This window comes from Symsagittifera roscoffensis, chromosome 6 (assembly GCF_963678635.1).
Source record: "Symsagittifera roscoffensis chromosome 6, txSymRosc1.1, whole genome shotgun sequence".
NCBI lineage: Eukaryota > Metazoa > Xenacoelomorpha > Acoela > Convolutidae > Symsagittifera > Symsagittifera roscoffensis.
In genome coordinates this window covers 7,686,165-7,830,343 of record NC_087067.1, presented here as the reverse complement: position 1 = coordinate 7,830,343, position 144,179 = coordinate 7,686,165, and the positions used below count along the sequence as shown (strand labels likewise).

At 40.1% G+C, this 144,179-nt stretch overlaps 1 protein-coding gene across 3 annotated transcripts; it reads right to left on the bottom strand.

Moving 5' to 3' along the window:
- Positions 1-73,884: 73,884 nt before the first annotated feature.
- On the bottom strand, positions 73,885-139,690 carry LOC134847691 (uncharacterized). 3 transcript variants are annotated; one of them, XM_063864865.1, is made up of 7 exons: positions 139,310-139,690; positions 114,183-115,124; positions 107,300-107,495; positions 79,792-80,043; positions 76,881-76,980; positions 75,867-76,050; positions 73,885-74,884 (listed from the first exon to the last, which is right to left on the bottom strand). In XM_063864865.1, the coding sequence occupies exons 2-7, from the start codon at positions 114,418-114,420 to the stop codon at positions 74,193-74,195; spliced, it is 1,662 nt and encodes a 553-aa protein (XP_063720935.1). In that variant the 5' UTR covers positions 114,421-115,124; positions 139,310-139,690; the 3' UTR covers positions 73,885-74,192. The 3 variants fall into 3 exon arrangements, with proteins under 3 accessions (XP_063720935.1, XP_063720936.1, XP_063720934.1); XM_063864866.1 differs by having other exon boundaries at positions 139,463-139,690; XM_063864864.1 differs by lacking the exon at positions 139,310-139,690 and adding an exon at positions 116,052-116,170.
- Between the last annotated feature and the right edge of the window lie 4,489 nt (positions 139,691-144,179).

Genomic DNA, 144,179 nt, shown 5'->3' with positions numbered 1-144,179 from the left:
CACCGCCCATGTTCACTTCAACTCTCTTGTTTGAGCGCGGTATGCTTATCACCTCTGGTGTTTTCTCAAGAATCAGGCCCAGGCTCGGCCCCTCTTTCTCCACTGCGTCTATCTCCATTATCCTTTCTGTCCAAAACTTCAGTAGCTCCGCTACTTCATGGTTTCTGTGGGCTCCTCCAGCTTCCGAGTCTAAGAAGGGATTGTAGGCTATTCCCATCACTCCAGACACATATTGGTATTCCCCCCTTCTCACTGAGTCTCGAGTATTGTTCTGACGAGGCCAGGTTACGGTGAACATCATGTTCTTCCTCGAACTTCTTATTAGAGAACCTCCGTACCTCGTCCAGCTTTCGATGGTTCTCCAAGGATACTCTGGAGCTATCTTCTTTCTCTATTCCTGTACTCTGATATACGTTCAAGATGATCGTTGAGACTCTTCTCTCCATGGTTTTACTTCCACTTGCTCTCTGGTGGCATGCCAGGATGGTGCTATCAGACATCATAGACATTGTCCATCTCAAGAAACATGTGGCATCTTTTCTTCTAGCCAGGCTCAAGCCTGAATTGTCCCTGGCCACGTGTTGCATCAGTGCCTGATACACCTCTAGCTTCTTGCTTCCCAACTTCAGCCTGTCATACGAGGTCAATGTCTCCAACTCTATTCCCACCAGACTCCAGGTGAACATTAATTGTCCCGCAGTTCTAACGAAGGGATTCGCCATTAGTGGCGGTGCTGATGAGGATGTTCTCATCGCCTCTTCAAAATGATCCTTCAACAAACTCTGCCAGGACCTCTTCAGATGACTTGCCATCTCTATCTTATTAACCTCGGCTTTCTGCTGGGTGGCCCAATTGCGTCGCCTGCGAGCTATTCCACTATCCAACTTCTTCAAGCAGTCCTCCATTTCCTTCAATGTTTCGAGGGCCACCCACCACGTCCGGGAAGTGTTCCTCGTCTTGTTCCTCTCCAATGGATCACTCGTCACTTGTTTGCTCATGTCCTGATGTGCCTTCGAGATCCATTCTTTGCCGATCTCCACTTCCCCTACCTGTCCGTTCGTTGAACCTCTCTTCACGTTTACCTTCTGAGGCTTGAAGTCTTCTTCTGACGTAGAACTGGTGGAAACCTCTATTTCCTTTTCTACTTCAAGTGGTTTCCTGAGTTCCGAGCTGTTCTTGTATGCCGCCGTCTTGCATCGGGCCAAAACGATGGGCGCCGTCTCCCTCAAGTTTCCCTCCGAAACAGCATCCACTGAAGGACTACCCCATCCTTCCACTTCTCTCTTCCTCTTGCGAGTCTTCACGTCTCTGCTCGAGGGTGTGGTGGCTATCATCATTGATTCTACCTCTCCATCCACTCCTTCCAACTCTTGCCTCCCCCCTGCTCGAGCCTTAAGGATATTAGTACTTTTAATCATATTACTAGTCCCAACCTTATCCCTTTTTATATCATCAACCATTTTATCCACAGTTTTTCGTTTCAGAGTAGAGCTGTCCTCACATTTCTCTTTTCTAGTCTTCGATCGTGCGTTCCTCAGCTCCACTAGCTTGTTCAGCAGCTCTTTTCTTGCTTTCTCATCCAGGCCCGTTCCTATCAGGAGCGGTTCCCCGAATCTTACTACTGCGTCCCACAGTTCCTTCTTGAACTTGTCCAGCGTCGTCTCGCTGCCCACTTCTCGATTGAATTCCTCCAGGAACTCCTGCCAAGCGTCATCCTCGAGAGATCCCAAGAATATGTCCCTGTTCCCTTCGAACGTGTTCTTCCCCCTTTCCTCCGAGCTCAAGAGTAACATCCCCATATTGAAGGTCTCACCTGCCAATGGCAATTCTAGGTTCTTCCGCGGGGACGGGTTCAGAGGTGGTGTGGCAGTATCTGCCCAATTCTCTTCGCTCAAGTCTTTCAACAGCTCTTGAGTGGTGAGTTCCTCCCCTGATGGCCCTGGTTCAGGTGTATTCCCCACCTCCATGTCCTCTCCAGCTTCACTGAGAGTTTCATCCATACTTTCTTCCTCCGATTCATTTCTTCTTCTCTCAAGAATTCTTTTGAATCGATCCTCAACGGGTCCGCTCCTCTTGTCTCCAGGCGTGTCCACGGATAGTGGTGATGGTGTCGCAGGATCCAGCTTCTTGTATTCCGTCAGTGCTACGTGCAGTTGACCTGCTGCATCTAGCTCTGTTCCTTCCTGTCTTATTTCCACCTGTTCCAAGCCATAGGGCGCCTTATATTTTCTCGTGGCAAATTTCATGTCGTCCACCAGTGCGACGTGCCCCTCCATCACGATCATCCTGCCATCATCCCATATGGGCAACATGTTATCAAGTCCCTCCTTCTCAAGAGTTCTCAAGACTTTCCTCACCTCATACCCTGGGGGCTGCGAACCTCTACTCTTTTTCGCTTGCGTCGTCCACGAATTTACCTTCATCTCGCTGGTATGGAAATAGACCGCCGCCGTGTAGCCAATGAACAGGGGGTCCCAGCCATCAGTGAAATCCTTCTGCATTTCCTCCGCCCTCATCCTCGCCATTATGGAGGGAACTACCAAGGGACTATTCATACCTAAGGTCATCCTCCTGACTATTGGGAACTCAGGCATGGTTGCCGGGAGGATTTCTTTCTCCATTATGGTCTCTAGCTCCCTCTTCACCAGTGCGAAGCACTCCTTCCAGGCAGGAATTCTCAAGATTTCTCGTCCGTCCGCCGTCAATGGGTTCAAGTTCCAGAATTTGGGATACATTTCAATAGGGCCCTCTCGCTTGCCTCCCATTCTGCATTGCATTTGTCCCCTGAAATTGCACACCATCATCTCAGCATCTTTCACTTTTCCGAAGAGTACCGTGTTGCTCATACGCGCCCTGAGCACTTCCTGCTGACACCAATTCAGTGCTGCACCATCCAGTACGCTGATGAGACTCAAGTGCGTCACCGAGTGACGATACGTTATCACCAGGGGATCTGGAAACGCGTACGTTACTGCTGGACCATAGATGCAGGTCACCACCTCCTCCAGACCTCGGATTATCCCCATTGGGTCCGACCTCATTGCCAGACACAGGTCCGTTAACAGAGGCATCCCTCTGTTCGCCTTCTCCCATTCTTCTCTCGAGGTTGGGTTTTCATCTTCACCCGTCATGTATCGATTCTGCATCATGAGGTATTGCACCAGCAGTGTCTTCAACCCTGCGGCGCACTTGTAGGAGCTGGTTTCAATGCTCGTGTGGACTTTCCCCATAGACAGAGGTTCTCCATATTCCATTAACCGATGAAACGACACCAATTCCCCATGGGTCAAGAGCACTAGTGCCAGATACCCATCAACTCGAAGTGTCTCCACTCCCCGACTAAACATATATGCTGGACCCATATTGAACAAGTATCTGGGGTAGACCAAATACAGGGCCAAGAGCAGGCTGATGGGCATGCCCAGTATCTCCTGCACGAAGGCTCCGAAGATAGTCGCCGTGGTGCCGAACACTCCTGCCAAGAATTCTCTCTCCCAGCAAGGACTCAAGAACTTGAGAATCTCGTAATCTCTCCTAGTTTTCAATTCGCCGTTGGCGTGCTCTCTCCAAAATCCTCCAATCGTCACTTCATTGGCGGCCGAGACAAATCTAACCACCGTCATGTCTCTCCTTTCAGCTAGCTCCAGTTGCTTCTCTAGAAAACTCCAGATTTGTTTCACGAGGAGTGGTGCTTCCTCCCTCGTTTTATTCGTGGCGTTCTCCAGCCTTGGTGTCAGGAATGGCCACCAGCCATTCTCTTGGGTCAAGCGATATTTCATCGATTCTAACTGTTTCTCCGTCTCGACCACATTTCTTCTCTCGTTGCTGGGTCCTCTAGTCCTGCTGGTGGAATTTGCGACTTTCACATCCATACTCCGGAACCACAGGCTGGCCGTCAACTGGTTTATCGCCGGGTGATCGTCCCCGATGACTGGGCTGAACTTGAGTTGTCTAGCAAAGTTCGATATCTCTAGCAAGAGTACCTCATCCAATACAATCAAGACATCGGCTAGTCCGTAAAAGCCCCTCAGCGCATGAGATATGTCAGCCCATGCCGCTGGTAATTCTGATCTGTAAAGTCTCAAGTTTACTGGCTCCAGCTCTCGATTGGGGGCTGCCATCAGAATCCGCCATTCACTCCCTTCCGCTATCAAGATTAAGACCGCATACACGAATTGTAGGGCGGGTGGCATGCTGGCGTATCCTGGGGATGTGGTAAACACCACCTTTGTCTTGGACCCAAATCTCGAGGCTACGTTCTCTTGTACCTCATTCATCGCCGCAAATAAAGCCTGAATAGCCTCCCATATCTTCTTTGATGTCGGAATCTCTTTGCCCTTCAGTTGCTCAAGAAGTCCCATCGCGTGCAGGTGGTCATTCATTCCTGCAAACAATAACAGCTCAGGTTCACAGGGCATCTCCGACTTTATTGCCACCACTAGGGTCAACATCTGGTTCAATTCGGCTCCTGGCAAAGAGTATACCAGAGTCTCCGGCCAGAACAACTTGGGAGACGTTCCTTCGAAGTCTGATCCCGCCACAATGATCACTCTTGCAGCAGCTGGATCTGCTCTATCATAAACTGCCAGAGTCTTGGCCAATTGGGTGCCACCACAGGGCTTCCCGTACCTGGGATCCTCTGCCAGCCTTGGACCTTCGTAAGCAGCGTCAGGCAACTCCATCCCCCCCGGGTTGAGCAGCTTGTCTACTACCTTCAATTGCGCCGGGGTTGCCAACTTGATCCTGGCGATGCCAGTTCGGTGCTTGGGAGGTTCTGCTATAAGTCCAGGACTCCCTAGCTGCTTAAGAGGCCTGTAGTTAATGGGTCCCATGATCGTTTTTGTGGGAATTCCAGTCAGGTCTGTAGTCTCCATTAACTTCGTTCTCGAGAAATGCGCCTCGTGTGCTTTCAACCAGTCTACGCAATGATGTCTATTCAAGTCCTCATGCGACACTCGTTCAATCCCCAGGGTTTCCGCCAACTCTCGTCTGCATTCCAGAGTCTCTAGATCCAGTTCCTTCACCTTCTCAGGATATCTCAAGCGGGTAGTCTCCCTAGACTTCTTTTCTCTCCTGCCATCTGCCACCACCACGGAGGACATCGCCGAGGTCGGAGGTGTTGATGACTCTACCTCCTCCGACTCCATTGGTGTGGCACTCTGCAATCGGGTCTGATTGCTCCTCGAGCTATCTCTAGTATCAACTCTCGCTCCCAATCGACCAGCCAAGGCCCTCGAGGCAAGGAATGGTGGGTTGGGAGGTGGCCCTAAAGTGAATTGGGCTGTCTCCAGCAGGTCCGCTTCTAGCGTGTTTATGTGAACCTGGAAGACGTCGTTCAGCCACTCAGCTCCCCTTGGCCTATCGAAATGGATTCCATCTTTCGAGGTGTCTTCAGGGAATCCCTTGTTCTCCATGCGTTCTGCAACGTCTAACAGCCTGAGAGGAAGCACACTGTTTCGGTGTATTTCTCTGATCGCCTTGTTCAGGCTCCGCACCCTCTGGTTCATCTCTAGGGAGTGTTGATCAAACATCATGTTATAGGGGACCGTGCATATCGTCAACAGGATAGGATCCATTTGGATCCTCAGCTCCTCAAGAAGGCAATTTATCTTGTCGCTTAGCCTCGTCACTTTCCTTGCTTCTCCTCTCGACACGTCGTTGGTCCCAACCATCAAGGTGACTGTGTAAACTTTGGTCATTCCTAGCATGTCCAGAGTTGCCAACATCTGTGGCGTAGCAGCTCCAGCGAAACTCAAGACTCCCGTCTGCCAATGTGACCGGATCTGGGTCAACACCCGCACCAGGCTGTCCCCTATAATCAGGTGAACCGCACCCTCTGGCACACGAGGTGGCGCTAGATACTGCACCCAGGCTGCGTCGTGGAAGCAGTCCCTCCTGGCTTGCTGTTCCGCATTCCAGTCCAGCCGACTATGCTTGTGGTAGTTTCCCTCTGTGTCCTTCTTGTAGCTCGCGATCACGACGTTTCTGACCGGCTGTTCCCTCCAAGTCGGTGGAAGCTCTGGCCTTGTCGCTCTTTCACGACTCTGCTGCTGCAATTTCTCGCCCAGCTCCTTCAGGCGCGATGAGGCGCCACTCACCTGACTACCGCTCGAGGTCGAGGTTGGTGTGTATCCTGGTAACACCACATCCATCAGAGGACGTACAGGTTGGGTCTCTAGATTGCGCAAGGAGGGCGTCGCGTCATTCGGTATCCAGACCTCCAACCCTTCACTCATGTGTTCCCTGGCCTCGCGGTCAAGGTTGAACCGTCCTCTAGCCCTGGGAGCTTCATCCACCTCCATGCGCGACTCTGGCCTTGAGCTTGTCACCACTCGTTCGTTTGACCTGGCTCCCTTTTGTGCGTCCAGCTCGCGTTGTCGTTGTTCTATCCTTTCCAACTCCGACTTTAGTTGATCGCGATTCGCGGCGTTCTCCCGCACCTTTAGCTCCTGCTGATGTTCCGCCCTTAGCATCTCAAGTAATTTCAACGTCTGATCCCGCTCGTCGACTGCCTGGTCTCTCTCCAGCTGAAGCCTCTCCCTATCTAACTTCGCCTGATCCCGATCGAGATTCGCTTTATTCCTTTCCTTCAGCGCCTTCTCAAGCTCTTTCTTTAGGACTCCCAGCTCCGGATATGCCTCGGTCGTCTGTTGCGCTCGCGACATCGACGGCACCTTACTCGAGCTCTGGCCCGTGGATCTCGCTGTTGGCCTCGTCGGTAGCGGGAACTCTCCTGCGCCGTGTTCGGTGTTGTTACTCAGGCCAGGATTTCTTGCCAAGTCAAAGCCCCTTACTCCTCCATCCGCATTCCAAGACAACCATCTGGTCTGTGCTCGATTTGATATGCCCTCAGTGGTGTAGCCGACTATCAAGACAGCCTCCGTCGCAGACTCCCTGCACTCGCCCTGGTCCTCCAACTGGAGGATCGCATTCAGCATCACCGCCATTCTCTCGTCGATCTGGGTGTGGTCCAGGTCCCTCAAGCGTCTGTACAGCTCGTCAAGAGTGGGCCTCTGCAGAGCCGTGGGCATAGAGTTCCAGAATCGGTCTGCCATTCTTTATAACTTCGGGATGTGTGTAGATAGATGTCAACCAGCTCAAGAATTACCTTACCAACTCAAGAATTACCTTACCAACTCAAGTATTACCCAATTCAAGAAATCTCTAGAAATCTTCTCTTGCAAGCACTTGCTGTAGATCCGGATTGTCGCGTGTTCAATCAAGATTCTCTTTTTCTGTTTCTCGCTTGAGTGTAGTTGGATATTCAACTTTGTTTTCAAACTTGATCTGAAAACATAAAGCTCATTAAAACTTAGTATGTCACGTTCCTAACCTAGAGACCCCCCTTCTACCCATATGATTAAAATCTTATCATTCACATATCACTTAAAACAATTTGATTGGATCTCCCTTAAGAACATGCAGATTCATTTTATGTTTTAGCACCATCAATTCTTTCTTTTAAAATTCAATTGTCATGCCAATCACATCTTAAGATCCCTTTACCTGCGCCGCACCCCAGTACCTGACTCAAGACTCCTCCCTCACACCCGACCTGATACCTCCATGTACCCGACTCAGGCGATGCTCAAGTAGTACTTCTTGTGAAGATGCACCATTATCTCTGTTTCTGCAAAGACCACATGTAGGATAGCGTACAATTCCCTCGAGCTCAGTTTGCCCCTGTTTGGGTCGTACACCGGCATCGAGACCTCCACTATTCCTCTTTCAATCATGAAGTCACGTAGTCTTGTCAGTGCCAATATCACGTGTTCGGGATCAATTGTGTTTCTGTCGTTGACTCTCGTTACTAGGAAGCAGAGGTATTTGCCCGGGACTTGTGCCACTGACGGTGGAAGCGCTGCTATGCCTCCCAGTCCTGGCCTCTGTCTGAACAGAAACTCTACGTTCTGGTACTCTCTTTTGAAGTCAGCCTCCAATCTTGATTTGAAACTCATATCCGCCGTGATGCAGATCGCGCTGGTCCTGTTTGACAGGATGAAGTCGCTATCTGTTATCATGATGTTCTCTGAGTATTCATTTGGTATTTCGAATTTCGTTTTGAAATTCCTTCCTATGGTAGGCTCTGGTTCTTCTTCCTCCAGTTCCAATCCGCTTGTTTCCCTCACTTCCTTGAGCTTCTTTATCATCAAATTTTCGGTGTGGGTAAGTCCTACCCCCACTCCCCGGACAAAAATATTTATCGACGTCCCCGTCGATGTAGTCGGGTCTGAATTGTCCTTAGGGATGTCCAGTGGCCTGTCTGTTGCTGTCCATCCGAAAAGAGGGTCCTCTGTCTTCATGTAATTTGCTGCTGATATATCGACTTGCTGAATGCTTTGTCCTTCGTGGCTCTCGTCCTTGACATCTCGCATCCACTCTAGAATCCTCAAGTTCGTGTTCTCCCTCCTGTCTATTTCACTCTGCTCGAGATCCGTCTCCAATTCTGGCGTCGAGTAATCATCCTGCGGATAATGTCCGCCATCGTCAATGACCTGCCATTCCTCTCCGGCTTCCAGTTCGCCTGCGCTTAGTAGTTCATCGCCCAACTTGTCTGGCTGTATCTTATCGATCAGGAAGTCATCCCCGTACCTATTGTACCTCATGCCTGTGCGTTTACGATTGCCAGTCCTGGTTTCCGGTGGTGTTGGTCGATCCGGCTCCATCCACTTCGGTACCTCGTTTTGCTCTGGGTCGTTCCAGTCTTCTTCTACAAATGAACCTGCATCCGACTCCACTTCTATCTTTTCGTTATCGTCCAAACTCAAGTTCTCATTACCATCATTTTTCTCTCTAGTACCTTTCTCATTCACTTCGCACGCTGGTTCCACCACCAGGTACTCAAGACCTTCCATGTCTCTTGGTAGGCACCAGTCCTCCGGGGACGGGACATGAGGCTTCAGATTTTCGTAATGTGCTGCTCGCCCTGTACTCAAGCGATAGAACCGTCCTTGTTGATGTACTTCCGTAATCATGAACGGTCCTCTCCATTTCTTGAGTAGTTTCTTTGTTCCCTTGGGCGGTATGACATTTTGGAAGACCCACACGTATTGGCCCACTTCGTATGGCTTTGCTCTTAGTATCTTTTCGTCATATTTCTTGCGTTGCCTCATTTGCGCTTGCGCCGTGTTTCTCCGACATAGCTCGTTTAGCTCTTGTTGTCTTTTGATCGCTTCCTTCACGTATGCTTGAGGTGACGTCCTCTTCCCCTCGTACTCCGGGTAAAAGAATGTTATAGGCATTGCCCTTTCCCTGCCTGTCAACATCATGAAAGGACTGATACCCGTCGTTGAGTGCTGAGTACTATTATAGGCTCCTACTACCTGTGGCAGGTATTTGTCCCAGTCCGTCATGTATCTCGAGCAGTACACCCTGAGCATGTTGACCAGTGTCCTGTTCTGTCTCTCTACCAACCCATTGGTCTGTGGATGATAGGTCGTCGAGTGCGCTTGAGCAATGTGTGATCTCTTCATCAATTCTTTTGTCAAGTCCCCCACAAAAGCCTTGCCGTTGTCTGACTGGAAAGTCATTGGACAACCATACCGCGATATCCAATGCGTTATCAGGTGATCACATGTCTCCTCTGCCGAGGCTGTCTGGCACGGAACCGCTTCCGCCAACTTGGTGAAGTGATCTATTATAACTAGTATTTGGTTATAACCCGACTCCGTCATGCAGATTTTCTGATGGTCTATCTGCACCACTTCATTGAATTCCGAGCTCTCGACAGACTTGAGGGGAAACTTCATCTTCCTTGGGTCTTTTACTTGAAGGCATGCTAGGCAGGCATTCACCCATCTCTCGCAAGCTTTTCTCATTCCCGGCCAATCAAACCTGTGAAGTATCCTTTGTTGTACTTTATCTATCCCCTGGTGGCCCATCTGGTCGTGTGATCTGAAAAGCACCTCCGTTTGGTACAATTGTGGTAGTATGATGAGGTTGTGTTTGTGTAATATTTTTTCCTCATCTCTTCTCTTGCACGCTACCACCCCTTCAGCTGTGTGATAAAGTAAATCTCTCTTTTCCTTGTAGAACTGGCTCAAGATCTTGTAGCTGTCTTCCTCAAGTTCCCCCTTCTCCTTGACTCCCGAATGGATCCATTTGGAGAGGTTACTTGTCATTTTGTCATTCTTCTGGGCCCTTATTAGGTCAGACAGCCTGTATCTCGCCTTAACGTGCTCCTTTAGCGCCATGATCTGTCCATTCATTTCACCAGGGTTGTGGGTGTCATCACCCAGCTTCACACATATCATCCTTTTCACGATTTTCATGTCGTCTTCTGGTACCAGATTCGTTCTGACGTTTGAGTTGCACGATAGTTCCCTTAGTGGTTTTCTTGAAACTGCTATTTTCTCGAGCTCTTCACCACCTCGTACCTCTTGTGTTTCCAGATTGTACGTCCCTGAAGATGGATCCGTCTGTAATTCCCTGTCGTGCTGTCTTATCTTCTCTTCCGCCAGTATCATGCATAGACTGTCTTGGTCTTCGCTGCTCTCATCCGAGTCTTCATCCCATTCTTCACGCTCCCCGGACAATTTCCCTTCTCCGGTTTCGTCTTCTTCCATGAATCTGGACCACTCCCCGGACTCTTGATCTGGTCCCCGGTGTTCAACTTCTTCTCTGAATGTTACTTTCTTATCCCTGACTTTTGTCTGCTCCAGAATTTTGTCGGGGATTTTTTCAACTAGTGATCGCACAACTTCCTTGCTATCAGTGATGCTTCCTTTTGAGACGTCAGTATTGTTCACTGTTTCTTCTCTCCGAAGTATGGTTAGTTCCGGTGCCTCCTGACCTTTCCCTTGGATCACGGGCTTGTCATCTGATAGTTTCTCAAGCAACCTCATTAAGTCTTCATCTATTCGGACCGTTCCCTCCTCTACCTGGGTGAGATCATAACCTTTTGCCTTGAGTGTCTCCCTCACGATCTTGGACTTGAGCATTATTCCTATCGGAATCCCTCTATTTTTCTTCAAGATGGTCTTTTCAAGAGGCTCCTTCGGCAATTCGGGATGATCTTCTATCGGTTTGCCTGATTTGTCCAGCCATCTCGTGAGTGGAAGACTGTCGTACGTTTCTTTGTCCATAAAGGAGAAGCCGTCCTTGATCTCAGGTCTGTCCGCCTCTCTTTGTTCTTGCCTCTCGTAGAACTCCGTCTTCTTACTCAAGCTGTCAGCATTTTGATGTTTATCTCGTGTTCTGTGCTCAATTATCATGTTGTATCCATCCAAGCGAACTATCCACCTCCCAATATAGCTCTGGTCCATTGAGTACGTTTTCAGCCAGCTTAGTGCTCGGTTGTCGACTCGCAGCTTGAAGGGCTCACTGCCTAGGTATGCTCTGTATTTTTCGACAAAGGTGACCACCGCGAACATCTCTGCTTTCGGTGCTCCGTACTTCATTTCTGTGTCACTTAGGACCTTGCTCCCGTATGCTATTGGTCTCAAGACTGTCTTCCCATTCCATTCTTGTTCTTGATGGAGAATCCCAGAAATGGCGACTACTGACGCGTCCGTGTCTAGCACGTACATCCCCTTCTCTGTCGGCATACCCAGTACTGGTGCCTCACATAGCTCTTTCTTTATTCTCTGGAATGAGTCTTCTGCCGCGTTGTTCCACGTGAACTTCTTGCCCTTATGTCTCATTAGTTGTTGCATCGGGTATACCTTGTCCGCATAGCCCTTGATGAATTCTCTATAATAGTTGGCGAAACCCAGGAAGCTCATCAGCTGGTGCTCCGTCTTCGGTGATTTCCAGGTTAGGACTGCTTCCACGGCGTCTGGATCAGGTCTAATGCCGTGCTTATCTACCATCCTTCCCAAGTATTTAATCGAGTCCTTGAGTATCTCGCACTTTGATGGTTTACACTTCAGCCCCGATCTCTTCATGCACGCGAACACCTCGTCAAGCCTCTCGATGTGGTCTTCTAGTGTCGGCGTCGCTATTACCACGTCGTCCACGTAGCACATTACCAGGTTGCCGTACTTCTTCGTCACGCCTATCAACGCGTGTGCCATCAGCCGCTGAAACGTGGCTGTTGCATTGCAGAGTCCAAACGGCATCCGTTTCCATTGAAACAGACCCAACTCGCAGGCGAACCCTGTCTTGTCCCTGTCTTGCTTCCTTAATGGTACCTGCCAAAAAGCCGAGCCTAAATCAAGAGTCGTAAAAAATTTTGCATCACCTAACTTCGAGAGGCTCTCATCAATTCTAGGTATGGGATAGGCATCCTTCACCGTGACGGAGTTCAGGTATCGAAAGTCACAACAAAACCTTAACTGGTCGCCTTTCTTTTTGGCCATCACTACTCCACACGCCCACGGTGACTTGGATGGTTCTATCATGTCATACTCTAGTAACGTTTCGATTTCTTTTCTACACGCGTCCGATTTGTGTGGTGTCATGCGCCTCGCCCCCTCCCTGTGTGGTACCGCGTTTTCCTCAAGTTCAATTTCATGTTCAACAAAATTACAACACCCGATATCCGCCTTATGCCTTGAAAAGACCTCCTCGTTTCGCTCTAGTACGTCCTTGATAGCTTCGAGCTGTTCATCTTTCAGTTTGCCCCTTAAATGTTCAATCTCCGGCAGAACCGGTTTATCAATTTGCATTTCATCTAGTGTGGGTCTCTCTGGAAAGTTCGAACAGCTCGAAAGCCCATCGTCCGTTTCTGACTTAAGTGATTTGATAAGACCTGAAGAATCTTTTATTCTCTGCAATCGTCTCAAGATACAAATTTTGTCCCTGTGGTTGGGACAATCAACAACTTCATTTTGTTTTGAGTTTTCAATTGTTTCATATCGAGTTTTAACCGGTAAAGCATATCCCAGCTTCCTGCCTCTCTGTATCGTGATCGGTATATCAAGGGTATTTAACAAGACACTGACGCAGAGGCCGCTCTTCGTTATCGAAAATGATCTTCCTAAAACAGCAGCGCTTTGACTATTAGGATTTGGAACTATACACACTTGCTTGTTGTCACTTAGTTCATTATAATTTTTCATCCTCAAGCTTACGATTGCCGCTTCATTAGCTTTTAACCTTACTCTCCTACTCAAGAATACCGGTGCTTTGTTTTCATTCGCCATTATTAAATTTACCGGTTTGATTGCGTACCTCCTATCCGGATTCCGTATCCTGAACATTGCATTATTTAGATCAATCGTTACGTCGAAATTCCTGATGAAGTCTCTGCCCAAAATGAATTGGTCAGATTCATCTAGGTTTTCTACCACGATGAAGCTCATCCACAGGTTACGTTCCCCCAAATTGAGGGCTATTATCGGCGTCCTGCCCAGCACCCGTAGGGCCCCTTTGTTTGCAGCTGACAGCCGTATTCTCGAGTCTATCAAGTCACCTTTGTCAAAGCCCATCTTTTCCCATGTTTCGATTGGTATGACGCTCAAGACTGCTCCCGTGTCAAGTAATCCACGCAACTGAGTCTTTTTGCCATTTATGTCTAGCACGTGCCCTGTCACGTCTGCTTCCGTCCCGATGTGCATTGCATCTTCTTCAAGCATGGCACAGTGTCCGATCGATCTTACTTTCAATTCTTCTTTCCCTACATAGATTTGTCCAATTAGGTCTTCGTCGCATGTTATCATCGTCTTTGTATAGATGTTGATTCCATCTATATTCAGCATGACCTCGTGTGGACCATAAGCTTCAGTGTACCTATTATCAACACGTACCGATTTGCTGCCCCCTCTCGTGAGTAGTGCCCTGAGCGCTCTAGAAGTCGTTTGTGGACTTATTCCACTCAAGTAGTCTGCATACACGTCAATGTGCATTATCGTCTGGTCGCTCGGCTCGCTCAAGTTTCTGGTTACCTCGTGTCCGCCCACTGTGATTATCGACATTATTCTTGCTCCGATTTTCGATATCCCAAAAGGTTTACCTGTCACCATTTTCACGATGTTACAATTCCCGGTCTTCATTGAGCCCGTTCTAGCCTCTGGTATTGAGTTCGATCCGGTTAATGCTTCGTTAAAATTCTGTCTTTCGATCTCCAACTTTAGTCGTTGCTCTATTTCTTTCGCAGCCAGATCTTGTTTCACTTTGGCAATTGCTTCCGTCGCCGCTTTCTCATAATTTATCTCTAGAGAGCTTCCGGCCGCGGACTCTAACGCACCACTAACATGTGTAACAGCTTTCACTGTCTTCGTCGGCAATTCGGTGTTTGGTGCCCCCAAGTTCCTAGATTCAAACTCGTTTTGCCTGTTCCGCTGATTCTGCACCGCCGCTAATGCCAACTTATGTTTGGGGTGATTCTGGTCCTTGACCGCTTCCCAGAACAAGGGACAATCCATTCTGAAGTGCCCCTCCTGATTACAGAAGAAGCATCTGGCGCCTATCTTGATGATCAAGCCATTATAGTACTCGTGTTCCTCCATCTGGCTCATATCCTCCTCATCCGGTGCATAACCTAGGCTCTTCATGCCTTGTTTGTACGTTGTGCAGTCAGCCACATGATGATCCGCTGACCCGCAGTTCGCGCATGATCTACGCTTGTCCATATCATCTCTAGGTTTGTACCATGATGACCTCTGGGGTTGGCTTCCCCCTTGCGTGTTCCTGTTTTCGGAATATGAGTACTTCTTAGGTTTCATCAGCATGTATTCTCTTGATTTCTGTCTCATTTCTTCTGGGGTGGGTGCGCTGTCCTTCGACAATGTGTAGTATGTTGCTAACATTGTCCTTAAGTCATCACTTTTCACCCCATCGATGAACTTCGAGGCAATGCTAAAGTTCCGTCTATTTGTCGACTCCTCTGGGTCACTCCTCCTTCTCAAGCTCTCGAGGTCATCTAGGAACCGATCTATTGACTCGTCGTCCCTCTGCCTTCTCTTTTCAAATCGCATCATCGCTTGGTGACCCTTCATGCCTGACCCGAATCGATTCAGCAATATCTCGAAGATCTTGTCCGCGGTGTCGCGTTCTTCCTCCTTCTTTGCGACCACGCATTTTAATGCCGTTCCTTCCAAGTTGCTCAGTATGGCTGTACATGCTTGCCTTTCGTCACTCAAGTTGTCTTGCTCTAGATGTAATCTCATCACTTCCACCCAAGTGTCAATGCATCCATCGGAGTCGTCCTTGAATTCTTTTGGCTTCTTGAATGTCTTTCTTGATTTTCCCTCTCTCCTGTCGCTCGAGTCAGTGTTCCTCGTGGCGAAGGCCTCTAGAGTCCTGTTCATCATCTCCCAAGTGCTGGCCCATGTCATAGCATCTGGTCTTGTGTTGCTGTTAGCTGTTGAATCTCCCGGAGCAGCCGTTGTATTCGACGTTCCATTCTTCATTATTGTTTTCGCAGTTGTTGGTGCTATGCTTATCGCATCCCTGGTTAAGGGCAACGGTGTCGATTGCCGTTTGTTCCTTTGTGGTTCTGCAAAGTCAACTCTGGTGCTTTGCGTACGATCCGCTGCCGGTCTTTCTTGTGGAGTAGAACCTCTCAAGATTGCATCCAACTTCGCCTGTATTGCACACGAACTCTCGGCTTGACTCTTGCTCATTGTGTCCATTCTCCTTTCCAGGCTCCCTAATTGGCTGTTGACATCATCATATCGGTTCTTCAACTGTTGCATGTCTGTTTTGATGTTCTTTTCTCGTTCTTCATTGGTGGCTTCTACCTTGTCTGACATCTCCTTGAGTCTCTCCTCTGTTGCCTTAGCCAGGTTAAAATAACTGTCTAGATACTCGTGCTTGTTGTATCTTATCTCCTTCTTTATCACCTCTCTGTCTTCTTCACTGTGCTTAAGTCTTTTGTCAATCTGATTTAATTTCGCCAACAAGTCACCCAGCTCAATGGTAGTCTCTTCATGGTCAGCTGTCGGTCTCTCTTCGGCCGTAGCCTCTGCTTTAGTTCGTTCCTCTCTTGGATTGGCTTCTGAGGTCTTCGTGCTCACTGTCCCAAATGTTCGTGCTCTTTCTGCTTTTGGTTCTTCAGTCACGTTTTCTTTTGTTTTTATTCCGAACATTATTCCCAATTTTTCCGTAAAAGATGTCCTCTTTACTTGAGAGTCTTCTTTCACCGTTTCTTCGGTGTTGCCTATTGCATCTTCCGCGTCATCTATCGGTGAGAACTCTATGGGTTTCTGGTTCGGTTCCTCTGCATTGGGCATTGGAGTTGACTCTGTCGCCATCTTCCTTGTTTCATCCACACTTTGATCGGGTGTCTCTAGATCAATCTCGATGGTGGGTTCTACTCGCTCCCCTTCCGTGTCCTCTTTCGCCCTGTACTCCGCTGTACTCCTTGTGTTGACCATGTTAACTGAAAAGTTCGTCTTCGTTATCTTTGGGCCCGTTGATGTCGTTTCGCGCAGCGATGAATTATATTTCGTGTTTGATCCACTTGACCTTTTTTCGAGCACCGGTACCCTACTCCGCCTCATTATTTCTATTTACAACTGCTTTTATTTACAATTTTATTATATACACGATTCTATTCTAAGGGTAAAAAAAAAATATTTTTTTGTGGTAACAAATTCTGTACAACGTGTTAAAAACCTTATCCAATTCTCTTTCTAAAACCTCCGAAAAATTTTCCTTAATTTGGTCTTAACCCTACCTATTTCGATTTGTCTTATTCTGTCTTAAAACGCACTTGTTGTAATTTGACTTCAATTTCTATACCGTCCCAAGACTATTCGTCACTATCACAGTACTCTCCGCTAGTGTCCTAAGACCCTTGTACCAAGACCACTGTTCCAAGACTAGTGTCCCAAGACTACTGTCCCAAGGCTAGTGTCCCAAGACTACTGTCCCAAGGGCAGTGTCCCAAGACCAGTGTCCCAAGACTACTGTCCCAAGACTAGTGTCCCAAGGCTAGTGTCCCAAGACTACTGTCCCAAGACTAGTGTCCCAAGGCTAGTGTCCCAAGACTACTGTCCCAAGACTAGTGTCCCAAGGGCAGTGTCCCAAGACCAGTGTCCCAAGGCTGGTATCCCAAGACTAGTGTCCCAAGGGCAGTGTCCCAAGACCAGTGTCCCAAGGCTGGTGTCCCAAGACTAGTGTCCCAAGACTAGTGTCCCAAGACCACTGTCCCAAGACTGTCCCAGGACCACTGTCCCAAGACCACTGTCCCAAGACCACTGTCCCAAGACCACTGTCCCAAGACCCTGTCCCAAGACCCTGTCCCAAGACCACTGTCCCAAGACCACTGTCCCAAGACCCTGTCCCAAGACCACTGTCCCAAGACCCTGTCCCAAGACCCTGTCCCAAGACCACTGTCCCAAGACCACTGTCCCAAGACCACTGTCCCAAGACCCTGTCCCAAGACCACTGTCCCAAGACCACTGTCCCAAGACCACTGTCCCCAGACCACTGTCCCAAGACTGCTCTGTTTTAAGATTTCTTCGGTCTTGTCCCAATACTCGTCACGGAGTGTTTTCCTCGTTGTAGGGTCTTCTTGAACCACCGTACCTTGTACCACCACTCAAGCTCTAGTAAAATTTTCCCAAAAACCCTCTCTTAAAAGCCAAATGCTGACCCCCCTCTTCTTTTTGGTTGTTTCTATTTCAATGTAGGTGCGCAGGTATCTTGTGATCACCTGTTCGTATAAAACCAAACACAAATCCTCACTAAAATGCAACAAAAATCTAAGTAAGAAAAATAATAAAAACAGAAAAATGAGCCCACCTGAAATTCAAAGGTGACCAATGTCTACCTTTCGTCTAAAAAAATGTCTGGTACCTAATTGCCACGCGTTTTCCTCCCCCCACTAGTGATCTTATGGGGTATCACAAAAGCTGTCTATATCCGGTCCCCCCTACCAAACCAACCAGCGTACCAGTCTTAACTCGAGTTGAATTTTGGATCTCCACCTAATATTACCAACGCGTGTTAATTTCTAATGTAACTAAGTCAACGATGTCGACTAATTAGTTACTCTAATTTCCCCCTTTTTACAATTTACAACCGCCAACCTCTAACTTAACCAGCCCTCCTTCTAACCTCCCCCCTTTTTCTAGCCCCCCTTCTTAAGCCTAAAAATTACTTTAAGCGCCGGGTGCTAAACCTCTCAAGAGAAAACCGTAGACCTGTTTCCAGGCCTGCTCAAGTAAAAACGTTCCTCAAAACTGGGGGATTTCGTTTATCCAATTTTACACTTATCTCCTATAATGTAATGTGGATTCTAACGATACCCGTTCTGCCCAACTTGAGAACTCGAGAATTGCCAAATCCTTCTTGGCTGCTTTCCCACTCGACTGGTCACCTGTTCTAGTCCAGTCTCCTATTGGTTCAGCCAAGTGTCCCTGAACCACTCTCCCACTCGGCTGGTCACCTCTTCCAGTCAAGTCTCCTATTGGTTCAGCTCAGTGTCCCTGAACCACTTTCCCACTCGGCTGGTCACCTCTTCCAGTCAAGTCTCCTATTGGTCCAGCTAAGTTCCAAGCTATCTGAAAACCCTTGACAACGCCCCACTTCGGGCACTTTATTCAGTTTACTGGTTTAAATTGCTAGGTTGATCGAAACGATCGAACTTGTAAAACAGTATGGGTATACTATTTAATTAATATAAAGGTTTGATCCAACTAATCTGGTGTCAAAGTCACTGTCTTTTTTCGTTTTATGGTTTTTGTTCCTTTTTCTATTCTTTTTTGGTTTTTGTTTTGCTTTTTGTCTTTTTGCTCGTGTTTTTGTCCCCCTAGTTGCCCCCCTATACTCGGTTAGCTAAGCCTCGTTCGGAGAGCGCACCAGGAAATTTTCTCGAGTTTTCTTAAAAAGCTATCACGGTACAACCGGAAGGTTTGCACGTTCCTGTCGAACCGTACCGCCGGTACTCTAGAATGGGCATTCAGCCCGAAGCTGTCTCAAGTGGGTTCGACTCCGTAGTCTTGATGTCGTAAACACCCAGGAGCGCCATAGAAACACTATGTAACATTCGTCTACTGCAGTCACACATGAGGCTTAAGAAAAATAGGCCCTATAACCACTGGCTCAAGGGTCAGGGACGCTATCTCTTGTGTTTTCCCACCTCAAGAACGGTCGGAGCCAGTTCGGTTCGCTTATGACATGAGACTACGACCCGTTACAGCTTAAAGGCTACTACTAAAATATCCCCCCACTCTAGAATTAGAAACGTCCCCATACTTAGGTCTCTAGATACCCAAAATACATGAACGCCGTTAAAAACCGGGTTGGAACAATCCGTTAGGTTACTTTTTATTAGACAGTGTAACTTTGATCCATTTCAGATGGATCAACCTAAAACTCGCCTTATCTCAACATAACAATCATAAAACACACTCTAGAAATTAAATTTGTACTCACATAGCAGCACGCTCAAGAATTGGGAAAATAATCCAGTCAGTAACTAACTCAAGAAATAAATAACTAAGAGAAGTTTAATGTTTTATAGTTTGGACAGCAAGGATAAGTTCATGCTCTAGAATTTGAGTTCTCTTGGACCGTTGGGACACTCTAGTTGTCCGCCTTTCCGCTGAAGGTTCACTCTGGTCCAACTTTAGTAATCGCTCTCTCGGGGATACTCTGTCTTCTATTTCAAGTAGGACAGCTCTACTCTCGATTGTATATAGACGGAAATTGCGAATAGCAATTTCCCACTCGTTTTTACTTTCTAACTTTCCCGCAATTGCTCTAAAATTGTTCTGATTTCTTTTTCTGATTTTCAGTTGTCGCGAGAAAATCGTGCATGACATGTTCCATTCGAATTTTTGAAAAATAAAATTTCTCTCCAAAATCAAGTATTTTCTGCTCTTCTCAAGGTCAAACTTCCAAATATGACCGATTGGCACAGAAATTGTCAGAAACCAGTCCGAGTAAAAACGATTGTGCCGCTACAACCGTTACCGAGCAATTCACACGATCGAGGAAGGTTGTTGCGACGACGTGTCCAGCCTTCCGGAAAGAAATACGAGTGCTTTTTCCCCGGATTCCAGAATCCGGAGGGGTCTCGGGCCCAAGACTCAAAATGTTATTTATAAAATTTAATTTCCTCTTCATGTTCTGAATTGAATTTAATCAACATGATTCATTTTCAGATAATGAGAAGCTAGGAAATGAGGGAAAGGGTTGATCCATCTTCGATGGAGATGATGATTTTTATCTACTGAACAAAAACAGTAGTAATATAATAAATCGTAGTAACCCTGATTTTAATAGTGACCTCGTGGTCTGGGGATACTGAGACCCAGCCATGAGCTCACTATTTTTGCATGTAATCAAGTTAATTTGAGCGTTCTGGTCGAAGCCGGAAAGCGGTAACGTTTTGTCGACCAGATTTTAGGAAAACCACCAGAAAAACTGACTTTGGCAGAGACGGTGGAAAGCATGTGGAGTGGTGTTTAGACGCTAATCAGTCGTTTTATAGCTTAGCTTTATTTTCCGTCGATATGTACTTCCGGGCGAATGTTACAAAGCTACTAAGAACATATATGTCTGCCACTCGGTCATATTTGGAAGTTTGACCTTGATTTGGAAGTTTAACCTTGATTTTGGGGAAAATCAATTTTTCAAAAATTCGAATCGACTCTATCATGCTCAAGTTTCTCGCGGCAATTGAAAAATCAGAAGTTAATAGGAAGATGTGCCATTCTGCCAGATGGCACAGTGTGCCATTCTGCCAGACTGGCACAGCACAACCTTCCGGCGACGTAAAAAAGAACGACTAAAGGCCTTATTGATGAAAAAATTTGCGAAGGAGGGTCGGAATGTTCAAGAATTTTTATTTTTAAAATTTCGATTGGAAGAAGAATATTTCTCAGAAATACGAAAAACGGCCATTTTGAAAAAGTGACGAAGATGAGAACAACGACAGATATTGTGAAAAACAGTCGTACCAGAGACGGAAAATACGAAGCCTCTTATCGTGGCAACAACGCACGATAAGACACTTGTCAACAGATATTGGTGGAGAAGGAGGCTTCAGTGGGGGAAGAAATACACCACGGAACCCTCCCGGGACACAAATTGGAGGAGATAAGAGCGTTATCTCAGGAATATTACGGGAGCGGAGGCTTGGTCCCCCAGGGACTGTTCTATGTGAAGGGACTGTATAAACTAATTTTATAGCTGCTGTAATGTCATAGATCTCTTAATTAACACCGTTATTGTTTGATATTTCAGTATATGAGTAGCTAGGAAAAGGAAAGGGTCAATCCATCTCCAATGGATTTAATATAGAACTGTCACACAAAAACATGTTAAAATAGGTTGTTCGAGCCGTGTTTTTAATGACAATCACGTAGTCTGAGGATCCGAGACTCAGCTATGTGGTTGTGTTCGCATGTAAACGAAAGCTGATCAAAAGTCGTTTGACTGATGGCCTAAAAATGGTAACTTTTTACTTTGCCCTAAACAGACCAGAAAATCAACTGGCAAGGTCGAGACGGTGAAAAACGAGTAGGATTAAGGTAACTGACGCCTGCCAGTCGTTAATAGGTACTTTTTCTACGCTCCGTCGCTGTGTAGTATTTGGGCGAATGTTACATAGACGTTTTTATGGCGCTCCTGGGTGGGCCTGTCAAAGGCATAAGACCATCATGATCAGCAAGCGTTTCAGCGACGAACCCTCCGCTCCGGTCGTAAGCCCGAGGTAGAGGCCTTAATGACCGTTATTGTACTGGGGGGAAGGTGCGTACCCTCCGTCCAGTGCTATTTAGCTTTTTAACTTAGTTAACACCGAAAATTCCGGGGGCCGGAGGGTTAGGTGGGAAATCTAGAGCCCGCTTGTCCTGAGGTCCCAGGACCAAAAACAATTAAAGAGAAAGTGCAAAACCAAACAAAAATAGTGTATAACCAAGAAAAGGCCAAAAATAAATTTATTTAAAAACAAAAAGGTACAAAAAACAGTGAAAAAATCCAAAAAAGACCAAAAACAGTAAAAAATTTAAAGTGACAGTTTATATGTTATTTCCGGACGAGATGTGATCTGACCTTCCTATTTGTTGTTGTTTCAGATTGATTTATATCGTTTCTGATAGAAAGATTGTATGTTTTGGTGAAGGGTTGGATACCCTCCCTCGAGTGTAATTTGAGTGTTTAAGCACGTTAATGGTGATTTTGCCAGTGGCCGGAGGGTAGAGTGGCAAGCTGATCAACGTGTTCCACACTCAACAGGGACATCAAGGACAACATCCGCAACGACTGTTGGGTATCGTTGAAGCAATTTTAGTATCGTTTGGGTACTATTTCGTTAAAACTTAAGTGGTGGGGGGCACGATTGGCGCGGTCCGATTGTACCCTCCATCGATTACAAATTTCCGAGTTAAGGGTCTTAATTCGGGTATTTTGGTGCAAAGGAGGGTATAGTACTATTCATTAACGACTACTAATAGGTTATTATCCTTATTACATATTACTTATCTCCTAAATTAGACCCAAAAAACACCCAATTCTGTCGAAAATCATCGATTTTCGATCAAACTGTAGACCCCCAAATTTTCGGATATCCGAGCTTTTCCGAAAGGCAAAAAGCTTTTATATAGAGAGTAGCTACGTAGTTCGATCCCCGTCACTAAAGAAACCGCGTGAGCAAAGACTCAGTAGAAGTTAGAAAAACGGAAATTTTTCGATCAAAATTTTGATAATTTTCTGTATTTTGTCAATCTGTTTTGGGGATCGAGTTTTTGAGTTTTTAGAGTTAGAGCAATAAAATTTTTTGCGTTAGGAGCGTGCTAGCATAACGTGTTCGGTTACTAGAGAAATTTTTGGGTAACCCTCCGAGTAGCTCCGTGGATAGAGCTAACGACTTAAGGTTTGGAAAAGGAAGGAATCGGAGGGTTCAAATTTTATAGTTTTTGGCAAAATTTTTGTTTCTAAACCAATTTTGGTCCAGTTTTTTGCATTATTCCAGTGCTGTACAGGGCTACTACGCTCATTTCAAGTATTTTTAGGCACTTTCGACCGGAATTGCGGAAAAAGTCTTTCAGAACCTATACAGGTGGTGAAAAAAGGCCATTTTGACAAACGCATTTTTGGCGATTTCTCAAAGACTAGTTATCCGATCGGGATAATTTTGGTACCATAAGTCGACGTTTTTGACCACTTTTCCGAATCGCAACCGTTTTGGGGATTGATTATTTCGGAAAAGAAAAACTTTTCAGAATTTGTTGGTTCGGAGGGTCCAAATCACGAGGAACCCTCCGAGCGGCATAAGATTTTGATAAAATCACCTTTTATCCTACTGGGAAGGTTGACCGAGTCAGCCAACCTAGTTTTAAGACAGGTAGACCGCTCTCAGAGGCTTTACTGCGGTGACATAACCCTTTTTCTTGATTTTGGGGGAAACCTCCGAAGTGACCCTCCGGAGTCAGCTAAACCCCTTAGCAACCCTCCTTAAGTGGAAGATTTCCACGAGATCACGCAAAGAAGTTAAAACAGCTCCCCTTAGAGCTCCAAGCTTGTTTTGACGCTTTTTGAAGCTAGTGGGAGAACCTTCTAAGCGAGATCAAAAAATTTGAAAATTTTGGAGGTACCCTCCGAAGTAACCCTCCGGAGCATATTAAGCATCTTATTGACCCTCCTTAGTAAATTTAGGGGGACCCTCCGAAGTAACTTGGGTGATTAAGGTACCCTCCGAAGTAACTTGGGTGATCAAGGTACCCTCCGAGGTAACCCTCCGGAGTGTCTTAAACCTTCTAACGATCTTCCTTGTTAGAGACTTCAGTAAACCTTCTGTGGCAATTTGGGAAACGGAAAATATCCATTTAATTAGGATCATATTAGGATATTAGGCGTGCTTATCAGGATCATAAGAACCCATTCTGACCCGGAAATTTGTGATCAACTTTGGATTCTACATTGGGTGTATCAGAAGTACCCGAACAAAGAAATTCTTTTTTTATTGTGATTTTGGTCGTGTGGTTGCCTTGAGCTACCTAATAGAAAAGTTCGGGCAATCCGGGAACAAATAAAGGAAGACCTCGGTGGGTGTATTAGGCAAATACACACCCACTTGAGAAGAAGAATTGTTCCCTAGTCTCGTGCACTTGGAGCAGTCCGAGTGTGGGAGAGCTTTTTCATAGACTTGACGAATTTTCGATCAGAGGTTGCCTTGAGCTACTTAGTAGGACAGCTCGGGCAATCGCAGGACACCTAAAAGAAGACCTCGGTGGGTGTATTAGGCAGATACACACCCACTTGAGAAGACTGTGTCCTGGGCTTCGTTCTTTCGGATCGTTCCGATTGGGGGAAGTCTTTTTCTTTAAGACTAAATTTTATTTATCTATTTCTGAATCATCACTGCTTTTTACCAAAGGTTGCTTGATTTTAACAACGCAGTGACTTGAAAAGAAAGTGGCCGTAAATTGATACTGATGAAAGGTCGCTGTCACCTGTAGGATATTCTTATCTGATTATCGATTGTGTTTTGTGTGTCGATTATATTTTGTGGAAACTTAGTGATACTGTTATACTATACAACAGGGTTGAGTTAGCATTATATCAATACTGGGTAGACCCTGTGTGTAACTTTAGCTGAGTCACTAGTTTAGTCGTGAGAGATCTAAGAGACATTTTGATACTGACGGAATCGAGTAGGCAGCGTTAAGTGATTTAACTAGATCTTGTTTGTGGTACGTTTGCATTGCCATCAAATTACGAATATTTTCATTTTGTTAAAAACTATGCAGCGCAGGGACTCGCTAGGATCGACTACTAAAATTCCCAGGCTAAGCAAGGGAAGCACGCGGAAATTTAAAACTAGGCGTAGCCAAACCTCGTTTAGCAGCGCTTCCGACGCGTTTGCTGAAGACGAATCGACTAAAGGTCAACCTGATCTTTCAGTGAGCGAAATGAAACTAAGGAGCGAGAAAAACGTCGATGGCTATCAAGGGCGGAGCGCCGAGGCCGAGCCTGCGAGCGAAACGCTGGTGGATCCCTTTGACGAAGGGGAGCGAACGCTCATTCGACCCGACTTTGAGCCAGACGAGGTCCTCGAACGGGAGGAAAACGAGAGGACAGAGGAGACCTCGGAGCGTCCCGAGGTCGAACCTCGGGAGGAAGTGTTGTGCAGGGGAATGTCCAAATCAGAGACTAAGAGCTATAAATGGAGAAAGGAACCTTCACATCCGACAAGTACACACTCATCTTTGGCCAAGCGGAGCAACAACGCGATGATGTCGAGTATGAGTCCGGGTGAAGAGCAGACGTTCTCGAAGGCAAAGAAAAGCTGGAAGTCTTTATACGATGAGCGCGTGACGTCGCTACAAGCCAGAGGTCTATCCTCTAGTTACGACCAACCGGAAATAACCCATCCGGATGTGAACTTCACACCGTGCCCAAGGAACGACATGATCAGGGAGGCGTCTTCTGCCTCGCCGACCAGGCCTATGTCAGATGGGATAACGATGGGAGCATCATCAACGTTTGACAGACTGATGACGTCAATGCACAAGCAAAAGGGCGGTGCGTCATCGAGTACTAGGCTACAGCCGCAGTTGACCTCGTCTTCTCAGGGCTAACCCCGCCATTGGGGGCAGCTGGTGACATAAGTGACATGTTCGCTGGTGTGATGAATGGTCTGGATGAATTGAGGCGGGACATGTCTAAGAGGATAGATCAAGTTAACGAGAGAGCTCACCATGGTCGAGAGAGTTTGAAAGATGAGCTAACGCACGTGAAGTCGCAGGCGAGGTTTGATCAGGCTCAATTGATTCGTAACACCGATCAATGCCTGGCTGAGAGCCTGGCACAGGCAAACAAAGAGTCAGAGGAAAGAGAGGCTAGGATGACAAGAGAGATCGAGCGATTATTGAATGATCATGATAATACCTACGCCCAAACGATGACGGGCCTGGAAAAGAGGTTGGACGCCAAATCTGACTTGATGATGCGGAAGCTTGACGTGATCCTAAATGGGAGTAGTTGGCAGGAGCATTCCAACTCAAGGGAGCGCTCACGCCATGCGAATGTTGGAGATGATACGGGCTACAGTGCCAGAGCCCAGCAAGGCTCGAGAACGAACTACGAACATAGAAACAAGGAGCGGCCAAGGGCAGCCCCGCAGAGGCCTGGCTGGACGAATCCAGTCCCGTCGGAGGCAGATGCCACCCCGGAGACAAGATTGCCAACCGTGCCACAAGTCAGTTCAGTACCAGATCTGACTACAGTCTCACAAGACACAACGATGTATGCCTCGATGTTTGAGCCTCTGAACAGATCTCTTGAAACATTCATCACCAAGCTCTCGAAGTCAACCGAGAGAGGAGAGAGGTCAAGAAGAACACTGAAAAAGCCGAAGTCATGTAAAGACGAGTCAGACGGCTGCATTGATACTTGGATAGAGGTGATGAAGTTACACTTTGAGGAAGAGAATCTCTCCAAGAAACAAGAGTGCAGCGCGCTGACGAGCAACCTGGAGGGTACTGCATTAAGTTGTGTAATGGCAAAAAGAGCCAATGAGAGAGACAGCGCTCGCAAGATATTCGACATCCTGCTGAATCGTTTCGGCTCTGGAGTACAAGGGCACCAGGCTATGGTGAAGTTCGAGAAGAGGCGTCAGAGAGATGAAGAATCAATAGATAAATTCTTGGACGACCTTGAATTGCTCAGGAGGAGAAGCAACCCGGATGAGAGAATATCCGAGCGAAACTTGGCGATTGCTTCGAAGTTCATGGATGGAGTAAGGAGTGAGGAGTTGAAGACGACGTTGGCCACTCACTTCACCCTGTCGCTTGACCAGGTACCCACGCCTGACGACTTGCGTATGAAGTCACGCGAGTATTTACTCATAAAACCGAGGGCGCAAAACCGTTACAGCAATTATGGCAACTATAGCGGGACAAACACTGGTGCGAATTCCAGTTGGTACAAACCTCGCGATGACATGGACAAGAGGAGGTCGTGTGCGAATTGTGGTTCGATGGACCATCACGTTTCTGCGTGTTCTGCATACAAACAGAACATGAAGGCCATAGGCTACAATCTCGAGGACGCCGACGCGACCGACGAGGATCATGAGGAGTACGTCAGAGGGCTCATCATGAAATATGGTCCGAGGTGTTTCTTCTGTAATTTGGAGGGACACTTCAAGTCGGATTGTACTCAATTTTGGGACGCAGTAGCAGACGCGAAACATCCCCGCCACGAAGAGGCGCTTTCGGGTGTCAAGGCCAGTCGAGCACGTCTGATGAACGAGGCTGAATCTCGGAGAAACGAGACGACACCGAGCACCTTCACGATCAAGAAGGTTAAGAAATGGCCTGACGAGGTGGTAGCCTCGAACCTCGAAGCAGAGTCGTCTAGCCCACTCAAGGTGGATTACGGCCTGGCGGCAAGGACAGCGCTGCAGAATGTCAAACAGGACCTAGCCACGAAAGAAGTGGAGCAATGGGTAAGGTCGGAGCTGGAGAGCAGAGATCTTCGGGAAAATCTTAATGTCCCGGGTAAAACGACAAAAGCAGAAGACAAAGAGGAACCCGAGAAACAGGGACTAAAACTGAACGTTATATCTGGTAAGACTTTCGGCATGACGAAGGCGGGGACCAAAATAATGTCCATCATCTCAGTCGCAGGGCACCAGGTGGTCAAGAACTTGAGTGAGCCATCCGAGATTACACTAGTCCACCTGGACATCTATGCCGACTACCTGAAGGAGAAGGATCCCAAACTGGACTCCAGGGCAGTGCGAGCGCTGCTCACAACGGGAGGTCCGAGGCTGATGAAAGTGGACGGACATTATATCGATGTCCATGGCCCTTACCCGATCCTGATGAATGTAGATGGCATCAATAACTACACGAAAGCTCACATAACTGATGCGAACGATCAGATTGGCCGGATATACATTGGTCAAGAGGAGCTGAAGGTTAGACGAATCGGACACAACGCGATGCTCGAACAAGATGCGGTGCATATTGGTTGTGAGGCCGATCTGGCCGCACACGTTCTGGACGTGCAGGGCAGACAACTTTCAGTAAAGGGACTGCTAGACACGGGAGCAGTGGTTAGTGTCATGCCAGTCAAAACTTGGACTGACATGGGTTTCGAAAGGTCGGATCTCATACCGACAAACATCAGGTTGGCAGCTGCCAATCAGGGAGCGATCTATGTCACCGGACGAACCCCGATCATTTCACTGCAGCTCGGAGGAAGACATCTTTGGATGAGCTTCCTAGTAGCAGAGATTTTGGACGAATCCGACCAGTTCATCCTAGGAAGGGATTTCGTTCGCAACTTTGACGTCACGATCGATCTCAATGACGGATTGATTAGGATCAAGGATCCTGAGAGAAAGTATGAGAAAAGACCTCTTAATAAGATCTTAATTAATCAGGCCAAGGTGCCGATTTTTCTGGATCGAAAAGTTAGACTAAAACCGAACCAAGCCGTAGTAGCGACGTTTAGGATGAGGAACTTGAATGAACTCAGCAATGACAGACAGGTGTGTCTGGTACCAAATCCAAACAGTAAAAGCTCGGCTATTTTAGGAAGAAGCTTCTCACTCACTCAGAGCGGACTATGTGTGAGTGTGTTATTGAACACAGAAGCAACAACAGTGACAATACAGAGGGGAAAGAATCTTGACTACGCTTTGCCTCTGAACACAGACTTTCAGAGTGTGGAGAACTTGAAAAAGTTTGATGTAACTAAATGTCCATTGCATGCGAACCAAGAATGTATAATGAGGAGAGTGAATGAATTGAAATCTTCTAGGAAATTGTTTTCAATGAAGTCGGAAACAGATGATGGGCTGTCTAGTTGTTCCAACTTCCCTGAGAGACCGACGGAGGCAGAGTTAGCAGTGAATAAACCTGTCCTACCTGAGATAGAACATCTGAAGGGTAAAATATCAGACAAGGAACTAGATTCGCTCAAGGCGGTGCTAAATCGGAACGCAGACGTTTTTTCGAAACATAAGGCTGACATAGGTTGTTGCAATTTTGTAGAGCACGAGATTGAGATAGAAGAGGGCTCGGTACCTCATAGGGAAGGGGCGAGAAGAATGACCCCAAACAAGTCAGAAGCGTGTAGGAAGGAAATCGAGATGTTAATGGAGTACGACATGATCGAGCCGTCGAAGTCCCCATGGGCTTGTGGCGTGGTCATAGCAAAAAAGAAAGGGGGACAACTCAGATTTTGTTGTGATTTCCGTTATCTGAACGCAGTGACTATAGAGGACGCATACCCGATTCCCCGCATCGATGAGAGCCTATCCAAGCTGGGAGACGCGAAGTTCTTCACGACGTTGGATTTGGGCTCTGCGTTCTGGCAAGTGCCACTCAGAAAGCAAGATCGAGAGATAACAGGCTTCGCGTGTGAGCTGGGATTGTTCCAGTGGAAGAGGATGCCATTCGGATTGTGCAACGCGACGGCCACATTCCAGTGACTGATGGCCCAGGCACTCACGAGCGTCACTAAGAAATACGGGAATCTCATCATGTGTTATGTCGATGATGTCGTGATTGCAACACCAACCTTAGAAGACCACATAGAGAGGTTGGAGGAGGTGTTTTCTTGCATGAAGCAGGCGGGTCTGAAATGTAAACCCTCTAAGTGTGAAATCCTCAGGGATTCCATAAAGTATCTAGGCCGCCTGGTTGACAAACATGGAGTGAGACCAGATCCCGAAGCGGTTGAAGCGGTGCTGACCTGGAAGGCACCTAAAACAGATACACAGTTGATGAGTTTTCTGGGATTCGCAAATTATTATCGAGAGTTCATCAAGGGGTATGCTGACAAAATATACCCCATGCAGAGGTTGATGAGAAACAAGGGCAAGAAGTTCACCTGGACTGATGAGGCACAAGTTTCATTTGAAAACATCAAACGTGAACTTTGCGAGGCACCGGTCCTCGGCATGCCAACAGAGAAGGGTATGTTCGTGCTGGACACGGATACATCAGTGGTTGCGATATCGGGCATACTTCACCAGGAGCAGGAGTGGAACGGGAGAACGGTTCTTCGTCCGATAGCCTACGGGAGTAAAGTCCTGAGTGATACTGAAATGAAGTACGGCGCACCAAAAGCGGAGATGTTTGCGGTGATCACTTTCGTGGAAAAATACAGGGCCTACTTGGGGAGTGCTCCCTTCAAGTTACGTGTGGATAACCGTGCCCTTGCCTGGCTGAAAACCTATTCGATGGACCAAAGCTATATTGGTAGTTGGATCGTGCGCCTGGATGGATACCACATGATCATAGAGCACCGTACTCGTGACAAACACCAGAACGCAGATAGCCTCAGTAAAAAGACAGAATTTTATGAGCGCCTCGAGGAGAGACAGGCTAACCAATCAGAGATCAAAGACGGGTTTTCCTTTCTGGACAAAGAAACCTACGACAAGCTGCCACTTACCAGGTGGTTAGACAAGTCAGGACATCCTATACCTGGACACCCTGACCTTCCAGTGGAGACGGCCGCGGAGATAAAGCTTTTAGCTAGAAGCGAGCCCGTTCCGTTGGATCTGCTAGTCCGATCCAACTTGGTACAGCAAGAACTAACCAGGCTGGGTATAAACAGCATGGCTCTATTGAACAGGACGGTGAACGTGGCGCCGGACGTCATGGGAAAACTCCGTGATTTGTTGGACAGGGAAGTGGATAGGCATGATCGTGAATGGATGGAGACCATGCAGCGGTTGACTGTCACCGAGAGAACAGAGAAGAGGCCAGTGTCCATTCGCAGCCAAGGCGTTGAACGGGATTGCAGGTCGATTGTCAACCAGCTGGTGAGCTCGATGCCGAAGGAAGTCTTGTGTAGAACTTCGTTCACTGAATATGGAACACTGAATCAGAACCAAACTACTGAGGAAGTCAGGATCAGGTCGAAATCTAGCTTCAAGAGGAGAGTGCACTTCACGGATGCAAAAGAGGAATACGAGCCGAGCCCAGATTGTTCGTCCGTGGACGAGACAATGTCCGGGGAGTCTGATACCTTCGAGCCAGTCAAGGACGACTCGTCTGAGGAGTCGGACACCTTTGAGCCCGTGCAGGACGACTTGTCCGGGGAGAGGTTGACTAGACCACCTAGGGGCAAAATTTTGTCCGGGGAGTCGGGTTCAAAGCGACCGATGGACAGAGTTTTGTCCGGGGAGTCGAGAAACATCTCAAACAACTTGGAATATGACGTTGGAGGATCAGTCGACTCAAGTGTTGACTCGGGACCCCAGTCCTGGGACAACACATCTGAAACAACTTCCAATTCCGATATGTCAGAAATCGCAATCCACTCCTTATTGGTAGACTGGAAGCAGCGTGGGCTGGACCGGGAAACACATCAGGATCCAGACAGGGACAGATACACCTCAGATGAAGAGGGCACTGTGGTAGATAATGCCGCGGACGAGCTCGAGCTGATAGCAGTTTCGAAACGCCCAACCAGATTGCTGCCACAGGGTACGGTCGTCCGTACCAATCTGGAACCATCTGTGCAGGAAGCGACGCCTTTGAAAAAGATATGGTGTGTTAAGTTGATGGACGATGCTCATGCTCCGGAGATAATGAGTGGGCAAATGAACGTGGTGAAGACGTATTTGAAAGCCAGGTACAGGCTGTCGGATCTCCTAAGGGCTCAACGAAATGACAGAATGACGAGCAGTCTGAAGAGATGGATCGAGAATGGAGCACCAGACAAGGGAGATTTGGAAGAAGACAGCTACAAAATCCTGAAGCAATTCTACCAGAAGCGAAACGACTTGTTGTACCTGAACAAGGACGGAATCGTAGCCTGCAAACGAAAAGAGGAGGACAAGGTCCTCTATAAATACAATTCAATAGTGTTACCACAGTTGTACCAGACCGAATTGCTCTTTCGCTCACATGATCAGATGGGCCATCAAGGCGTGGACAAAGTGTATAACAGGATACAGAAACGATTCGAATGGCCGGGATTGAAGAAGGCTTGTGAGAAGTGGATCGCAGCATGCCTGTCATGTCAGCAGGCGAAGGATCCCAGGAAGCTAAGGTTCCCCCTACAGTCAATAGAGTCGTCAGGTTTCAACGAAGTGGTGCAAATTGATCATCAGAAAATCTGTATGACAGCAACGGGCTATAATCAGGTGCTGGTAATGATCGACCATTTTACGAAGTATGCGGAGGCAGCACCCTGCATGACAGCATTGGCGGAAGAAACATGCGATCATTTGATCATTTGATAAATGTGTGGATAGCGAGGCATGGCTGCCCCATCACGTTCCAATCGGACAATAACAAAGCATTCGTGGGCGATCTCACGAAGGAGTTGATGAAAAGGTCGCAGGTAGCGCAGGCCCACTCGACCACTTATCACCCGCAAACGAATGGCCTAGTCGAGAGGCAAAATTGCACACTGGTATCCATGCTGAGAGTCTATTGCTCGCGTTACATGGATGACTGGGACAAGCACCTGCCGCAAGTGATGGGTGCTTACAACAGCACAGAGCATTCCACCACGGGAATAAGTCCGCACATGATGCTAACGGATCACGAAAAAGCGCTCCCGTTGACGTTTTTCTACCCTGAATATGAGGGGAAGAGGACAGCACCGCAAACGTACGTGCGGGATGTTATTAGAAGACAGCAGGATCTCAATGACTTATGCAGGAGGAATACGCAACAGGCGCAAATTAGACAAAAAAGGAGGTTTGACAAAAGGACAGCTGATGCGAAAGCCTACTCAGTTGGCGACTACGTCTGGGTGTTCCAGGAAGTGGTTCCACCAAGAGGAACCAAGAAATTATTAAAGAAATGGCGTGGTCCATTTCAGATAACAGAGGTGCACCAAGGAGGTCGTTTTTATCGATTGAGCACTGGAAGAGCAGCTCATTACGAGAATATCAAACCACACAATGCCTCGTCAGAGGATTGGTGTATCCCAGCGGACATGCAAGAGGGAGACTATTTGATAGTGGATCCTGCTTGTGAAGTGAATGAAAGGGGTACTCGCGACAAGAACGACGGGAATGAGGTGGTGGACGATTGCGATCTACCACTGGATCTCGAGTTGACCAAGCGAGTAGAGGTGGACGATGAAACTCTACCTTATGCCGAAGAAGACTGGGAATGCCCGGAACAAACCGAAATTGACAAAGGAATACAGCCTGACTTTCCTCTCACTATGGAAACACGCCAAATCAAGAGAGGAAAAAACCAGAAGAATTACAATCCGTACGGCGAGGACTTCGTTGTAGACAGGATAGTAGTAAGTGATGTCATAGACTCGCTGGTGGGACTGGACGAAGTGGCGATGCTAGAAGAAATAGACCTTGTGAACGATATGGATCAAGACTGGATCGACGATCGATCAGAACCGGAAGTGGAGTTCGAACCAGAAGCGGAACAGACTCATGAGCAGGAACTAACAAACTTGCGCGTGCTCGAATGGCTCCATGATCTGCCGACAGATCCAAAAGAGACGATCCTGACGATTCAGGACGTCGATAGAGACGGCGTCAAGTACATCAGTCATGACAATACCGAGTCCAACTGGGTCGCACCAGATGGTCCTCTACGTGTTCCACAATCCAACCTCGATCTCCTAGACTTTGGGCGATCGACGGGGACGTCGATGGATGTTTTTGTCCGGGGAGTGGGGGTAGGACTCACCCACACCGAAAATCTCATAATAAAAAAATTGAAATCGGCAAGAGAAACCGGAGAACTGGAAACGGAAGGCGAAAATGCTAAAAAAAAAACCACCATTCGGACGAATTTTTGAATCTTATTTTGACTTACCAAACCATTATTCAAGCAACATCGTTATAACGGACAGCGATTTCATACTTACGGAACGTACATGTGCCATAGCGATAACGGCGGATGTAAGCTTCAAAACAGCACTAGCAGCTGACTTTAAAAGAGAGTACAAGAATATCGAGTTTTTGTGGAAACAGAGGCCTGGTGTAGGAGGAATGATAGCGTTGCCCCCTGTCGCATCACAGGTACCAGGGAAATATTTGTGTTTTTTGGTTACGAAAGCTACTGATAGGCAACACGTGAATCCGGAGAGCTTGGTATTGGCCTTGACTCGACTTAGGGATTTACTGGTTGAGAGATGTGTGACCTCTCTCTCGTTACCAGTTTATGATCCCAATAGAGGGAAGCTACACCCGAGAGAGTTGTACGCTCTTGTGCATGTGATATTTTCAGAAACTGACATAGAAGTTTACTTACATAAAAAATACTATCTGAGTATATGCTAGGAAATGCATTCAGCGGTAAGTGATTTTTATTAAGTCAACTTGATAGAGATTAGGATTAAGCTTAGATTAGGATTAAGTTTTATGTTCTTAAGTGATAGTGTAGGTATGTGACGTTTATGTGTTATGTTATTATTATGATATGTTTTATGTTTTATGTCATAAAGGACCTGGAGTACTCCAGGTCATCGAGGTGACAGCACTCATTTGTGCTACCCTGACGCAGATACAGGTGGACGATCCACCCTGGTGCTAGAATTTTAAATCAGAATTGAAAAAGAGAATTCCAATGAAGAGTTTTAAAGAGTTGATTGATGTTCAATCTAAAAATGATAGTTTTAAGTCGCAAATTGTTTTTTTTTTAGATCTTGATTGATCAGAAATTGTTTATTGAATTCATTGAATCAAACGAAGAAATTACACGACACGACAACAAGAATCAAGACGATAAGAAATGGGTGACACGAACGAACCCATGGAATTCCTCTCAGCGAGTCTAGGAGCGACTCTAGACGAGATCTATCAGCGGCTGATCGATTGTGATTTCACGCGAGAAGACCCGGGGTTGGCGATGTTTGTGGTCGCGCTCCTCAATGCACTAGGACGAGAGGGTCGAGGGAATCGCCCTACAGAAGTCGTGTTGATGTTGGCCTACGGTGAGTCCGGGACCGCCGAGAGAGGTCGAAACCGACTGATGAGATGGCGGCGTGGAGAAATGTCTGGCCACGACCTGGCTCGTGAGCCAGGACTGGGTGAACAGAGGGACCACCGGCTAGGTGAGATGCCCTTACCCGTCCAACCTGCGCAGCCACTCATTGGAGCGAAGAGACAACGTGATGGGCCAGGCCCGTCACACTCGGCCGACTCTCCGACAGCTGCTCCTCCCCCGAAGAGAGTGAGAGTGAGCGAGATAGAGATCCAGACGTCGGAGACGATTGAGACACTGGAGAAGAAGGAGAGAGATCAGAGCGAGCTGTGTGCCAAACTTCAGGAGTATAAGGCGATAGCTCGAGAGAGGGACGAATGGAAAAAGAAGTTTGAAGATCTGCAGGTGGCCTACAAGGAGGATGAGATAAAGCACCTGAAGGAGCTGTATATGGCAAAGGTGAGCCAAGTGTCACCGGAAGTTCTGGCGAGCAGGAAGGATCCAGCGATACGCGCCCCAGGACAACAGCGCAGGAGCTGTGCGCATCGAGAGGACCTGAGGCTCTGGACTTACGTGCATCAAGGGGGCCCGAGGCTCCTCAGCAGACACGACCGTCTGCTTCGAGTCAAAGGTTCACGATACCAGACCCTTCCGACACCTATCTAGCTCCTCAATTCCAGGAATCATTTAACCAAGTGTCCAGAGCCACAATGGATGAGATCAACAGAGGCACTGAGCGGACACTGGTTAGGATCGTTCCTTCCCAACGTCGTGATCATTCATCAAATAGCTCGGAGCGAGCAACCCGCACGATAGCGTCCTCGAGGTCAGCGCCTGGTGGAGTCTTTCAGAAGTCTCGCGTAGTAGACATTAGGAAGAATCTGATGGCACGTCATCAGTTCACGCAAGTGCCAGCCGAGCATCCTCGAGCCTGCCTGAATGACATGAGCTGGAACCCCGCCACCAACGACCAGGTAATTCCCCCAGGGAGTTGCCATTTGATCATTGGAGACAGTTTGGTGAGAGATCTGAATGAGATCTTCGTCAATGGTCAGACTACCATTCTGTCCTTTGGAGGAGCCTCAGTGGCTCAGGTCATCAAAATGATGGAGTTCCAGAGCGAGGATCACCTGGATACATTAATAATAATGCTGGGGACCAATGACGTCTCGAGAGCCCCCGTGACTCCGGAGAGCAAGTGGGAGCCTCTATTGGTGTGTCTCTTGAATGAATTGAAAGAAAAGTACAGACCCAAGCTTGTGATCTTGTGCACGATACCACAAAATCCTTTGGTGGGCACCATAGTTGCAGATTTCATGAATGGCAACGTGACGCGGTGGAATGAAATGACCCGCAGTCTGGTGAGAAACAACCCTGGCGAATTGCGACTCCTGGATCTCGAAAACATGCTGCGCATGGTTGATCACATCGCGCTCACTAGAGATGGAGTACACTTCAATACTCAACGAGGGAGGCATTGGATTAATGATGTGTTTCAGACGCAATTGAGAGAAGCGGAGCAAGAGTCGAGGGCGACCGGTTCTCTGGCTCGGACCAGTTCGACCGGAGGAAGTAGAATAAGGGCAACCGTGCCCGAATCCCTCGTCAACCGTCTAGGGCCCTTGGCAACGGAGACGGTTGCAGCGGCAACCGTTGCTCCGAGCTCAAACGTGAGAGACAGGCTAGGAACTGCTTCTCCTCCCAGGCCGCAATCGATTGGAAGCCGACTCGGGAGATCAAGGGAACAGAACAACAGGAATAACTCCCAGACCGCGTCTAGGAGGAACGATCCGCCTGCCACGACAAATCCTGCTTCGATAGCAGGACCGTCTACAAGTACCGTGCCAGCGGAGGGAATCGAATCAGGCAGCGGGCTGCTTTGGAATAGATCAGATTCTAGTCATTGGGGTCAGTATAAGACGGACATGTCGGCGAAGTTGAACATGAATACCTTGACGTGTCGGGAGGACGCAATGAGAATGACTGGCGGAGAAAGTCCCACAGTATCGCGACTTTATCGGATACCGGGAGTGGATTGGCTGTTAGCAGAGCAGGAGAAATTCAGCTCCTCGACCTCACTCCGACATGTGGACTTGAATGGATTGCCTCATGACAATACCTTTGGACCTTTGAACACTCGGTCGCTCACCGATGTTCGAGATAGGACCCGGGAAAGGACACCACCTGCTCGCAAGGGCAAATTCCAGACAGAGAACAAGCCCAATAACAAGCATCACAAGATGTACAGGCAGTTCGCTAAACCACCCGGTCAGACGCCTGGCGAGTATTCGAGGGACTAGCCCCGAACGACAACAGTGGTTGGAGACGATAAGAGATATGGGAAACTGAAGGCCCCAATAGGCGATGGCCTTTTTGCAGCTTTTGATCCCTTGGAAATGAAGGCTGCCAAGTATCTGATTGTGGCCGGCTCCGATTATCTCTACACGCCCCGTTCTCTCTTTTGGCCCGATGTGATTTTCTTGACGGCACCTAAATTGGACTGGGGACAAGCAATCGGCATGATGATAAGTGTGCGAAGGGTGGTCAGTATGGAGCCGCAGGTAATTGTGGTTGCAGGCTCGAATGATCATCTGCAAAGCAGGGGCTTATTGTCACGTCTGACGGATGGGTCGATCCCGAGTAACGAGGTTAAAGGGGAGGCGATAATGACACTGCTCTCGGCGATGGCTGAGGTAGAGGCAGCAGCAAGACAACGCTTCACCATGAATGTGGTGAAGGTGATCTTTGTATTGTCACCAGGGTACGCTGCATTACCAGAACCCCTCCAATTTGTATATACAATGGTCACAACAATAGCAGAGGGGAGGTTCAATGTGATAATTCCTGCCCCCAAACAGAGTAGTGGACCCGGACAATTACTACCCGTCCCGATCTGAGCTTCCCGCCGTTTGGGCTGACATTTCGAATGCCATACAGGGGCTCAGAGATTTCAGCACAACTCGGTTGGTGCTAGATGAGGTTCTGGGGTTGGAGCTGTCCAACTTCGCCAGATTGCTGAAGTTAAGACCAGGGGTAGATGACGATCATCTGTTAGTGCAACAGGTGGCTGATGATCTCTGGTTCAGACAGATGGATCATGCAGAGAATGAGCAGGGAAGGATGATCAGAAAGAACATGACATCAGCGGAGGAGGACCTCATGGCAATGGCTTTGCGTACGAAGCCGCACAACAACGTATGGTTGTATTTGTCACCGAGGCTGTGCACCTTGGGTGAGGACGCGTTCGAGCATGCGCCGGCAATAATTAAAGAGATACACGTGTATCTAAAGAATCTATTTGATGCCCGGGAGTTAGCTGGAGGCAAGATGTTGAAACTGATGCAGGACGTTAACACGATGTCGCTGGATAAGTTCCAAGCTGACGTGCTGGCCACTAAGGCACAGTATGAACGATCAGATGCTATCTTGGGTGGAATGGGAGTGGGATGGACGCCATCTTTCCTATCGACGTGCTATCCGAAGGCATCTAGGAACCTGGTCGCGAGTTTCGTCAAGGACATCAGGAAGTTGTCAATTGGCCTGGTGCTAGCCTTATACGTGACATTTGGTCATGAAAACTTTGTGGAAGGACCGGCAAACCTCTTTACCCAAGCGTTGGCAGATTTGAGATTGGATGGACTCCTGACTCTGATTGCCATGACCTACGGTCGACTGGGTGACTTGCGTGTGCTGTTGCGTTACCCTGAACAACTCCTGGGAACAAGTCGCGAGTTCAATGCGCAGTTGGAAATCGCCTCGCTCAGGAAGATGAAGGATTGGAGGACTCTCCTGCTTCAATACCTCTTGCAACAGAACAGAAGCGTCACGGGAGAAGACAAGGTGGCGACGAACGCAGGCGAATGTAAGCAGTATTGTGGCATGCCTTTACTAACAGACTTGGCTGTCATGATGCGGATCGATCCGTTGGCTCTGGTCCACGGACTGCGGGAATTCGTCACAGTGGTGTATGGACCGGTGATAACTTTCGCGTTCCCGGACGTACAAGTAAAGGCATACAGGAATTCGGTGTTGTATGTCAACCTGGTCTCAGTCGTGGATTGTTCCGTGCTGAATTGGGTAGAGCAGAGTGAACTGAGAAGGCTTGGCTAGCGACGATAGGCTGTTCGGAAGAATAGCAGAGCCAGGCTGAGTGTTGATGGACTTCAACAACCACTTCAAGTGCCGAGTGGGCCGTGAGGATCTGTCCCACATCCAGTTTAACCCAAAACTTTGGAATTTGAGACCAGTGGTGAAAGATACCGGAGAGGCTGTGAGAGTACCTCAATTGCCAGGAGCCTACAGACACGCGAAAGAGAATCAGCAAACATGGCTTCCTGGGTCCAGGCCGCTGCCGGACCAATGCCCTCGATATCCACAGATAAGGAGGATGTTGTTGGGAGTCACATCTCCCATCATTGCCCCTCGCATCGGAGCAGCTCGTGACGCAGAGAAGAGAATGCTGAAATGGAGTGAAGGGATGGAGCCGCGCTTCATCAGCTGGAACGCTGCCGCCGCGCACACGTTTGACTTCTCATTCCCTGATGCTTGGAGCAGGAAAAAGATCAAGGCACTACCCTCCAGGAGACCAGAGGTCTCGGCTGAAACGTGGAACGAAGTGTATTCTCCCACGGATGACTTATCGAGACTGAAGTGGTCAGGAGAAGCGAAAGTAGTGATGCTGGAGGTGGCAAGGGAGAGCAGAGGAGGCTCATATATAACGATAGAAGACCTGGCTCAACATGGCGAGGAGTTAGTAGAATTCCTGGTGGATGATGAATTGTTTTATCACGCAGGAGACATGACCGTACCGGCTCGGCCGGACTCGGGCACTGACTCACGACAAGGACCTTCAGGACCCAGGCCGAAACCTGGTGCGGACGACGATGAATTGATGGATCAGGATGATAATGATGACGAGACCGGAAGTAAGACGGAAAAACTGGGAGAGACCGATCTAGGAGCGTTGGAGAGGGACTTGCTAGAATACCGGTTCAGTGAAGACGACGATGGGGAAGTCGATGGGAGTTTATTGCTGATGGCACCCTCGTCCTTCATGTCTCCTACAAAGGAGGCGTCGGCCGATCTATCTCTGATGGACCCAATAAGCCAGGCTAGAGAGTACCGAAGCAGGGATCCGCAGAGATCCGCAGAGACCGCAAAGATATCAAATGGAACTGGAAGGCAAGACAGGAGCAACCTGGAGCCGAGTGAACTTCATAGAAAAATCATGGGACGTGATACGACGATATGGGACACAGTCCATAATGAAGGTGGGATTGAATCAACCCATCATGCGTGAGGTCCTGGAGAAAATAGTGAACTCCATGGAGTCGGATGTTCTGACCGAGTCAGTTGCAGAAGACAGTGCCGATGATCAGCAGGGCACAAAGAAATTACTTGTTAGACGAGCCAAAAAAGGGCTGAAGAGACTGAAAGGAAAGTCAGGGAGTCGAGTCGTGAACCAGAGGGTGGTGAAGTCAAAAGCCAAGACAGTGGTGACCTCTCTGATTAGTGCGGGTCGTTCATGCGAGAGCGGGCAAGGAGATGGCGCGACACCAGTCAGGGGAGAAAAAGAAAACCTGATACCCCCTATGCTCTTGGCAGGTCTGACCATAACCGCCACGAGGTCGAAGAAGACGGCGCGAACCCTGGCAGACACTAAGTTAGAAATGGAAATCATCAGTCAATGTGGATCTGGAGGACTTGAAGATTATAGACCCTCGCGAATCAACATGGCCAAGTTGAAACTGGAAGGACAACTCGACGTGGTCGAGTACAGTCGAATAACTGTGCCGGAATCGGTCCACATGGGAGATCCGGCAGGGGGTTATGTGGAGATGTTGAAAGCGAGGAACTCCGCGAGAGGGCACCTGATGGCTTGGAGCGAGAAGCGAGTCATGCAGGAATATCTGAAAGAGCTCACGGAGAATTCGAACTTAAATCGAAAAGAATACGGAACGGTAATGTCCTCTGAAGCAAACGAAGTCGGATTGGAAAAATTGCTAGAAATCTCCTGGAGGGCGGCCCTCCAGAGATACTTCGACGAGGCGATGCATGCACCTGCTACGGTGGCGGCATACCTGGCTCATCCTTGCGTGAGAACTGATCTGCAAGTACGGTTGGCTTGGTGCTTGATGGGCATCAAGAGAGCGGAGTATGAAGCCAGTAATGATTCGAAATCACGGGAACAGGAACTAGAGTTGATGGAAGCTCTGCGAGCGTTGATTTCGAAAAACGATTCTGCGATAGCATGGGCTAAGCGTAAGGATGCGCCCTTTGCTTTGTCAGGTTCGTGGTGGATCGTATCCCCACTCCTGTTTTGGGAGAATGCATAAAGATCATTCGGCAAAAGGGAGTTGATTGTGAAAGGAACTTCCTTAGGGCACTCCTGGAACTATATCAGGACATGCCATTGACTGTGCCAAGCAAGGAGTCGAATGATATGGAAAGCTATCACAAGTTGGAAGAGGTGAGAAGATATTCCAACAAAGAATTGAAAGTGAGCCGAGAATTGATTGAAGCGGTCAGAGGACAAAAAGAGGGAAACTGAAGTCGTTCCAATATGTGTCTGGCATACCGGGGATGGCGTATAATCCCTTCGTGAATGAAGAAGCCAGGGAAGCGTACTTCGACTATGAGCAAGTCATAATACTCGATTACTCGATTACTCGAGCAAGTCATAATACTCGGCATCAAGAGAGCGGAGTATGAAGCCAGTAATGATTCGAAATCACGGGAACAGGAACTAGAGTTGATGGAAGCTCTGCGAGCGTTGATTTCGAAAAACGATTCTGCGATAGCATGGGCTAAGCGTAAGGATGCGCCCTTTGCTTTGTCAGGTTCGTGGTGGATCGTATCCCCACTCCTGTTTTGGGAGAATGCATAAAGATCATTCGGCAAAAGGGAGTTGATTGTGAAAGGAACTTCCTTAGGGCACTCCTGGAACTATATCAGGACATGCCATTGACTGTGCCAAGCAAGGAGTCGAATGATATGGAAAGTTATCACAAGTTGGAAGAGGTGAGAAGATATTCCAACAAAGAATTGAAAGTGAGCCGAGAATTGATTGAAGCGGTCAGAGGACAAAAAGAGGGAAACTGAAGTCGTTCCAATATGTGTCTGGCATACCGGGGATGGCGTATAATCCCTTCGTGAATGAAGAAGCCAGGGAAGCGTACTTCGACTATGAGCAAGTCATAATACTCGATTTCTGGGTTGAACGTATTAAAGAAACTGGGATGCTGATGGTGGAACAACCCAAGCTGGGAATTATCTTGGAAGAACGAGTGGTCGAGCCCTCGGTTCCCGAGCTAAAGGGGCAAGTTAGTTTTGATTGTAGTTCTTGGGTCGGTCCCTTGAAAACCAGTCTAGTGACGATGTGGGAACTCATGAAGCCTTCGTGGTGTCCTCATCCTAACGCCGGCTTAATCTGGGACATGGCAGCGGATGTCATGTTAGACCGGGATGTTGACGCGAGTCTACATGATCTGGCCATGATACACCATCTGCTGGCCATGAAGTTGACGAAGCAGAAGAGCAATCCATCCACGGAGCTGCCTGAGGAAAGTCCATCGAGCGATTGGTTGAAGCAAGGCACATGCTTGGCTCAACAAAGTAGGATGGAAGGGCATGTTTGCAACCTGGGACACTGCCTGATTACGCTGAGCGAGCAGCATCGACAACTGGCACGATTGTACGGAAGATTGAGCATGTCAGATAAGAGTGCCATGGAGTTAACATGACGAGTTCGACATTTTGTAGCATGACGAGTTCGATAGAATCGCTTGAGCGCCTAGAACGTGCCCATGAGCTAGTGACGTCCCTCAGCGTGGAGGTATTCCCTGGGGCGTTACAGACAGAGCAGAAGATTGGGGGCTGGCGAGAAGCTCTAGAAAATGAAATGAATCTGAAGGATAGTGAAGCCTATCACAGACCTACTGGTTCAAAATATATGGTGGGTTCAAGCTCCGCGCCATACTGTAATAGCAAGTATCCTACGCACATGGTGGTAATGGATACGAGGACGCAACAAGTGTTGGTTGACCAACTTTTCTCTGTGCCAAAGTGCGTGAGATTGGCCAGAATGTCGGAGAGGTCACATGATTTATTGGCGAAGATCTTTCGGGCAGTCCCGAAGAGGTCTGAAGGCGAGTTGCAAGACGTAGTGGGTGAAGAGTTTCTGAGATTAAACGAAGGCAATGTGAGTGAGTTCCAGAAACAGAAAGCGAGTGGAGCCTTACCCACTGAATTCCCCACAATAGAAGAAAAAGACGACTTACATAGAATTCTGATGGAGGTGGAACCGTTGCTGGGAGCCTCAGGGTATCGGACCCGAAGGAACATAGTGAGAACCCATGGTGAGTATCCTTGCCACTGCTTGGCGCAGACGTTGTGGTACCCCAAACGCGGGAATCTAATGCTAGTATGGGACGTGGAGGAGTTGTACTCTACGGGGTTGCCCGATCAGAATCAACAAGTGTCAATCGTGATGGTTAGTGCCATGCTGGCAAGGAGATGACTGGAGGCTAATGCGGACACAAGTCAGCAGGAGACGGCCGTGCCGACTCCTGAGCAGCTGAGCAACGTGAAGATGAGTCGTGAATTGGATCTTTTCAGAACCACCTGCAAGGTTCTGAGGATACCTAAAGCCATTGAAAGAATATGGTCAAGGCAAAGATTGATGCCTTGGTTCCGTGCAGTGATGACATCATGGATGTATGAACGCGCGAAGCGTCACATGTCGAGAGACACGGAAGCCTATCAATCTTTCCAGCTAGATATAGGACCAGGAGCCTATAAGAGAGCTTTCTTGAGGCACAGAAACGCGGTCACCACAGCGGTGAAGCGGGTAGCTGGAGCGCCTTAGGTTACTGAAGATGAGAAGAAAGAGGTCTTAAGAGCTGACCTAGAACGAAACGTGAGCCTATGTCTTCACAACAGCTTTTGCAGGAACCGGGAGCAGAAGGTGAATGTGGACTTGCTACCTTGTTGCAAACCGAGGCTGTTGGAGCAGGAGAGTTGGGGCACGGCCCGCAACTCCATGGACATGCTGGAGAAAGTGTTGGAAGACAGCGAAGATCAAGATGGAGAAGTGATGGAATGAAGATGACCAAAGAAGAGAAGAGAAGGAGAAAAAACTTGATTGTCTTTGTGTGCTAAAACTTATACCAATCAACCAAATTTTGATTATTGAACTTGTGAAACTTTTTGTTTTGATCTAGTTTGGTCAGACCAAGCTATAATGTTGCAATTGTTAAAATTGTTGAAATTGTTGATTTTAGTTATGGCTATTTATGTATGTATATGAGGAATCTAGGTGAGTATATTTACCTATTTATTCACGACTGAAATTTTTAACCTGTGTAAGACACAAATTCATTGTGTGGCGACATGGTAAGTTTGAGTAAACTCGCTCGAGAAGGGTGGGTAACTCAAAAACTTTCCTAGCCACACAGTTTCTTAGTTTTAATTTTGAAAGGACCGCATAAATAACTGATTATACTTGGTGAGTAATGTTAAGTTAATTTTAACGTTTGCGTGGCCGTGCCACGTCCCACTTTCTAATCACAAAGAGCGAAAAGAAGTTTTATGGCAAGACGACGTAAGTAGTCAGAAAAGAAATTTTATCTAGAACACTCCTCATGGTGCAAATTTTGTGAAAATGTTGAAAGGCAGTGAGATGTAGTACGATGCCATTTGTGAACACGTAGTGAGTTGAGGTGGGGTAGATAAATTTCATTTTCTTATGCGATTTGTAAGATTGATTACAGAAAACTGGATAACTGTTTGACGATAACCCGGTGTTATGCGATCAATAGGGACATTGATGGGGACTGTCCGGGGAGTATGTGCCATTCTGCCAGACTGGCACAGCACAACCTTCCGGCGACGTAAAAAAGAACGACTAAAGGCCTTATTGATGAAAAAGTATTGCGAAGGAGGGTCGGAATGTTCTAGAATTTTTTTTTTTTAATTTCGATTGGAAGAAGAATATTTCTCAGAAATACGAAAAACGGCCATTTTGACTGAAAAAGTGACGAAGATGAGAACAACGACAGATATTGTGAAAAACAGTCGTACCAGAGACGGAAAATACGAAGCCTCTTATCGTGGCAACAACGCACGATAAGACACTTGTCAACAGATATTGGTGGAGAAGGAGGCTTCAGTGGGGGAAGAAATACACCACGGAACCGTCCCGGGACACAAATTGGAGGAGATAAGAGCGTTATCTCAGGAATATTACGGGAGCGAAGGCTTGGTCCCCCAGGGACTGTTCTATGTGAAGGGACTGTATAAACATGTTAAAATAGGTTGTTCGAGCCGTGTTTTTAATGGCAATCACGTAGTCTGAGGATCCGAGACTCAGCTATGTGGTTGTGTTCGCATGTAAACGAAAGCTGATTAAAAGTCGTTTGACTGATGGCCTAAAAATAGTAACTTTTTACTTAGCCCTTAACAGACCAGAAAATCAACTGGCAAAGTCGAGATGGTGAAAAACGAGTAGGATTAAGGTAACTGACGCCTGCCAGTCGTTAATAGGTACTTTTTCTACGCTCCGTCGCTGTGTAGTATTTGGGCGAATGTTACATAGACGTTTTTATGGCGCTCCTGGGTGGGCCTGTCAAAGGCATAAGACCATCATGATCAGCAAGCGTTTCAGCGACGAACCCTCCGCTCCGGGCGTATGCACGAGTTAGAGGCCTTAATGACCGTTATTGTACTAGGGGGAAGGTGCGTACCCTCCGTCTAGTACTATTTAACTTTTTAACTTAGTTAACACCGAAAATTCCGGGGGCCGGAGGGTTAGGTGGGAAGCCATGAGCCCGCTTGTCCTAATCTCCCGGGACCAAAAACAATTAATAAGAAAGCGTAAAACCAAACAAAAAAAGTGTATAACCAAGAAAAAGCCAAAAAATAAATTTATTTGAAAACAAAAAAGTACAAAAAACAGTAAAAAATCCCAAAAAGACCAAAAACAGTAAAAAACATAAGGTGACAGTTTATATGTTGTTTCCGGACGAGATGTGATCTGACCTTCCTATTTGTTTTTGTTTCAGATTGATTTATATCATCTCTGATAGAAAGATTGTGTGTTTTGGGGAAGGGTGGATACCCTCCCTCGAGTGTAATTTGAGTGTTCAAGCACGTTAATGGTGATTTTGCCGGTGACCGGAGGGTAGAGTGGCAAGCTGATCGACGTGTTCCACACTCAACAGGGACATCAGGGTAACATCCGCAACGACTGTTGGGTATCGTTGAAGCAATTTTAGTATCGTTCGGGTACTATTTCATTAAAACTTAAGTTGTGGGGTGCACGATTGGCGCGGTCCGATTGTACCCTCCATCGATTACAAATTTCCGAGTTAAGGGTCTTAATTCGGGTATTTTGGTGCAAAGGAGGGTATAGTACTATTCATTAACGACTACTAATAGGTTATTATCCTTATTACATATTACTTATCTACTAATTAGACCCAAGAAACACCCAATTTTTGTCGAAAATAATCGATTTTCGACCAAACTGTAGACCCCCAAAATTTTGGATATCCGAGTTTTTCCGAACAGCAAAAAGCTTTTATATAGGGAGTGGCTACGTAGTTCGATCCCCCTAACTAAAGAAACCGCGTGAGAAAAGACTCAGGAAAAGTTGGAAAAAACCAAAATTTTTCGATCAAATTTTTGATAATTTTCTGAAATTTTTCAGTCTGTTTTGGGGATCGAGTTTTTGAGTTTTTAGAGTTAGAGCAATAAAATTTTTTGTGTTAGGAGCGTGCTAGCATAACGTGCTCGGCTGCCAGAAAAATTTTTGAGTAACCCTCCGATTAGCTCCGTGGATAGAGCTAACGACTTAAGGTTTGGAAAAGGAAGGAATCGGAGGGTCCAATTTTGATAGTTTTTGGCCAAATTTTTGTCTCCAAACCATTTTTGGTCCGGTTTTTTGCATAATTCCAGTGCCGTACAGGGCTACTACGCTCGTTTCAATTTTTTTAGGCACTTTCAATAGGAATAGCGGAAAAAGTTTCTCAGAACCTATATAGGTGGTGAAAAAAGGCCATTTGGACAAACCCGTTTTTGGCAATTTCTCGAAGACTAGCCAACCGATCGGGATAATCTTGGTACCATAAGTCGACGTTTTGGACCACTTTTTCGAACCGCAACCGTTTTTGGGTTGATAATTTCGGAAAAGAAAAATTTTTTAGAATTTGTTGGTTTGGAGGGTCCAAATTACAGGTAACCCTCCGAGCGGCAGAAAATTTTATCAAAACACCTTTTTATCCAATTGGGAAGGTTGACCGTGTCAGCCAACCTGGTTTTAAGTCAGGAGGACCGCTTTTGGAGACTTTATTGGGGTAACATAACCTTTTTTCTTGATTTTTGGGGAACCCTCCGAAGTAACCCTCCGAAGTCAGCTAAACCCCTTAGCAACCCTCCTTAGTGGAAAATTTCCACGAGATCATCCAGAGAAGTTAAGACAGCCCCCCATAGAGAATTTAGCTTGTTTTGACGCTTCCTGAAGTTGACTGAAGGCCCTTCTAAGGGAGGTTCAGAAATTTGAAAATTTTGGAGGTACCCTCCGGAGTAACCCTCCGGAGCATATTAAGCATCTTATTGACCCTCCTTAATGAATTCAGGGGGGACCCTCCGAATCAAATTGGGTGATTAAGGTATCCTCCGAAGTAACCCTCCGAGGTAGGCTAAGTGTCTTAACAACCCTCCGAAGTAACCCTCCGGAGTGTCTTAAACCTTCTAAACAACCTTCCTTGTTAGAAACTTGAGGAAACCTTCTGTGGCAATTTGGGAAACGGAAAATATCCATTTGATTAAGATCATATTAGGATATTAGGCGTGCTTATTAGGATCATAGGAGCCCATTTTGACCCGGAAATTCGTGATCAACTTTGGATTCTAGATCGGGTGTATCAGAAGTACCCGAACACAAAATTTTTTTTTTTGATTGTGATTTTGGTTGTGTGGTTGCCTTGAGGTACTTAATAGGAAAGTTCGGGCAATCCGGGAACAAATAAAAGAAGACCTCGGTGAGTGTATTAAACCAATACACACTCACTTGAGAAGAAAAGTTGTTCCCTACTCTCGAGCACTTGGAGCAGTCCGGGTGTGGGGGAGCTTTTTCTTAGACTATAGAAATTTTCGATCAGACGTTGCCTTGAGCTACTTAGTAGGACAGCTCGGGCAATCGCAGGGCACCTACAAGAAGACCTCGGTGGGTGTATTAGGCAAATACACACCCACTTGAGAAGACTGTGTCCTGGGCTTTGTCTTTCGGATCGTTCCGATTGAGGGAAGTCTTTTTCTTTAAGACTAAGTTTTATTGATCTGTTTCTGAACCATCACTGCTTTTTATCAAAGATTGTTTAATTTTAACAAACAGTGACTTGATAAATTGTGTGGCAATAAATTGATGCTGACAAAAGGTCGCTGTCACCAGTAGGATATTCTTATCTGATTATCCATTGTGTTTTGTGTGTTGATTATATCTTGTGAAAATTTTGTGATACTGTTATACTATACAACAGGGTTGAGTTAGCATTATATCAATACTGAGCAGGCCCTGTGTGTGTAACTCTAGCTGAGTCACTAAGATTGTCATTGAGAAACCTAAGAGACATTCTTGATACTTACGAGATCGAAGAGGCAGCGTTAAGTAATTTAACTTGAACTTGTTCGCGGTACGTGTGCATTGCCATTAAATCATACGAATATTGTTTTTTGTCACAAAGCATGCAGCGCAAGGACTCGTTAGGATCGATTACTAAGATTCCCAGGCTGAGCAAGGGCAGCACGCGAAAATTTAAAACTAGGCGTAGCCAGTCCTCGTTTAGCAGCGCCTCCGACGTGTTTGCCGAAACCGAATCGACTAAAGGTCAACCTGATCTTTCAGTGAGCGAAATGAAATTAAGGAGCGAGAAAAACCTCGATGGCGATCAAAGGCGGAGCGCCGAAGCCGGAACCGCCAGCGAAACGCTTGTGGACACCTTTGACGAAGGAGAACGGACGCTTATTCGACCCAACTTTGAGCCAAGCGAGGACCTCGAGCGGGAGGAAGTCGAGAGGACGGAGGAGACCTTGGAGCGTTCCGAGGTCGAGCCGCGAGAGGAAGTATTATTCAAGGGAATGTCCAAATTGGAGACCAAGAGTCATAGGTGGAGGAGAGAATATTCACATTCGGCTAATACCCACTCATCTCTGGCCAAGCAGAGTAACAACGCGATGATGTCGAGTTTAAGCCCGAGTGAAGAACAACTGGGTTCGAAGGTTAAGAAGAGTTGGAAGTCTTTGTACGATGAGCGCATGGCGTCACTACGAACTGAAGGTTTATCTTCCAGTTATGCTTACCCGGAGATAACCCATCCGGATGTGAACTTCACACCGTGCCCAAGGAACGACATGAGCAGGAAGGCGTTGTCCGCCTCGCCGACCAGGCCCATGTCAGATGGGATAACGATGGGAGCGTCATCAACGTTCGACAGATTGATGACGTAGATGAGCAAGCAAAAAGGCGGTGCGTCATCAAGCACCAGGCTGCATCCGCAGTTGACCTCATCTTCTTTGGGACTAACCCCGTCATTTGGGGCCACTGGCGACATAAGTGACATGTTCGCTGGCGTAATGAATGGTCTGGATGAACTGAGACGGGACATGACTAAGAGAATAGATCAGGTGGACGAGAGAGCTCACCAGGGTCGAGAGAAACTGAGAGATGAACTAGCGCACGCGAAGTCGCAGGCGAGGGTTGATCAGGCTCAATTGATTCGCAACACCGATCAATGCCTGGCGGAGAGCCTGGCACAGGCAAACAAGGAGTCACAGGAAAGAGAGGCTAGGATGACGAGAGAGATCGAGCGATTGTTGAACGATCATGATAGTACCTACGCCCACACGATGACTAGCCTGGAGAAAAGGTTAGATGCCAAGTCTGACCTAATGAGGCGGAAGCTTGACGCGATCCTGAATGGGAGCAATTGGCAGGAGCGTTCCAACCAAAGGGAGCGCTCACGCCATGCGAATGATGAAGATGGTACGGGCAGCAACGCCAGAGCCCAGCAAAGCTCGAGAAGGAACTACGAACCTAGGAACAAGGAGCGGCCACGGGCAGCCCCGTCGAGGCCTGGCTGGACGAATCCAGTCCCGCCGGAGGCAGATGCTACCCCGGAGACGAGGTTGCCAACTGTGCCACAAGTCAGTTCAGTGCCAGATCTGACTACAGTCTCACAGGACACGACGATGTATGCTTCGATGTTTGAGCCTCTGAACAGATCTCTAGAAACATTCATCACCAAACTCTCGATGTCAACCGAGAGAAGAGAAAGGTCAAGAAGGACACTGAAAAAGCCGAAGTCATACAAAGACGAGTCCGACGGCTGCATTGATACTTGGATAGAGGTGATGAAGTTACACTTTGAGGAAGAGAGTCTCTACAAGAAACAAGAGTGCATCGCGCTAACGAGCAACCTGGAGGGTACGGCACTAAATTGCGTAATGGCGAAAAGAGCCAATGAGAGAGACAGCGCTCGCAAGATATTCGACATCCTGCTGAATCGTTTCGGCTCTGGAGTACAAGGGCACCAGGCTATGGTGAAGTTCGAAAAGAGGCGTCGAAGAGATGACGAATCCATAGACAAATTTTTGGACGACCTTGAATTGCTTAGGAGGAGAAGCAATCCCGATGAGAGAATATCCGAGCGGAACTTGGCGATTGCTTCGAAGTTCATGGACGGAGTAAGGAGTGAGGAGTTGAAGACGATGTTGGCCACACAATTCACCCTGTCACTTGATTCACCCTGTACCCACGCCCGATGATTTGCGTATGAAGTCACGCGAGTATTTACTCATAAAACCGAGGGCGCAAAACCGTTACAGCAATTATGGTAACTATAGCGGGACAAACACTGGTGCGAACTCCAGTTGGTACAAACCTCGCGATGACATGGATAAGAGGAGATCGTGTGCGAATTGTGGTTCGATGGACCATCACGTTTCCGCGTGTTTTGCATGCAAACAGAACATGAAGGCGATAGGCTACTTTCTCGAGGACGCCGACGCGACCGACGAGGATCACGAAGAGTACGTCAGAGGGCTCATCATGAAATATGGTCCGAGGTGTTTCTTCTGTAATTTGGAGAGACACTTCAAGTCGGATTGTACTCAATTTTGGGATGCAGTGGCGGACGCGAAACATCCCCGCCACGAAGAGGCACTTTCGGGTGTCAAGGCCAGTCGAGCACGTCTGATGAACGAGGCCGAGTCTCGGAGAAAGGAGACGATACCGAGCACCTTCACGACCAAAAAGGTAAAGACACTGCCTGATGAGATGGTAGCCTCGAACCTGGAGGCAGAGTAGTCTAGCCCACTCAAGGTGGATTACGTCCTGGCGGCAAGGACAGCGCTGCAGAATGTCAAACAGGACCTAGCCACAAAAGAAGTGGAGCAATGGGTAAGGTCGGAGCTGGAGAGCACGGATCTTCGGGAAAATTTTTAATATTCTGGGTAAAACGACGAAAAAAGAAGACAAAGATGAACCCAAGAAGCAGGGACTAAAACTGAACGTTATATCTGGTAGAACTTTCGGTATGACGAAGGAGGGGACGAAGATAATGTCCATTATCTCAGTCGCAGGGCACCAGGTGGTCAAGAACTTGAGTGAACCATCCGAGATTACACTAGTCCACCTGGACATTTATGCAGACTACCTGAAGGAGAAAGATCCCAAACTGGACTCCAGAGCAGTGCGAGCGCTGCTCACAACAGGAGGTCCGAGGCTGATGAAAGTGGATGGACATTACATCAATTTCCATGGCCCATACCCGATTCTAATGAATGTGGATGGCATCAATATCTACACAAAAGCTCACATAACTGATGCGAACGATCAGATTGGCCGGATATACATTGGTCAAGAGGAGCTGAAGGTTAGACGAATCGGACACAACGCCATGCTCGAACAAGATGCGGTGCACATAGGTTGCGAGGCCGATCTGGCCGCACACGTGCTGGACGTGCAAGGCAGACAACTTTCAAAAAAGGGACTGCTAGACACGGGAGCAGTGGTTAGTGTCATGCCAGTCAAAACTTGGACCGACATGGGATTCGAGAGGTCGGATCTCATACCGACAAACATCAGGTTGGCAGCTGCCAATCAGGGAGCGATCTATGTGACTGGACGAGCCCCGATCATTTCACTGCAGCTCGGAGGAAGACATCTTTGGATGAGCTTCCTAGTAGTGGAGAATTTGGACGAATCCGATCAGTTCATCTTAGGAAAGGACTTCGTACGCAACTTTGATGTCACGTTCGATCTCAATGACGGGTTGATTAGGATCAAGGATCCTGAGAGAAAGTATGAAAAGAGACCCCTTAATAAGATCTTAATTAACCAGGCCAAGGTGCCGATTTTTCTGGATCGAAAAGTTAGATTAAAACCAAACCAAGCCGTAGTAGCGACGTTTAGGATGAGGAACTTGAATGAACTCAGCAATGACAGACAGGTGTGTCTGGTACCAAATCCAAACAGTAAAAGCTCGGCTATTTTAGGAAGAAGCTTCTCACTCACTCAGAGCGGACTGTGTGTGAGTGTGTTATTGAACACAGAAGCAACAACAGTGACAATACAGAGGGGAAAGAAACTTGGCTATGCTTTGCCTCTGAACAGAGACTTTCAGAGTGTGGAGAACTTGAAAAAGTTTGATGTAACTAAATGTCCATTGCATGCGAACCAAGAATGTATAATGAGGAGAGTGAATGAATTGAAATCTTCTAGGAAATTGTTTTCAATGAAATCGGAAACAGATGATGGGCTGTCTAGTTGCTCCAACTTTCCTGAGAGGCCGACAGAAGCAGAGTTAGCAGCGAATAAACCAGTCCTACCTGAGATAGAACATTTGAAGGGTAAAATATCAGACAAGGAACTAGATTCGCTCAGTGCGGTGCTAAATCGGAACGCAGACGTTTTTTCGAGTCGACATAGGTTGCTGTAATTTTGTAGAACACGAGATTGAGATAGAAGAGGGCTCGGTACCTCATAGGGAAGGGGCGAGAAGAATAACCCCAAACAAGTCAGAGGCGTGTAGGAAGGAAATCGAGATGTTAATGGAGTACGACATGATCGAGCCGTCGAAGTCCCCGTGGGCTTGTGGCGTAGTCATGGCGAAAAAGAAAGGGGGACAACTCAGATTTTGTTGTGATTTCCGTTATCTGAACGCATTGACTATAAAAGACGCATACCCGATTCCCCGCATCGATGAGAGCCTTTCCAAGCTGGGAGACGCGAAGTTCTTCACGACGTTAGATTTGGGCTCTGCGTTCTGGGAAGTGCCACTAAGAAAGCAAGATCGAGAGAAAACAGGCTTTGCGTGCGAGCTGAGATTGTTCCAGTGGAAGAGGATGCCGTTTGGATTGTGCAACGCGACGGCCCCATTCCAGCGACTGATGGCCCAGGCACTCACGAGCGTCACTAAGAAATACGGGAATCTCATCATGTGTTATGTTGATGATGTCGTGATTGCAACACCAACCTTAGAAGACCACATAGAGAGGTTGGAGGAGGTGTTTTCTTGCATGAAGCAGGCGGGTCTGAAATGTAAACCCTCTAAGTGTGAAATCCTCAGGGATTCCATAAAGTATCTAGGCCGCCTGGTTGACAAACATGGAGTGAGACCAGATCCCGAAGCGGTTGAAGCGGTGCTGACCTGGAAGGCACCTAAAACAGATAAACAGTTGATGAGTTTTCTGGGATTCGCAAATTATTATCGAGAGTTCATCAAGGGGTATGCTGACAAAATATACCCCATGCAGAGGTTGATGAGAAACAAGGGCAAGAAGTTCACCTGGACTGATGAGGCATAAGTTTCATTTGAAAAAATCAAACGTGAACTTTGCGAGGCACCGGTCCTCGGCATGCCAACAGAGAAGGGCCATCAAGGCGTGGACAAAGTGTATAACAGGATACCGAAACGATTCGAATGGCCGGGATTGAAGAAGGCTTGTGAGAAGTGGATTGCCGCATGCCTGTCATGTCAGCAGGCGAAGGATCCCAGGAAACTAAGGTTCCCCCTACAGTCAAAAGAGTCGTCGGGATTCAACGAAATGGTGCAAATTGATCATCAGAAAATCTGCATGACAGCAACGGGCTATAATCAGGTGCTGGTAATGATCGACCATTTTACGAAGTATGCGGAGGCAGCACCCTGCATGACAGCATCGGCTGAAGAAACATGCGATCATTTGATAAATGTGTGGATAGCGAGGCATGGCTGCCCCATCACGTTCCAATCGGACAATGGCAAAGCATTCGTGGGTGATCTCACGAAGGAGTTAATGAAAAGGTCGCAGGTAGCGCAGACCCACTCGACCACTTACCACCCGCAAACGAATGGCCTAGTCGAGAGGCAAAATCGCACACTGGTATCCATGCTGAGAGTATATTGCTCACGTTACATGGATGACTGGGACAAGCACTTGCCGCAAGTGATGGGTGCTTACAACAGCACAGAGCATTCCACCACGGGAATAAGTCCGCACATGATGCTAACGGATCACGAAAAAGCGCTTCCGTTGACGTTTCTCTACCCTGAATATGAGGGGAAGAGAACAGCACCGCAAACGTACGTGCGGGATGTTATTAGAAGACAGCAGGACCTCAATGATTTATGCAGGAGGAACACGCAACAGGCGCAAATTAGACAAAAAAGGAGGTTTGATAAAAGGACAGCCGATGCGAAAGCCTACTCAGTTGGCGACTACGTCTGGGTGTTGCAGGAAGTGGTTCCACCAAAAGGAACCAAAAAATTATTAAAGAAATCGAAATTGACAAAGGAATACAGCCTGACTTTCCTCTCACCATGGAAACACGCCAGAGCAAGAGAGGAAGAAACAAGAAGAAATACAATCCGTACGGCGAGGATTTCGTTGTAGACAGGATAGTTGTTAGTGATATCATGGACTCGCTAGTGGGACTGGACGAAGTGGCGGTGCTAGAAGAAATCGACTTGGTGAATGATATGGATCAGGATTGGATCGACGATCGATCAGAACCAGAAGTGGAGTGCGAACCAGAAGCGGAACAGACTCATGAGCAAGAACTAACGAACTTGCGCGTGCTCGAATGGCTCCATGATCTACCGACAGATCCAAAAGAGACGATCCTGACGATTCAGGACGTCGATAAAGACGACATCAAATACATCAGTCGTGACAATACCGAGTCCAACTGGGTCGCCCCAGATGGTCCTCTACGTGTTCCACAATCCAACCTCGATCTCCTAGACTTTGGGCGATCGACGGGGACGTCGATGGATATTTTTGTCCGGGGAGTGGGGGTAGGACTCACCCACACCAAAAATCTGATAATAAAAAAGTTGAAATCGGCAAGAGAAACCGGAGAACTAGAGACAGAGACGAGAATGCTAAAAAACCACCTTTTGGACGAATTTTTGAATCGTATTTTGATCTAACGAACCATTATTCAAACAATATAGTCATAACGGACAGCGATTTCATACTCACGGAACGCACGTGCGCTATAGCGATAACCGCGGACGTAAGCTTCAAAACAGCACTACCGGCTGATTTCAAAAGAGAGTATAAAAACATCGAATTTTTATGGAAACAGAGGCCTGGTGTGGGAGGGATGATAGCGCCGCCCCCTGTTGCATCACAGATACCAGGGAAATATTTATGTTTCCTGGTTACTAAGGCCACTGATAGGCAACATGTAGATCCAAAAAAGAGCTTGGTATTGGCCTTGAATCGACTAAGAGATTTTTTGGTTGAAAGAGGAGTGACCTCTCTCTCTCGTTACCAGTATATGATCCTAATAGGGGAAAGCTACATCCGAGAGAGTTGTACGCATTTCTACATGTGATATTTTCAGAAACGGACATAGAGGTTTACTTACATAAAAAATACTATCTGAGCATATGCTAGGAATTGCGTTTGGCGATAAGTGGTTTTTATTAAGTTACTTGATAAGAATTAGTGTCAAGTTTTAGATTAGGTTAGCTTTTAGGTACAATATTAGGGATTATGTTTTTATGTGATAATATAGATGTTCATGTGTTTATGTGTTATGTTATTGTTATGATATGTTTTATGTTTCGTGTCATAAAAGACCTAGAGTACTCCAGGTCATCAAGGTGACAGCGCTCATTTGTGCTATACTGACAAAGATACAGGTGGACGATCCACCTTGGTGCTAAATTTTTAAATCAGAATTGAGAAGAGAATTTCAATGAAGAGTTTTAAAGAGTTGAATGATGTTTAATCCAAAAATGATGGTTTTAAGTCGCGACTTGTTTTTTAGATCTTGATTGATCAGAAAATGTTTATTGAATCCATTGAATCAAACGAGACAGGAAGAAACTACACGACAGCAAGAATCAACACGATAAGAAATGGGTGACACGAACGAACTTATGGAATTCCTCTCAGCGAGTGTAGGAGCGACTCTAGACGAGATCTATCAGCGGCTGATCGATTGTGATTTTACACGAGAAGACCCGGGGCTGGCGATGTTTGTGGTCGCGCTCCTCAATGCATTAGGACGAGAGGGTCGAGGGAATCGCCCTCCAGAAGTCGTGTTGATGATGGCCTTCGGTGTGTCCGGGACCGCCGAGAGAGGTCGAAACAGCCTTATGAGATGGCGGCGTGGAGAAATGTCTGGCCACGACCTGGCTCGTGAGCCAGGACTAGGTGAACCGAGGGACCACCGGCTAGGTGAGATGCCCCTACCCGTCCAACCTGCGCAGCCACGCATCGGAGCGAAGAGACAACGTGATGGGCCAGGCCCGTCACATTCGGTCGACTCTCCAACAGCTGCTCCTCCTCCGAAGAGGGTGAGGGTGAGTGAAATAGAGATCCAGACGTCGGAGACGATTGAGACGCTGGAGAAGAAGGAGAGAGATCAGAGCGAGCTGTGTGCCAAACTCCAGGAGTATAGGGCGATTGCTCGAGAAAGAGACGAATGGAAGAAGAAATATGAAGATCTGCAGGTGGCCTACAAGGAGGATGAAATAAAGCACCTGAAGGAGCTGTATATCGCAAAGGTGAGCCAAGTGTCACAGAAAGTTCTGGCGACAATGAAATCCTTGGAGGGATCCAGCGACACACGCCCCATGACAAGATTACAGGAGCTGTGTGCATCGAGAGGGCCCGAGGCTTTGGATTTACGTGCATCGAGAGGGCCCGAGGCTCCTCAGCAGACATAACCGTCTGCTTCCAGTCAAAGGAACACGCTACCGGACCCTTCTGACACCTACCTCGCTCCTCAGTTCCAAGAATCGTTCAACCAAGAGGCCAGAGCAACAATGGATGAGATCAACCGAACCACTGGACGGACATTGGGTAGGATCGTTCCTTCCCAACGTCGTGATCATTCATCCAATAGCTCGGAGCGAGCACCCCGCACGGTAGTGTCCTCGGGGACTGCGCATGGCAGAACCTTTCAAAAGTCCCGCGTGGTAGACATTAGGAAGAATCTGATGACACGTCACCAGTTCACGCAAGTAGCTGCGGAGCATCCTAGAGCCTGCCTGAATGACATGAGCTGAAACCCCGCTACGAGCGACCAGGTAATTCCCCCAGGGAGTCGCCACTTGATCATAGGAGACAGTTTGGTGAGGGATCTGAATGAGATCTTCGCCTATGGTCAGACTACCACTCTGTCCTTTGGAGGAGCCTCAGTGGCTCAGGTCATCAAGATGATGGAATTCCAGAGCGAGGATCACCTGGATACGCTGGTGATAATGCTGGGAACCAACGACGTCTCGAGAGCCCCAGTGACTCCGGAGAGCAAGTGGGAGCCTCTGTTGGTATGCCTCCTGAATGAACTGAAGGAGAAGTACAGGCCCAGGTTTGTGGTGCTGTGCACGATACCACAAAACCCGCTGGTGGGCACCACAGTGGCAGATTTCATGAATGGCAACGTGACACGGTGGAATGAAATGATCCGCAATCTGGTGGGAAACAACCCTGGCGAGCTGCGACTTCTGGATCTCGAGAACATGCTACGCATGATTGATCACATCGCGCTTACCAGAGATGGAATACATTTCAACACCCAACGAGGGAGACACTGGGTCAATGATGTATTTCAGACGCTGTTGAGGGAAGTGGAGCAGGAGTCGAGGGCGACCAGTTCTCTGGCTCGGACCAGCTCGACCGGAGGAAGTAGAATAAGGGCAAGCGTGCCCGAATCCCTAGTCAACCGCCTAGGGCCCTTGGCAATGGAGACGGCTGCAGCCACATCCATCGCTCCGAGCTCAAACGTAAGAGAGAGGCTAGGGACTGCTCCTCCTCCCAGAACGCAACCGCTTGAAAGCCGACTCGGGAGATCAGTGGTTCAGAACAGGAATAACTCCCAGACCGTGTCTAGGAGGAACGATCCGCCCGCCACGGCAAACCCTGCTTCAGCAGCAGGACCGTGCCAGCGGAGGGAGTTGAACCAGGCAGCGTGCTGCTGTGGAACCGATCAGACCCTAGTCATTGGGGACAGTACAAGACGGACATGTCCACGAAGTTGAACATGAATACCCTGACGTGTCGGGAGGACGCAATGAAAATGATAGGCGGAGAAAGTCCCACAGTGTCGCGACTATATCGGATACCGGGCGTGAATTGGCTGCTAGCAGAGCAGGAGCAGATCAGCTCTACGACTACGCTCCGGCATGCAGACTTGAATGGGTTGCCTCAGGACAATACCTTTGGACCTTTGAATACCCGGTCTCTTACGGACGTCCGACAGAGAGCCCGGGAACTGACGCCACCTGCTCGCAAGGGCAAGTTTCAGGCAGATAACAAGCCCAATAACAAGCATCACAAGATGCACAGGCAGTTTGCTAAACCACCCGGTCAGACGCCTGGCGAGTATTTAAGGGACTACCCCCGAACGACCATGGTGAATGGAGATGACTAGAGATATGGGAAACTGAAGGCCCCAATAGGCGACGGCCTGTTTGCAGCTTACGATCCCTTAGAGATGAAAGCTGCAAAGTATCTGATTGTGGCCAGTTCCGATTATCTCTATACGCCCCGTTCTCTCTTTTGGCCCGACGTGATTTTCTTGACGGCGCCTAAATTGGACTGGGGACAGGCAATAGGCATGATGATAAGTGTACGAAGGGTGGTCAGCATGGAGCCGCAGGTGATAGTGGTTGCAGGCTCAAATGATCATCTGCAAAGCAGGGGCTTGTTGACACGTCTGACGGATGGGTCGGTCCCGAGCAACGAGGTCATAGGGGAGGCGATAATGACATTGCTCTCGGCGATGGCTGAGGTAGAAACAGCAGCAAATCAACGTTTCACCCAAAATGTAGTGAATGTGGTCTTTGTGTTGTCACCAGGGTACGCTGCATTGCCAGAGCCCCTTCAGTTTGTGTACACGATGGTCACAACGATAGCAGAGGGGAGGTTCAACGTGATAATTCCTGCCCCCGAACAGAGTGGTAGACCGAGACAATTACTACCCGTCCCGATCTGAGCTTCCCGCCGTTTGGGCTGACATTTCCAATACCATACAGGGACTCAAAGATTGTAGCACAACTCGGTTGGTGCTAGATTAGGTTCTGGGGTTGGAGCTGTCCAACTTTGCCAGAATGTTGAAGTTAAGACCAGGGGTAGATGACGACCATCTGTTAGTACAACAGGTGGCTGATGATCTCTGGTTCAGACAGATGGATCATGCCGAGAACGAGCAGGGCAGGACAGTCAGGAAGAACATGACGTCAGCGGAAGAAGATCTCATGGCAATGGCTTTGCGCACGAAGCCACACAACAGTGTATGGTTGTACTTGTCACCAAGGCTGTGCACCTTGGGTGAGGTCGCGTTCGAGCATGCGCCGGCAGTGACAAAAGAGATACACGTATATCTGAAGAACTTGTTTGATGCCCGGGAGTTAGCTGGGGGCATGATGTGTTGAAATTGATGCAGGACGTAAACACGATGTCACTGGACAAGTTCCAAGCTGACGTGCTAGCCACGAGGGCACAGTATGAACGATCGGATGCCATCTTGGGTGGAATGGGAGTGGGATGGACACCATCCTTCCTGTCGACGTGCTATCCTAGGGCATCCCGTAACCTGATCGCGAGTTTCGTCAAAGACATCAGGAATTTGTCGATTGGCCTGATATTAGCCCTATACGTGACATTTGGTCATGAAAATTTCCGCCGAAAAGGCACCGGCGAATCTCTTCATCCAAGCGTTGGCAAATTTGAGATTGGGTGGACTCCTGACTCTGATTGCCATGACCTACGGTCGACTGGGTGATTTGATTGTGCTGTTGCGTTACCCTGAACAACTTCAGGGACCAAGTCGTGAGTTCAATGCACAGTTGGAAACCGCCTTGCCCTGGAAGATGAAAGACTGGAGGACTCTCCTGCTCCAATATCTCTTGCAACAGAACAGAAGCGTCACGGGAGAAGATAAGGTGGCGACGGATGCGGGTGAATGTAAGCAGTATTGCAGCATGCCTTTGCTGACAGATTTGGCTGTCATGATGCGGATCGATCCGTTGGCTCTGATTCACGGATTGCGGGAATTCGTCACGGTGGTGTATGGATCGGTGATGTCTTTCGCGTTCCCGGACGTGCAAGTCAAGGCATACCGGAATTCTGTGTTGTATGTCAACCTGGTCTCAGTCGTGGACTGTTCCGTGCTGAATTGGGTAGAGCAGAGGGAGCTCAGAGGGCTGGCCAGCGACGATAGGCTGTTCGGAAGAGAAGCGGAGCCAGGTTGGGTGTTGATGGATTTCAACAACCACTTCAATTGCCGAATGGGCCGTGAGTACCTTTCTCACATCCAGTTTAACCCGAAGCTTTGGAATTTGAGACCAGTAGTGAAGGATACAGGAGCGGCTATGGGAGTCCCACTTTTACCAGAGGCCTATGCACATGCGAAAGAGAACCAGCAAGCGTGGCTTTCTGGGTCCAGGCCGCTGCCGGACCAATGCCCTCGATATCCACCGATAAGGAGGATGTTGTTGGGAGTCACATCTCCCATCATTGCCCCTCGCATCGGAGCGGCTCGTGATGCGGAGAAGAGAATGCTGAAGTGGAGTGAAGGGATGGAGCCGCGCTTCATCAGCTGGAATGTTGCAGCCGCGCACACGTTTGACTTCTCATTTCCTGATGCTTGGAGTAGGAAAAAGATCAAGGCACTACCTTCCAGGAGACCAGAGGTCTCGCCTGAAATGTGGAACGAAGTGTATACTCCCACGGATGATTTATCAAGACTGAAGTGGCCAGGAGAAGCGAAAGTAGTGATGCTGGAAGTGGCAAGGGAGAGCAGAGGAGGCTCATACATAACGATAGAGGACCTGGCACCACATGGCGAGGAGTCCGTAGAATTCCTGGTGAACGATGAATTGTTTTATCACGCAGGAGACATGACCGTACCGGCTCGGCCGGACTCGGGCATAGACACACGACAAGGCCCTTCAGGACCCAAGCCGAAACCTGATGCAGGTGATGATGAATTGATGGATCAGGACGATAACGATAACGACATCGAGGGAAAGACAGGAAAACCGGGTGAGACGGATCTAGGAGCGTTGGAGAGAGACTTGCTAGAATACCGGTTCAGTGAAGACGACGATGGGGAAGTCGATCGGAGTCTATTGCTATTGACGCCATCGTCTTTCATGTCCCCTACAAAGGAGGCGTCGGCCGACTTATCCCCGATGGACCCAATACGCCAGGCGAGAGAATGCAGAAGCAGGGATCCGCAAAGATTGCTCCATGAGTCACCGAGGAGGAGAAAAATCGAAGAATCAATGAGGGTATCCTTCCTGAGTACGCTACCGGAAGAAGAATGGGAGATATATCAAAATGAATTAGAAGGCAAGACAGGGGCAACCTGGAGCCGAGTGAATTTTATGGAAAGGTCATGGGACGTGATACGACGATATGGGACGCAGTCCATAATGAAGGTGGGATTGAACCAACCCATCATGCGTGAGGTCCTGCAGAAAATAGTGAACTCCATGGAGTCGGATGTTCTGACCGAGTCAGTTACAGAAGACAGTGCCGATGATCAGCAGGTCACAAAGAAATTACCTGTTAGACGAGCCAGAAAGGGACTGAAGCGACTAAAAGGGAAGACAGGAAGTCGAGCCGCGAACCCGAGAGTGGCGAAGTCGAAAGCCAGCGCAGTGGTGGCCTCTCTGACGAGCGCAGGTTGTTCAAGCGAGAGCGGGCAAGGAGATGGTGCGACGCTGACCGGGGGAGAAAAAGAGAATCTGATACCCCCTATGCTCTTGGCAGGTCTGACCACGACAGCCGTGAGATCAAGGAAAACAGCACGAACCCTGGCAGACACTAAATTAGAGATGGATATCATCAGTCAATGTGGATCTGGAGGACTTGAAGATAACAGGCCCTCGCGGACCAACATGGCCAAGTTGAAACTGGAAGGACAACTCGACGTGGTCGAGTACAGTCGAGTCACTGTGCCGGAATCGGTCCACATGGGAGATCCAGCAGGGGGTTATGTGGAGATGTTGAAAACGAGAAACTCAGCGAGAGGGCACTTGATGGCTTGGAGCGAGAAGCGAGCCATGCAGGAATATCTGAAGGAGCTTACGGAGAATTCAAACTTAAATCGGAAAGAATACGGCACGGTAATGTCCTCTGAAGCGAACGAAATCGGATTGGAAAAACTACTAGAAATTTCCTGGAGGGCGGCCCTCCAGAGATACTTCGACGAGACGATGCATGCACCTGCGACGGTGGCAGCGTACCTGGCTCATCCTTGCATGAGAACCGATCTGCAAGTACGGTTGGCTTGGTGCTTGATGGGCATCAAGAAGGCGGAATATGAAGCCAGTAATGATTCGAAATCACGGGAACAGGAGCTGGAGTTGATGGAAGCTCTGCGAGCGTTGATTTCAAAAGACGATTCTGCGATAGCGTGGGCTAAGCGTAAGGATGCCCTTTGCTTTGTCAGGTTCGTGGTGGATCGTATCCCCACTCCTGTTTTGGGAGAATGTATAAAGATCATTCGGCAAAAGGGAGTTGATTGCGAAAGGAACTTCCTTAGGGCACTACTGGAACTATATCAGGACATGCCATTGACCGTGCCAAATAAGGAGTCGAATGACATGGAGAGCTATCGCAAATTGGAAGAAGTGAGAATTAGAAGATATTCCAACAAAGAATTGAAAGTGAGCCGGGAGTTGATTGAAGCAGTCAAGGGACAAAAAGACTTTGCAACACTAAGGAAATTGAAGTCGTTCCAATATGTGTCGGGCATACCGGGGATGGCGTATAATCCCTTCGTGAATGAAGAAACCAGGGAAGCGTACTTTGACTATGAGCAAGTCATAGTACTCAATTTCTGGGTTGAACGGATTAAAGAAACTGGAATGCTGATGGTGGAACAACCCAAGCTGGGAATTATCTTGGAAGAACCAGTGGTCAAACCCTCGGTTCCCGAGCTAATGGGGCAAGTGAGTTTTGATTGTGGTTCTTGGGACGGTCCCTTGAAAACCAGTCTAGTAACGATGTGGGAACTCATGAAGCCTTCTTGGTGTCCTCATCCTAACGCCGGTTTAATCTGGGACATGACGGCGGATATCGCGTTAGACCTGGATGATGACGCGAGTCTACATGATCTGGCCATGATACACCATCTGCTGGCCATGAGGTTGACGAAGCGGAAGAGCAACCCATCCACGGAGCTATCCGAGGAAAGCCCATCGAGCAATTGGTTGAAGCAAGGCACATGTTTGGCTCAACATAGTGGCATGGAAGGACATGTTTGCAACTTGGGACACTGCCTGATTACGCTGAGCGAGCAGCATCGACAACTGGCACGATTGTACGGAAGATTGAGCATGTCGGATAAGAGTGGCATGGAGTTGGTCGCGGACTGTCATGGGGTGACGGATGTAAACTTGACCACAGCCTTCGGATTTTGTAGCATGACGAGTTCGATAGAATCGCTTGAGCGCCTGGAACGTGCCCATGAGCTAGTGACGTCCCACAGCGTGGAAGTATTCCCTGGAGCATTGCAGACAGAGCAGAAGATCGGAGGCTGGCGAGAATTTCTGGAAAATTAAATGAATCTGAAGGATAGTGAAGCCTATCATAAACCTACTGGTTCAAAATATCTGGTGGGTTCAAGCTCCGCATCATATTGCAAAAGTAGGTATCCTACACACATGGTGGTGATGGATGCGAGGACGCAGCAGGTGTTGATTGATCAACTTTTCTCTGTGCCAAAGTGCGTGAGATTGGCCAGAATGTCGGAGAGGTCACATGATTTATTGGCGAAGATCTTTCGGGCAGTCCCGAAGAGGTCTGAAGGCGAGTTGCAAGACGTAGTGGGTGAAGAGTTTCTGAGATTAAACGAAGGCAATGTGAGTGAGTTCCAGAAACAGAAAGCGAGTGGAGCGTTACCCACTGAATTCCCTACCATAGAAGAGAAAGACGATTTACACAGAATTCTGATGGAGGTGGAACCGTTGCACGGAACTTCAGGGTATCGGAACGAAGGAACATAGTGATAACCCCTGGGGAGTATCCTTGCCACTGCTTGGCGCAGACGTTGTGGTACCCCAAACGCGGGAATCTGATGCTAGTATGGGACGTGGAGGAGTTGTACTCTACGGGGTTGCCCGATCAGAATCAACAGGTGTCAATCGTGGTGGTTAGTGCCATGCTGGCAGTGAGATGGTTGGAGGCTAACGCGGACACAAGTGAACAGGAGACGGCCGTGCCGACTCCTGAACAGCTGAGCAACGTGAAGATGAGTCGTGAATTGGATCTTTTCAGAACCACCTGCAAGGTACTGAGAATACCCAAAGCCATTGAAAGAATATAGTCAAGGCAAAGATTGATGCCTTGGTTCCGTGCAGTGATGACATCATGGATGTATGAACGCGCGAAGCGTCACATGTCGAGGAACACGGAAGCCTATCAATCTTTCCAGCTAGATATAGGACCGGGAGCCTATAAGAGAGCATTCCTGACGCACAGAAACGCGGTCACCACGGCGGTGAAGCGAGTAGCTGGAGCGCCTTGTGTAACTGAAGTTGAAAAGAAAGAGGTCTTAAGAGCTGACCTAGAACGAAAAGTGAGCCTATGTCTTCACAACAGCTTTTGCAGGAACCGGGAGCAAAAGGTGAATGTGGACTTGCTACCTTGTTGCAAACCGAGGCTGTTGGAACAGGAGAGTTGGGGCACGGCCCGCAACTCCACGGAGATGCTGGAGAAAGTCCTAGAAGACAGCGAAGCTGAAGACCAGGATGGAGAAGCGATGGAATGAAGATTATGAACGAAGAGCGCAAGTGAAGACGTGAGCAAAAAAGAGAAGAAAAGGAGAAAAAACTCGATTGTCTTTGTGTGTTAAAACTTGAACCAATTAACCAAGTTTTTATTATTGAAATTGTTAAATTTTTTGTTTTGATTTAGTTTGGTCAAACCAAACTTTGAAAATTGTTACAATTGTTAAAATTGTTGAAAGAGAATTTTAGTTATACTACTTATGTATTTATATAGAAATAGGTGAGTATATTTACCTATTTAAACACGACTGAAGTTTTTAACCTGTGTAAGACACAATTTCACTGTGTGGCAACATGGTAAGTTTGGGTAAACTCGCTCGAGAGGGTGAGTAACTCAATAAATTTCCTAGCCACAGGGTTTCTTTGTTTTAATATTGGAAGGACCGCATAAATAACTGATTATACTTGGTGAGTGATGTTAAGTTAATTTTAACGGGTGCGTGGCCGTGCCACGTCCCACTTTTTAATCACAAAGAGCGAAAAGAAGTTTTATGGCAAGACGACGTAAGTAGTCAGAAAAGAAATTTTATCTAGGACACTCCTCATGGTGGAAATTTTGTGAAAATGTTGAAAGGCAGTGAGATGTAGTACGATGCCATTTGTGAACACGTAGTGAGTTGAGGTGGAGTAGATAAATTTCATTTTCTTATGCGATTTGTAAGATTGATAACAGAGAACTGGAACACTACTTGACGATAACCCGGTGTTATGCGATCAATAGGGACATTGATGGGGACTTGTCCGGGGAGTGTGTGCCATTCTGCCAGATGGCACAGCGCAACCTTCCGGAGACACGAAGAAAAACGAATAAAGGCCTTATTATTGAAAAAGCATTGCGAGGGAGGGAGGAATCTTCTAGAATTCTTATTTTTAAAATTTCGATTGAAGAGTGGATATTTCTCAGAAATACAAAAAAGACGGCCATTTTGACGAAAAACGACGAAAAAACAGAACAATGACAAATATTGTGAAAAAAGGTCGCACAAGAGACGAGCAATACGAAGCCTCTTATCGTGGCAATAACACACGATAAGACTCTTAGCAGTGGAAATTGGTGGAGAAGGAAGCTTAGGTGGGGAAGAAATATTCCACGGAACCCTCCCGTGCCACAAATTGGAAGAGATAAGAACGTTATCTCAGGAAGATTACGGGAGCGGAGGCTTGGTCCCCCAGAGACTGTTTTATGTAAAGCTACTTGGATGTCGTAGAACTCTGAATTAACACCGGTATAATTTGATATTTTAGAATATGAGTAGCTAGAAAGAGGAAAGGGTCAATCCATCTCCAATGGATTTAAAATAGAACTGTCACACAAAAACATGTTAAAATAGGTTGTTCGAGCCGTGTTTTTAATGGCAATCACGTAGTCTGAGGATCCGAGACTCAGCTCTGTGGTTGTGTTCGCATGTAAACGAAAGCTGATTAAAAGTCGTTTGACTGATGGCCTAAAAATAGTAACTTTTTACTTAGCCCTAAACAGACCAGAAAATCAACTGGCAAGGTCGAGACGGTGAAAAACGAGTAGGATTAAGGTAACTGACGCCTGCCAGTCGATAATAGGTACTTTTTCTACGCTCCTTCGCTGTGTAGTATTTGGGCGAATGTTACAAGAGAAGAAAAATATCAGAAATGCGTGAAAATTGACGAAAATTGGCGTAGAATTTTTTACTGTTCGCAATTTCACTGCAATCAACAACACAAGTAGAGTTGTCTTGCTCCTGATAGAGAGCAACGCGAAGTCCTACGAGAGCATCATCATTGGGCGAGATACAATCTTGATTGGGCAGGTAGACGCGTGAAGCTGCCCAATGGTTCAGAAGACTAAACTCCTTGATTTAATACTATTTATTACGAAAAACTTCTAGAATCGCTTTACTGATATTATCTACTTAGTTCTAGAGTTGCGTCACTATGTGAGTACTGAAATTATTTTTTTGAGTGCATTTTGTGTGATTATGTTGAGGTAAGGCGAGTTTTAGGTTGATCCATCTGAAATGGATCAAACATTTACTGTCTAATAAAAAAACGCCATTAAAAACAGGGTTGGAAGCTTAAGTATACCGTTAGTTTTTATTGAACAGTTGAACTTTGATCCATTTCAGATGGATCAACCTAAAACTCGCCTTATCTCAACATAGTCTCATAAAATGCACACAAAAAATTAAATTCAGTTCTCACATTGTGACGCGGGTCTAGAATTAGTTAAATAATAGTTTTAAAGCAACTCTAGAAGAAGTTAGAAGTAACTAACTTTAGCTCAAGAAGTTTTTATCCCTGGACCATTGGGCAGCTTCGGCTGTGTACCTTCCCAGTCATATTTCACTCTCATCCAGTCGATCGCACTTTTTTTTCTTGAACGCTCGATCCTCTACCAGGAACAAGTCAACTCTACTTGTACTGAAGATTCTGGTAAAAATTGCGAATAGCAATTTTATTTGTGTGATTTCTAACGATTTTCCTGCAAATATATCTCGAATATTAAATCCAATTTATTCCGTTTTTTCAGTTGTCGCGAGACACTTGAGCATGACAGGGTCAATTCGAATTTTTGAAAAAAATTAGTTTTCATTCCAACACAAGGCCAAACTTCCAGATATAGCGGAAGACTAGAGCAAGATAAGGGACATAAATAGGAGAACAATCGATGAGAATTCAATGATATCGCTCATAAACTATGTTTTGCGTCAAGCAACGGATAACGCTCCCGACACTTAGAATTTTGAGAAGTTAGTTGATAAACAAGATAGGCCTTGAGGGAAGATACACAAAAAATAAATAAAGCTGCTAGATGAGAAAAAATTGCCGGGATTGGAGGAATAGGTATTGTCTATTGGACTAAACATTCAAACCGAGACAAATCAGAGAAGTCCATTTTTGGGAAGAAAAATATTTTTGTCGGAACTCCAAAAACATGAATTGCCTGGTGAAAAATCATGTGAATCGGAAGTGGCTGCAAAATCAATCAAAAAACAATAGAACGACAGACTTCAAGCAATTTGATGATATCAAACATTACAAAACTAGGAGATATCTCATCAGTAACGGATTAGTGGCGGTACCTTTTGATAAGGGAATGGGGTTTAAAAACATAAAAACACAATACTTGTGACATTCGACCAGAATGGCCTGACATGCACAGCAGAAACGAAAATTTATTGGTAGCAGTTGAGTAAGAACGTTGGTTCAAAGTATTTTTGAAATAGGCATGCATTACAAGTGACAGTTTTAATTTCCGCGAATACTGAGATGAGTTCAGGAGCAGGGACCTGACACTGACTTTTTAGTCCAAAAAAAAGTTTTGACTCAGAAAATATTTGAAAAAATAAAAAGTCTGTTGAAAAACTTGTGGACTCTCTGAAATTTTGAAAAAAAAAAATTAAAAAACGTTGCGTAATAATGCTCATTTTTGATATCTGGGTAGATTTGTTTTTGGTTCAGAACCAATCAATTGTCTTTCATGATTTTTAATCGTCTGTATATCATTTTGCATAAATTTTAATAATCTAATATAGTTCCAAAAAATACTTCGGTCAGAAAACGTTCGAATGCACTATTTCAACTTTTTTTGTTGTTATTTCTCTACTTAAATATGTGAGAGGAGTGAAAACTTTTGAGAAAAAAAAATTTCCTCAAAGACCCAGTATTTCTCTTACAAAACAACTGGGAGTCGCAGTTTCTGCAGAAAAAACTCTTGCAAGCTGTTTTTATCAATTATTCGAACGCAATCTTACACATTTGGGAGAAAAGCTTTCTGAAATTAAAAAAAAATTAAAAAAAAAACTGTCAAAATAATGAACTTCCGAGGGCCATCACTTTTGGTGTCAACAAAAGCTGGGCATAGTTGCTGAGAAATTTGAGCTTCTCATAACCCGATCTTTGAGTGAACCTAAAACCTCGGATATGGCAGGGTAGTTTTCGTGAAAACTCTAAAATTTGAAGAAAACAAATGAGCAAAATATCAAATGATGTCTTTTCCGAGATCAATACATTTTGTGTAAAAAGTTGTGAGGGACCGCTCATTCAGGTATCTTTCGCACTAACCGTTATCTATACCCTTCTGACAGTTTAAGATTTGGGAGGTTGTTTTTGAGAGAAAAAAAATTTAAAAAAAAATCAAAAATTCGACTATTTCGAGGGTCATAATTTTATGTCAACCACAAATTTGTGTGTGGCCGCTTACGCAAGCCAGATTGTTTTTTTCCGTTCAATTCTGAGATTTTTTTGAAAGCTACAGACAGTGGGGTAAAAGATAAAGTGACTAGGGGAGTATGCTGGCACAAAAGGGAGTATGCAGCCTTCCCGTTTTTCGATTTTTTTTCGAAACTCAGTATGTGTTTGAGAAAACTGGAGTTCCAACATAATAAAAGCAAAACCTTATTTGTTTAAATCAAATTAAAACACTATAACTTTGAAAACATCGATGGATTTTTGAAAAAAAGTTAAGCTGAAACGTTTTTGCAACTTTGCGCATTGTCAGGAACCTTACAAAAAAAAATTAACTTGAATGACGACGAACAAAACAATTTTCAAATATTACTTAACTTTTTTCTACATATTTTTTGATCCTTATTCATCATGTTTAAAACTGAATCAACCAAATTTGACCTCTAAAACTGATCATTATGTCTAAAACTAATTTTTAACCTCTGAAACTTGAAAGTTTTTGATTAATTTGTCTGGAGTTTTCCGAGTCTTTGTTTTGATTTAGACATGTACGTTTTGAAAAAAAACTAAAACTACAGGAGATTTATTTTGTAGTTCAACTTTTTGCTTCTAAATTCGTCGCGTGTGTTCAAGCCTGGCTTCTTTTTCCTAATATATTTTGACTCCAGTGTTAACAGTTTGTTCGACCTATCTATAATTTCCCAACGAACATCTGCGGCTTAAAAAAGAAAAAAAACGTTTTTGCTAGTCTCTGAATTGACAATGTTTTTACAGTAAGTTGTTTTAAATGACGATAAAACCTGGTTGACAAAAGTTTATTTCTAAAATTTTACTTAAATTTTGATTCAAAACCATCATGTTAAACAAGTAGTGGTCAGGTTAAATTTTGTTATAAACAAAACAATTTATAGAAAAGAAAGTTACACCATACATTCGTTTGCGTATAAGCTGGATAAGATTACAAAAACTTTTGGCTTGATACCATCATCTTAGAAAATTAGCCAATCACAGTTGACCTTCAAATTTATTCAATTCGAATGAAAAAATCTTTATCCTCTATAAGTAATTTCAGAAGTTTTTACAATTGGTCTTTTAGGGCATTTGCGGAGGTTTTTTTTTCTATTTCGGTGCAAAAAAAACAGAATTTAAAACGCTTAATTTGTCCTCAAATCAAAACGGTTAAAATTGATGTAGAACATTTGCAGCAAAGCCTGATTATTGCCTCTGAGTAACCGAAGACAGCAAATAATCAGCTGTTCCCAATGCTTTAGAATTGTCGTTTTTAGTCGTAAAATCATTGAAAAACAATATTTGTGAAATTTAGTGGCTAAAGATATTCGGTTTGCTGGGCCGAGATGCTCGACTAATGTTTCGACTATGAAAGCCCAGCAGGTGCAGTTTTTCCATTGCATGCGCGCGGCCGAAAAGAATATTGAAGTCCAGTTTTGGCCGAGAAAATTGATACATAGGTCAAGCACAAACAAAACATACCCAATTTGGGTCAGAAAAGCCAAAACATAGGCCAATATACTAAGAACACGTAAATAAAAATTGAAAAATGCTATCGGTTGAACCTCAAATTCCCTTACAAATGATACTGGGGGCTAGTGACGAGAATTTTGATCCTAATTTGTGCATTTAGATCCAAATATTCAAAGGTTCTGCAAGATTTCAGTTGCGTTTTATATGCTTTTCTGAGTTTTGTAGCTAAGCTATAATTTTATATTTTCTTCACTGCATAGAAATATGTGTTTCATACCATTCTCTAACATGGAAGAAAAGCTAGAGAAGCAAAATTCATGCTAGTCTTTTGATTGTTTGTAGTATAAGAATAATGGTATAGAAGTTTTTGACCAGTAGTGTTTTTGCTCAACCTTGCTTCTTTCTATCCTGATCTGTAATTTTGAAAAAAATTTTGCCCGACTTTATGTAGACGAGAGGCATTATCACAAAAAAGTAACCACTTAAGAGTTTTTGTTCCAAACATTGCGCAATTTATACTCATATATTTTAAAGCAGTTTTATTTAATATTAAAGCCATAGATGGTTTTGCTACAGAAATAAAATAAAAACACTGAAGCAACTAGTATAAATCAAATGATCTAATTTAGTAATGGAAAATCATCTGCAGATCAAACTGCAAAAATATTATTTTAAAAATAGCGCACTCAGTTGTGTGTTTTTTTTGCAGCTGAGTAATTCTTTTTTCAGTTTTGTCATTTTCAACTTAGACTATTAAAATTAACAAACATTTTGAAACTAAGGACTTTTTTCTGTGAATTTGTTGGCTGTAAAGGTTTTTCTTTTGATTATATTCAGTGAATCAACCGAACAATCTCTCCTTTAGATAGACAATCTCTCCTCTTTAACAACCCAATTTTTAAGATGGACTGCAACTGCTGTTTGCAATTTTTGCAGTTGTTCGTAACCTCTGTGAAAGCTGTATTGTTTATTGAATCAATTTATAGAGTCACTGAAAGTTTGTCAAAGAACAAGCTGTATTTTCTTCCCTAAATTGATATGAGAAGAGCGAGATTGTACGGTTAAGTCTTATCTTTTACCTAACTTAAAAATAAAATTAAATAGAAAAAAAAACGATATGAACTTTCAATTGGTCTAAGAATTAGAATAAGGATAATCAGAAAATATTTTGGCCAAAATAAAAAAACACGATAAATCTTACTATTAGTGATAACAATTCCGCCCTATTTTTTAGCACGGGATAATAGTGAACCTTTGCCAGCTGCACTAAGCAATAACTTTAGAGCAAGTTGTTCTGTGAGCATTAGACTTTCATTTGTCGCTAAACTTTTATGATTCTTTATTTAATTTGAAGCGGCCGATAACTGATGCTTTTCGATACAGTTTTGTCAACTCGCACTGACAAAAGTGGATTCAATTCAATTACAGTGTCAAAAACAAGCCCTGAAAGTTCCGACTGCCTTTTAACGTTTATGGAGCAGTAATAACATAAACAACATCAAAAAATTAAATGAAATAAAATAAAACGAATTTTTTTTCTAAAATTTGAAAATGTTTCTATGAAAATCAACCCCCCACACGCCATACAAAATACAAAACAACAGATTTCGTTCCTTGTAACAAATCAGTTATGGCAAATAAGCTTCTTTCAACCAATTTGGAACGATTTCTAAGACGGATTAATTCTCCGCTTACGCGTTAATAGCGCGAATTTAATCGCGCGTTAATTGTTCCAAATTGGTCAAAGTGGTCAAAATGACAATCTTTAAACCCTCATAACTTTACGAAAAATAATCACAGGTAAATATCTTTTCAAACTTAAGTTCAGGACAACAATAGTTTTCGAATGATATAAAACAATTCCGTCAAAAATGGCTAATTAAAAAGTCGAAATTTGTCTGAAGAAAAAAAACCACCCCGAGCACAAATATTCCGTTACTTTCGTATCGAAAGTCGGAACAATAACTATGATAAATTTATATGGATTTCGATCAACTCAAAAACAAATTAAGATGATCTTACTCCGACCCTCAACACATCTATTTGAACAAATTCCAAATCGGATCCACTAATTTGCTCCACCAGTTTGTTCCGACTTTCAAAGAAAGCGGAATAGTATGTCAACTTTTTATGCGAGACGAATTATCCCGCACAACAAAATCGTTTCAAATTGAATTGAGCTAACTAATCGGTTGTTTTAATTTCGTAACTTGAAGTTTCACACTTGATTTTAGATATTGTCCATAATTGATAGTTTTCAATATTTTATTTTCCCAAATTAATCGATTAATGAATTGAGGGGCAGTTGGGACATTCAGGGCTTTGTCTTAATGTACGAGCAGAGCAGTCTTGTAAGCTTCGCATGGACTTGTTTTAGATATAAGCCGTTGTTATCTGTCTGAGCTTATCTTCTTGTTGATTTTTTGACTTTCAATTAGGAGATTGAATTAAAAAAAAGTATGCCGTTTTGATGTTTTTTGTCTTGCTTGACTTGAAAACAATCTGCAATCTGTAACAAAGTGCGCATTTTTTGCAGAGAAATCAATTGTTCCCAATTAATTGTTCAGTTTTCATTCGCTTCATAAAATGGCGCTAAAAGTGTTGATCATACATTCAAACTCAAAAAAAAATAACTTGCATTTACTTATTGTTAGAGTTAAAATTTATACTGCAAATACTATAACAAAACCCCTGAAACAAGTAGTTTTGGGTAAACAACTTTCCTCAAGTGTCAGTAGGTTACTGTAACAATGACCTAAAGTTTTCGTGAGAAAAAACTTGCTTAAAATTTGGAGCAAAAGCAACAATTAAATGAACATGAAAGGCTGTGTAAGGGGCTTCTCTTGATGTAACTTGCTCATCAATTAACTGTATAGTTTAAACTTAATTTTTGATAAACTAGAAAAAACACAAAATGTCTTTTTTGGATTAAAAGTTCGAAAACAAATGGCACCAAACTAATTCTGGTGAAATTCGAAGCAACTTTTGTATAATTCATTGTCTGTCTTATCTTTATCCAATTTGAGAAAAACGCGTTTGATTTTTTCATTTTTCTTTGTTGGTTTCGGTTAATTAAATCAGCACTGTATCAATTGTTTGAGTAAATTCGTTGTTTTCTGATTGAGTTTTTCATTGGTGGCTCAAGTTTACAAATTGCCTTACTTATTTTACCTATGCTCAAGTTCTAGTTTTGTAAAATTACAATTTTGTATAGATTTTTTCATACGCTGTGTCTAAATAGCTTGACGTCTGTTTTCTTGTTAGCCAACATTCAATCATCGAAATACATCTTATTCCATTCCATCTAGAACCAATAAAAATTTTCCTAGCGATGAATTTTGGGTATGATAATATAAATTGATCGAAATCATAGCAGCGCGTAAACATTTTTTCAACGTTTTTTTAGCGGATTTAAGAAATATAAAGGAGCCTTGAAAAAGTGCGAGCTGCTTTAACTTCGTAATATTCGAAATGCATATGAATTTTTTTGCAACTCTTCGTTATTTTTGTTAAGGAAGTTTTTGCAAATTTACACGGCGGTAGACTGCATTTTATAGAATGGACAATTTTTTGTTTGCTCTCGAAATTCGTCTCTGAACTTGGGTGACATAATTGCGTATATGATTGGGTTCATTGCATAGGGCAGGTGATGCGCAACTGTAAACAACGAATTCATCGAATTATTATCGCTCTGGAAAAATGTCGTCGGCAGAGCATCGAACAGTCTACCAGTAAGCAGAACAAAGTTCCCGGAGTTTCCGACGAGAAACACAAGAGCAATCATGCAAAACATTAATGCCACTTTTTTCTGTTTCTGCTGAGTATTCTTTCGCTTACGTGCACGCTCAACCGCCAAATAGTCAACTTGCATGTTAGAACTCGCGCAGCTGACATCTTGGTCCGAAGCGCTCAATAATTGGTTAAAGACGACCGAGTTCTTCGGCCGAGGAGTCAGTAAAGCCCGAGGGGAGTTTTGAGCTCCCCCGAAATGCTCTTCGGTAACGAGAGATTCTCGTTTATTGGCGTATATGCGACCCAAACTACTTCGGTGTTCGGCTAATTCGATTGACTTTTCGGTCTCGTCTCCCACTTGGCCCCCAGAAAGCTGCGATTCGTTTTGATGGTGAGTGATTGTGATTGTGGTAGCGTCAACTGCTGGGTTTGCCGACTTGGTACGTTTGCTCGGGGCTTTCTTTGGATAATCGGGTAGTGATTTTCGACCTGAAATTAGCTTAACTAACAACGTTATAAAAAATAATCTTAGGACGTCTCATATTTTTCTGAGGTCCAACAAGCAAACTAAAATGCGACCATTATCGAATTGCATAATCTTTTTTTTGGAAAACTTCAACTCAAGTAATAGTTGATGATGAAAAACAGCATTAAATTACCAGAAAAAAAATTGCTTTAGTACTGAGCGTTGTATAGGAAATAATCATTTTGAAAGTTCACCTTTTATTCTGTTTTTTGTTATTTAAGTAAAGAGTCTGATTTTTGTCTTTTGACTGACTTATTTATAGCATGTTTGTGAAGAGTTGCTCAAGCCGCCGACTTAACTCTAAATTGGTTTGAAAAATTGGTTTGTTTCCGGAATTAAGATTGAAATTTCAACACCTCAAATCCAAAGTGCCTCCCTCGTATTCGGTTGTCAGATTTTTGTTCGCTCTGACAGTTTCCTTCCTTGTAAAATAAATGGATTTCTTGTTACTTCTAGCCAATATTTGTGTTAGGTTTTTTTTATCATTATTTCTTGAGCATATTTAATCACGCCGTGGTTCGGAAAAATGCTTTCTTTGATAAACCTTATCTTTCTGTTATAAAAAAAATCGGGCTTTAAGTTGCATTAGTTCAAAAATTGAAGGAGAATTAGACTTTGTTTTTGATCAAACAACGCTTCTTTTGTATAATTCTGTGCTCAAAAAGCTTTTTCTTGTGCAGTAAATAGAAAAGATAATTCAATTTATCTTTGAATTTTCAAAAATGTCGAAAATATAGGAGGATGATTTGTTATGCAGACATATTGTTCAAAGTCTGATCAAAAAGGCACCCTAAAATTTTATTTAATTCAGACTTAGCATCCAAAGTCTGAGAAAAAAACGAAAACGCTTTATAAGTTTCAAATATTATCATACATGTAAGTTATAAATTAGCCAGACCATCGAAAAATGTTGCTCCTTTTTAGTAGTATTTGATCGTACCGTACCTTTGATCACTTTGAGTGAGTCTTTTTTCACTCCGCTGTGTCTCTTATTGGTCTTTGATGAACATAGAGATGAGCCTCTTTTGACCCCGGACGCGAATGGTGACGATGACGTTGGTTGAGGAAGCGGGTGGCTACTGCACGTCGCGTCGTCTCCAAGTTTCGTCTCTTGGTTGAAAACTGAAGTCTAAAATTTTAAATGACAGAAAAATTAATGCGGAGAAAAGTCAGTGTTTGAAAAAGCTCTTCATAATTTCCTGAAATGACAACGTAATTTTGTATAAGAAAAGGTATTCCTATGCGACCTTCTACTGACTCAAAATTACTACAGATAAGAAGTGAAATGTAGCTCTATCCAATATAAATTTCGGTCAACCTAAAGCAACAGAAAGCAACGACTCTTCAAAACATTTAGCCCAATTTCAGTTGCAAGGTTGCCATTTTTGATAAAAGTTTTGATGCTTAGTTTAGGTTTCAATTTTATCGACAACAATTTGGTATGTCTCGCCCGTTTGGACCTAAATTACGTCAATTTAAACAGGGAGAGCCCATTTTTGTCGAAATCTCACAGAACAAACCGACCACAATGATTTAATGAGAAAAATCATAATTTTATTTACAAAACATCAAAAAAGAATTTCCAATTTTTTGATTTGGATAAAAAACTGCAAGAATGAGAGATAATAATTGCTATAATAATGGTTAAAACGGAAGCCATAAATAGCGTTAAAATTTACGCGTTGAGTTAAGCCTCTTCCTATTGGCAAGAAAACCGAAAATAGTTTGACCAGTTTTTCTCTACACTGAGAAAACTATTTTAATTTTTTGTGGTACGAATCACAGCTAAAAGGGTTTTAACGTGATATTGCAGTGGATTTCCAAGCTGCAAGTTTTCTTGCAGCTCCCTAAAATTGGGCGGAAAAAACAAACCCTACGCGATATTTCCTTCTCAACCGCTTTTGAGGGGTGGTCAGAGCAAAAATTAAAAAAAAATGTTTCGAGAAAAACTGAACTAACTGATTGCTGTCTGATAGGTGTGCATACAGTGGCTGTGTTCTCCTGCAGTTGGGCTCTGAACTCATCCTGCTTCACAATCCGACGGAAGATCATCGTGTACCTTCAGAAAACAGTTCAAACCACTCATATAAATGAAAGGCGGCTTTTCTTGCTGATTAGCTTGCAAGTATTTTTAATGATCTGTTTCAATAGTTGTTGATGCCGGTTTTCACTTGACGGTGGCGGGGTACTTTTCTTAAAGATCATTTCAGGATCATTAAAAGGAAGTACCCAGCTACCGTCAAATTAGTGAATATCAATTGAACAAGACCATTAAAAAATCAAGAACCATTGAATCAGACTATAAAAAAATTTCGAATTCTAATCAAAACAAAAACGAAAAGCGAAAAGCGGCTTCGTGTATACCGCGTTTAGTAGTTAATGTCAATTTATTGGCAAAGACTTTTCGGCTAATTTTTGTCGGCTTTTTTTTCTGCCGATTTCCAAACATAAAACTCGGGTCGAAAAACTGAAAAAGATTGCTCGTATCAGGGCGAAGCCTCGAATGTCCTTTGAAATCTATGTAGTAGTATCCGCTTTATAAAAAACTGATGTAACTTCCCAAAAAAAAATTTTTCAGTTTTTTTTTCAAAAATCATCACCCACCAGCTATGTATAGTACAAGTCATACCTTAAGCATACAGCTAAAAATAAAGTGAACCAAAAAGCATGCCTCAACCCAATTTGGAACGATTTTTAGGAGGGACGTGTTAATAGCACAAAATATATTTCGCGTTGTTTATTTCAAATTGGCCAATAACTTTATTGTTAAGCCCCATAACTTTGCAAAAAATGATAACAGGCGAAATATTCTTTTTAAATTTGAGCTCCGGACAGCAAAATTTTTTGGCTGATATAGAAAAATTCTGTCAATAATGGCTTGGTAAAAAATTGTAATTTGAGTGGAGAAAAAAAAACAACCTGAGCACAAATGTTTCGTCACTTTCTTCAAAAGTCGGAACAAAAACATAAAATGCTCTAGTGTTTGACCAATTGAATTGATCATGGTCATTGATATTGTCTACAATCAACAGTTTGGCCTTAACTATCCAAGGAGGAAAAAATTAATCTGCCACAGTTTTATTGAACTGACCGACCCCATTGCAATTGCAGTTTCTAAGGCAAAATCCAACAAATTTTGAACAAAGGTCGTGTGGTTGTGCGGCTGACTGAACAAGCGGCTGACTGATTAAAGAATAAAGCTCTTAAATCTCCAAAAAATAAAATTTAGGTTTTGTTTTGGACACTGTCAATGTGTTTTGTGATATACAGCTTGGTTACAGCTCAAAGCAGGTTTGCTAAGGATTTTTATGAAATCTCAATTGATATTGTATTAAGGTTTTTTAAACTAATTTGCAGTCAAGAAAAATACTAAGTTCTGAAGTTTTCGCCCATCTCTAGTGATTGTTACATTAAAAAATGACTATTTATTCAAAAAACGCATTTGAAAGAGCAAAAACTTTTCACAAAAATGACAATAAAACATTCCACGCTACTTCGAGACTGAAAAACTATTTTGAGTAATTATCAATTCTGCTGCGATTTTCAAAGTATGTTAGTTTATAGATTTTTCTCGTAGCCATTCTTAAAAAGTGGGAAAAAATTGTGGCATATGATTCGGTTTCTCATGTATTTTTATTTAAAAAATTGTCAATATTCGAGTACTATGCTAGAGTAAAATAAAAAAAATCTACAAAAAATCAAAATTTTCAATTGAACAAATCTTTTCGAAAATTTATTTTTCTTAAAAGATTTATTGCAACATTACGAGCAAAAATTGTTCTTTTTGTGAATTGTAGGCGGATTTTGTTCTTCCTTTGTTCTTTCACATTTTTTGATCGTTCAGACAAAATTTTAACGTTTTAAAGACTTTTCTCTGGAATCCAGGAATATACAGACACAAAATTGTGCGCCTATGCAGTGCACAGTTTGGCCTCGTAATGAAAGGTTAAGAGAAAAGAAAATCATACTTGGTTACTGGTACCAGCAATAAGGTTCCATGGATGATAATCGGTTTTCATAGTAAAAAATTTTGCTATTAGAATCGATTTTAATTTTACTTTGGTACCACGCAAGTGATTATAATCCACAAAAAAGTTTTTTTTTCAAAAATTTTGATCCATTTTCAATCCATTTAAATGGATTGCTACGAAAAATAGTGCATTATAATCTGCATAAATTCTTTTCATTTTTTTTGCAATTTTTTCAGCATTTTACGCGTCAAACGCAGCCTACTCGATTTCTAGGTCTAGTCAAAATTTCTAATTTTTCTTATTTTTAACCCTCAAAATTTTTTCAAGGTCAGTCAAGCTATTCAGAGCTTTCAAAGTTCGTCTTAAAACTTATTTTAATCTTCTTACTAAGATGATTTTCCTTGAGCGTTAATCATTATGAACTTTGTTTTTTTCAATTGTTGTTTGAACTTTTTTTTGCCAAAAATGAGTGATGTTTTTCTTTTGCTGCCATTGGTTACTTTTGAAGAAGCTTAAACTAGTTTCTACCAATTTTTATAATCGGCTCTGTGAATTTTGTCGATTTTTTCTTAAGGTCTGCCAGTTTGATTTTCTGAGCTCTCCAAAAATACTAAAATGACCATCTTGTAAAAACGCTGAAAAAGGCTAAAAATGACACTTTGAGAGTTTTTTACATAAAAAATTGACTATGCCTCCCCAAATTTAGTTATTTTGGCGCCAAAGCGGCCAAAGCGGCCAAAGGGCAATTCCTGAGCCCCCCGCCCCTTTCGGCTATCGAGGTTTAACTATGCAAAAATCTGCTGAAACTTAAACTAAAATAAAAAGTTGCAGCCCCACCTAGTGTAGCAGCCCCCCCCCCCAACCCAGGCTCACTTTTGTGGATTTTTGAAGTTTCTCACATGATTGAAAGTGCAATCACAGCAGTCGGAAGCAGCACAAACGTCGCGTAGTCGGGGACAATAGCCACCCAGCCAATCACCTCCTCCCACCAGGTCAATCTAGCCCCTCCCCCGCCCGCTACTCTCTCTGCAGCTCCCTCTTCCCCTTCTCCTTCGGGATAGATTACGTCATCATGATTGTGCGCTTCTTCTTTCTCGATGCAGAAACAGACACTCATTCCACTAAGCGCGACGGAGACACATAACAGCAGTCTAGAAAAAAAATGAATATTGAGTATCGGTAAGATTGAGTGGTTAGGTCCCCCGACCTGGGAGACAAACTTCAGTGGTACGGATCTTACCATGATCCCTGTTTCATGTTTGAATGATTTATTTTGAACGGATCACGTAAACGACCATACCCAATAAATGGGCCGAGCTATGACCTTTCGCCCAACTATTTAAACTTGGGTTAAAATTGCTTAAACGCTGGGGGCGCGAAATATTCGATTCTGATTAGCTTTTAATTGCAGCAAAGGAAGAATATTGAAATGAATTTAACCCACATTTCAACGAAAACTATTCACCTGAACAATTATTGGACTATTTCAACCAAATGACTTCAAAACAATCCTTAAAAATTTTGTTGAATTAATATTTAAATTTAGAATTCAAATTGAACTTAGCCAACTGATGATTGGGTATTTCCCATCATTATTCTCAAAAATTAGCCCTCAGCGCAAATTAGAACCCATAATAGTAAAGCCATAGCGTGTGAGGATATAATTTTTTTTGTTACTAGGTTGTTAGGAGGGCGTGTTTCATTTGATGCAAAAACCAAGATGATTAGCACACAAAACAATAAGCTTAAGTAAACGATTCAATGTCTGCAGGGACGCTTATACTTGTGCGACAATGACCGTTTTTGACAAAAAGAGGGGCGGGAGATTAAAATAATGAAATTGAGATAGAACTTTTTCGTTCAAAAAAGCCGAAATAAAAACAAGCCGAAAGTTAGCAGAGTATATTAATCAGAAAAATTTAATGTAACCGAGTTGAGACAGATTTCATACGTGTGTATGCTTTTTGCAGACCAACTGTAGAACAAGAAAAAAATTTGTGGAGAATTTTACTCCCATTTTGTAGATATAACTACAAAATTGACACAACTCCTGATTCACGTGACTTTGTGATCATTATTGAGTAGTTTGCTAACAAGATAAACAACTAAAAGCTTGCATGATTTTAAGGTACCCGCGCAGACAAAAATGGATTTGGATCAATTTTATTATGAAAAAAGTATTGAAATTTTTTTGACAAATTTTATTGAGATTGATTTAGGTTAGTAAGAATAAGTTAGGATTTAAGTTAGGAAGAATAAATTAAAAAGGTTAAGATTAGTTTGGATCAGTTTTAATCGATTTAAACTGATCTTAAATCCCAGCTAAGATTATCGATCTATATAGATTTTCAATCAGTGCAAATCTTTTTTGTTTTAATCTCGAATTTTTTTGTGTTTTTAGGGGGAATAAAACGGATATAAATCGGTTTAAATCAATTTTTTTATTCGATATTTATCAGTTTTGAGTTTGGGCTGCATTGATTCATCGCCCATAGTTTTTCATTTTACATCCATAGCGCCTGGTAACACACTGAAAATTTCAACATTTTTTTTTGATTTTTTACCTTGGTTTTTGTTCAGAATCTGATTTTTAATGATGAGTTTCCTTGGTTTCATTGCATATTTTTGAGCCCAAAATCTGATATTTATATTGACATTTTTCTTGATTTGTTCCATAAGTTTTGCCCAATCTCTGATTCACATTGATAATTTTTCAAAATAGCTTTATTGCACGTTTTCGAGCTCAAAATCTGATTTATTTGGATCACTTTCTGGATTTTTGAAACGTCTGACAGTATTTTTTTTGAAAAATCAAGAATAAAGTATTTCAATTATTTTTTTATTAAATAGCATGTTTTTTTTGCCGTGTGAGCAAAAAAATTGGATTTTAGCGAGTCGAAAAACTTATCCATATAAATTTAAATAAACTTTGTAGAAACTTAAGTCGATACAAATTTTTCAAGAAAAATCGATTTAAATCTATTTAAACTCCATATAAATTCGAAAAATGTACAATGTTAATCGATTTGAATCGATTTAAATCGATTTAAAATCAATTCAAATAGATCCGAGACCATTTTTGTCAGTGCGGGTATAATGAACAGCCCAGTTGACTATGCTAGAAAAACTTCCCCTATTTATCCACTGTTTTTCGAAAACACAAAATCAATCATTGGCTGATTTTGTATCCTTTTTGTAATCTTAGAAAAACTTACGCATGAATTGAGAATTTTCGCATCATCGAAAAAACTGTTAGATTGCTAGTTCGTCGTTATTTGAGAACGACTTTTCTTATCACGTAAAAACAGAAAAAATGTAATGTTTGATCCCTGTTTAATTGACAAAACAGTTTTAGTTAAAAACTTATCAAAGAAACGTTCTCCTTAAAATAAAGACACCGTTATCTCAAGTAACTTTTCATTATCATACAAATTGGACAACCAAAGATTATCGGATTTTAAAAAAAAATTGTTGATCTAGATGATCGAAGATTTCTTAAGATCAATGAAGATTGCGTGAGCTTCTGCTTTTTTTCTTCAGTCGCTGAACTCATAAACTTTGTCCAGGAGCGCTTGTATTTTTCGAACAAAAAACAAATTAATGCCTCAATAATAGCATCATATTGCAAAAAAAAATTATGGGGAGATGCGCCCGGATATATGCTAATATGTTTAACAATGACGAAGTGTTGATTTTGGAACGGTGAAATATCTTTAGTTAAAAACCATCATGAATAAAAAAAATGTTTTTCTTTTCAAAAGATTTCTTTAACCTCTTTTTCATCAGTGGGTGACTTAATCCTGAAAATTTGTGTTTTGTTGGGTTCAGTAGGAAGAAGCAATGTGGCATTTCGTTAGACAAATTACAATCATTACTTGCAATTTTTTGAAAAATGCAAGGGAGCTAAATCACTACTTAAATTAAGTTTTCGTGAGTTTTTCAATTTTTGGTCAGCTGTAACTTGCATATAAATCGCGTCAGTAGCAAAACTTAGTCTTCTTGACTGGTAAGATCAAATCATAAGTCGAGTACTCCGGGTAACGGGAAATGGCGAGAGGTTTTCGATCTAATCTACAAAGTTTTTGCACCCCACACCGAGCGCCCATGGGTTTTAATTGATTTAATGGTTTTTTGAGACAAAAATAATCCGTTGTATTCCATTACAGATGTACAATTCTTTGATAGGCCAACAAGCCAAAAAGCCAACAAACCGAAAACAGAATTATCATTTCAACAAGCCGAAAATAAATATTGTTATGCAGCATTACAACAGATTGTCCTTGTTGTTACGCAATTGTTACGTAATTCTGATGTAACTTAGGTTATTCTGATGCCATTCCGGCTTCGCGGTATAGCGGTTTGTGGACATGGATGGCGTTTTGTTGATTATGCGCCGTAAAAATTAGGCCGCGAAATTGATTAGATTGCCATTAAATTCGAGTTTTTTTGAAAAAAGTTCCTTATAATCGAATATAATATATTATTTTGGAACTACTATTGATTATTTTTTTTCAACATAAATCGTTATAGTCGATTAATTGTGAAATTAAAGTCAATTATAATCCATTAGAACTGTAATCATAATCCATTTCTTAGAACTAAATTTGATTGTTTTGCAGAAATTCTGAGTCATGTCTTTTTTTTACTTATAATAAGAAAAAAAAAGGAAAATTTAAATTACGTTCAGTTGAACGTAATTGAAACTTTGTCTTTTTCGCTTATTATACTTAAAAAGACATGACTTAGAATTTCTGCAAAACAAACGAATTTAGGTCTAAGAAATGAATTATGATTGCAATTCTAATGGATTATAATGGACTTCAATTTCAAAATTAATCAATAGATGGGATACGCTATGTTTACTCCCTCCCCTCTCCCGAGCTTAGAACCTCCCAACGGCCCCTAAGTTACTAAACCTCCCTACACCCACGTAAGGGGATAAACGGAAGGACGTGGATTAAATGGGGGGGGGGAGGGTTAATCTGAAGAGTCTTAAGATTTCAACCATTGGAATCAACCCTTAAATCCCCTCACGTTCAACCATTACCACCTTGCCCGTTGAACCAATAACTCCAGCTCTTCCAAATTGAAAGTGGGTCGAATCCGATTGTGGTAAACTGCCATGAATTGAGAATCAAAAAGAAAGAAAACATTAAAAATAAAAATTATTTTAAAATTATAAAACCTGAAAAGTAAGAAACTCTTAAACAAATTACGCAGCAACACACTCAACAGGAATTGAGATAATATTAAAATCAAATTGAAAGATTTATCAATAACTTCCCAACCGAAATCCCTTATAATTGATTATTTCACATTTTTATGGATGCTAACTATAAAATGACACTATAATGGATTATGATTCATGGGCTCTCAGTGCAGGCAAAAACGGCCTTCAATCTGACCAAACCCATTGAAAGCATTAGTAAATAAATACTAGAGGAAAGCACTCAATGTTATATATTATATAGTCCACGACGCATGGAATCTATGACCATCGTATACCTAGCATTTTTGTGTCAACACTGTCATAATTTTTAAAGGTTGAAAGGTTTCTCAGTGATGCCAAACTACCTAAAGCCGTGTTGCGTTCTGCCTCAAAGCGAAATATATTTTCAAACACTTCAAAATACCTTTCATCATTTTTTTAGCTTTCCCAGCTCATGTCAACTGTCGTTTTCTTATGCAAAACTGTATATTTTAGCGCCTTTCTTATGCAAAAAAGTGTTTTCTTTTTCATGTAATTTATGCGGATCTGTTATAAAATTTCTTTCATTCTCAAAAAAATATCACCCCTTATAAAGAAACAGAATTAAAACTAATCAAAAAGATAACACCTAAGCCACGAATTGGTTAAAGCTGGTTAAATTAAATTAATTGACCCCAACCTTAAATTAATTGAACCCTCAGATTTTTCCGACAAACAAACTAAAAATATTTGTTTCTCTTTGGGCAAAAAATACAAAAAAATCCAAAAATACCTTAAAAATGCCATGGATTAGTGTGAAACTCTATATAACAATAACTTTTATATAGCAGCAGAATTGCAGTAAATTTTACTGGGCGTTGTTAATCACTGAATTACATCCGATTTAACCCTTTTCAGATCCGAGTCAAGAATACCCTCCGAGTATCATAAAATTAATTAAATTTGAGAGCCGTTTTAAGATCGTACTAACTAGATAAACCGGACTTACAGCAAAGGTCAGATCTATTTTTACATTTTTTAAGACTCTTCTTAGATATGGAAGTTAACATCTATCTTCGAGAATTAATAATCTAAAAACCAGGTTTCTGCCTTATTAAAAAGACGCACTTGGTAGAAAAATTCATTTCGGTTCGTCTTCATTTCTTGTCAAGCTGACTTATTATCTATTTGTGGCCTCAAATCTAAATACGGGATCAATGTTTGTCTCAATCAAGTTCCGGTTGTCACAAAAATTGATTTTTGCCATTTAAACTCATAAAACAAGCTTTGACACACATTGATCAAATGAAATAATGTTATACGCGGAGCTAATGAGTTAATTTCCTGGCAAAAACGACATGCTATTTGTTTTAATGGCTGTAATCACTTTATAACTGATTTATACCCTTTTCAAATAAAATTTTAAATCACAGCTGATATCTTATAACGGCTTTATTACAGTTCAACTATAGATAGTCTTGTAAGAAGTCAGTGTGGCGTGATTTTGTTTGCCAAAATCATAAATTAGAAAAATCAGTTTTAGAAAAATCTAAAAACTGAACCCACTAGAAAGCTTTCAAACAGAAACTGAAAAGAAACTACACTTCAGTTGTGTTTTTTTTTCTCACAGGCAGGAAAAAAGCATTGGTCGTGAATTGATTAATCAGAAAAAATGAACCCATGTCGAGAAAAATCTGTCTGAGTACTTTTGATTTCCAACCAGTTTAGTGCAAAAGAGTAGATAATTACGTCAGTATGACAATTATGCAAGTAGAAACCAAAAAGTTTCAAATGCGATAGTTTGGTTAATAAAATCAAGTCAATAGAGTTCAAAAAAAAACTTTTCTGAAAAATAGTTCCTCCTTTCTTAAATTTATGGCTGAAACAAAAGCAAGTGAAGCGTAATTCGTTATCCACTGTTTTCGAAAGAAAGTACAGAAATTTAAATTCCTCCCATCTGCACTCCAGCTAGTAAAAGTCAGGGACATTGGTTTGATTTTATCAAATCATCAGAACTATTCAAACGAAATGAAAGTCACCACTGGAAACCCGTTCTACCTTTCCGAGGTAGCAGTAGTGTTCGTGACGCTACATTTTGCACAGTTTTGCCTCTTGATTTTACGCACCGGGACAACGTCAACATGACTTGGCGGCTCGCGCATTGGCCTTGCTTTGACCCACGAATATCGGTGCTTCACATAACATTGATTGATCATTGAAATCCTGACAGAGAACCGATAAGAGCAGAGTGGACACATTAGCACCTCACCACCTGTGGTAGTTTCTTGGTTTGATGGGAAAGATTGCCGACTCAGTTGAGATGCTGAGACTGTCGTTTCTGATGCGCTGATGAATTTCACTTGCGGTTGGCAGTTCTGCATGTGTTTATTCCAACCACTGACATAGACGCATGCCTTGTTACAGTCGGGCAAAAGGTAGTTGATTTTGCCTTTCTTGGACCTCCCGTGACTGGGCTGCTGGGGGATCTCTGAATTTTCTTCAATTCCTTTAACGCTTTCAGTTCCTTTATCAGTTTCAATTTCACTACTATCGGAGGTTTGGACCAAGGGTACTAATTGAATATCCAAAAAACGCAGAAAACAGATTTTTTCAAATGCGATAGTTTGGTTAATAAAATCAAATCATAATAGCTTGTTTAAAAAAATTTCCGATCAACAGTTACTCCTTTCGTAAAATCTTTGCTGCAAAAAAAACAAGTGAAGCGTAACTAGTAATCCACTGTTTTCGAAAAAAAAGTAGTTAAGTTTAGACGTCCCCAGTCCCATAAAAGTATACATGTGAGCCAGACAATTTTCTAAAATATTTGAACACGGATTAACGGTTACTATGCTAGTAGCACAGAATGTTTTGACCATAACATAAAAAAATTTATTCATGTTAGTGACGTTTTTACCTGTAGGGTGTGATAGGCAGATCTGAACGAATACAAAACTTCAACACATTCGACAATCATACTAAAATAGACCAATTGGAAAGCAGTTTTTGTAGAACCATGATTAGAAAAACAAAAAAAATGGCGCAAAAAATTTCTTTCAAATTGTCAAAAAAATTTAATTCTTTTTTTTTGCAGAAGTTTATGATTCCCCTTTGGCAACAAAAATCCTGCAAAGTAAAATTTCCCAAGTCAAACTAATTTTTTACTGCTTGAATTAAGCATAAATTAGCTATTACTACACTGGGCGCTCACCTTATTAGCTTGCAATTGAAAAAAAAATCAATACTTTCAGACCGGTTTTTCTCAACATTCTCAGGTTAACCTCGATACACCGAAAACGCTTATCATACAATTCCACACAACAAAAATCATTACCATACAATTCCATACATCAAGTTTATGGAGAAAATGCTTCTCCATAAAGTTTATTCAAAAAATGGTATAAACTGATTTCTGCGGCCGTTTGATTTTAATAAAATATTCTAGTGATAAAAAAACTGAGAATTTTGTTTTTTGAAAAATGCTTATCATACAGTTTCCATTTATGGAAAACGTATGAATTGCATTTTTTTGATGGCGACACAAAAAATTTTCCAAGTAGTTTTGAAATTGCCCAAATTTTTATTGATTTTTGCATATTCCGCATATTGAATTTTGCACGCAAGCAAACATTTTCCGAAAAAAATTTTTCGGATGCAATTTGCGTGGATAAAGTAGTCCTGGATACACTAATGTTGGATTTTGTTTTCTCCTTTTTGCTTAATAACTTTTTTCAAAAACGCTGAAAACTCCCTTATTTTGTATGGCGTTTTAGTTCATGCCTTGATCAAGGTTTGATAGCTTAAAAATTCAAATTTTTAAAATAATCGTCGTTGAAAGTTTTCGTTATGTCTTTTCGTCATACAGTTCTAAGACAATACAGGTTATTTTCTATGCATTGTAAAGGCAAGTTCGTCCAGCCTTTGGTACTTGGAATAAACCAATGTCTTTGTCACTTGCGTTCGCTTACAAACAGAACCCTAAATTTTTCAGAAAATAAAACTAGAAACAAAAAATAACTTTTTGGTTTGTGGAAAAAACACCTATCATACAATTTCATTTTATGGGAAAATGTTCAATATAGAGATTTCATACAGTTTTTAGTACTAATAGAATGTATGCAATTGTATGAAAAGAAATTTCCCATTTATGAGAATTGTATGATCAGCATTTTTAATTTTGCGCGAATCACGACTGAAAAGGCTTCATTTTGATTTACCCTTCAACCCAGTCAGATGAATTTTTTTTGGTGGCTGATTTTGCGTGGAAAACAAAAAAAATTGTGAAAAAAAAATACAGAACAAACTGAAACACCCGATTACAAATGGTCGGAACAATAAATGTTTGCGCCCAAAAACTAATGTTCTTTAAGCTCAAGGATCTAATCGGTTTTTTTTCGGGTTCAGATTAGTAACAGATTTACTGCGCACTGCGTTGCTTTTAGTCTCATGTACTATGAAAATTTTTAAAGTTGTGTGTTTGCAGAAGAGAGGCGCAAAAAAGAACGCACCATATATTTTTTTTAATTTTCTTAGAACTTCACGACCAATTGGACATCGTGTTTTACAAGTTAGCCTTGATTCTTGAGAAAAAGATTTTGAAACACTAATATGAAGCAGTAAATAAGCGGTTTTGCAAGGTTAGCTAAATTAGCAAAAAATTAAATGCAATGTTATGCAAGATTTTTTCGGTTAAGCAAGTTTAGACCGAAAAAACTAAAAAGCTTTTTTGAAAGAAGTTAATTCAAATTTTTAAGGAAAAAACAGAGGCGTGTAACTAATATCTGCATGTGACTAGTTATTTTGAGTAGCTCGGCTGATAGCCATTAGTTGGTAGCACGTTCGTTGTCCCGATCTTACGAAATACTGCATGAATTGGCTTTGGTATAGACGGTCAAAAGTAGGTAAGACTCATTCTTTACCCCTTTGCAAATAGGGTGTTTATTTGGTGCTTTGAAAAATTACCCGCACTGAAAAAATGGAATAAGATCGGTTTTAGCATGAAAAAAGTACGTTGAATAAATTTAATTCGATTTTAGTATGAAAAAAGTCCGTTGATTAATTTTAGATCGATTTTAGTATGAAAAAAGTACGAAGATTAAATGAAAAAGATAAAGATTGATTTGGATCGATTCAAAATCGATTTAAATTGATCTTAAATTCCAACTAAATAAATTGATCCACATCGATTTTAAATCAATTTAAATGCATTTTTTCCAGTCTGGTTTTGTTTTTATTTTTAAGGGGATTAAAACAGATTTCAATCGATTTAAATTGATTTTTTTCATTCGAGTTTTTTCAGTTTCAAAACTTTATTGTATTTATTTCTTGCATTTATTTTCATTTTACATCCATAGCGTATTGTAGCATAAAAAAGACTAAATGAAAAGACCAAAATATCGATAAAATTCTATGATTTTCTTGCATATTTTGAGTTCAAAAACTGATCTATATCGACCCTTATCTTGATTCGTTTCATAAGTTGTTGCTTAAAATCTGATTTACTCTCACAATTTTCTATGATTTTATTGCCTATTATTGAGATCATAATTTAATTTTACCTGATTCTTTTCTGGTTTGTTACACAAGATTTTGCCCATAATCTGATTTACAATGGTTTTCTATAATTTTATTGCAAATTTTTGAGTTTAAAAGCCGATTTATGTGGATCATTTTATTGAATTCTACAACATCTGGCACGAGTGTTTATTTTAAAAAAAATCAAGAATAAAAAATTCCAACAATTTTTTTAAAGGGTATGTTTTTTTCGCCGTGTTAGCAAAAAAATTGATGTTAGTGTGGCGGAAAATCCATCGAAATCGATTTACATCGATTTTTTAGACACTATCATCGATTTAAAATTTTCAAAAAGATCAATTTATATCAATTTAAAATGGATTTAAGTGAGATTCTGATGGATTTAAGTGAGACTCGGAAGGACTTTAGTGAGTCGGAAAATCCATCGAAATCGATTTAAATCGATTTTTTAGACACTTGAATCCATTTAAGTTCGGAAAATGTACATGGTTAATCGATTTGGATCGATTTAAAATTGATTTACAGTCAATTTAAATTGACCGCAAACCATTTCTGTCAGTGCGGGTAGGGCAACTTCAGAGGTTAAGTTCTTAAAATTGCAATCAAGGCTAATAAGGATATTTTAAGCGTATTTGGTATTCTTTTCTAAACTTGCATAGCCGCGTATTTACTGCTACATTATAATATTTATGGGACCTGAGAGAAAGAAAAAGCCAGAAATTTTTTTAATCAAACTATACCATTGTTTTGTATTTCCGATATATGAGGTTCTGTTTCGTCTGAACTTTTTGTTTATTATTTGGCTTTTTTTGTCTAAGTTGATCTGTTTTGCCGCTCTAGTTAAGATTGCAGCAAAACAAGGTTTCAACGAACAGGGGAAAAAGAAAGCAAAGTGGTTATAAATTAGTTTCTGATTCTTATTGACAAGAAACGACCTATTGAGTTCTGATAGGGCGATGTCTGACCCGGGTCGAGGTTTGTGACTTATATTTTGACCGAGACGGGTCAAACACATCTCACAGTTCGACCGAAAATCCAGAGTCGAGAAGGCTCTTTTGTCAAACTCAAGTCGAGTCGGTCGAAACATAAAGTAGAACAGAAAGTCGAAACATAAAGTCGAACGCAAAGTCAAAACATAAATTTGAACTTAGAATGCTTACGGAGAACTCTTTTTTTTTGGCGTACAAAACCTGTCTGATTGTCGAACACAGTCAAAGTTTTTTCAGTCAAAACTTTTCCCTCGGTCGAACAGTCGAAATTTTTTTCCTCGGTCGAAACGCTTGTCGTTCAAAAAATCCTGGGTCAAACTCAGTCGAAACGTTTTCCTCGGTCAAACTTGGTCAAAATGTTTCTCCTCGGTATAACTTGGTCAAAAATTTCTTCATTGGGAAACATATTTGAAACACAGACAGCTTGGATTGAGTCGGTCGAAACATATCGGGCCTGGGTTGAGACGGTCGAAATCTACCAAATCTAACATAAATCGCAAACCTCAACCCGGGGAGTCATTTGCTTTCAAAATAACTTCGAAATTGACTTCTCATTCAAGAGAAGTCGGGACTCTTTTCCACCTCCCATGCACATACTCTAGCTTTTTGAATTTGCTTACTTGTCTTACGCGTTATTAAGGCTGATGTTACGTTCTAAGGTTTGGCAGTATGCAGGTGTTCTCAAAATTTTGTTTGTTCACCATGCAAAGTTGCATTACTTTATGACTGTGGTACAGCACATACTGCATGTGCAGTAACCAAGTAACCTCTGCTGCACACTAACTTTGGATCACATATTGTTATTTATAATTATATATTGTTATTACGTAATGGCCAAGGTCATGCAGTGTTGATCGCTGCGTAGATTCTGTATGTTTAGTTGTTAAGCTTTGCGTACCGAGTTACGTTTTCAAAGCCGGTTCACAGAACCGCTGATGATGTTAACCCAAAAACAACAGTTTCCAATTTGAATTAAAGTATTGAAACTAATCATTTTCAATTACGAGTAAAGCTTTACTTCACTTTACTACATGGCGCAGGCAGCAGGATTCATGGCACAGGATAACAGAACAGACATGTGTATCCCAGTGTTCTGGACGTCCGCTAGCTCGGATCCACCGTGGAATTTCAAAATTTGGTTGCATCAATTCATGTTAGCAGAGACCGTCAAAGAAAGTGTAAATCCTGAGATATTACAAGAAAAACCAAAAGAAGTAATTGATGAGCCAATGCCTCGACCGGAAACTCCAGGAGATCATGAAACTGCTCAGGCAAAAATAGATTGGGAGGCGAGAGATAGATTAAGAAGAGACAGAGTTATACTCGAAAATGAAGAGAGAAGAGAACGAGGTCCGAAAGTAGGACATAATGTGTTCTATATCGAAGTTCAAAAACGACTTACGTCTCGTCTATTTTTGGCATTAGGCACAGAAGGAAAGAAAAAATTCGTACAGAAAAATCCACATATCGAAATCTCAAAAGTTGAGTTCAGAGAGATGGTGATATTAGCTAAAGTATCATTTGAAAAGACGAAAAACATTACGTACGAGAGATATAGATTATTCACCAGGACACAGAATCTGGAGAGACGTTGGAGTCTTTTCATGCGGCTTTAACTGCTCAAGCAGCTACGGCCGTATTGGATGGTTTAGAGGACGAATTGGCGAGAGATCTATTTATATCACGAATGAAGAATACTGTATTGCAAGATACATTGACTTTTGAAACCTTCACACCGGATAAAGTATTGAAACGGGCCATTAAATTTGAACAAAGCAAACAAACGACACAAGCGTTTCAAAAATCGGTGGTAGGAAGTTCAATGGGAGGAAAACTTCTTGAGCCTCAGACTAAAACAAAACAGGAACCAATTATGGCAGTTGGGAGCAAGAATCAGAATTAAAAACGATCGAATCGAGACCAATTCAAGAAGAAGTGGAACGATAACAAAGATAAAAACAGAACTGAAAAAAACCATGTACTAGATGTGGTAGAATCTTTGGTGAAAGACATTTGAAATTTGTCCAGCTATGGGAAAAACATGTAAAAGCTGCAATAAGCCAAATCACTTCCCTAAATGTTCAGGTCGAACCAGGTGAATGAAATTGCGGAAGAAAATTCTATTTCAGAAGAAGAATGCAACTTAATTCGTAGTTCTGATTCCTGTGAAGAGTTTGAAATCATGGCGTTGGAATCAAAATTACAGGCCTCAGATGGAAATATTGGAAAATTGATATCAGAAATCAAAAGTAAAGAGACGAGATTGGATACAAAAGATGTTCGAAAAATCGACATTAGAAGGGATCCAAGATCACACAAAATAAAAGCTTGGAAAGCGTTGGTAAGAATCGATACACATATTATCAATATTACAATTGACACGGGAAGTCAGTATCTTTTCTGAATTGGACAACGGCCAAGCAACTGATGGAGGGAGCTACAAAGATAAAGTTCATCCCACCTGAAGAACTGAATCTGTCGACGCAATTTGTTGATTATAACAAACAACCAATTCAAATACTTGGTGCATTATGTATTAGTATCAGGTCAGCAGGGTGGGAAATGACAGACGCAAGGAAAACTGGCAATACAAACAACACAGAAGTCTGCACCATCACAAAAATCCAGGTTTGACGTGCTACTGTATGAGCAGCCGGAAGGTAGGAAAAATCAGTTTGGCAAAAAATTCCCGTTTCTTTTTGATCGAAAAGGGGAATCGAAAATCCAAGTGGTGAACACAAAATGCAAATACCCACTATGTCCCATTCAGGAAAAAGGTAGGAGGATTCCTATTCATATACAAGACAAGATGCAAGCTGAATTATCGAAACTGTTATCGGAGGGTCATATAACAAAATCGGACAAATGCACGAGTGACTGTTTCATTGCTCCGATAGTTATAACTGTAAAAAAAGATGATTCCATTAAGTTGGCGCTAGATGCAAAACCAATAAATAGGCAACTGTATAAAAACAAATATCAGATGCCGAATGGGGATGAATTACTGGATGGAGTCAGTCAGATAGTAACTGCTAATACAGTTGGCATGTTGTATTTCACTGTTTTGGATTTGAAATATGCCTATAAACAAATTAAACTGAATGCTGAAACAGTTAAGCACTGTAATTTTAACATAGTGGGTGGACAGGCAACAGGTACATATAGGTTTTTAACCGGGTTCTATGGATTAGCGGATATGCCTGCAGAATTTCAAAAAACTATGGATCGAACATTGAATCATGCAAAATTTACCTTCTGTTTCCTGGATGACATTTTAATCGTATCCAAGGGAGATGAACATGAACATGAACAGTTACTGATAAATGTTTTGAAGAAATTGGACAATAAAAACCTAGCCTTAAAAATGGAAAAATGTACATTTTTTCAATCAGAGGTGAGTTGGCTAGGTCAACAACTTACGTCAGAAGGCAGAACACCAAAAATCACTAAAACAGAGACAATTCTAGAATTGCAACATCCGAAGTCTTTAAAACAATTAAGATCATTTATGGGTAGTGTTAACCATCTTTCTAAATTTATCCCTAACGCTGCGAGTTTAACTGACAGACTCAGACCATTGTTACGTGAAGAAAAAGACAAAAAAAAGATGAAGAGTGTCAAAATGCCTGTGAAAAAATTCGAGTGGGGGGGAAGAACACTCGATGATCTTTGAAGAGATAAAAACAGCGGTGGCAGGAATCGCACAAATCCAATACTATGATCCTAAAAAGGAAACTTGGATAAAATGTGATGCTAGCCATAGTGGTCTCGGAGCAACGTTAGAACAAAAAACGGAAGATAATGAATGGGTACCTATTGCGTTCGCATCAAGTTATCTTAACGTTCAAGAAAAAAAGTATTCAACAAACGATTTCGAACTGCTCGCAGTAGTTTGGGCGGTAGATAGATTTGAACACTACCTACTGGGGAAAGAATTCATTCTGGCTACAGGCCATAAGGCTCTTACATCAGCCTTAGGTGAATACAAGTCTAACAAAACGTACCAATCCCGACTTACTAGGTGGGTAGATAGGTTATTACCTTACCAATTTAAAGTAGTATATATACCAGGAAAAGACATGGGAATTTTGGATTATATGTCAAGAGAACCAAACGGGGAGCCGTGGTTAGAGACATATTTAGATGGAAATTTCGTTGTGGCATCGATTGAATGTTTTCATAAAGCACTCAACTGCTTAAGCAGTCGGTTAAATGTTACAGCAAAAGAAATTCAGGATGAAAATATTCTAGAACATTCTGGATTGAGAGACACATTGAATGAATTGAAAGATAAGTCATCCCATAGTTGCTATAGCAACCGTTCTGTCCAAAAACGAATACGGCTCGACCGGAATGAAAACGGTCTAAACTCAAGTCTTTCAAAGTTTGAGCAAAACAATTTATGTAAAATTTCTCCTTGCAAATGGTCGGTTGATAAAATCACTAAACGAAATTCACCCACTAAACAAGTATATCTAGAAATGAGCAGCAGATTGGAGGAGAAACTAAAAAAGACAGTGAAAATAGTGGAACGGGATAGAAGTAGAGACCAATTGTTAGAACAAGGGACGGAAACAACATACCGGAGAACAAGAACAGTGCATCGAGGACAAGATTCCGACAGTTCAGAGCATGATACGCCACAGATCGAATGGCGGAAAATGGACCTTATTAATCGGAGAAGGGATTCGGGTCAATCGACGTCAACACTGACACACTTAGAGACTACGCTAGCAGAGCCTCAAAGACTGATTTCGTTTTGGGATCTAGTAGGATTCGAGCGGGCTGATAAAGTAATTTCAGGAAGCTTGTTGGAATTGGAAGCATCAACCAATATGCTCAGCCCACAGGAGGACACCTCAGAAGGAGTTTATCGAAAAATTATCGAGGTAGACCTTACGGCAGACAGTTCCACCTCAAGCCCGGAGGTTAGTCTAGTTGGAGGACAGAAGAGTGTGCGCAAGTCCAGAAAGGAAGAATTCCGATTAGCAGAAGAAGTAGAAGACAACAATCTAAATAACTTATCGAAGCTTTTCGACCGAAATTTACTGGCGGAGTTAACCACGGAGGACACGTGGATGGATCGTCTGAGGAGAGTGATAGAACGGAAAGATCGCCATTCATTTGAACTGATGGGACCTTACACAAATTCACTCTGGCATCAAATGGCCGTTGTAGACGACTGCATAGTAGTAGATGGGAGACTTGCAGATCGGGGACAACTACGCCCTGCAGTTCTCAAACGAATTCACCGAGGCCACCCAGGACAAGAAGCGATGTTAGACGTATCAAAGTACCTGTGGTGGCCACACATGCACAAAGACATTGTGAATTTGGCAGAGGAATGTCGTAGTTGTTCTCGCTATGGTAAGAATGTTAAATATATTATACCTAATAATGAGTCAAAACCTCTCCCACTGCTCACGCAGCTGCCGGGGCAAGAGCTGCAATTAGATTACGCCGGCCCTTTAGAAGATAAGAAGTGGAAGAAAATCTACTTGCTTACAGCCATAGATAGATACTCAAAAATTCCATCAGTAAAAATAACAAAATCGACCGGGGGAAAGTCATGGGTGAACTTTCTGCGTACTTATATTGATACACACGGAATACCGGAATCAATAAGAACGGATCAATTCTCAGCATTTAAAGGAAAAACAATGAAAAAATTCTGTTCTGAAAATAATATCGAACTAAAATTCTGCCCGGTAGGGGACCATCGGGGATGCGGGCTTGTTGAGCGAACTATTCAAACAATAAAATGGAGACCGGGAGTTATGTTATTGGATGAAAATGTCACATCAATAAAACTTGCTCTTAGCACGATAATTAGAGACTTTGATGCAGTGAACAAAAAACGATTAAATGTTCGCCATTCGAGGCACACTTTGGACGACTTCCAAAAACGGAATTCAAGATATTAAGGGATAAGTTCATTAAAAAATCTGATCGTTTAGATAAGGAACATCTGGAGCGCTCAGCCCTCACAACATCGCAGTTAAAACGAAGGATCGATCAGTCGCGTGAGCATGTGAAAATTGTGAAAAAAGGTCAAAACAGCAGAGACGCCAGTCCCAAGTTCAAAGTTGAGGTAGAATTGCTAAAAATAGAGACCGGGCGAAAATTCTGAGAACATTATTGGAGGCGAATGCCCGTTGGAACACGACAAGAAGAGATACGTCGGCGAATGGCATTAGAAGATTAGTAGACGAGACGAGTACAATTAACCCAGATTTACGGAAAGAGTTATTCTATTCGTGGGAATACGGGTTTATTGAAGATAAACTTGAGGAGATAGAGCCAAGTACAATTAACCTCCTGAGAAAAGACGAAAACTGGAAAAGTGGAAAAGCACTGACTAACCCATAAAAAGGGAAAGTTGTTTCAGAAACCCCACACACAGTTAAAACAGCTGCAGGAGCAGTGTATAGAAAAAGTGACATTGCTCAAGCAAAAATCAATACTGACTACACGAGAGATAAAAGCCCGAAAAAGAACATTCCAGACGAAGTCCACATGTAAGCGAGCCCAGATCGAAGTCGAAGAAAAAGGAAGGGGGTTCAAAGAAGAAGACTAATGATTCTGACGAAATGCCGGAGACACAACAACGTTCGAACTTGGACAATACAGTGGAGCTTTATCAGAATAGTCAACAAAATGTACCTCAAAAGAATTAGAGGTGAATGGAGGCCTTAATCTGGCTGTAAAGAGAACTGAACCAAACAATGCCGGTCCAGTGTCGGGAAATAAAGAGAGTGTAGAATCGAAAGGTGCTGAGAAGAGGGAGAAGAGACTAGAAAACAAAAAGCTGCAGCAACAGCACGAGAAAAATCTCAGACGGAGGAGGATGATGCAAATAACATGTTCTCTCCCAAAAAGGCCCGGAATCTAAACACATCAACTCCGAGAAAAGAGTTGAAGGACAAGAGTAAGGAAATCACTCGGAATACCTCAGCAGAAAAGATATTAGAGATATTTCAAAGCCGTGACTTAGTCACTGAAGATTGGAATCTGCTGGCGGATCAGGTATTGACAAGGAGAGTCCAGAGAGAGGCAGAAGCAATCCCGAAGAATGCAGATGGAAGCGAGGATGAAAGAAACAATGCACCTCCAGGTTTTTAAGACGAATCAGGCGAGACTGAAGTACCAATCAGACGGAGCGGAAGACAAACGAAAAACAAGGGCCCCATTCGTTTCGGAAATCCAGAGACACACTCCATTAAGTTAATTACGACCGACCAAGACATAACCGATCTTAACAAAGCGGCGCTAGAGGCATACAGAGTAAAATTAGCAAAACTGAAAACAGATGTCAGTAGGCCGATTGAGACATAGTTGGGATTATTGGAAAAGCATCTATTTCGGCGGAAATTTGGAAGTGGGGCACTAGATATCTCAAGGACTTGGAACGCGACATGGCAAGTAGCATTATATGTGGAGGAAATCGAAACAGTAGATCAGAATCGAGAAGTGGAAGATTAGAAAGGAGAATCATATAAACTCATAACCGTTGAAACCAATTAAACTGAGTACCAAAACTCATAATCTATCTAAATTTCAGATGTATACTATCTAAAATTTTGTTAGTCCAAGGGGAGTGTTGTACAGCACATACTGCATGTGCAGTAACCAAGTAACCTCTGCTGCACACTAACCTTGGATCACATATTGGTATCTATAATTATATATTGTTATTACAAAATGCTCAAGGTCATGCAGTGTTGTTGATCGATGCGTAGATTCTGTATTTTTAGTTGTTAAGCTTTGCATACCGAGTTACGTTTGTAAAGCTGGTTCAGAGAACCGCAGATGATGTTAACACAAAAACAACAGTTTCAAAATTGAATTAACGTATTGAAACTAATCATTTTCAATTACGAGTAAAGCTTTACTTCACTTTACTACAATGACAACGCAATAAAATTTTTTTCAAAAATAGGAATTTATTTGTGATGGAGTAAAGTGGAAAAAAGTTGAACTCATCTCTCTTTTGTTAGCTCACATAATAATCATAGTAATATTTAAAAATTGTTTCCAGTCTAATGTTACCAAAATACTCACAGGGATTTTTATTTACTCGTGTACAAAAATATGGAATGAGAGGTCGCCATCAGGCTGCAAGAACCTGTTTTTGGGCGGCTCAAGTTAGAAAACAGATAGGATATTTTGCATTTGCAATTTCTCTGTTTTTGTGCTTCTATTAAAAGAAGATTTATTTGGTTCTTTATGTTTTGGTGGCCAATTTAAGTTGTCTTCTTGTTTTTGTATGTAGTTTCCGGCAATAATTACATCATTTTCTAAATCAAGGTTTTTCTTTAAAATTCAGGGTTAATGCTAAATATCTAGAATTTGAGTAATTTTTCTGCTAATTCACTATCAGAATCTTGAATTTTGTTTTTGCGTGACGTAGTTGTCTGAAAATTATTGATATCATGTAACTTAAAAAATAATTTTCTTCCAAGTTCATTGTGATTTCTACTTGTTCTAGATAATGACCGAGAACTAGAAATCAAAAAAGAAAGAAACTTTTTTAATTTTAAGTTAAGTGAGTCCCCGTTAATTTCATCTTCAAAAATTGGATCGTCCCTGTTATTCAACATGTAATTTTCCGGCAATTTTGATTGAACTTGTTATTTTGATCCGTCATGGCTGTTTTGATAAAATTTATCCAATTGAGAAAAAAGAGATGACCGTGTTAAACCTTTTTTTAACGTTTTTATGCACGTACTTTTTATGATGACACTTTTCCTTCGATGATAATTCTGTTTGCTACACTACAATTCCCTTTTTCTTTTTTTCTTTTTTACTTAGTCTCATTTCTGAAGATTTTGCTCAATAATTTCAACATTTCCAATGCAAAAAAATCTATTGTCAAAAAATTGGATTTTTTGCTCCTAGTTTAAAAACTGACTCGGTTTTGCATTCGTAGAACTTTATTTTGATAAGACGTTTATATTTCATTTCAAAAGGTGTAAATGATGAGATGCCAAAGTTAGCGTATGCAGGAATCAATTATTCCATGTGGCAGAACCGGTTAAGTGTAAGCTTTGTACGCTAAGATCATTCGTTTTGAGTTTAGGTAGTTACGTCAATGATAAAAAAAAAGTCCACAAAACTAAAGCATGTGGTTTTTGATTTTTGGGATATGATTATGCAAAATTAGATTGAAACCGAATTTACCCCCAAAAAGTTGAAGCATTGAAGTTCTTCTATTATTTGTCACTTCAATTTTAAGTACTCTTTATATAAACTTGGTATTCTACCAAAGATAGAGTTTTTTTCTTTTTGCTTTTCAAAGTTAGTTCATTCTCCGTTAGCCAAGCATTTGTTTTGTCTGAGATTCGCTGATGCTTTGAATTGATGAAATGTTTTGCTCGTGTTCTGTACTGTGTCATTGGCATTAAGAAAAAGTCTGTTGTTTGATTGTTCAATGACCGGTTGATCATTGAGGTATAGGATAAATAGCAAAGGTTCTAGAACTTTAACCAATTTTGCTCATTTTTTTGTCCCAAAACTTCAAAACACTGTTTGTGATCTTCAAGTTTCAAATTAAGAAGTTGACAATATCGGCACTCTACAAAAACTGGAGTTTGATCAGAAGTATTGAGCGATTGACTGTATCAAAGGCTTTCCTAAGATCGAGGAAAGTGCACTTAGTTATTGTGTTCTGGTTGCGTGTTTCTTTCTTTATGTCTTCAATAATGGTCACAATGGTGTCTACAGTTGATCGCTTGTTATGGAATGCAAAATGGTCATTGAAGAGGAGATAAAAATTTCCAATGAGAAGTTTCACAGTGTTTTACATTAACTGCTCGAAGATATTTCCTACTATTGTAAGAAGTGAATTAGGCCAAAAAAGTTAATTATTTTTTTCTAACTCCGCCTGTTTTCGCTACTCTTAAAATTTCTTAGAAAATTACCAGACCCAAAAAAAATAAGCAAAAAATCAAAACTAATTGATCCGCAACCAATTCCTTCAGGTGATTTTTTTTGAAAATGTAATTTATTTTGTAGCAATCAGCGCTTAATTTGTTATTGGATTGTTCGATGGCTTTTACAGTTAGTTTTCTTTTCTTTTCCAAAAATTATGGCATTAGGAGAATAGTAGACGAGACGAGTACAATTATCCCAGATTTACGGAAAGAGTTATTGTATTGGTGGCAATACGGGTTTATTGAAGATAAACTTCAGGAGATAGAGCCAAGTAGAACTAATCTCCTGAGAAAAGACGAAAAACCGGAAAAGAGGAAAAGCGCTGACTAACCCATTAAAAGGGAAAGTTGTTTCAGAAACCCCACACACAGTTAAAACAGCTGCAGGAGCAGTGTATAGAAAAAGTGACATTGCTCAAGCAAAAACCAATACTAACGACACGAGAGATAAAAGCCCGAAAAAAGAACATTCCAGACAAAGTCCACATGTAAATGAGCCCAGATCGGAGTCGAAGAAAAAGGAAGGGGGTTCAAAGAGGAGACTAATGATTTTGACGAAATGACGGAGATACAACAACGTTGGAACTTGGACAATACAGTGGAGCTTTATCAGAATAGTCAACAGAATGTAACGTCAAAAGAATTAGAGGTGAATGGAGGCCTTAATCTGGCTGTAAAGAGAGCTAAAACAAACAATGCCGGTCCAGTGTCCGCAAATAAAGAGAGTGTAGAATCGCTATTTTTTTGAAAATGTAATTTATTTTGTAGCAATCAGCGCTTAATTTGTTATTGGATTGTTCGATGGCTTTTACAGATAGTTTTCTTTTCTTTTCCAAAAATTATGGACTGATGTTTTTGTGTTAACGCTTTCTTTTGCTGTCTTTGGGGTTTCAGGAATCAGTTTTGCTACTTGACTGCCGATTGATGCGAAATGGTTAGTGTTTTGAATAAATTGGCAATCAACATTTTTTGAAAACGTAATTCATATTGTAGCAATCATTGCTGTATTTGCTTCTGGATTTTTCGATGGCTTTTACAGTTTCCTTTCATCAAATTTTCCAAAGATTATCGACTGATGTTTTTATTTTCACGCTGTCTTTGGGGCTTAGAAATGTTTTTTGCTAATATAGTGCCAATTGCTGCAAAATATTTGTCGAAAAAAAGACCAATTTCTTGCGAAGTTATACTTGCGGAGGTTCTACAACTCCTTTCTTTTTCCTGAGCTTTTTGATAGGACTTTTTTGAGATGATGACTGTAGTAACTTATTTTGATAAAAATACTGTTTTTTTTTCCTCAATACCGATTTCTTAGAAACATTTGACAGCTTTTCCAAGTTACATGATAAAAATTTTGACGAAAATTTTGTTTTTTTTTTCGCTGCACTTTTAAAACTTTTTTTGTGAATCGAAATGTTTTGGTAGAAAAGTGTTTAGTAGAAAAAATACCATTTGACTTTTTTATCGAACTATTTACTGAGAGTGTAGGCTTCTAGTTCCTGGTGTCCAATGTTTATTCTCTTAATTGTTTTTGAAACTTTTATCTCAAATAAAAAAAAATTTTTTTTTGAAAGCTTCATTTATTTGTGGTCGTTTTCAGCATGGCTTATACTGTATTTTCGACTCTAAATCAAAGTTTTGAGTCGTATTAGCAGTCCATTTTCACCAAAGTGATCTGATATGTGATTTTGAATTGTTTTGCACCTACCCAAAAATGAGGGAAAAAATCAAAAACAGTATTGCTGTGTTCCGTTTTGCGAATGGCTTGTTCGTTATTTTGTAAGCTGGTGGTGTTCCCTGCAGTTTCATCTCATGTTTTAATTGCTTTCGCGGAAACTGTGGCTAAATTAATATTGAAATCTTAGATTATTTGTTGAACGCATGGATCAACCATTATACCGTCCTCATGGTTTTCTAGTGTGTTCAATTTTTTGTCAGTTACAGAACTAGGAGGGATATTTGCTTTTTTATGAAAGTTTTTTTTCAAGTTAAGAATTTTTAATCAGAACTGAACATGTTTCGATAGAATTTTCCGAAATTTCTTTTAGAAGTGTCGGTTGAACTCTTTTTCTTATGAACGTTGCTACTCCAGAGCCTCTGTTTGTGCGCGTGCAGCTTATAAGGGGCTGGTTATCATCACCAGTCAAGAAATTTGTATTTTTATCAACTTTGATCCAGTTTTTAGTCAAACGTATTACTGTTGGTTTTTCATGTGTGCCTTGAATGAAAAACTCTAATTTTCCAAAGTTTTGAGGAAGGCATCTGATGTTCTGTAAAAGAATTTAAAAAAAAACATTCGCTACGAGTCGAATTTGTTCCAATGTCCATGTCAGACTTTCGAATGTAACTTTCAAAATACAGGTTTAGACCTTTCGTTGTTTGTATATCAAAGAGACATTAAATTCATCTAAAAACCGCTTTGAAAATTCGAAGAAGAGTTAATACGTATCTATTTTGTAATATATTGGAAAACTTCTCCTAATTTGGCAAAAAATAGGTTCCCCCATATATATACATACGCACTTACATTTTTTTGTTTCTGCTTCTCCTGCGGAAATAACTGAGACAAGCAATTTCTAGACATTTTATGTTTTAAAATCCTATCTGAGCCTTTAAAAAGCATGAAATGTTTCACGGCGAAAAGCAGAATGACTAATCTTCATTGTAAACTAGAATTGATTGTGATAACAGTAGATGAATTGACAGACAACTGTCTTGTTTGCAATGCGGTAATCACAATTACAACTTAATTGAAAGACTGTTAGTTTCTTGTTTTACCCAGCAGAAATCACTGGGGTGAAACTAATAACCTGCATCAGATGTTAATTTTTTTTCTTGCACTGCGCAAATCACAGCGGCCAGCCTCACAATAACTGAAAAAAAAAAAACAGGCAGAAATCACCAGGTTTTTTCCAATAATCTTTTGAAAACATGCGCTCTACTGTTATGGTTATGTATTAAACTAAAATGAAAGTCAATTGACCTACTTCCAAGAAAAAATAAAAGAAGGAAAAACATCTCTGAACAGATTAAATGAAGAAAAAAATATATTTTGAAAGGTAAATCAACCTAATGTTGATCTTATCTAAAGAAGAGATTTCTATTCAAAGTGCGCGGTACTCATATATGAGCTAGCTTGAAAACAATTTTTCAAGGCAGGATTTTTGAACCTTCTGTTTTCTACTTTAAAACCAAGCAATTTAATCAACTTGTTTAAAACAAAAAAAATTTAGTCCAAAGCAAAAATGTCAGTTTTGCTTCCATGCGCTATCATCAATGCAATTGCGAAAGTTCAATTCAGTTTTCATCTAATTTTTGTTTTTCATTAGCTGGAGAAACTTTATCCAGGAGCAGCTCATTTCTCGCGTTAACTCTTAACAGTTATTTTTAATTGAAAAATGACTGATACTACCAGGTATTGCTTGAAGCCAAATTGTTTACAGCCTAACCTAATTAATTAACAGGATCTTTTACACCCCCCCCACACATTTAGATTTTGACTTTGAAATACGAAGTGAAAAAGAGTTATAAGGTGCTGAAACTTTGCATGGACAACAAGTTCAAGTTTACCACATTGAACATATTTAATTTTTTTACTATAAGGAAAAAATCACCAGTTTAGTCATAGTAGCTTGTAAAAAGAAACTGAACATGGGAGTTTTAGTTGCAGCGAGGGGGTTCGAAAAGAATTGATACAACGCAGCTAGGGAGATGGGGTCCAAATCATTTCTAGCAAACTTAACACAAGAGATGAAATTTTTTGATTTTGATGAGTTTTGCGTTGACATTTTTTATAAAAAAGTGGGAAGATAAAAAAGAGCTGAGAAGTCAGTTCTCGGAAACCAAACAGACATAAAACTGCGTAAATGATGCTTATACGAAAACGTTTTTAATTATGAATTTGAAGCGATTGTTGGCTAGTTCATAGAGTATGTTCAGATAGAGTACACCGTCTTTTAGTCACGCTATTTCTTTGGCCGGATAGTTCCGTGCCACTTATTGGTCTGATACTGGTACTCATTTTAATGTTGTTTATTTTTCGAAAGATCCTAAACACTTCGCTAAAAGCGATTAATTGTTGATCAATTTTCTTCCATTAAGAAAGTGGTCTGACTAAGGGCACTCAGAACTTTACGGTAACAAAAATAAAGGTTAGTTGTGAAATATAATTGGCTAGTAATAAAAAACACTTTGCATTCAAACTGAGTAAAATTTAAAAAACGAAAACGAAGATAGCCGGTTACTATGAAAGTAACACAGAATGTTCCGACCACAGTCTTTAAAAGCCAACGAATTTTTTATTAAATATTTATTTTTTTTCTGCGTGACGTATTTAATTGATCTGACATAAAAAATATAATTAAGTCATATTCGACAATCATAGTATAATAGGCAAACAGGACAACAGTTTTTGAAGAAAAACAACAAAGGAAAGAGCTCAAATTTTTTTGTCATTTTTTGTAGAAATTTTTATTCTCAAATTTTTGATTCCAAAATGGCATTAAAACTTTCCAAAAACTGAATGTATTAAATAAAAAAAATTAAGCACTAATTAAGCTATATTAAACGGCTTTAATCGAGCATAAGTAAGCGTTCTCGCTCGCTTTGCTGACGCAAACAAAGAAAAATAAATAGAAATTTCAAACCAGTGAAATTTTTGAGTTTTTTCAAATGTCTTTCGAATCACGACTGAACGAGTTTTAAAATTATAATTGTGGAAGCTGATTTCGCGTGGAAAACAAAAAAGAAGAAAAAAATAACAACACGCCCGAATACAAAGTTAAATTGTCGGAAAAATAAACAATGGGCCGCAATTTACACCAGTCGTGTGGTAAAAAAGGAGAGAGGAGAGCTGAGACATCAGTTTTCGGAATTATGCTTTAACAAGCATAAAGCTGCGTAAGTGGTGCTTACATGATGGAGTTTCTTATTTTTTTATTAGTTGTGTGTTGATCTCGTACAACCCAGGGCGAGGTCGGCGACTCATGTTGCGACGAAATGAGTAGGCGATATGGACTTTCTGCGACCGAAATTCCATCATCCCGCAGGAGATTTGAGTCGCACAAAGTCGTAACATAGCTTTTTTCTTAAGAAAAAAGGAGGGTAAGGGGAATTGTTGAATTAGAGCTGAGAAATCAATTATCGGAAGCCTAACACGCATAAAGCTGCGTAAGTGGTGCTTACATAATAAGGTTTTCTTCTTGATCTCGTGCAAGAAAAAAAAGGAGAAGGGATCGGGAGAGTGTTGCTTACATGATGGCGCTTTTGATTTTGATGAGTTGTGTGGTGATCTGGTAAATGAAAAAAACTGGGGTTGAAAAATCAGTTCTTGGAAACTTAACACACGTAAAGCTGCGTGTAAATGGTGCTTACATGATAGGGTTTTTCAAATCTCGATCTCGTGCACTAAAAAGAGGAGAGGGGATCGGGAGAAGAAAAAAAGCTGAGAAATTATTTTCAAAAACTAACAGAGATAAAGGGTAAATGGTGCTTACATGATGGCGTTTTGATTTTGATAAGTTGCGTGTTGATCTCGTCAATGAGAAAAAATGAGGGGTGACAAGTTGAAAAATCAGTTATTGGAAACTTAAAACTCGTTAAGCTGCGTGTATGTGGTGCTTACATGATAGTGTCTTTTATCTCGATCTCGTGCACTAAAAAGAGGAGATTAGATCGGGGAAAAAAAGCTGAGAAATCATTTTTAAAAACTAACAGAGATGAAGGGTAAAGTGGTGCTTACATAACGGCGAGTTTTGATTTTGTTTGGTTGTGTGGTAATCTAATAAAAAACGAGGGGAGGTGGAAAGGTTGAAACAGAGCTGAGAACTCAGTTCTCAAAAAAAATTAGAGTTCAATTCAGAAATGAAGGGCTCACATGATGGCGTTTTTGATTTTGATGAGTTGCGTGTTGATCTCGTACATGAGAAAAAAGGAGGGATGAAAATTTGAGAAATCAGTTTTCGGATACTTTACACACGTGAAACGGTGTATAAGTGGTGCTCACATGATGGCGTTTTTGATTTTGATGAGTTGTGTGTTGATCTCGTACATGAGAAAAAAGGAGGGATGAAATTTTGAGATATCAATTTTCGGATACCTTACACACGTGAAGCGGTGTATAAGTGTTGCTCACATGATGGCGTTTTTGATTTTGATGAGTTGCGTGTTGATCTCGTACATGAGAAAAAAGGAGGGATGAAAATTTGAGAAATCAGTTTTCGGATACTTTACACACGTGAAACGGTGTATAAGTGGTGCTCACATGATGGCGTTTTTGATTTTGATGAGTTGTGTGTTGATCTCGTACATGAGAAAAAGGAGGGATGAAAATTTGAGACATCAATTTTCGGATACCTTACACACGTGAAAGCTTACACACGTGTTGCTTACATGATGAAGTTTTTAATTTTGATGAGTTGTGTGTTGATCTCGTAAATGAGGAAAAAGGAGGGGTGAAGTTTTGAGAAATCAATTTTCGGATACCTTACACACGTGAAACGGTGTATAAGTGTTGCTTAGAAGATGGCGTTTTTGATTTCATTGAGTTGTGTGTTGATCTCGTACATGAGAAAAAGGAGGGATGAAAAATTGAGAAATCAATTTTTGGATACCTTACACAAGTGAATCGGTGTAAAATTGTTGCTTACAAGATGGCGTTTTTGATTTTAATGAGTTGTGTGTTGATCTCGTAAATGAAGAAAAATGAAGTTGAAAAGTCAGTTTTTGGAAACTTAACAAACGTAAAGCTGCGTGTATAAGTGTTGCTCACATGATGGCGTTTTTGATTTTGATGAGTTGTGTGTTGATCTCGTAGAGGTAGCAGATGAGAAGGTATCTCTCCAGGGCGATTGAGATGAGGATGAAGAGGGTGGTGAAGTAGGTGCAGTGGAACAGGAAGAAGTAGAGGGCACAGGGGATGTTGTTCATGTCCGGGTCCATCCAGATGAAGATGTCCATCGGAATCACTTCAACAAGTCAGAAAAATACATAAAACAAGAAGATGTCCATCGGAATCACTTCAACAAGTCAGAAAAAAACATAAAACAAGAAGATGTCCATCGGAATCACTTCAACAAGTCAGAAAAAAACATAAAACAAGAAGATGTCCATCGGAATCACTTCAACAAGTCAGAAAAAAACATAAAACAAGAAGATGTCCATCGGAATCACTTCAACAAGTCACAAAAATACATAAACAAAAGATGTCCATCGGAATCACTTCAACAAGTCAGAAAAATACATAAAACAAGAAGATGTCCATCGGAATCACTTCAACAAGTCAGAAAAATACATAAAACAAGAAGATGTCCATCGGAATCACTTCAACAAGTCAGAAAAAAACATAAAACAAGAAGATGTCCATCGGAATCACTTCAACAAGTCACAAAAATACATAAACAAAAGATGTCCATCGGAATCACTTCAACAAGTCAGAAAAATACATAAAACAAAAGATGTCCATCGGAATCACTTCAACAAGTCAGAAAAATACATAAAACAAGAAGATGTCCATCGGAATCACTTCAACAAGTCAGAAAAATACATAAACAAAAGATGTCCATCGGAATCACTTCAACAAGTCAGAAAAATACATAAACAAAAGATGTCCATCGGAATCACTTCAACAAGTCAGAAAAATACATAAACAAAAGATGTCCATCGGAATCACTTCAACAAGTCAGAAAAATACATAAAACAAAAGATGTCCATCGGAATCACTTCAACAAGTCAGAAAAATACATAAAACAAGAAGATGTCCATCGGAATCACTTCAACAAGTCAGAAAAAAACATAAAACAAGAAGATGTCCATCGGAATCACTTCAACAAGTCACAAAAATACATAAACAAAAGATGTCCATCGGAATCACTTCAACAAGTCAGAAAAATACATAAAACAAAAGATGTCCATCGGAATCACTTCAACAAGTCAGAAAAATACATAAAACAAGAAGATGTCCATCGGAATCACTTCAACAAGTCAGAAAAATACATAAACAAAAGATGTCCATCGGAATCACTTCAACAAGTCAGAAAAATACATAAAACAAGAAGATGTCCATCGGAATCACTTCAACAAGTCACAAAAATACATAAACAAAAGATGTCCATCGGAATCACTTCAACAAGTCAGAAAAATACATAAACAAAAGATGTCCATCGGAATCACTTCAACAAGTCAGAAAAATACATAAAACAAGAAGATGTCCATCGGAATCACTTCAACAAGTCAGAAAAAAACATAAAACAAGAAGATGTCCATCGGAATCACTTCAACAAGTCACAAAAATACATAAACAAAAGATGTCCATCGGAATCACTTCAACAAGTCAGAAAAATACATAAAACAAAAGATGTCCATCGGAATCACTTCAACAAGTCAGAAAAATACATAAAACAAGAAGATGTCCATCGGAATCACTTCAACAAGTCAGAAAAACATATAAAACAATTAAAATTGAACGAAATTAAAAAAAATATAGGTATATAATTAAGAACTGTTTTCTAATAGACAATTCCGATTTATATGAAATCGTTTTTTTAGTTAGTATCTTGATCTATAAATGTTAGTATCTTGATCTTCGTGTTTTTTTTTGGTTTTCCAGAGTCTCGCCTCGATGAGCCTCAGGGCTCGTGCGCGATCCTTATGAGTTAAATACTGTATATGTATATTTTCTCACTAAATATATCAAACTTCAAAAACTTTTAGCTGTATTGTCACACTTGAATTTAGCCAAATTGTGATGATCTCTATCACACATCAGGAAAAAAACAGAGCTCCTTTGCCTGTTCTTATACTTGAGTTGAGTCAATCTACAAAATCATATTGACACTTTTAACTTTTTTTTCAACTTTTGGTGTTCTGGCTCAAATTTTGTTAGTCGAAGAAGCAAGGTTCAACCATAGAGCAAAAATTCGTATGTGACTATGGTTTTGCTATAAAACTTGTTGAAAAGATTCGCTTATACCCTGCTTGTTTCCGGGTCTATCGAAATGAAACGATACGACTTTGTTTTAAAACAGAACCTAGCCAAATGATGAACAGGACTTTTCTCTTATAGTTCCCCGGCATAAAGCTCCTCACCCCATAAATGTAACATTACAGCGTGTCTAATTTTTTTGTAGGCTGGGTGTTTGAAGTGTTAGACTCAAACCAAAAACGGTCATCAAAAGTTTTAGCTATGAGACAGAAATTCGTATTTTTAATTACAAAGTTTGTAAAATGTAATCGAAAAAAGCCGAGAAGCGATAATTCGTAACAGATGTAATTCGATTAAGCGGCAAACACTAATTTATGCGCATCAATCCTCTCGTGGTCGATGTAAGCGTATTCTACTTATGCTAATGTCGTCTGTTACGAATTATCGCCTGCTACGAATTGTCGCCCAACCTAAAAAATTAACAATTTGTATGTGAAATTCTGATTGCGCCCTGGTGATTCATAGTTTCAACTCGCACTAGAGCAAAACTTTGTTAATACAAATATAATCTTGAAAAAATCGTTGGTTTGATGCAAAACCGTTAATAACACTATATGTCATATCAATGGTTTTGTTGATAGTTTTATATAAATTTTTAGCCAAACCGATTTTTTTCTTCAGAAAGATTATTTGGTGGAATTAGGCAATTTATATTTTTTGTTCAAATAAAGCAAACTGATACAGCATTTACTTGTAAGAAAAACAGTTTAAAAATGAAATCAGCCGAATAACCTCTTCCCCGCAAGATAGCCCTGAGATATGGCTCCTCAGAAATTTACTTTGACTGCAAGTCAATTTGATCTTTAATATGAAACATTATTTGAAAAATCATACTGAATAGTGTTTTGAGTTATTAACACTATGGAGTATCTATCCCATATCATAAATTTGTTAAGCAATAATTTCTGTGCGCTTGTTTGACTTTTTTGTTACATAATCAAAATATAAAGTTAATACGTGGTTAGAGGAATACGTGGTTAGATGTGACGAGCCTTATTTTTTTGGATTTTTTTTTTCGTACAAAAGTAACTTTAGGAAAAAAGTACGTTGAAAAAATAACTCAAAATTGTAATTGATTTTATTTTCAGTTTCAACCAATACGAAAATCTTGAAGAAACTTGATATGATGCATTAATTTTTGAACAACAAGATGGTTTTTTGTGTGAGAGAGCTTTTTTTAAAACGCTTAAAAAGGATTAGTAAATTAAAGAACACGATGAAACATCTTACATGCAGTTAAAATACTTCAAAAATGCAATTAATTTTTATTTTTACTTTCCAGCTCCTTCACGAGGGCGTAGTTTGAGGGGTTACGCTTGAATTGAAGTGAAAAAGAAAAATTAAAAATGTGAATTAAACGTTCTCCAATTTTCAACTACTTTGCAAATGTCAATATAATTAACAGCATCGTGCAACATTTCTTTTGAAACGAATTCTGTTCAATTTTGATGATAACTAAATTTGTCTGCAAGTCGACTTTTATCATTGTCACAAAGTCTAAATAATCAGTTAGAATCAATTTAAAATGGATCAAAACGCTAAAAACTAATAAAGCATGAAAAACCATTGCAAATTAATTATAAATGAATATTTTTCACTTTTATAGAAAAAGACAAAGAATCTTCTATATAATCGATTTTTCCCCATTTTGTTGAGATGCGAATACTAATGCACACAAGGGTCACTTGCACGTTTTAAACAAAAGTTGGTTACCTGTTGTTTAATTTGAGTTTTTTCCCGAGCAACTTTGATTTGTAACCCTTTTATATTACTCAAATTTGTTGCTTTCAATCATTTTCTTAATTTATTGCGAAACTTGGGGGAAGATGAAAAATAGGAAAGGGGGAGATAGACAAAAACTCTATATTTGTTTCTATTATTAAGAATGCTCATACTAATTTTACAAAATAACCTGAAAAGTTGCAGTTTTTGTGAAAATTGCCCAAAAACAAATTTTTCATATTCTGAAAACTAATTTTTGTGGAGAGGATTAATATTTATATTAGTATGTTTTTTCTAAGTACTCTTTATATTTTTATGTATGACAATACTAGTTTGACAAGGATCGCGCACTGAAATACCCAAAAGTAAGTTTCGTAAACTCTATTGTCAGGAAATGTGCAAAATGGAGGGAGCTGGAACTGTTTGCTTTTTGAGAAAACTTAGGTTTAGAAATTGAGCAGGGCGTAGACTCGTTTTGCAAACTCGTTAATAAAACAATGAATTATAATCGATTTTTCATTCAATTTTGTTTTATGAGGATCAATTTTGTTGTCAACATGGGATTTGATTAATTTTAATAAATTCTTAGACTTCGAAAATCAATTTAAATTGTTTTTTTTTTTCAATTTTCTTAGATGTCGGTACCTAAGTTTTTTTTTGCCAGCTGATGCATATAACCATTGGTTGACTGTATAAAAACTATACTATCAAATAATTGACATATGTAGTGACTGGCCAATGATTTGTAGCAGTAGACAATTTGTAACAGACAAAAATTTGTAACAATAAGCGACAATTTGTAACAAGCAACATTTTTAACAACTTTTTGACAAGTAGCAACCAGGTGCTCCAGTTCGCTAAACGACACGAAAAGATTAGTGCGGTAAACGCTTTCCATTACAAACTCTCGCTTGTTACAATTTGGACCCTGTTGCGAATTGTCTCTTGTTACGAATCATGGTTGCATCACGATATGCATCAGCGGGCGAATGACTCTTTTTAATGTCCACTTTCCTGATTAACTTCGACCAAAAAGTCTCTATCTCATATTAGCTTTCTGAGAACGTATTTCAGAAGCAGATATCTTGAAACAGTTCATGGAAACAATAAAAATAAAATGGTTTAAAAATCTCCAAAATATATATTTGACTGAAAATTCTTGCGATAAGTTTGATTGATATTGATACTCAAAATACATTAAATCTTTCAAAAAAACGCCAAAATTGGTCGTATCAATGAGGAACCCAAAATATTCCGACTGCCCTTTGACGTCTCGATGAAAGATTTTTCGATAAGAACGTTAAAAAACGTCCAAAAAACTATTTGCCGAATTTTTACCGCTCACGTTACGGGAAAAATATATCGCGCTTTAATTATTCCAAATCGGTCAAATTGGTGGCTTTTTTCGAACCTCTCAATAATTTTACAAAACATTCGTTTTAATTTCGGGTTCAGGATAACAGTAGTTTTCAGATGATATTAAAATTACAGTCAAAATGGCTAGTTAATGATTCAAAACTTGTCTGTTGAAAAAAAAAATGACGCCGAGCAAAAATATTCCGTAACCCGCATTGGCAAAACTGAAATTGCAATCGATTGTCGCAAGTAAAATCTACAGTTCAGCAAGCTAGTTTAATTTCATGCACTATACAATGGATTTTTTTGACTTTCAAATCGATTACAGTCGGTTGCAATTTATACTTATCTTAATCGATTCGATAGTGACCAAAATCAATTCCCTAAGTGCATTTTTTGGTAGAGATTAAATACAGATTTTATACAGGTTATATACACATTTTATACAGATTATTTACCCTATAAAATCCATTGTAATTTCGTTTAAAATTAAAAAAAAAAATTCGAAATCGATAAAAACAACATAAAACCCTCTAAATAAGACCCAAGCTGATATTTTTTTTCTGATGAAAGGAGAATATGGTCTATTTTTATTGTTTTTACTGGATTTTGATTGTTTGGGAATTGATGTTGGTTGTGGGGGGATAAAGTTGAAAAAAAAAATGTTTGTTATCATCAACACGTTTTTCAGAAAAGGATCGATTCGAAAGCTTCAAAGCAGCTGCCACATAAATAGTGAGTTAAGTAGTGAAAAAAGCGGAGAATTCAGATTGATACAAACAAACCTATTGAAATACCTTCAGCGACCTTTTTCGCTATCTAATACATTGGTTTTTTCCCAATACCTGATTTTTACAAATAGTTTTTCAATATTTTTATTGTTTTTTTTGAGCTCAAAATCTGATTCATGTTGATCATTTTCTTCATTTATTACATATGTTTTTGGCCAAAATCTTGTTTATATTGGTGATTTTCATGATTTTATTGCATATTTTTGTTACCGAATCTGGTTTGTATCGATGATTTTCTTGAATTTGTGTCGTTTAGATTGAATTCAATTTTTGTTTTGAGTCTTCAAACAGCATGCTACTAAAAGTAAAAAAATCAATTCTTTAGACAATATAATCAATTTTTAGACAATATAATCGATTTTTCGGGTCCTTAGAAAATGCATTTCAATCGATTATAATCGATTTTATACAGAATCTATACAGATTTTATACCGCAAAAAAAATCCATTTTTAGACTATAAAATCGATTTTTTTTCAGAACTGTATGAAATCCCTAAATTATCCATTCTGCTGTCTAATTGGGTTACATACAATCGATTTTTAACTAGTAAAGAATCTGTATAAAAATCGATTATAATCGACTGCAATCTTATTTTTGCCAATGCCCGGGAACCCTCTCCGAAATAACGAGTTCGTTAAATTCCTAAACAAAGTGGAGCCTTAGGAAGCTTAGCTAAATACACTTAAAAGCTCTTCAAGACTGTGATGAGTTACATTAAGTGAGAGAAAAAGTTAATGACAAGTTAATCTGCCTTAAATTTTAAAATCAAAGTTAACCAGCTTGGTTTTAAACTATAATTTACCTGTCAAACACGCCACTAAGTCATTTGCTGCCAGAACGATTATCAAAGAATCGGTCGATGATTTCCTCTCCTTTTTGCTGTAAACCAGCAAAACAACAATATTGCCGATTGATCCCAGAAACGCCAGAAGAGCGGAAATCGCCAGGGTTTTAGGAGGAGGTTTATCCATGGTATAATCGTAATAATAAACCGTTGAATTATCTTGACTATTATTGACCAATGTCGAACTATTTGCCATATTGGTGATAAATTTTATCAAATAAATTAGCAGAGTTAATCACAGTTTGAAAAAAGAAGGATAATTTGTTGGAAAGGAAATAATTGTCGCAAGTCGGCGAATAGCAAAGGATGGATAAAAAGTGAATTAAAGGTATTTGCTGCTGTTTTTTCCTGCCTTTTTTCAAACCTTTTTCGCCAACTGAGGCAGATTGTAAATTGAAGGAGAACTGCTATAATTTGTTCCTTAATAAAAACAGTAAAACAGCAAGTCCTGTTTTTGAAGCCACTTTTCCTTCAAAAATTAGCTTGATAATTTATAACTTTTCCTCTGAAAAGACAAAACAGCGCGGCTTGATGAAAACTTTTTTCTAATTAGACCTCAAATATTGAGCCTTGGGGCCATAATTTATTTAGAATTAACGATCAAAACCGAGATGTTTAAATCATTTTTAACGATGGTGACGTTGAAAGCATAATGGATTCCATTAAATGAATTCCACTGAAGCTCAAGCTTCAAAAAATAGTCTCCTTTTTAAAGTTAGGCAAATTGTATAAAACAGGATATAATTGGTAGTTTTAGAAGTGATGTTTTTGGAAGTTTTGAAGCTGTTGGAGCGAATGTTACAATTTTTCATTAATGCTAAATAGAACTGCAAATTGATCAAAACAAATGTCGATGTTTGTTTGTGGAATCTTCGTTTTCGGAAGGAACTGTGTAGCTTCCTAAAACATAAAGTGGATGTTTTTGTCTCCTTTTAATTCGTGAAGAGCTCTTCAAGATACGAAAATGCCTTTCAAAAGTACTCAAAATGAAATGCAACCATTACTTTAAAATGTCAGTACCCGTGCGGATGTCTGTTGAATAAAAAAATTTCACATTATTTTTAGTTGGATGCTTTTTTTCGTTGGCAAGACAACCTAATTTATAAATCAACAGTCATTCATTAAGACCGCCCATTATTAGTTGAGATTTTTGTTCAAGCATTTTAATCCTCGCCGCATAATGTGAGCTAAATTTCAGAACAGTTGAATAATGGGCGGGATTAGAGCTGGGTGTGTTTGCAGGAAGTTTATGATTCTTTCAGCTTTTGAGTTAACTCGAAAAATAAAATAGGACGAACGAGACAGCGAAAAAAATAATTGTATAGTCAAAAAAGTTTATTAGTTTTGGAAATGTACAATTTCGGGAAAAATTTAGTTTTATCTGCATTACAGTTGTAAAATTAACAAAATAGTCGTTAGTCATTCAAAGTATTTTTCTAAAAAGTTGACGAAAAAAACTGCAGTTAGTGAATATCCTATATGGTTGGCTTAAATTTCTTCTGATTCCATTTAGCCATTTCGAAAAGCTTCAAAAAGGTTTGAATGATTTCTTTTTCAAGTCGCCTTGTAATTTTTTCATCGAATCAAACGCTATAATTTCCCTCAAGCTCAAATAATCATTTGACGGTGCCAACTATTAGAAGAGTTTTTAACTGCTTTTATGGCGCCTTTGCCTTAGCTAAAATTAATTCATCAGTAATTTAACTAAACGTTTTACGAGACGTAGATTTGACGTAGTTGGAACCAGTTTAAAGCTAATATTTATAACCAATTATATTCTTGATGAAATATAAAAAAATTTTAAATAATAAAAAATTTCTTACTAACCAATCGTGATCCATAACTAACACTGACAAGTATTTGTAGTGCTGAAACTACGAGTAGTTTCAGCACCAGAGCAGTTTGAATATAACTTGGTATACAGTTTTTCTCCTTTGGAACAAATTCCAGATAACTAACTCGCAAATACCAGTATGCGTTAGATCTTTTGAGACTAGAAGATATAAGAGTAAGATTAAAATCGGTATTAGACTAAGTATTTGTACGAATCTTTCCGGTCGAAAATAAGATAGCGTGACAAACAGACGGTGTACCTTATCTGAAGTTACTCTATGAGTGACCACGCCCGGTCATAACTCAAAGTTTTATATAGAAATTTTACGAGACGAAGATTTGACGTAGTTTATATGCAGACTTCACACGTCACGGTAACGTCCCCGGTTTGAGTTCCCCGATATAATTAGCAATGAAAAATTCTTAGCCCAATTTAAATTGGATTTCCATAGAAAAATCCGTGCTATTCATAGAAATATAAATTGGCAATTATTTATCAAAAAACATTGAAAAATTAGCGATAAATTACCGTTGATTTAGCGATAAGCTTTGTGAAAAATCAACGCTGATGTAGCAGTAAAAAACTTTATTGATACATCGGTTGGTGTTTTTGGTGTTTTGTTTGGTGTTTTTACTTAGAGAAGATCTAATATTTCCAGCATAAATAAACGATAAACAAAGACATTAATCTTTTGAAATTCTTTTTGAATTTTTCGATTACAAAATTATTTATTGCTAAGTGTCTTATTCAGGTCAAAAATGAGCCATTTTAGCTCAAATTTGGCATGGCAATACATGGCAAGGCATGGCCAGACATGGTAAATTAAAAAAAAACTTAGATTTTTTACTGCATAGTAAAATAAATTCACCGGGGTCAGTAAAAATTTGGAAAAAAAAAGTTTTTCAATTAAATTTTATGTTTAGAATGGCTTCACTTTGAGCCATTTCACCAGTAGTTCCAACTATTTTAAACTAATTTATTCCGAGAAACCTGAGTGAAGAATGAAAAAAGTGTTCAAAATTCACACTTCTGATTTATATGCGTGAGTTTGTGCGTGTGCGTGTGCGTCTGGAGGAGTGATTTAAGCCATGTCAGAAAAAGGAAGAAAACAACACCGGGTGAAATTCGATTTTTTTTACTATCAATCAAAAATTCTGAAATCTTTCTGAAACGTAACTAAAGAATCGATTCACAATTTGTTGCAGTTGATTGCCTAAAATTGAACGGAAACTGTCAATCATTAGAAAACCTTTCTCTCTAATTCGCTCAAAAATTTTAGTCTGTTGATTGAAAATTACGCTAATAATTTTCTTAATTTTTGACTTGTATGAATCACAATTTTCAATCTTTTATAATTTGTTGGAGAATCGCTAGGCAGATTTATTTTCAGAATTTCAAAACTTGAAAATTCCTCACCAATTTTAAGCTATATCATCGCGAAAAAATCATCGTGAAAAAATTAGCGCTTATTCAACATTAATGCATTGCTATTTCATTGCTAACTCATCGCTAAAAGTTGTTTCTTTATTAGCACTAATTTAGCATCTTTACTTGCTGTTACGGTAAAAATTTTCAAAAGTAATTGCTAATTCATCGCTAATTCACCGCTAACTTATTGTTAAAATTTTCAATTTTTTTTCCAGTTATGAATCAGTGCTAATGAATCATGTTCCAGTTATGAATCATGGTTAATCCTTAGCGCTATTTTTTATGGCAATAACTGTTTTTACATATTTTCGCTAGCTTTGCTAATTTGCAATGGAAACTCAATCCGGGTCACTGCAAAACATTGATTCATTTTCACGAGATGTCAAGGGCATCAAATAAATGATGAATAATCGTTATCTCAAACAATGAATAATCGGAAGCAATGAATAATCGTTATCTCAAATGAAACGAATGGAAATTATCAATGGACGAAATTGAATAAAAGCCCAGAAATGTTAAAACTTAAAAAAGAGAAAAGCTAAAATTTAATTATTAAGAAGAACTGATCAATGGGAAGGTTTTTTTGTTGTTTTTTTAGAATAAAAATTAACTTTTCTTTCTGCCCAATCTTTTGAAGTATGAAATAAAGAAAGCATAGGGCAATTTTTTCTTCCAATTTTAACTACCTCCATAAAAATTTCTAGGCGTTAATTTCGCTTTCTTTTGTAGTCTAAATTGTGCCGTTTTTCCTTGTTCCGCCAAATAAAATATTTATAAGTTGCACTAAATTTGACGCAAAATGCACTACCATTTCTGTTCTATGGAATGTTTTTTGTTTAATAGGCCACTTTTGATTTTTTAATTTGGTTACCTTTTTTGTAGCCAATTTATTCAAAACAACAAGAAACACCGAAAAAAATTAAAACGATTCTTATTTGCCATTCTTTTGTTTAGTGTTTCTTTCTGCTGAAGCTAGAAAAATGTCGCTTAAGATATTTTTGTCAGTTAGCATTTTGCTTAAACTCATCAAATCTGTTTTCATTAGTTTCTGGCTTAGTTTCAGAAAATTTTGGCCAATTTCAACCAAAAATTTAAGTTTATTGTTGTTAAAAGTTTATTTCGACTGCCTCATTTTTTTAGAGAAACATAATGATCGTCATAAATTTCTTGCTCTTCTTCTCAAACTAGGTTGCCGGAAGACATAGAAAAATAGCGCAAATGGATGCGTAATGTTTTATGAGTTGGAAGTTGTTTCTATAAGTTTTCGAAAAAGTAGCAAGGAAAAAGGGCCGCTGTAGTTTTTCGTGTGAAACTCATCGTTAAAAGAACTAAAAAACAAATAGCGCTCAATTCAATACAGAAAAAGATTATTGAAGATCAAAAGAAGAACGAAAGTCTCTCATTTTTAGGGGAACTATTTGCTGGCGAGAATCGATATCAAATTTTTTGAAATTTTAGAAACTCAAATGAAAGCAAGTGGAAGAATATCGAATATTTGCGCTGAATCAGAAATTGATAACAAGAAAAACATGCAAATTTCTCCTAATAAACCTTAAATTGTTTTAATTAATTTTTGTTTTTTTTTTAAGAAAAAAAAACGAAAATGAAACATCTTAAACGCTGATTAGTTTGAGTTTTTTTTCGATTGCTAGTTCAACCTTATCAACTATTCGAGTTTATTCCAATTTTTTGATTTTTTGTTTCTCAGTCAAACTAACACAACTAATCGTTGGAAGGTGTTAAAAGATATAAAAAATAAAGCCAGAAAAAAATTATTTGAGAGAAACACTGTTTTTAAAACGAATGAAAGCCAGTGTAGAGAAAAACCGGTTTAGTTTTCAGCTAATAAAACGAGCAAGCAGGTTTATACGCAAATAATTCGTTAGAACTTGTTTTTACTCCACAACTTTTCCTTTTTGAAGCTTTTCTAGCGCGTTCTTAAAAACAAAACAAAAAATTTGAAAGATTTAAGAAAATATACTTTTTTTAATGTTTGGTTGTGAAGTTTTGATAAAAATCATTTTGAGATATGCATATTCTACTCTTAATATCGAAAGTTCTCCTTTTCAGGCTTTCCTTGAGAAATGCTGAGAGCCGAACAAACCAAAAATAACCAACAACCAAATACAATAATTCTGTTTTTCCTTGTGGTCAGAATTTTCTGTGCTATTTGAACTGCAACCGGCTTTCCTTGCTTCATTTTTTTTTCAGACAAATAGTTTCTTTTGTCAATTTTTTCTTCGTTTCCTTAAGACCACCATTTGAGAATGAACAAAAGCTCTAACTGTTTTTTTTTGTATTATCAGGTAGTTTTCTATGTGAGCCGTACATAACCCTGAAGTTTATTGGCTCATTCGACTTATTTCTAGTCGAAAATTTTTGTCGCCATTTTAACATATATTAGGTGATAAGTTAAAGGAATAATGGCAAATAAGTAAACTTGCGTGGATTTATTTTTAATTTTGTGTAATGTTTTTATTGCTTCAGATATTTTTTTGTTAATTTGCTTTTTTACTATCAAACTTATTTTGCATTCAATTAAAGCTAAGTTTCAGAATTTTTTGTCCAATTTAAACAGTGAAATTAAGTTTTTTTGTTTTAGTTGTTTATATGACTTCTCCATTTTGAAGCACTTTTTTTCTCAAGATCAGTTGTCGAAACTTACTGAAAAATTGCGCAGCAGGCTTAACTTTTTGTATGAAAACCAGCGGTACAAAAAATGAAATTAAATGACCGCCGAGGTCAAAACAGAATCACACTAATGAAAATCAAAGAAATAACGAAAACCACAATTTTTTAAAGGAAAAGGGAAAATCACTCTTGCAGTCAAACATAAAATGATGATGAGCTTTTCTTTGTAGTCTTTTGAATATTTTCAATTTTTTGTTGATTTTCATTAGTTATAATCGAAGTGTTAATTAGGGATCGAAATTATTTTAACTGTTTGCTTTTAGAAAAAAAAATTTAATTGATATTAATTTTATGAGAAATATTAGAATTTCACATAAACGCTTGTGGAACGATATCTAATGTTTTTGTTGAATTAGAAATTAAAAAACTAACGATTTACAATTTTTTTTTAAAAAACGTTCGATAAATCTTTTCAAGTTATTTTTGCAAAACAAAAGCTGATAATTTCGATCTTGACTTTTTGTTTCGAATTCGACCACTGCAAATGTTGAAGTGTTTTCCAGTTTTTTGTTGAAGTGTTTTCATCTTTTTGTTTTCCATGCAAAATTAAGTAGCTCAAATAACCGTTGGAGGGTGTCATGCGATATATCGCAGAACAACCAAAAAATCAATTGAGAAAAAAATGGGTGTTGAAAACATGTTAAGGCCAGTATAGAGCAAAACCGGTTTAAATTTTCATTTTTGGTCTAATTTCGAGCTTATAAAGCGAGCGAGCAAGCTCATACACAAATGAGATGTAAGCGTTTTTCTACTCCAGAACTTTTAGTTTTTGGAACCATTTTAGCTCCTTCGTGAGAAACAAAGCTCTTTAAAAATAGAACAAAACTAAATTAACAGAAAGTTTGAAAAACAATTACCTTATTATTTGTTTTTTGTTGTTTTACCTTTTTTTTATGTGATACAAACCGTTCACCATCTACACGAGATCAATTTAAGGAATTATGGCAAAAAAGTAAGGCTCAGGGATTTAGATTCATTTTGTGTTATTATTTTATGGTTTTGTTGCATAAAATCTCGTTTGTCATTTTGCTTTTTTTCCGTCAAATTTGTTTTTGCATTCTTTCCAGGTTTAGAATCAGAAATTGTTGAAATTGAAAAAAAAACTAAATTTGCAGAAAGTGTGAAGGAAATAGATTATTATTTGATTTTTGTTGCTTTTTGATTATTATTGTGATACAAACCGTTGTGAGATATGCTTTTTCTACTCTTACTATTGAAGGTACTCTCCAATTTTTGGTTTTCGTTGTCATACGCTTAAAGCAGAACAAACAAAAAACAACAATTTGCAAAAAAAACATCCGTTTTTATTGTGGTTGGAACTTTCTGTGCTACTTGCACAGCAACCGGCTATCATTTTTTTTGTTTTCAGACAAATAGCTTACTTGTTTGCTAAATTCTTATGTCCATTCTTGTTCATTCTTCATTGAGTTCTTAGATCAAGTTTTTCACGTTGCCTCTGCTAAAATTGAACTATTCTTGGACCTGAATAAGGGTTTTAATGAGACCATTTGAGAATGAACGAAATATTTATACCTTTTTCTATTTATGCTCAGATAGCTTTCAATGTGAGCTCTAAATGCCACTGAAGTTTATTGGCTCAGTCGAACTAATTCTAATCGAAATGCTTCTTCCTTATGTTACCCTCTATAACTGATCGTTTGAAGGAATTATGGTGTAATTGTTTTTCTGAGAAGACTGCGTGGTTTTAGATTTAATTTTGTCTATTTTATAGAGATCATCAGGGGCGGATTTAGGGGGGGGGGGGGGTCGGACGCCTTTTTCTCAGGGATTCGACCCCCTGCCGACCCAAAGGTTCTATCCTTTGAACTTTTTTCAGATATGCAATTTTGGCGGACGGACCCTAAAGTTTTTCGAAGGTGCCTTCGGCGCCAATATTTACTTACTTTAAGGGGGGAGCGCGCGCCAAAAAAACGCAATTTTTTTGGTGAAAATTTTCCAAAAAGCGTCTAAAAAAAGCATTTTTTGGTCATTTTTTAAAAAAAAAATTGCCTGCGGGGAGTTTTTGAACAGGGACTTTTTAGTGCTTTGGGAGAGCTCGGAAAACCAATTTTTTCGACATAAAAAGAAGGTCAACAAAGTTTTGAAAATTTTTTGAAAAACCGCCCCCCCCCCCCCCCCCCCTCGAGAAAATCCTAGACATAGATCCGCCCAAGGAGATCATATTCAGTTTTCTTCTCTAGTTGCTTCAAACTTTGAGTAGAAATCTGTGTTTTTGTATTATATCATCGGGTAAATTTATATTAAAAAAATGATGTGTAGTTTTCTTCTCTTGATGGATCAAAAACACAATAATTGATTTTATACACATTTAATGAAAAATATTTTTCGTTCAAAAAGTGTGTCAAAATCGCGGCGAAAAAGGGGCAAAGAGCTTTTAGAAACAATTTGACGCCTTCGCAAAACCTCATACCTTTGGTCATTATCGGATTTAGGGAAGGGCGAATACACTTTCTGCTTGTGGGTTCCACCCCTCACCACCCATTGGAACTGTTCGCCGACATCAACTTTTGATCACGACCACCTACGAAATTATTTGCCGTTATATTTGGTGGACAAAAATTTCGGGTAGGTAAGCGGGGGGGGGGGGGACATAAACGTGAAGGGGGAGGTGGAAGGGTGCGTGTGTACGGATAGGAGGGTCTCTGGGCGGAGTTTAAAGGTTGTGTATATGGGTGGAGGGGGGTTGTAAGGGGTAGGGGTGGATGACGAAGAGCTGGCGGGGATTCGGGGAGTTTGTGCAAAGGGTTGAGCATGGGTTCTACTTTGCAGAATGATTTACAATTAGAATAAAAATTTCACATTTGCCAAAAAAAATGATTTTCATAGACTTTACCCGTACTGATTTTTTTAAAGTTCTGACGAGAAAAACTTAACTTCTTCTTTAAATATCTGGCCAAAAATTTTTCGAAATTTTTCAGATAAAGCAGGGATTTTCATAAAACTCTTTGTTTCCGAGCTTATTTCTGATAAGCTATTTTTAGCAACAAAAAAACTTTCCTGGTCCTAAAGTTTCGTAAATAATAAATAATTATATTATATTTTTATTGCTAGTCTCCATAGAAAGCAAAAAAATTCAAACAATTATAGTCGATTAAAATGGATTATAATCTATTTATTGAGAAATCAGTATATTTTATTTTAATCAATTATACTAGATTATAATGAAATATTTAAATTTGTTTCTAAAGTTACTTCTTGTCTGAAATTTTTAACACTTTGCACAGTTTTCACAAATTTGCAGTTGCCTTTGATTTATCACACTTTTTATTAGAAAACTGCAAAATGATACTTATTTTGACTAAGAAAGTTGTTATCTTTTTTTCTACATTCTCCCTTCACAATTTTTCGGGTTTTTACTTTTTACTAGTTTTCTCTGTTTTTTTATTTATCTTCCCAACTTACGTTCCTCATTTCCTCATTGTCCAACATTCTATGAGAAGCCCCATTTTAAGCCAACCCTCCTCCCATGATTTCACCCCCATTCAAAATTTTACCAACATCCCCCCCGCGCCCCCAAAGATTAGCTTGGGGCACCGATAAACTGGGGGAGTAGATAAACGTGAAACGTGAGGGGAGATGAGGGAGAATTAGTGTTTGTGTTTATGTGTGTGTGGGGAGGGGGCAGGTTGTGTGGAATGAGGTGTGATTGGGGGGGGGGGGTTTCGTGGAATGGAGTGTGTTGGGATGGAAGGGGAATTGGGGACGTGAAAGTTGGGGAATGGGGTACACAATGATGAACATGTTCAATCGGGGTTTTAGTTTTGCAGAACGCGCTAAGAAAGCAGAGTAAGTATTTTTTATTTGCAAAAAATAACCAACTTTTGTGGATTTTATGAACTAAAACCATTAAAAATTTTTCAAAGAAATGGATTTTGATGGATTATAACAGTATATAACAGATTTTTGAATGTTTACAATAATCGGCTACAATCCTCCAAAAATTATGAAAATCGATTATATGATTTCAGCTGTTTGCTGATATAATACATTAAATCGATTATTTTCAAGGAAATCTAGTGCGGGGTGAGACTCGGAACTCAGACCAACCATTGGATAATTGGTTGTGCTAACCATTAGGCCACTTGATCTGCTAAATATATAGTCGTAAATTTAACATAAAGTTTAATTGATCTAATGCCAAGCAACACTTAGTAGAACATTGGTTTATTTGCATTTTATCGCTACGACTATTGTGCATACCTAAAGTTTGTTTGTCTCGTTGCAGTTGAGCATTGAGCTGATTGATAGTTATTTTTTCCAGAAATTGTATCCTTATAATGTGAGATGAGAATTAAATGGTTTCTGCACAGAAAATACAAAAGGTAGGCTAGATTATTTACATAAAATTTCTATCCAGATTAGAAGCTTTTGTTGGGCGCGGGTATGAATCAAAAATAATCGATTATGTTGAAAACAAAATTGGATAATAATGGAATTTTGAATGCTGAAAAAAAAATTAAAATCCCGTTACAAACTAATTAGTCATGAAAATCGTTTTTTGGGTTGAGTTTTTTGTTTGCCAATATAGTCTATTATAATCGATTACTTTCTATGAAACTAGTGCTAGCAGCTCGCGTCATGAAACTGTTTTCTTGTGTCAAAACAATCGAAACAAAAAATAAACCAAATTTCGCATTTAAAAAAAAATATAGTTATCCAAACTAAAGCCATAGTGTTCTAGCTAAGCTCGAAAACCTAATTTGAGCAATCTCAAAAAGTCTAGTTTTTCAAAATTTTCAAAATCCGCGCGCCCAAGAAATTTGATCGCCAATCTTTGCTGGTTATTGGCGAACCAAATTAAAACTAAGTTGTGACCCATATCCAGACTTTCTCGACCAAGTTTTGGTATTTCCAGGTTTTCGCGACCTACCGCTCAAACTATCGCCGCGAATACCTCGACATTAAAACTGGATAATTTATTCTTTTGAAGACTATTATAAAGTCTAAAAAAGAAATAATAAAACACAAAAAAGTCGAAAGACAAACCCATAACAAAAACAATTTGATTTTTGAAAAAAAGGACGCAACCAAAGAAACATAAGAAAGACCAACATAAACCCAACATAAAACGTTATCACATAACAGGACCTCTCAAAGAAACCGCACGAAACCATATTCCCACTACTGGCCTAACCCACCAGAGAGGACGTCCTGAGCATGCTCTATAGCCGGCCTAACCCACCGCGCTACATCCACGCTTTGTGACCACACTTCTATTTTTAGTAAGAGGTACTCAAGGGTGAGTAACTTTTCAAAATAACAGAACTAAAACAAAATGCTTTTGTGAGAACAACTAACTAAATTCATAATTAAAAAACCAAACTAATAAAAATTTTATAAAATGTAAATCATACCTTGCAGTATATAGATCAACACACAACAACAAATACGAACATCCAACGACAAAATGATCCCATTACACTCGAACAAGAATGGCTAACGACAACCGATATGCCGTCCACAATCACAACTCAAAGGATTTAGAGTACGACTTGACTTCGCAGAAAAGGACTTCATTGAACTAGACCAATGACCACCTCGATGTTCAAGTATACGTACAGATCCGAGTTACAAGGCATCCCTTCCACACACAATCTCCACGCCATTCCCAGACGAGGTTGAACACAAAACAAGTTCTCTACATAATACAGAAAAACCCGTCATAGCAAACCATTTTGAAATCAGATTGATTTCATTGGGAAACACAGTCGTTGTCACAAAACGACACAACGATTGATGTCCCTAACTCCAGCGTCCTGGAACTTCTCTAACAAGAAGAACCGGACAAGAATACGATGTTCGCCGAATACCAACGTTCATCATCCATCCTTTGAATTGCAGAAAGATAATTCTAAAAAACTCTGTAAAACCCGGATGGGTGGAACCTGATCTAAACTATATTTTATGATTGGATAAATTAGATATTTTACCACTATAAAATATTTAATATTAACCAATCATATTCCATCTAACTAACAACCCACTTATATGTAAGTGCTGAAATTACTTGTAATTTCAGCACCAGAGAGATTTGAATTTAACTTAGAACTTAGTTACATATCCAAGAGAACTTCAGCAGTCGAAATAAGCCAGTATACTCTAGATCTATTGAGCCTAGCAGAGACTAGTTAAACACCCTGAGACTAGTAGATATAAGAGTAAGATTATGATCGGTATAAGACTAAGAAGTTGCACTAATCTATCCGGCCGAAAATAAGATAGCGTGACGAGCAGACGGTGTACCCTATCCGAAATTACTCTATGAGTTAAACATAAAACCTAACTCATTTGATTTATCACACTTTTTATTAGAAAACTGCAAAATGATACTTACTTTGACTAACAAAGTTGTTATCGTTTTTTCTACAATTTTTCGGGTTTACTTTTTACTAGTTTTCTCTGTTTTTTTTTTCATTTTTCTTCCCAACTTACGTTCCTCATTTCCTCATTGTCCACCATTCTATGATAAGCCCCATTTTAAGCCAACCCTTCTCCCATGAATTCACCCCCATTCAAAATTTTACCAACCTTAAACTGGGGGAGTGGATAAACGTGAAACGTGAGGGGGGATGAGGGAGTACTAGGGTGTGTGTTTATGTGTGTGTGGGAAGGGGGCAGGTTGTGTGTAATGAGGTGTGATTTGGGGGGGGGGGGGGGGGGGAATTTCGTTGAATGGAGCGTGTTGGTTTGGAAGGGGAATTGGGGACGTGAAAGTTGGGGAATGGGGTACACATTGATGAACATGTTCAATCGGGGTTTTAGTTTTGCAGAACGCGCTACAAAAGGCAGAGTAAGTATTTTTTATTTGCAAAAATTAACCAACTTTCGTGAATTTTATGAACAAAAATTGTTTGAAAATTTTGTAAAAAAATGGATTTTGATGGTAAATAACAGATTTTTGATTGTTTACAATAATCGACTACAATCCTTCAAAAATTATGAAAATCGATTATATGGTTTCAGCTGTTTGCTGATATAATACATTAAATCGATTTTTTTCAAGAAAATCTAGTGCGGGGTGAGACTCGGAACTCAGACCAACCATTGGATAATTGGTTGTGCTAACCATTAGGCCACTTGATCTGCTAAATATATAGTCTTAAATTTAACATAAAGTTTAAATGATCTAATGCCAAGCAACACTTAGTAGAACATTGGTTTATTTGCATTTTATCGCTACGACTATTGTGCATACCTAAAGTTTGTTTGTCTCGTTGCAGTTGAGCATTGAGCTGATTGATAGTTATTTTTTCCAGAAATTGTATCCTTATAATGTGAGATGAGAAACAAATGATTTCTGCACAGAAAATACAAAAATTAGGCTCGATTATTTACATAAAATTTCTATCAAGATTAGAAGCTTTTGTTGGGCGCGGGTATGAATCAAAAATAATCGATTATGTTGAAACCAAAATTGGGTAATAATGGATTTTTGAATGTTGAAAAAAATGATTAAAATCCCGTTACAAACTAATTAATGAATAAAAGTGTCATGAAAATCGTTTTTTGGGTTAAGTTTTTTCTTTACCAATGTAGTCTATTATAATCGATTACTTTCTATGAAACTAGTGCTAGCAGCTCGCGTCATAAAACTTTTGTTGTGTCAAAACAATCAAAACAAAACATAAACTACCCTAATAAACCAAATTTCGCCTTTTAAAAATTTTTTTTTTAGCCAAATTAAAGCCATAGTGTTCTGGCTAAGCTCGAAAACCTAATTTGAGCAATCTTAAAAAAGTCGAGTTTTTTCAAAAATTTCAAAATCCACCCGCTCAAGAAATTTGATCATCAATCTTTGCTGGTTCTTGGCGAACGAAATTAAAACTAAATTGCGACCCATATCCAGACTTTCTCGACCAAGTTTTGGTATTTCCAGGTTTTCGCGACCAACCACTCAAACTATCGCCGCGACTAGGCAATTTGCGTCTGGAAAGCGATGCGACCAACAAAGTCTGGCCATGAGTGACTGGGACCTCGACGTTTGAAAGGTGGGAAGGAACTATAGCATTAGGCCATTTCTATGCAAAAGTGTGGTCTATCGTGTACTAGCCATTTAGCAGTGAAACCCGAAACAGAAAGAAAAATGAAACTTTATTTTGGATTTGTCAGTAGATCCCTTGTTTCTTTGAATTATTGATTGGGTGTTTTCCCTCTGTAGTTCTAAAGTGGTGTCATATTAAAGCCAACTTAGTTGTGATTCGAATTCGGAAAAACTTCTCTCAATGTTGACAAAAAATTGCTCTCAAATTCAAAAGAGACTACAGACTTTTAAATTATAAGATCAACTCCATGCTTCTGCCCATCTATAGTTTTTTGGTATCATTACTTGGCCCAACAGTACATTTTGTGAAATGTAAGCGGCTTCCGCAACAAGCGAAAAACTGAGATTTGAAGCGGAATCCGCAATGTTGCTAGTTTTATTTGATTTTTTTTGTTGCTTTGGATTCCACGAACAAAAAACTAAAAGACTGTATCAATCAAAATCGCCACAAAAGCAGCCAATTTTGCGAGAATCCGTGACAAAATATATGGGCCGACAGCTGTTACGTAACAAATACTTGTAGCGTGCAATCCAAGGAGTTTTTGTGTGCATTCACCTGCATTTTAGAACAGGTTTAATGAGCGCCTATCCATTGGACAGTTTGCTTTGTCAACTTCTTGCATGTTAATCGGGTTGTAAAAATCTGCGCTTTTGGGCATCAACCGGCTTCTCTTGATACCGACATCATTTCTATCGAAACTTAAAAAAAATGTCATCACGAGAATGATACGGTTTTTTAAGGTGGGGATCAGCAGTTCTCTTACAGTCAGACGTAAAAGTCAGGAACATGGAAAAAGTCAACAAAAAACTGAGTTATTTATTATATTGAAGCGCTTCCAGCCATAAATCCTTGGAAAGGCACGACTGATTTATTTAGACACGGATCATTAATCAAAATTCTTACTGAAAATCATTCTTTTTATTAAGATTGTAAATACGCAAGGTTATTATTCTGACAATGCTTAGGAAATTAGATTGAATTATGGCGCAGATTTGTGTTTTGTACAGTTTATATTGTATCAGCAAAAACTTTCAAAGAGTCAATTTTACTAGTTCAGTTTTAGATAAAAAAGGTTAACCTCTCTCATTATTGCCCACGACCAAAATGGCAAACGAAATAAACATAGATCTTGATATTAAAAACAGCAGATAAATTTGAGAAATAACCAGACTGCTGGTATATCAAGTTTGAAGTAGTTTTCGTTGATGAAAGTTGTTGAACTAAAAAGTAATGAATTATCATTATCAAATATTAAGTATTATTTTGGGAAGTAATCTGACCAATTAGCTTGACTTCAATTTGTACTATTTTTTTGTGCGGGTTAATAATTCTTATTACGCTTTCAGTATCAAATATTAGATTTCAGAGAGCTTATAGAAAAGCGCGTGACATGTCTGCTTTGGAAAACGTGGATCTCAGTTTCAATAAAAATCCAACCTAAGCCTATATATTTCCTATTATGAAGTCAAAACTAAATTTTCTGCCGCGCTCATTTTTTGGCCAGTGTAATGACGAAATACCTAATTTCAAAAACTTGTTTTGCTGTTTCTCCTCACTTTTCGCTGCCTTTTCTGTTCTAATTTTTGAATACAGGGTTGGGTTTTTTTTAATTGCCAAATTGACCTATTTGGGATAAGAAACGCGCGACATAGTTCATGCTAGTAACGCGTAAATGGAGATTTAATCCGTCTAAAAGTCGTTCCAAATTGAATTGAGGCATGCTATTTGGTCCAATTACTGATCTTCTTTTTTGATCCGCTCAATTACTCTTTACATGAATTTTGAGAAGAGAAGCAAAAAAGCTCCATTGGTTTAAGTTAAACACACGGAAAAGCAATGTATGAACAATTTCTTTTATTAAAAAAGAATGCTCTGTTAAATTATTTTAGGCGGAATGAATTGAAAAAACTGCAAACATAACTCAATAGATTTTACTAGGCATTCTAAACAATCAGGGATTACTCCTGACACGAGTAGTTTTTTTTTCTGTGTACTTCTAAAGGATGAATATATTTGACCGCTTATTAGCAAAACTAACGATTTGCTTTGAAAATTAAAATTTCAATTTCATTTATGAAAACCATAAAGTTTTTCGGACAACTGCCCTTTATCTTTGAGAAAAAGTTAAACTCTGATTAACAAGGAACAGTATTGAATTTTGTTTTAAGAAAAAATAAATTAATCCGTGAGTTTTCCCCATAGAAATTTTGGATCCCTACTTGGTTTCTTTCACTTGAAAGCATCACTTGAGGCTCTCTTTTTATCTAATGTATATTTTTTAATGACTAAAAACCTAAGCCTATATATTTCCTATTATGAAGTCAAAACTAAATTTTCTGCCGCGCTCATTTTTTGGCCAGTGTAATGACGAAATACCTAATTTCAAAAACTTGTTTTGCTGTTTCTCCTCACTTTTCGCTGCCTTTTCTGTTCTAATTTTTGAATACAGGGTTGGGTTTTTTTTAATTGCCAAATTGACCTATTTGGGATAAGAAACGCGCGACATAGTTCATGCTAGTAACGCGTAAATGGAGATTTAATCCGTCTAAAAGTCGTTCCAAATTGAATTGAGGCATGCTATTTGGTCCAATTACTGATCTTCTTTTTTGATCCGCTCAATTACTCTTTACATGAATTTTGAGAAGAGAAGCAAAAAAGCTCCATTGGTTTAAGTTAAACACACGGAAAAGCAATGTATGAACAATTTCTTTTATTAAAAAAGAATGCTCTGTTAAATTATTTTAGGCGGAATGAATTGAAAAAACTGCAAACATAACTCAATAGATTTTACTAGGCATTCTAAACAATCAGGGATTACTCCTGACACGAGTAGTTTTTTTTTCTGTGTACTTCTAAAGGATGAATATATTTGACCGCTTATTAGCAAAACTAACGATTTGCTTTGAAAATTAAAATTTCAATTTCATTTATGAAAACCATAAAGTTTTTCGGACAACTGCCCTTTATCTTTGAGAAAAAGTTAAACTCTGATTAACAAGGAACAGTATTGAATTTTGTTTTAAGAAAAAATAAATTAATCCGTGAGTTTTCCCCATAGAAATTTTGGATCCCTACTTGGTTTCTTTCACTTGAAAGCATCACTTGAGGCTCTCTTTTTATCTAATGTATATTTTTTAATGACTAAAAAAACATCACTTCTTGCAAAGTCAAATATTAAGTTTCTAATCTCGTTACAACAGCCGGAAATGCTTGACAAAAAGTGATTTGACAACAAAAAACTTTGACATTCAAAATTTTTTCAGAAGATGCAGTTTTTGTGAGCAACGTAACGATGTGTTAGATTCAATATTTATCATCACAGCTTATCTTGTTTCTCTGGGTTTTTTGGTGAAAAATGTTTAAACAACTATCTATGTTCACAATCTTGCTGATCAGACTTTCGAAGAAAGTGAGGATTTTAAATGCCTGGTTGTGGTGGTGTTTTTAATATCAGATCAGTTTTACAAAAATTGACATCATATATGAATCGATCTGGGTATCTGTGGGTTGCCAAGCGAGTATGCTTGTAAAATAGCAAAACATTGACAGCAGCGCTGCTGGAATAGACTTTTATATTTTCAACAACTATTTATGCTCGGCAAATTATCCGCACTCATAATGGTTTCAAATTGAATTGATTCCAACTCTAAAAGGCCGGATTTTATACTCGATCATTAGAGCCTGAATTTGATATTGGCAGTAAAAAATTATAGTTTACTCGAAAAAAAGTTTGACCAAAATCTTTTCAGACCAATTAAATGGTGGTCGGAACATTCGAAATATACCAGGTAGCGGTCCTGTTATGGCTTATGTGTCCTTTCGACAAAATCGTACAACGAAAGTTTTTTGAGCTCAAGCTCCAATATCAAAGCTAAATCACCGGGGTTCAATTTACGAAAGCTTTTTTGTCAATATTGCATTTTCATTTTTAGAGCGTACTGTTATCACAAAACGCTCCAAATTAGATGGCAAAAAGGTTGCTTATGATTTCTCATTAGCGACGAAGGATTACTTCATGCAAACGTTCCTAGGAAATTTTATCATTATTTTTAGTAAGAAAAGCTAAACATGACCAGTTTACACTGTTTGGAGGGTCTACGAGGGTCTATCAGCGAGATCTTCAGTTGAAAACATTTCAACCACCATAGCTGAAGATGCAATTTGGCTCGCGCAATGGTTGCTCCATACATGATCATTAACTTTGAAAAAAGAGAAAGAATGAACAAATGGCTCGAACAAAATTTACAGCTAAGACTCTTTCTTAATTTGAAAATTGAAAAGATTTGTTTTGAATTTATCTACTAGAGTTGCTCTGATTTTTTTATTTGTCGAATGTGTAGATATAGAACCACTTGCGATATACTTTATATTTAAAATTAGTCGTTGTACAGTGCTGATTTAAATTATCCGGACAAAACGAACAAAACTTGAATTTTCAAAAGCGTTTTTCTCAAATTGGGTTGAGATTGGACAAAAAGTGAAGAGAACAAAAGTTGCTTAGAATTTCACCAGAATTAATATGGTGCTATTTTTTCTCAAATTCTCAACAAAAATTTTACCCCAAAAATGGGTCATTTTGGCTTTTTTCATTTAATCAAAAATTACGCTGAAACTACTTTGTTAATTGATAAGAAAATTATATCACAGGAAGCCTCTTACGCAGCTCAACAAAGTTTTAGAAGGGTTAAATCTCCAAAAATTTGCGCAAATTGTTTAAAAAATATTTTTTAACAGAGATTCTGGGTTTTATATAGTAAAAATCACATTTATTGACTATCAAGTGAAATTTTTATCTTTTAGACTGGTTTGTGGAGATTTAACCCTTCTAAAACTTTGTTGAGCTGCGTAAGAGGCTTCCTGTGATATAATTTTCTTATCAATTCTATTTGCGCAACAATTAAACTAAGGCCACTAATTGCTGATAGCACTGCTGCTGTTTTTGAAATATCAATCTAGATGAAAATTCAGACACCCGGGCAAAATCGAATAATTAATTATTTGTCAATTTTGCTATAACTTTCACAGTTATTACAACTTCTTATGTGTTTTTAGTGTTTTCGTTTAACATTACGAGGCCAAACTGTGCACTAGATAGGCCCATATTTTTGTGCCTGTAGATCACTGGAAACCAGAGACAAGTCTTTAAGCATTTCACAAAATGTAAATGGATTTCACTTACAAAACTTCCGTAATTTCCGCGCACAAAGTAAGTCAACGTAAAATGTGACGGCGTAATAGTTTTGTCGCCACAATGAGTGAGTATAGCCACTTCCTCTGGATTCCATAAAACTACGGAGTACCGGTTTTTAAAGCTATTTTTGACAATACATTGTTATAGCTATTCGTTCGCGATCTCCAAAGCAGCAAAGAATATCAACAAAAAATATGAATGTTGCGAGCTCCGAAACATATCTGTTACCAGCGTTGTGTAGAATTCATTTGAATTTTTGGTAAAAACCTCGCAGTTAAACCTCATAAAAACCTCGCAGTTAAACTAGTCCACTGATTGCAGGCTAGCCGATGCTGCAATTTTTGCAACACAATTCTGAATAGAATTTCAAGCATCGTGGCAACCCGCACTGACAAAAATGGTTTAAGATTGATTTTAGTATGAAAAAAGTACGTTGATCAAATTTAGATCGATTTTAGTGTGAAAAAAGTACGTTGATTAAATTTAGATCAATTTTAGTATGAAAAAAGTACGAGGATTAAAAAAAAAGATGAAGATTGATTTGGATCGATTTAAAATCGATTTAAATTGATCTTAAATCCCAGCTTAAAAAATGATACAAATCAATTTTAAATCAATTTAAATGCATTTTTCACGTCTGAATTTGTTTTCATTTTTGAGGGGATTAAAACGGATTTGAATCAATTTAAATCGATTTTTTTTTCATTCGAGTTTTATCAGTTTCAAATTTATATTGCGTTTAATTTTTGCCTATCAATTTCCGTTTTTCATCCATAGCGTAATGTAGCATAAAAAAGACCAAATAAAAAGACCAAAATATCGACACCCGGGCAAAATCGAATAATTAATTATTTGTCAATTTTGCTATAACTTTCACAGTTATTACAACTTCTTATGTGTTTTTAGTGTTTTCGTTTAACATTACGAGGCCAAACTGTGCACTAGATAGGCCCATATTTTTGTGCCTGTAGATCACTGGAAACCAGAGACAAGTCTTTAAGCATTTCACAAAATGTAAATGGATTTCACTTACAAAACTTCCGTAATTTCCGCGCACAAAGTAAGTCAACGTAAAATGTGACGGCGTAATAGTTTTGTCGCCACAATGAGTGAGTATAGCCACTTCCTCTGGATTCCATAAAACTACGGAGTACCGGTTTTTAAAGCTATTTTTGACAATACATTGTTATAGCTATTCGTTCGCGATCTCCAAAGCAGCAAAGAATATCAACAAAAAATATGAATGTTGCGAGCTCCGAAACATATCTGTTACCAGCGTTGTGTAGAATTCATTTGAATTTTTGGTAAAAACCTCGCAGTTAAACCTCATAAAAACCTCGCAGTTAAACTAGTCCACTGATTGCAGGCTAGCCGATGCTGCAATTTTTGCAACACAATTCTGAATAGAATTTCAAGCATCGTGGCAACCCGCACTGACAAAAATGGTTTAAGATTGATTTTAGTATGAAAAAAGTACGTTGATCAAATTTAGATCGATTTTAGTGTGAAAAAAGTACGTTGATTAAATATAGATCAATTTTAGTATGAAAAAAGTACGAGGATTAAAAAAAAGATGAAGATTGATTTGGATCGATTTAAAATCGATTTAAATTGATCTTAAATCCCAGCTTAAAAAATGATACAAATCAATTTTAAATCAATTTAAATGCATTTTTCACGTCTGAATTTGTTTTCATTTTTGAGGGGATTAAAACGGATTTGAATCAATTTAAATCGATTTTTTTTTCATTCGAGTTTTATCAGTTTCAAATTTATATTGCGTTTAATTTTTGCCTATCAATTTCCGTTTTTCATCCATAGCGTACTGTAGCATAAAAAAGACCAAATAAAAAGACCAAAATATCGACACCCGGGCAAAATCGAATAATTAATTATTTGTCAATTTTGCTATAACTTTCACAGTTATTACAACTTCTTATGTGTTTTTAGTGTTTTCGTTTAACATTACGAGGCCAAACTGTGCACTAGATAGGCCCATATTTTTGTGCCTGTAGATCACTGGAAACCAGAGACAAGTCTTTAAGCATTTCACAAAATGTAAATGGATTTCACTTACAAAACTTCCGTAATTTCCGCGCACAAAGTAAGTCAACGTAAAATGTGACGGCGTAATAGTTTTGTCGCCACAATGAGTGAGTATAGCAACTTCCTCTGGATTCCATAAAACTACGGAGTACCGGTTTTTAAAGCTATTTTTGACAATACATTGTTATAGCTATTCGTTCGCGATCTCCAAAGCAGCAAAGAATATCAACAAAAAATATGAATGTTGCGAGCTCCGAAACATATCTGTTACCAGCGTTGTGTAGAATTCATTTGAATTTTTGGTAAAAACCTCGCAGTTAAACCTCATAAAAACCTCGCAGTTAAACTAGTCCACTGATTGCAGGCTAGCCGATGCTGCAATTTTTGCAACACAATTCTGAATAGAATTTCAAGCATCGTGGCAACCCGCACTGACAAAAATGGTTTAAGATTGATTTTAGTATGAAAAAAGTACGTTGATCAAATTTAGATCGATTTTAGTGTGAAAAAAGTACGTTGATTAAATTTAGATCAATTTTAGTATGAAAAAAGTACGAGGATTAAAAAAAAAGATGAAGATTGATTTGGATCGATTTAAAATCGATTTAAATTGATCTTAAATCCCAGCTTAAAAAATGATACAAATCAATTTTAAATCAATTTAAATGCATTTTTCACGTCTGAATTTGTTTTCATTTTTGAGGGGATTAAAACGGATTTGAATCAATTTAAATCGATTTTTTTTTCATTCGAGTTTTATCAGTTTCAAATTTATATTGCGTTTAATTTTTGCCTATCAATTTCCGTTTTTCATCCATAGCGTACTGTAGCATAAAAAAGACCAAATAAAAAGACCAAAATATCGATAGAATTTTATGATTTTCTTGCGTATTTTGAGTTCAAAAACGGATCTTTATTTACCCTTTTCTTGATTCGTTTCATAAGTGGTTGCTTAAAATCTGATTTACTCTCCTGTTTTTCTATGTTTTTATTGCATAATATTGAGATCACAATTTAGTTTTACCTGACCCTTTTCTGGTCTGTTACACAAGATTTTGCCCATAATCTGATTTACAATGGTTTTCTATGATTTTATTGCAAATTTTTGAGTTTAAAACCTGATTTATGTGGATCATTCTAAAGAATTCTATACATCTGGCAAGAGAGTTTATGTTTAAAAAATCGAGAATAAAAAATTCCAACAATTTTTTAAGGGGTATGTTTTTTTCGCCGTGTTAGCAAAAAAAATGATTTTAGTGTGTCGGAAAATCCATCAAAATCGATTTAAACCGATTTTTAGACACTTAAATTGATTTAAAACTTTCAAAAAGATCGATTTAGATCGATTTAAAATAGATTTAAGTGAGATAGATTCTGATGGATTTAAGTGAGATTCGGATGGATTTTAGTGAGTCGGAAAATCCATCGAAATCGATTCAAATCGATTTTTTAGACACTTATATCGATTTAAATTTTTCAAAAAGATCGGTTTGAATCAATTTAAAATCCATTTAAGTTCGTAAAATGTACATGGTTAATCGATTGGGATCGATTTAAAATCGATTTAAATCGAACGGAAACCTTTTCTGTCAGTGCGGGAAATTTGGTTAGTTTGTTTTAGTTCATTTTTGGTATTTTTGCCACAAGTAATACAATTTTTATAAACTTTTTTAGGGTGTATTCTTTGCTTTCTAACAAAACTGAGCCGAGAACCGAACTAGAAAATATTTGAACTAAATCAGGAACTTAATTTGGGAGAGTTGTGCACTGGACAGAATTATTGTCAAAAACACTGCTAATGAACTTATCTAATTGTTGAACTTTTTCATAAGAAGTACAACGAGTTTGTATTTACGGAATAATTTTTTTGGAATCCTTAAAACACTTGCTTACTTTTTTTTCAGCGCAAAGTCAATAGATAATAGAGTTAAAACAAATTTTAAGGCGGTTTTTTTTAGTATACCCATTCCGATAAAAAACATTTAATAACAGAAAAATTGTGCTGACAAATCTTGCGAATGTCCGATTAATACAACTGATGCTTAGAGTTACAACAGGCTGTTATGTTATTTTGGTAAATTTTCCTGTCTGATGACATAAGCGATCAAAACAATGAATCCGCAGAATCGTCCTAACTACTGGTTTGTCAAAATTTTGAGGGCACGCCAAGTAAAATTTTCAGCTCTCTTGTTTTTGCGCTTCAAAAGAAACAAACTGAGATCATTGACTTCTCCAAGAATGTTTTTGAATTGAAACTAAATTTGAAAAATCAAAAGAATTCTAAGAATTTGAAATTTTTATCAATGAGGATGTTTCAATCAAAGAATCATCTTTCTGATTTGGTATATTATCTTGACTTTTTAACGCTTACAAACCACAAGTCTACATCACCGAAGTTTTTCTACATCTTTAATAATAAAAATTGCGTTTTTTTTGTGATTTGCAGAGAATCTGTGAAAAGCCATCCAGCCTGCCTAAGTATAGTCCAATTTTTATTCCCCACTTTCCAGAACTTGCTATTATGTTGTTTGACGAGCGCTAGGTTGTTTTTTGCGCCAGGTTTGAAATAGCGTTCGTCAAAATTTTGCCCTGTATCTTAAATACTTGAAAAAAATCTAAAAAGTCCTAAAACAAGACCAGTTCGACTTATTTCGAAATGTTTTCGACTTATTTTTACTACCTAATCTCAGCACCATAAAGTTTTTCAATTATCATAGCAACCTGATTGACGGGCCTTCTTTTTTTATTTCTTCTCATTCTCGTCGGATACTCCTGTTTTAGAATCAAAATAGGGTTATTAACTGCTTAAAATGCTCTAACGATATCAAAAATTATCTGTTAATTTAAAAATCAGTCTATACAATTTTTAATACTTCCCTTATAGTAGATAGAACTACTTACTGCAAACCTGGGTTGACACCAATGCAGCGAAAATGCTTATCATACAAAAAGTGTTGAAAAAAGATTTAAACTGATTTCTGCGGCCGTTTGATTCTAATAAAACAGTCCGGTGATAAAAAAACTGAGGTTTTTGTTGTTCAAAAAAAATGCTCATCTTACAATTCCCATATATGAAAATTGTATAACTTGCATTTTTTGATAGCAACACAAAACTTTTTCCAAATAATTTAGAAATTTCCCTAATTTTTGTTTGGTTTATTCAAACTCCGCAAATTGGTTTTTGCACCGCAAATAAAACTTTTCCAAAATTTTTTTTTTCATGCAAAATTTATTTTTTTTTGCGTGAATAACGTAGTCGTGGATACACTAATCTTGGATTTTTTTTCCTTTTCGCTGAATAACTTTTTTCAAAACGCTGAAAACTAGTATTTCTTTTGTATAGCGTATTTGGTCATGCCTTGATCATTGTCTGATAGCTTAACAATTCAAATTTTTAAAATACTCGTCATTGAAAAAACTCGTTATATCATTTGTGAAAGACAGCTCCAGGGCAATACAGGTTATTTTTTATGCATTGTAAATGCAAGTCCGTCCAGCATTTGGTACTCTGAGTAAACTAAGGTCTTCGACATTTTATGCGATCTTCTGTACTTATGGAATTGTATGGAATTGTATGCAAAGAAGTTTCTCATATATGGAAATTGTATGACAAGAAGTTTTGGTCAACCCGCGTCGATCTAGAAGCTTGTTTCAGAGGAAGGGTAACTTTTCAATGAAAGTTTCAAATTTTTTCATTGTTTCAAAGTACTGAAAAGAGCGAAATCAGCGAGAACTGTAGAAAGTTGAGCACAGAACTATATTTTGTCTAGGAGTTTCGCAAAAAAACGGTTTGAAAGATAACTTTTTGTTGAATTATTCTTGAAATACTAACCTTAGCGGCTATTCTACTACCGGATGTTCCAACAAGCTGCTGTGAAAATCATTTCTTGTTGCCCCGGCAATTTTGATTGATTTGGACTCATGAATATTAGATGATTTTCAGTTTAACTCGATGATGTGAAAATGATAGATGAAAGAAACTCACCTGAGGGGACAGTTTTTTTGTATAACTTGATGAAAACCACGCTTGACTGAGGAAAAATTAATTGGTTACCCCAATAGTGCACCGAAAGAAACCAAATATGCGATGGAAAGAAAAAGAGTTTTTCAAATTATGCAAGAGCAATTATAAGATTTCTTTCAGATCTTTCGGGATTTCAAAGAGAACAAAAGAAATGCTCGATTAACACTCCAGGAAATAATGCCCCGAAGGCTGATAAGATTTAAACCAAATTAGATATTTGACAAAATAAAACTATTTTGCCAGGATATTGGAATTTGTTAAACAAATTGGAAGTGGTTATTAAATCGGGAAAAGATGGGAACCTCTTTTATTAAATTGTAATTGACGTCTATTTGGCCCAAAAACCAAACTCACTTTTGATCGTTTGAACAAAAAGAATCTGATCGTTCGCCGCGGCTGTCCCTGACCTTTAAAAAAGATTGCTTTCCAACGTTAATAACAAACAAATTTTCAAAAAAAAGATTGAATAAAAATGGAAAATTTTAGGAAATAACCGAAAAGAAAGAACAGCAAAAAATTGAATTGACCAAAAAATTTTAATTTTGCACAATGATAATCTGACAAAAATAACAATTTTTGAAGTTTTTTCAACTGTTTTTACCACTTGGAAGGACAAAAAAGGTCTCAGCTTATTGTTAGAAATATTTCCTACAAAAAATTAACGCTTCAACGGGCCTCAAACATAATGACGGATATACTAAAACAAAATTTGTCTGAAAAGCAGTCGGAAATTTTGCACAGTCGAACCTGACTTCGCAGTTATTCACGTTACAGACTTCAAGAACCTGATCTAAACTATATTTTATGATTGGATAAATTAAATGTTTTACCAATGTAAAGTATTTAATATTAACCAATCATGATCCATCTAACTAACAACCCACTTATTTGTAAGTGCTGAAGTTACTTGTAATTTCAGCACCAGAGAGATTTGAATTTAACTTAGAAATTAGTTGGACTCTCCCGAGCACTTCAGCAGCCGCAATAAACCAGTATACCCTAGATCTATTGAGCCTAGCAGAGACTAGTTAAACAACCTGAGACTAGATAGTATAAGAGTAAGATTAGGATCGGTATTAGACTAAGAAGTTGCACGAATCTATCCGGCCGAAAATAAGATAGCGTGACGAGCAGACGGTGTACCCTATCCGAAATTACTCTATGAGTTACGCCCCAGTCATAACTCATCTGGTGCGACCATAAGTCTCGAACAAGACCTTATTAGATTAGAATTAACCAAGAATAGATTAGAAATTAGACAAAAACATTTACAAAATGTTATACGACAATAATTTAATTGAAATGTCTCTCCGACTCAATAGATCAGAGCCAATATTCCGAACCATAATAGAACTACCCGGAATTGGAAGAAGACATCGAACCAAAGACGACATACGACAAAGTAGAAACTTGCCGTATAGTTATATGATAGTTCGGCAAAAGCCAGAACAAACTTTTATATTTCGAATACTACTTGCAATGAATTTAGATTTCCATTTGCAAACATAAAACCTTGAAGCTAATCTTCAAAATCATTTCAGGCGCTAAACAAAATTAATATTATACAATAACGATTGATAAAAAGATCTAAGATCGTTTTCTTAAAATTCTGCAGTATTATACAAAACATGTTTGAAAAATATTTATTGGAAAATAAAATAAAAATTAGTAGCATGACAATAAATGGTTAGTAATCATAAATCATCCTGTTGTTCCAGCTTCATCACCTAAAACATAACAGCAATCATCAAACCCACTAATATCATAAAAACACTAAATCTTTACTTTACACAAATTAAAACATTATTAAAACTTAAAGTCACTTAATTTTAAAACCAGATCATCAAGGCTTATCCTTGGATCTTAAATCATTTTCTACTTAATTAAATTTTAAATTTGATCATCAAGGCTTATCCTTGGATCAAACAGAACAACTTTGTTCTCCCCCACCCACTTAATTAGTGTCTAACGACCTCAAACGTCGATTCACTATCCAACCCTTTCTAAAAACCCAAGACTAATAGAAATTTTTAAACAAAACTAATCATTCAAATTAGGATAAGCAGTGAAGAACTTCGGTTATTCATCCTTCACTTGACCCCCCCTCTTACCAGACCCAGGATAAATCTTAGACTTAGTAAGTTTAAAATAGTACCTAACGAACTACTCGCGTTCTAATTATACCTGAACCTTGTGGATCGATTTACTATTCTCCAACCCTTGAACACAATCACTCCCTTAAGTAAGATTAAGTAAGTTAACACCTTAGCTTATACTAGTCACGAGAAAGTAAAATCATTCTCCGGAATCGATATACTTTTCTCTCCAACCCTGAACAAAAAGACCCAGGTTAAGCTAACCAAAAAATCGTAAGAACTAACAGTTTAAGAAAATAGAAATCATTTAACAACCTTTTGCATCCGTCATCCTAAACCTTATGTCATTTAAAAACCTAGGAAATAAACAAACAATCATTTTACACAATTGTGAAATAGATAACAAAAAATACGACCTTGTAATCACACCTCATACACAAACAGTTGGATACATTCGCACAAAACGACAAACACTAAAGAGAAAAATAATAACTAAACAAAGACAAATAACACGAAAAAGATTTTCAAAGAATCGAAACGCATTTTCAGAATCAGAAACCAACAGTTTAGACGAACTTTACAAACTAAAAGAATCAGTAGATAAAAATTACCCACTTCACGATCAATTATATTTTTCTGACTCAGAAACAACTTCAAATTCATCACAAAGAGGAAAAAGAAGAATAAAAAAGCAGTACAAACACAAACCAGTACATCTATACAATTGGAATCAACCAATTCGACACATTAATAATTACATATTAACAGTCATCGAACGAAAAAATGAGCTCAACACACACTCCAGGTGAAGAAACTCCAGATGATGATGAAATCTTTCCCTTTATAGTAGACGCAGATACTGATAGAGGACAACACTTATTTTGTCAAAATTTACTCATAAATTTATTTGAACCCGGAATTAGTCCATGTAAAACAGAGTTCCCCGATGTAAAAATCAAAAGACAAATCATAGATCACTATCTAAAAGATATATGCAACATAACACAACAGTATGGAATCTACTCTATAGAATTCACTTCCCCAAACCATAATAATAGAACATATACTATTCAAACAGACGATCTCGATTTAGAATTTTCAAAAGTCTTTTCAGAATATATAAAAAGCATCCAATACCATAACTCACAAAGAGCAAACTCCATTTTCACCAATGAAGTTTTCGCAATAATATATAGTTATATTTCAATATTAGAAAATGAACTACCATTAACAAATGTCTCACCGACAGACACATCTAAACATTTAAGAGTACGACATGAAATCACACTACTCTCTAGTTATTTGAACGTCATTAAAGAAAATTTCACGAAAGACGACGTTTCACAACATACCAGACACGATTTACAAAAAATTTTAGCATGGTTCATAATAGATTATTTCACACACAATATTGATTTAATTGCACAAGCAAGAAAAAATTTTTTAGACCCCAAAATTCGAACGATGAAACCGCTATCACAGAACAATCAGATTATGTTTGGGACCCCGAATGGTCTCATCCCGCATTTATAAGCTTCCCACAATCAATCTCAAGTCAAGCAATAGGTACAATATCTTACATAAGAGACTATGTAAGAGTAATACCATTAACAATTGATGCAACACCATTAAACTATAATACATTTTTACCCGATACACAAAATAATAGTTTAAACTCTACAGTCATACACAATGAAAACCTCAATGGAACTAGGAATCTTACTCAACAAGATATCCAGACACCATCACACTTCATAAATGAAGAAATTGTACACACAACAACTACACAACAAAGTATTTCACCAATACGCCCAAATTTAACAACACCAAGAAATACAAATCCTTCACAAACACAGGTAACCTTACAATCAACCGTAAAACCTTCGGTTGCCCCTAAATATTCACATATGGATTATCAAACATACAAACCCGTGACAATACCATCAAAAACACGCAAAACATTCACTAGAAACAACTTTGCAGACCATAATTATAATTATACACATCCGTCAAAAACAAATTATCAACCACAAAGGAATTTTAATCAATATACAAAACCTCGAAACTGGGATAACCCAACAGCCCAATATAATTCAAATAATTTTCAACCAAATCCTCCACAGGATCGCAGTGAAAATTACCCATTTTTTCAACAAAATAAAAATAAAAAACAAACATCTTATCAAATGGATTATTTATCCTCAGATGAAGATTTCCTACAACCAGATATATTTGCACAAAATACTCAAGAATATCGTAGACAAGGAATACAGAAAACACGTATAAATCATAGGAATTTTTCTCCACAACCAATAGATGCACAACATCAACAAGCAATTCAACAACAAAATCCAATTAATACACAATCCTTTCAACCAATTCAACAACAAAATCCAATGATTGCACACTCGTATCAACCATCACAAATGCAAAATGAAATACCACTACCATATTATCTTCAACAACATGAAATAACAAGAAACCAACTTTCAAATTTTTCTCAAATGCCAAATGCAGCAGAATCATTACAAATGACAATGAATCCATACCTTATGGGTGGATCATCAATAACATCAAACAAA

Bases quoted from the DNA above. Each gene is read 5' to 3' on its own strand.
- LOC134847691 (XM_063864865.1), bottom strand. From the start codon at position 114,420: ATGGCAAATAGTTCGACATTGGTCAATAATAGTCAAGATAATTCAACG. The intron at 80,044-107,299 runs GTGAGCAACACT...TTTTTTTTCTAG, and splicing joins AAAATCAAAAACGCCATCAT to ACTGCTGTTATGTGTCTCCG. The intron at 76,051-76,880 runs GTTAGTTCAGTT...TTAAAATTTTAG, and splicing joins CACCTATCAGACAGCAATCA to ACTTCAGTTTTCAACCAAGA.